The 144,179-nt window shown below is 37.7% G+C and overlaps 9 protein-coding genes, 2 long non-coding RNA genes and 1 other non-coding gene across 13 annotated transcripts in view; 7 read left to right on the forward strand and 5 right to left on the reverse strand.

Annotated features, from left to right (window-relative positions):
* Positions 1 to 7,492: 7,492 nt before the first annotated feature.
* Positions 7,493 to 11,373, reverse strand: LOC126796300 (ferric reduction oxidase 7, chloroplastic). Its single transcript, XM_050523095.1, has 9 exons — positions 11,139 to 11,373; positions 10,950 to 11,043; positions 10,648 to 10,842; positions 10,103 to 10,337; positions 9,455 to 9,782; positions 9,112 to 9,373; positions 8,506 to 8,761; positions 7,950 to 8,385; positions 7,493 to 7,712 (listed from the first exon to the last, which is right to left on the reverse strand). Exons 1-9 carry the CDS (start codon positions 11,371 to 11,373, stop codon positions 7,543 to 7,545), a joined length of 2,211 nt encoding a protein of 736 aa, XP_050379052.1. The 3' UTR covers positions 7,493 to 7,542.
* Positions 11,374 to 13,411: 2,038 nt separating this feature from the next.
* LOC126795624 (RING-box protein 1a-like) lies at positions 13,412 to 13,768 on the forward strand. The gene has a single exon (XM_050522428.1). The coding sequence runs from the start codon at positions 13,412 to 13,414 to the stop codon at positions 13,766 to 13,768; it is 357 nt and encodes a 118-aa protein (XP_050378385.1).
* Positions 13,769 to 14,993: 1,225 nt separating this feature from the next.
* Positions 14,994 to 22,469, reverse strand: LOC126796317 (ribosomal protein S10, mitochondrial). The gene is made up of 3 exons (XM_050523116.1): positions 22,298 to 22,469; positions 21,266 to 21,641; positions 14,994 to 15,268 (listed from the first exon to the last, which is right to left on the reverse strand). The coding sequence occupies exons 2-3, from the start codon at positions 21,616 to 21,618 to the stop codon at positions 15,244 to 15,246; spliced, it is 378 nt and encodes a 125-aa protein (XP_050379073.1). The 5' UTR covers positions 21,619 to 21,641; positions 22,298 to 22,469; the 3' UTR covers positions 14,994 to 15,243.
* A 4,692-nt stretch (positions 22,470 to 27,161) lies between these two features.
* On the forward strand, positions 27,162 to 40,104 carry LOC126795250 (leucine-rich repeat receptor protein kinase HPCA1-like). Its single transcript, XM_050522093.1, is given in 24 exon segments — positions 27,162 to 27,507; positions 27,612 to 27,696; positions 27,783 to 27,854; positions 29,739 to 29,859; positions 32,953 to 33,719; positions 34,332 to 34,452; positions 34,550 to 34,621; positions 34,899 to 34,973; positions 35,074 to 35,145; positions 35,247 to 35,408; positions 35,494 to 35,568; positions 35,804 to 35,875; positions 35,981 to 36,052; positions 36,159 to 36,227; positions 36,426 to 36,500; positions 36,598 to 36,669; positions 36,810 to 36,941; positions 37,144 to 37,631; positions 37,727 to 37,894; positions 37,991 to 38,130; positions 38,309 to 38,528; positions 38,981 to 39,216; positions 39,429 to 39,848; positions 39,850 to 40,104. Coding segments are annotated over 20 exon segments (2,874 nt in total). The 5' UTR covers positions 27,162 to 27,507; positions 27,612 to 27,696; positions 27,783 to 27,854; positions 29,739 to 29,859; positions 32,953 to 33,634; the 3' UTR covers positions 39,898 to 40,104.
* On the forward strand, positions 27,286 to 29,837 carry LOC126795625 (glutathione S-transferase zeta class-like). Its single transcript, XM_050522429.1, has 4 exons — positions 27,286 to 27,367; positions 27,763 to 27,854; positions 28,629 to 28,688; positions 29,739 to 29,837. Exons 1-4 carry the CDS (start codon positions 27,286 to 27,288, stop codon positions 29,835 to 29,837), a joined length of 333 nt encoding a protein of 110 aa, XP_050378386.1.
* Positions 40,105 to 66,800: 26,696 nt separating the features above from the next.
* LOC126795255 (uncharacterized) lies at positions 66,801 to 69,234 on the forward strand. Its single transcript, XR_007672251.1, has 7 exons — positions 66,801 to 67,004; positions 67,100 to 67,434; positions 67,510 to 67,605; positions 67,701 to 67,789; positions 67,871 to 67,960; positions 68,443 to 68,585; positions 69,099 to 69,234. It is a non-coding gene; the product is annotated as an uncharacterized LOC126795255 (long non-coding RNA).
* A 146-nt stretch (positions 69,235 to 69,380) lies between these two features.
* On the reverse strand, positions 69,381 to 71,109 carry LOC126795252 (TOM1-like protein 5). 2 transcript variants are annotated; one of them, XM_050522095.1, is made up of 4 exons: positions 70,588 to 70,970; positions 70,062 to 70,140; positions 69,841 to 69,939; positions 69,381 to 69,756 (listed from the first exon to the last, which is right to left on the reverse strand). In XM_050522095.1, the coding sequence occupies exons 1-4, from the start codon at positions 70,638 to 70,640 to the stop codon at positions 69,640 to 69,642; spliced, it is 348 nt and encodes a 115-aa protein (XP_050378052.1). In that variant the 5' UTR covers positions 70,641 to 70,970; the 3' UTR covers positions 69,381 to 69,639. The 2 variants fall into 2 exon arrangements, with proteins under 2 accessions (XP_050378052.1, XP_050378053.1); XM_050522096.1 differs by having other exon boundaries at positions 69,613 to 69,756; positions 70,089 to 70,140; positions 70,588 to 71,109.
* A 15,036-nt stretch (positions 71,110 to 86,145) lies between these two features.
* LOC126796555 (small nucleolar RNA R71) lies at positions 86,146 to 86,252 on the forward strand. Its single transcript, XR_007672396.1, has one exon. It is a non-coding gene; the product is annotated as a small nucleolar RNA R71 (small nucleolar RNA).
* An 8,630-nt stretch (positions 86,253 to 94,882) lies between these two features.
* Positions 94,883 to 98,793, forward strand: LOC126795254 (glutathione S-transferase zeta class-like). Its single transcript, XM_050522097.1, is given in 10 exon segments — positions 94,883 to 95,150; positions 95,183 to 95,226; positions 95,333 to 95,415; positions 95,502 to 95,573; positions 96,054 to 96,107; positions 96,220 to 96,295; positions 96,558 to 96,619; positions 97,197 to 97,256; positions 98,287 to 98,407; positions 98,611 to 98,793. Coding segments are annotated over 9 exon segments (696 nt in total). The 5' UTR covers positions 94,883 to 95,004; the 3' UTR covers positions 98,386 to 98,407; positions 98,611 to 98,793.
* A 990-nt stretch (positions 98,794 to 99,783) lies between these two features.
* On the forward strand, positions 99,784 to 106,559 carry LOC126795251 (leucine-rich repeat receptor protein kinase HPCA1). The gene is made up of 19 exons (XM_050522094.1): positions 99,784 to 100,184; positions 100,780 to 100,900; positions 100,998 to 101,069; positions 101,347 to 101,421; positions 101,515 to 101,586; positions 101,692 to 101,853; positions 101,941 to 102,015; positions 102,240 to 102,311; positions 102,416 to 102,487; positions 102,595 to 102,663; positions 102,882 to 102,956; positions 103,054 to 103,125; positions 103,257 to 103,388; positions 103,611 to 104,095; positions 104,193 to 104,360; positions 104,459 to 104,598; positions 104,771 to 104,990; positions 105,485 to 105,720; positions 105,910 to 106,559. The coding sequence occupies exons 1-19, from the start codon at positions 100,100 to 100,102 to the stop codon at positions 106,375 to 106,377; spliced, it is 2,871 nt and encodes a 956-aa protein (XP_050378051.1). The 5' UTR covers positions 99,784 to 100,099; the 3' UTR covers positions 106,378 to 106,559.
* A 2,969-nt stretch (positions 106,560 to 109,528) lies between these two features.
* Positions 109,529 to 111,703, reverse strand: LOC126795102 (uncharacterized). The gene is made up of 2 exons (XR_007672223.1): positions 111,580 to 111,703; positions 109,529 to 109,940 (listed from the first exon to the last, which is right to left on the reverse strand). It is a non-coding gene; the product is annotated as an uncharacterized LOC126795102 (long non-coding RNA).
* A 31,379-nt stretch (positions 111,704 to 143,082) lies between these two features.
* Positions 143,083 to 144,179, reverse strand: part of LOC126795626 (uncharacterized) — a 1,120-nt gene continuing 23 nt past the window's right edge. The window contains exons 1-2 of the mRNA XM_050522430.1: positions 144,080 to 144,179; positions 143,083 to 143,823 (exon numbers count right to left, since the gene is read on the reverse strand). The exon at positions 144,080 to 144,179 is cut by the window's right edge and continues 23 nt beyond it. Of these exons, the coding sequence (XP_050378387.1) occupies positions 143,083 to 143,823; positions 144,080 to 144,179 (841 nt within the window). The remainder of the gene's footprint in view (positions 143,824 to 144,079) is intronic.

Here is a 144,179-nt window from a genome sequence, read left to right on the forward strand (position 1 = left end):
GTTGTAAATATATTATTAGTGTGCATTCTTGTAATTAGTCGACTAAGGTTATCACTATAATTTGTACTCTAATCTCACCTCTAAATAAGAGAGGGTTCTCTACTCAATAATATACACTTCATTCTGTGTGTCAATTCTCTCTTCTCTCATTCTCTTTTCTTTCATTATATAACACGTTATTAGCACGAATAGTTCTAACGCTGAGAATAATTTTTTGCAACATGAGAAGCTATGATATCGTTGATCAACCTAAAGGAAATGATGATAGATCAAACTTTCCAACAAGCTATTGGATTGGCTGAGAAGTTTGTCTAAACAATCTTCTTAGTTCTGCACATATAACATGAAGATTCATCAGTTTCTGCGATTGAGTAAAGTTTCCTATAATCTTACTTTAATTCATGTTTTCTTAAACTATCATATAAGCAATCATCATGAAGCATGAACCTCATACTTTTCGATACTATTTTTATTTATCATTTCGAATATCGTATATACATGCTAATTATTTTGTGATTACCTATGATGTATGAACTATGAACCACCAAATTTATATTATATGAATATATATTGGTTAATAGATTTTTTTATGTTCAATAAATTTGTCCATGCTTATTTTGAGATTAGAACCAGAATCTATCGATCATCGAGTGGCTAGTAGCCACCGTAAGCAGCAATATAATTGACATTTGCTTAATAGTGCAAACCAAAAAGTCGCATGGATCAAGTCTAAACCTTCTATCATGCCCAGAATTTTGGCAATGCAAAAGTATTTTGTCATTAATGGTATGCGAATGAATTTCATGCAAACATTCTGGAAGTAATGCTCATAACCACTAAGTTGGTACCATTAAGCTGGTCGTTTATATCAGACGTTACAAATATTTAATGTACCCGAAGTTAATAATGTTCTAAAAGAAATTTGAATATGCACAATTTCCTTTGAAAATGTAACGGCTACATTGTTAGTATCGATTATGTAATTTACTCATAGTTTTTATGTATATATGTTACTCATAGCATTATGCCAGTAGCAATCAACAATGCGAAAGAAATTAACTATGCACGTGACTATCGATTGATTCATTTATTGGCTCAGTAAATATCAATATTAATGCATGCATGTTATATCAATGAGAATTAAATTGTTTCGTTATAATTTATTTTATTTCGGTTTCATTGATTATTATATTTGCATTAATTCACATTCATTGTGGTTTAATTTAATTCGAATTAATTAAATTCAGCCAGAAGCTCAGACTCAAGCTATAAGGCTAACACAAAAGCTCCTCATTAGCCGCCAATGACAATACTTATGAATCTTCTCAAACTATGCTCATCCAATCAGATGTGATGTCGATGTCAATGAGGTTGTGTACTTAAGCGAGCCTCACTCCACCCACCTCATCTTCTACTAGTCATACTTAGTTGGAGTTATCGAAAGAGTTGACTAATAACTTTTGTTTCTTGGTGTACATACCATTCCGAACCCAGTAGGACCACTCTCATTATGTTGGACATACCTTCCTAAAACTAGTATTCCGGTATATATTCCAGGTATAAGATGAACTGAGAACTCTTTAACTCACGCATGGAAGCTAGAGTCACGAATTTACAAACTAAGCCATGTATGCATCAATGTCTCGCTATTGAGCCGACTTACTTTTTGATCCAACAGTTTCAAATAAATTTAATGATTTGATTACAATATATAAGTTTGAACCGGTAGTTCATAATTAAATGCACATGTACGTAGTTCGTACATACATAAATCAAACTTGTAATTCTAATAAAGTCGTTTAAGAAAATTGAAGTTTCCTTCATATGTTCACCGGTAGATTGTACATATTTGTTTTTCATACCATGTTATAGAACTTATTTTTTAATTTTCCTTAAAAGCACTTACCTCGATTATTTATTCTTAAATATTAAATATACCAATTGTAAGTTTCTAGAAGAAACTACATAAATTCGATAATTTAATTGCCAGAAGCAAGACTAAGTAGTGATATTGAACGGGCTTGTTGCCCATACAATCTAAATTATAATTCATATGTATTATCGAAATTAAGGTACTGATGACTGTTCGCACCTTATGTGTAAATATGTAAGGTGAAGAGTATTATGCTAGTCGCAAAACTCGAAATATCAATTTCACCAAAACATTATTTCAACATGGGTTTGAATGACATTTACACCACAATGATTACAGATTAATCTTCTCATTATATATTGTGATTTATGAGCTTATGGTTATGTTCAAATATATTTAATTCAATAAATTATAATATGCATGTGATCCATTGAATTAAATGGATGAGTAGGCACTAAGAAATATTCTTACTCATACCTCTATGACAATCATATTTAGTCAATCGAACTTGAGAGACATGAAAAGACTCCCCTTTACGTTGTCTTATGGGAGTGAACTTGTCATTTAGGAGACTTAATATCTTTACGTTTCAGAAGAACGTTATTAAGTATTAAGGATATTCAAACTAACGTTTATCATGTTGAAACTACTAAAGAAAATGGGTGAATTATCTTTGCATACTCCAATGTATGACCAGAAGCATACATTGGACTAATATAAATCCATTAGCTAGAATCTAATTGGTTCGAGCAAATTCTCTATGACATCCCCGTTTGGAACTTCGATGTATAAATGTGATAGGTCATATCCTCGATCTATCACACAAGCATCCCCTTCTGAATAAGGGTCTTGCCATTAATTTCAAAATATGTCGAGTTTTGCTCATTATGAATACTAGACCATCATATGCAAAGACTAGTATATACACTACCTAGTACCGTACAAAATGCGAGAGAAAATAAATTAGTGGACATATCCAACCAAAACACATACCAGTTAAATAATTTTGGTTGATGCATCGACATAGTGATCACACGTTACAGTATTGTCCACAAGAATCGCTGCTACTGCTAAACTCTCACACTGATCATGAAATTTAGGGTTCACCAATCAAATTAGTCTTGAAGGCTTGATAATACCGAAAAGTTTACATTAAAGTCATTCGATGATTATTGCATATCCCTTGGGATTGATGTTGAATATACAATTCGCTATGTTCACACCCAAGATGGTCTCGTAGATAGAATCTTGGTTATGCACACTAAGTTTCTAATTTCTGTGTGGGATTATGCAATATTGCATGCAACAATGTTGGTCCAGTTGAGGTCCACTGCAACCCTATCATTGCGTTACAGCTAGTGATTGGGTATGAATATGATGTTTCGTACTTACTCATATTTGGGTTTGCAGTCTAAGTGTCAATTGTGCCGCCACAACATACAAAATTGGGTCCTCAACAAAGGATGGACATACATGTCGATTATGAATTTCATCCATTATGTGTTCTTTAATGAGAGACCTTGACAAGCGATCTCTTTATCGCTCTATTTGCAAATTGTCACTATAAGGAGACAATTTTCCCACCGTTTTGGGTAGATAAGAACATCACCGTTATTAATGAATGGCGTGAGTGAAACGTCCCCACAATGTCTCATATTGATCCCCAAAATCACACCTATAATATAGAAGTGCAAAGAATTCTAGATACAGAGTGTTGCGCAAAATATGCCTAACGCATGCTTCATCTAATCTAGCTAAAGTGACGAGATCATATACTTACTGCAAATGTGCATGTAAGGATAAACGTCCCAGTAGGACATATCATCCCAGTTGGATGATGTACGGCTATGGAAGCTAACCAGTCTTATATCCCTACCCAGAAGTGAGGTAAAACATTAGGTTCGAATGATTATTATCCCTAGAAGAGGGTAAATTTGGCACATAATGAATCTCTTTAACATCGCAATCTCAAACCAACTCACCTCACAAGATAATCTGGATTATGGGTCCGTCCTAGAAGAGGCGATGTTGGGGGACACTCCAACATTCAAACCCACTCACAAGAATTGATAATTCTTGATAAAATAAGTGAGATTGGTATTGAAATGAGATTATCATCGTCGATGAGTGTATATTTGCGGTGGCCCCTAAAACTATAACAAGCGATAATGTCGAACCTTACTCTTTTGATGAATGTCAACAAAAACAGATGACTGGTCAATAGGAAACAAACAATTTAGGTCTAGTCATAATCCTTAACTAAGAGAAATGTGTTTTTGGCCTATTGTATGTACACCTCCCCATTTTATACATGTAGAACTTAATGGGTACTTGTACGGAAGGGTGGTGAGAAAAACAAGATACATATAAATAAGTCTCAGATACTGTCGCAAGAATTTTCTCAACGCCTTGTGATTAGTCATGAGGAACCGTATTTTCTCGTAATGGACGTCATAACATTATGCTATTTTATTAGTTGGTAGTTTTCCGAAAAACTGATTATGCAGCTTATGAACGTGGTCATATCTTGTTTCTGTGGGGATTATAATACAAAGATACTAATGAAAGTTCCTGAAGGACTAACGATACGCGATGCATGTAGTTCTTGACCACATAATATGTTCGGGGTAGAATATTTGAATGAGAAGCTATGTCTATGTTTTTTATTAGAAAATAAATTTTGGGTTTGCTAATTGTGTTTGTCTATGATGATGACATGAATTTAACTAATACTCTAGGAGATATCAAGAAATTACAAAGCACATAATTTTATTGAAAATGCCTTAGGACATCAAATGATTATATCGACTTGGAGTTCGAACAAAATGTAGGATAAACTTTTGAATCATCAATCAAATTATATGCATAAGATGTTAAGATGCTCTAATGAGGATAAAGACGTAGAGACTCTTATTGTCCTGTAGATAATAAGATATTGGTGCCAGAAGTATCTGCAATAAAGCGTATTATTTCATCACGATCAATGCCTTAGACTCTAGGTAAACATGTGCCAACACGCTACCTAAGTAAATGGCATAAAAGATGATTGTCCGCTACTTTAAATGTATGATGAAAACTAAAGAGTTACATCAAGAAATGGATCCCATTTTGATCCTCATAATGATGTCAACCGTTTTTAATCATGTTAACTTTTCATAGAGCATGTTTAAGGTATTAATTTTACCTATGTTGTAGTTTTCAGGGGGAGTCAATATTAGGGGAGTATCTTGAAAACATATATACTCAATCGATCATTGTGTACTCTTTTATCTTTCGTCCATGGTTATTTTATCTTAATGAGTTTTGTTACCTGACAACGTTTTGATGAGACACATCTTTAATATGCATTTGCTTATCTTTTCCCTTCGATCACCGGTTTCTTCCATTGGGTTTACTGGGCAAGGTTTTGGTGTGGCAACTATGTATTATACATTTATCTCCCACATACGCATAGCTTATGGTCAAGATAAAACTACTTCACAATAATTAGAGGTCTTGTTTACCAGCTCTACATGTGCGTTATACTCTTTTTCTCCTTCAACCATGATTGTTTTTATCCCATTAGGTTTTTATTTACTGGTAAGGTTTCTGACGAGACAACACCGAAGCACACACATCAGAGAAGACTAATGACGAAGAATATTCAAGAGGGAGTGTAGTAATAATATTATTAGTGGTCATTCTTGTAATTAGTTGATTAGGGTTATTACTGTAATTTGTACCATAATCTCACCTCTATATAAGAGAGGGTTCTCTATTCCATAGCATTTCATTCTATGTATCAATTCTCTCTTCTCACATTCTCTTTTCTTTCATTTTATAACAATCGTTTTATTTATTTTATTTTTTTATAAAAAAAAGATTATACAAGGAAGTTTCTATGTTGACTGGATTTCCAATGTTGTATACAAGGGCATGAGAAGCTTTGTTAGGGGATTCTACTAGAGCATCTCAAACAACTTTTGTAAAACACAAATTATTTCTATTGTAGAAAAAAATACCATATTTTTACTCCAACAACTCATGTAAAAGATCATCTATTATAGAGATTGTGGGGAGAGAACGAATGAAAATCTCTACAAAACTTATAATTCACTCTCTACCTAAAAAAGGAAAAATTAAATAAAGTAATTTTTTTTAATTTTGAACAAATATATAATATTTCCATATATTCACCAAATTATACAAAAATACATTTAAGTTTGTCGAATTAAATAGAATAGCAGTTGGAGTTTATGACATTTTTTTATAGAAATTTTGTGATTTCTCTCTTTATAATAGAGAATTTATACAAGAATTTAGTTCAAGTATGCGAGTTATGACCTCAATTCGATAATATTAACTATAAAATTCTTTTCCTTGAAATTATGTCTAGAGGGCATAAGCGAAAAATGAGTCGCAAGAGCTTTAATGTCATCCACTATCTCCATTAGTCTCTAAAGGTGGAGCAAAACGCATCATTAACTAGCCGCTTGAATTGGATTATCCTTTGATATATGGTAATCTATGGCCTCAGTCTCTAGCAAAACCAAGGCTGTCACGCAGAGCTTGAGCCTCAGCAATTGGGACTGAAGATTGTCTTGAGTTTATTGTGCTAGTTTCCAAGTGGGTCTCGAACAATAAATCCTCCTGCTGCTAATTTCGTTCAAGTTGCTCTCTAGAGCGTCAATGGCGTGCTTATGTTTTGATCCCAGATTGGCCAAGGTTAATTGAATTTGTGGTTTTTTTTTTCTCGGTTTTTCTTGCACTGATTTTTGTTTTTGTTTTTGTGAAACGAATTTGGTGTGATTATGATGGGAAAGTGGGTTTAATTCAGTGCTGTTTTTAAAATGGAGGAACTATGAGCCATTGAGGCATCCCAGAAATGGAGGAAATCCCCTGTTTTCCCGAGTGAAGAAGGAAAGTATGGACTGCTGTTATAAAAAAAACATAGTTATGTCAGCTCCTCATTTAACACAGCACAGCCTGCATATGAGTTCGAGATAAAGAAAGAAGGGTGCACTGCATTTGCTATTGAATTGTCAAAGTTCTAACTTTCCTATTGATAGTTTGACACTAACATGCCATAGTCTCATCAATATTTGATTTCAGAGATGTGTAAATAAAGAGAAACGTCTGGAAAATACAAAGTATCGGGTGTTATGTAACTAGCAAAAAGAAACTACAAGTGTTGTTCAAATGTGTTAACAACTTAACTGGAACGATGTCACCTATAACAATTGGAGCTAAGAAACGTGTTAATTACATTTCATGGGCAAAATGACTAAAATTCTAAGCCAATTACGGCTTCTGCAAAGTTAGAGCCTCATTCTACACAAACTCCTATCCAAATCAAACCACCAGTATGGGAAAACACAAATTAAGGAATTGTTTCTTAGAACTATAGGCATGAAGAATACAATGATAAATTTTCTTCGATTGATTATATCCACTTTAGGATACAGGTTCATACATAATAATTATAGTATAAGAATTGAAGTTGAGACCACAGCTGGTCAACTACGTACATCATGGTATCATATACCAGCATACAGTATAAATATTTTCCATATGTATGTACAATTATATATATATATATATATATAGACATATAGATATGTACATCCTTAAAGGTTTTAATTTACCTTCTAAGCCAATTAAATACTTAAATTAAACATTTAGGGTGCAAGCTACAGGTCAAAGCTATGGCTGTTGAAATGGAAGATAGGATCAATGGATTCTCTCTTCGCACTGTGTGATCTGATTTCTTTAGCAACACTGGATTGAAGAGATGGAGGACCACAAACAAATACACCAACATCAACATTGCCCCAATCCTTTGATACTGTTTTAAAAATTGCTGCGGTAAAAAAGGCTCGAGGTTAAAACATGTGTATATTTACTGTAAAACAATGATAACCATCAGATATGGTTTCAAACATCAAAAGTCAACAACTTGTCAAGAACATGATCCATTGTCGGTGTAAAGTAGCAATTGAACCATTTTTTTGACAAGTATATAGTTAAGATTTTTCTCTAGAATACATATTAATTTCATATACTATTCACACTGGGAAAAAATTTCAGGAAGGCATACCATTGAAATCTGGTCGTGCACCATAATGCATGCTCGTTGAGTTTGCAAGGCTTCTCCCGTCCAAATCGTTGTGAGACACCGCTTTTGTATGCTCTGCCTTGTTAAAAGGTAACCTGTCATCCTTGCTTTGCTCCTTTGCAGACATTCTAATGTCCCAGAGATGCCATAAACCAACCACAAAACCCCCAAAGATAAAAACACTTGCAACCATACAGACTGTGAAAAGAAGCCCCTTGTACCACCATGTGGATATATGAAAAGGGTTTATGTAGAAGATGTTTAACAACCCAAAAAGGATGACAAAGCCTGCTGTAGATGAGATAAAGTACAGGCCAGACCATATATTATGGCCAGTTCCAACCAAAACAGAAATACCACACCCTTTGGACATGGGACAAAGAGAAGACTCGACAGTGCTCTGAATGTTACCATCTTCCTGAAAATAACATCAATCAGATGCCAAATGAATGAGTACAACAGCCAAAGGATATAAAACCAGAGGCATAACCAAATGAGACAAGGCACAAAATGAATGCCAGAATTAAACAAAACATACCAATGGTGGTTCAGATTCCCGTGTGACATATATATGAGTCTGAAGATTCAGTTTATTAGAGAAAGATGAACAAGTTGATTCCATGTCAATGGTTGAGAGAAGAGGAAGCTCATCTGATCTTTTGACTGCCCATACGATCAATATATTTCTTGGTGGACAAGGCTTTCCTTGCCTATAAGAATGAAGAATGTCACTCAAGATGGCCAGGAAAGGGGATATCCCAATGCCTCCAGCTACTAAGATAAGGTTCTCATACCTGCATAGAAAATAAAACGAAAGGCCAAGCCATTAGTGACTGAAAGTAGAGTTTATCATTATGTAGATGTCTCAATGTCCGTTGTTGAACCCGAAATAAGGACAACTAAAGAATGCAAAACCTTTTTTTTCTTCTTTTGTATCAGATGGAAGCCTCTTTGAGCAATAATTGAACTTTCTATCAAATAGTGCCCAAATTGCAGTTGCCATGACACCAGATAGTGTGTAGAATGAAGCATATGTTTACTTATCATTTGTTTAGTAAGTGTAAACTGTAAAGTAACAACCGGTGATTGGTACCACCTGAATGACTTTTGTGATTAAATGGCAATCAAGGAAGAGGGTACATACGTCATGTGGTATGGTATCTCATGCCCGTAAGGCCCTTCAACAGAAGCTGTTAACTTTGTAGAAAGACCGCACGGCACATTCTCAGAGCCTTTTAGGATATTTTCTCTTAGCTTTTCTGTCCATTTCCCAAGAACCTTTATCAACACAGACATATGATATTTACCATCTAGAGGGCTAGATGATACACTGAAAGGATGCCACTGCAGCCATGAGAGCTCCCGAACTTGCAGAAATACAAAACTGAGGGCATTGTACCGCAGATCTGAAAGATGATTTAGCTAGTTGTTACTCATACGGTCTTAGAATTACCAAACAGAAATACTAATCAAGTGGAGAATATTACTTTCAGGTTTGGCAAAAACCAATTCTACAGTTCCACATGGAAGGCACTTTGCTGATATTATGTCGACAACCCTTCTAGATTGACAAAATCTAAGAAAGCGGTCCAGAAGAAAAATAAATATGCCTCCAGCAGCGATTGCAAAAATGTTGTCACCAACATGCATAGCCATAAAGACGACAAATACGACATATAACTGATGAGTGTAGAAGAATAATTCAAAATTCAGCTTTCGCACTGGAGCAAATGATGTCACCCACATCAAAAGTCCAGCAAGAAGGCTGATTACTCCTGGAAGATTGGCAACGCCAATATCTTTCCACTCCAACATCTGCGACAAATAAAGATTATATATACGAGCAATTTGACATCCGAATCTGAGTCAAATAGTCCCCTAGTAAGGTTATCCAGACATTCAACAGAAACTAACACTACAATAAATTTAGCAAATGGAAAACACACAAGATAATGACTAAAACAGAAAATTCCTCCTTCATTGACAAATATCTCCACAATCAAATGGACAAGGCTAAAACTGCATATGCGTATTAGTTCTCAACTTCTCATTTCTTAATGTATGATAGCAATTATGGCTAGAAATGAATAATTTGGAATGTACACGAGAATTTTAAATCTAGCATGAGCACTCACTTGCTGAAGGAGACGACCCTCAATCGTCCATGCCATCAGGTATAATAGGCCATGGACAGTGAATAGCAGCATTGTTAGATGTCCCAGCCATACATGATATTTGGTAGCATGCTCAAAAGGGATATTTATGAGGCGAAGAAGAACTGATCCTCGTGCGATCGGTAGAAACAAGAAGACGAAGCAAAACAAGCCAATTAAGCCGAAACGAAGTCCCAAAATTTCCAGGAATAAAAGACTGACAAGTTCAAGTAAACAAGAAACCAATCAGCTAACAAAACTACTCTTTGAACTGGATGAAACAGCATATGAGTTTCACTTTTTGCATGCAAATTGTGAAGGACTTGAGTTTCATGTATTACTGTCTTAGACCCAAATATAAATGATTTACAACTTCAGCAAATGATATCATTGAAAGGAAGCAATAAAGAGTTAAAAACCTTCCATGGAGAGTATCAGCATAGAATGAAAATTCGTAAATTTTGGGAAATTTATAGGATTAGTGATTCTTTAGCTCAAACAACTGGCATGCAAACAGAATAAGTTACCTTTTCACTCTAAAAGTCAAGTCATCAGACAACGAGCTGAGAAGACGCATAGTATACAAACAGACTGCCCATAGAACATACACTATGAACAGCAGTATCCCAATAACCTCAGTAGCAGAAACCACACCAAATGGTCCATCCACAAGAACTGGGAATGTCCATAAACGAAAACTCGGATATCTTGAAGTCTTCTTCCTGCACAGTTTCAGTTTATATTACAAAAAGTCATGTAATTATTCAAGTGGCTGAACTAGGACAGGTAACAATAATTAGTCGCTTCCAACTATAAAACATTCACATACTCAGGGAGCTCCTCTTCCCCGGAGATAATCAGAAACACGAAAGAAAGGAAAGCAATGATGAGAATAGGACCACTGAATAGCAGGAACAGGCTTCCTGCAGTTTGCAGCATTCATATAATTAGATACTGAATTATGTTACATGTGAAAAAGAGCACACAGAAGCAATCGCAAGTTCAATCAAAGGCAAACCTGAAACCCCAAAAAGAGTTCCACTCGTCGCCTCAACCCATCTCTCAAAAAGTTTAAACCCAAATTCTGCTGGGAACACATACATTAGAGCAACCCATGGAACAAAAAGCCCCCACATTGCAATCTTGAGAATCCATTTAGCCAAGTTTACAAAACGAGGCGTCTTCCGAACAACAGCATGCTCAGAACCTCGGTTCAAAAGAAGGGGATTATGCACAGATGAACTTTCATCCATAGCTAACCCAAAATGATCACACAACTTTTTCTATCCACTGATCCCAGAAAACCCAAAGCATATGCACCCCACTTATATGCACCCCACTTATATGCAGTAGAGTGTTGGGAAACATCCAAACTTTGTGGAACCCATTCCCATATCAACCAGGAGTATGTATGAACTACAGACAACACATTACAAATTTGTGGCCACTGATTCTTATACTGATATCTTTGAATATGTAATACCAATCAAACTGTTGTCCATAAATATGGTACAATGACAGACATGAAATTCATGTGGTGTGTTACCCAGAAGTGACGAGTACCTATATATAATGAAGACAACAATCATGAAGATGAGTTAGATGACAATATGAAAGGAGGTACAGTTAAGTGATGAAGGATTCAAGAATTACCACTCACTTGTAATCAAGAATGCGAAATGTGGGACACAAGAAAAATAAGGAACTGAGAGCTTCCAAATGCACAGATGAATGACCACATAAAAACCAAGGGATAAAGCCAAGAAAGAAAAATTAGCGTACGGAGGATGGAACAACGAGCAAAGAAATGTAAGCATTTAGAACGAGAATGACAGCCCATCTGTGAGGACCGCATATGTATTTGTGGGTACCATAGAGTTTTATCCGGAGAGGACCCATAGATGATCAAACTACCACTCATAGTAGAAACTATGTGAATGATCACTTTCTTATTAGTGACTTGTGAATGACAGCAACGATGGTAAATGGTAAATTCAATTTGAGTAAAAGTAGCAGGGAGGGAGGTGAAGTGGTAAACTGGTAACTTGTCAAATAGTCACCGGAAGGCCGAATCTCGAAAAACTACAATACAGCCAGAACTACCAACCGGGTTTAAGTTCATTCAACAGGATCTAGGACCTGAGTTCGAGTCAAGATAAAGGTTTCACAGTAAGTCAATGAGGTCGCTACACACTGGTCCGTTGTCACTTATAAACAAAGAAGAATATGCATGTTGTAGAATACCACGATCGTTTCTCTCCCTTTCTCTCTCTCCCTATCGCACTTGTGCTCCTAGGATTAGGGTTTTTAGAGAATTCTCTGGTTGTGCAGCGAGCCCTCTTTTTGTTGCTTCCATGGCTACTAGATTAGCATCCAAGCTCTCTTTCTCTCACCATGATGAACCGGTCGACCTGAGTACGAATTCTCAAGGTCGGAGAAAGGTTTTGTTGCTCCGCACTACTACCTCGCTAGAAAGTTGAATAGAAGGTGGACAAGGGTCTAAACTAAATCGCTTATAAGTTTAAATTTCAATTTTAAATGTTTTAAAGACTTCCAATTTGAATGAACTTTTATAGATGGTGATCTACACATTAGACCCTAAATATTGAATGGTGAACATGTTGAAATGTAATCAAATCATTGGTGAAAGACCTATCTCTATAAAGTACCCCAAAAAAAAAAGATCCCTTACTGGGAGAGCTTGGTACAAGATTGAGATTGCTAGGAATATGTTGTTAGGACTTGACTTCGAGTCATGATAAAGGGGTATATGTGAATCCTTTTGATTCTCTTAAAAAAAATTGAGATGCTTACTTAGAGATTGCTGGAGTTCGTTAAGTCCGAAGTCCTATAATCCGTTCCAAGAATTGTTAACATTCCTACATCAACTTATATATGACGTTTCCGTACCTCTTAAAAAAAAATTTGTACAAGATCGAGATAGATACAATAATATCAGTTACGACTATCCTTTGTAAGTTTGTAATCAGTAGGGTTTTGTTACACTTGATATAAATTTCATATACTCCTAGTTTACCTAGGGTTTATCTTTGTTGAGCAGTTGAGCTATACGTACGGAGTCCTTGTCCTAGTCTCTACTTTGTTACTCTTTCCTTTCCTAATTCGATTATGAGTAAGCAGCGCGTGGTCTATATATAAGAGTCCATGCCGCACCAAGGTTGTATATGACTATATTCTCATCATACGAAATCTCGAAGATTAAGTGCAAGTCGATCTTTTTGTTGTTTCTTACAACCAGAAACAAAGCTAAGCTTTTCTGTAGTTGTATCCATGGAGGGGTCATTGGACTCTGATGTGAAGATGGTTCCGGCCGGAGAGGGATCGAGCGGTGGATGTCCTTCAATCAAAAAGACCAACAAGCGATTTGAGCTGAAGAAGTGGAACGGAGTATGTATGTGGGTGTGGGATATTGTGGTGGAGAACTGCGCCATCTGCAGGAACCATATAATGGACAAGTGCATAGAATGCCAAGCCAATATGGAAAGCGCGACGAGCGAAGAGTGCACGGTGGCTTGGGGAACTTGCAACCATGCCTTCCACTTCCACTGTATTAGCCGATGGCTCAAGGCTCGTCAGGTTTGTCCCTTAGATAACAGCGACTGGGAGTTTCACAAGTATGGGACTTGATCGATGACTAAAACCATGTCAGAATAAGGAGAGGCTCTTTGTTCCTTTTTTTTTGTCTCTCTCTCTCTCCATACATGCGTTTTTGTTGTTTTCTTTTACTTTGTTGTGAACTGGTGAGTAATTTTGAATTCCAGAATAGCCTTTGCTTTGCTTTGCTTTGTTGTTGTTAGTGCTATGAACTGAGATTTAATTTTTCATTTTGAAATAAAAATTAAATAGAGGTTTTAGAATTAGTATATTTCATTGCTTTGTCATGATCGAATGGTGTCTGCAAATCAATTAGTTTTGATATCTTATACCAACTATAACAACTCTACGTCTCAGACTGTTGCTTACGTTCGTTTTATATGGTTTTGCTCACGTAGCAGACCTTTCCAACATGTGTTTGAAAGATGTTTGTACCTTTGACAAGGCAAACATATATGATGTATCCTCCCCAAACCCTAAATTGTATGAGGTTCACTACAAAAAGTATGGACAAATGGCACATATGTTTTGTGGCCTTTAGTGGTGTGGCCATGTAAAAATCACTCACACTTCTTATGCAAATGTGGCTAATTATTATTATAATAATTCAAAAGCCACATTTGCATGAAAAGTGTGAGTTTTTTTTACATGGCCACACCACTAAAGGCCACAAAACTGTGCCATTTACCTATAGTTTTTGTAGTGGTTGTTTAAGAGGCTTGATATTTTTTTTTCTCACTAAAAAGGTCTAGATTATAAAGACGATTAGATTATAAAGGCTTGATATATTAGATCTCGAATTTACATGTGATCAAGTTGAATCAGATGTCAGCAAAATATTAGCAAGAAAAATGCTCAAACGGCTCCGGACTCCGGTATTACACGTATAGCCTTCAACCTCAAGGGAGCTTGATATGGCAGGATCGTGATTATTACTTGAGACCATGAACCAGAAGTTTGTATTTTGTAATCCACTAACCTAGAGAAAACAAAGATGAAGAACCGAAAGAAAACAAATTGGAACTCCAATTTCTGAGTTGTCATCATGACCCTTCCAGATTTCGGATTTTGATTTGAACTTTTTCATCAAGATCTAAAACTACATTAACTGCACTTTGTTTTTACACAACCTTGCTAAATAATATGTAAATCAATTATCAATCACATGAAGTGTTCATCTTCCATCTAAACTGGCTTTAGCATGAACACATAGTTAACATGTGAATATTGGTCAGATATCATTTGAGCTCTCTAAAAGGACATGAATATTGCAACGCTGATGCATACCTTATTTCACAGAAGCGGAAAAGTTGTTTTACACAAAAAAACTAACCACAAAAATTGCTAAATAATTATTTGCAACCAAATTCTGATGAAATGACTGAAATCTTTGTACTACGATTAGATGTATGAGGTAAAGTGAGGTCTTCTTCAATGATAAGTCCGATCATAGCCATCAACTTCTAGTCTTCTACAGAATGCAGGTCTGTTTACAAAGAAACACCTTCTCAACTGGAAATTATCGACTTCAACCTGGAGATGCACATACAGATATTTGATATATGAGATACATTCTAAAGATTTAGTTTTCGTAAAAGTCCATAATACCATGTATGCCAAAAGTATTATATGCAGTAACTATCATAATTAGATGCATTTTACTATCAGTGTAAAGAAACAGCATCATCATTGTTTTAATAGCTCGTTTGTGTCCTATTCTAGGCTTTTACTATCAATACTATACAACTGGTAGACAACATAATTTCATTCTTGAGTCCACCACATGCTTTTTCAATTCTATGACTTAACTAAATGCATCTATACAGGACAATTAGATACCAGTTCATAATGAGGTATGATATATCTGAAGAGATATTGAAATGTATGAAGCTTGATACTTTTCTCATTGAGATCATACTGATTATATACAAGTGTAGGATCAATATAGATCCATAGAATCAGTGATTACAGTAAATACAATAGCAATCTAGATCCTGTGAATCAGCAATTAGAGATTACACAGATTGATAGAGAAGAGAAACTGATGCAATCAACAGGAATCTTGAGCAGATTTTATGGAATGTCTATCACCCCCCCCCCCCCCCCCCCCCCCCGCGCAAGCTGATGGTCCTAGAACGGACTGGAAGCTTGTTGAGAATGTAGTGAAAGCGTGTCTGCAAGCTGGTCCAGGGAGGAGACATAGTGTACTTGAAGCTCTTGGCGAGTCACCTTTTCCCTGATGGAGTGGTAATCAACCTCAACATGGCGAGTTCGCGTGTGAAAAACCGGATTTGAGGCCAGTGAAATGGCACTGATATTATCACACCATAATGTTGGGGGCAGAAGAGGAAGGCCCAGGTCCTTGAAAAGAATCTGGAACCATGAAAGGTGGGCGGCAGTATAGGCAAGCTGACGATACTCCGCCTCGGTGCTAGAACGAGAGACCCCATTTTGTTTCTTTGAACTCCAAGAAATCAAATTTGAACCCAAATAAATGCAAGTTCCACCTGTTCAGACTCTTGTGTCCAAATCACCAGCATAATCGGAATCACTGTATCCAGTCAAGTGTAGGGTGCTCGGAGTATAGAACAGACCATATGTAGGGGTATGCTTCAAGTAAAGCAGAATACGTTTAACCGCAATCTAATGGACAGTAGTTGGAGAGTGTAGAAACTGACACACCTGATTAACAAGATAACATATATCCGGTCGAGTGAGAGTTAAGTATTGAAGGGCTCCCACAACACTCCGGTATTCCATGACATCAGATAAAGGAACGCCATCCTTGACACTCAACCGCTTGCCACTAGATGGGGTAGAAACAGGAGAGGCATCCAACATGTTGGTACGGTGAAGCAAGTCCATTGTATACTTAGTCTGGGTAAGAGTTAAACCCTTGGATGATCTTTCTGCCTCAATGCCAAGGAAATAATGCAAGGAACCCATATCTTTCATCAAGAAAAGTGTACTCAACTTGGAGATCAAGGTGTGAATGTGAATTATATCAGTGCCTGTAAGCAAGATATCATCCACATAAATAAGGAGAAAGAGCTTCACATTCCCAGACTGATAAACAAACAAGGATGAGTCGGCGTTGGATGCTTGGAACCCCAATTCCTCTAGATACGCTGAGAAACAGGAAAACCAAGCACGGGGTGCTTGTTTGAGCCCATACAGGGAACGCTGCAATTGACACACATGGTTTGGATATTTGGGATCGACAAAACCTTGGGGCTGCTCATATAAACTTTCTCAGATAAATAGCCATGTAGAAATGCATTTTGAACATCAAGTTGCCGAATTGGCCAGCCATATGATACTGCAATTGCTAAAATCAAACGAATGGAAGAATGTTTGATTATCGGGCTGAAGGTCTCACCATAATCAACACCTTCTTGCTACTTGAACCCTTTGGCAACTAACCGAGCCTTATACCGCTCCACACTGCCATCAAACTTCTTTTTGATTCTGTAAACCCATTTGTTAGGAAGCACATTCATGGAGGGAGTATAGGGAACCAATTTCCAAGTACCTGCATGTTGGAGAGCATTAAATTCGGTTTCCATGGCAGAACGCCATTCTGGTTGCTTGGCTGCTTGGGTATAACAATTGGGTTCAATGTGATGGGTAAGGGGATGGACAACCATAGCATATTTGGGATTAGGCTTTACAACCCCTTGTTGGCTTCGGGTGACAGGACGAGGATGGATAGGCGGAACCGGTGGTGGATGAAATAAGGGAGGAGGAGAGGGTGGGTCTAGATTTTGCGGTGGTGCTAAGATGTTTTGTGGTGAAGATTGCGATATATGATCAGATGAAGGATTAGGAGGAGGTTGTTGTTCCCGTAATAGTCTTTTACGGCTTTGGTATTGAATAATGGGACGGGTTTGTGGCTGGGTGGGAGTATTTTGTGGGATGGTATTAATTGAAGTGGGATTAGAGTTTAGAAACGGAGGGAGGTTGAGGGAATTGTGGAGGTGGAGTGGATAAGGTTGGGCATGGGCCTAGATTGGGTGGAGTGTGGGTAGTAGTAGTGGTTGTAGTTACGACTAGAGGGTAGGAGTCTAAAGATGGAGTAGCCTGAGGAGGTGTAGTGCCGGCGCCATTGGATTCTCGGAAAAGAAAATTGGACTCATCAAAAATTACGTGACGAGAAAGGTAAATTCGACCCGTAGAGAGATCAAGACAACGATACCCTTTGTGATTTAAAGAGTAGCCAAGAAATACGCATTTAGTAGATCGAAAATCCAGTTTATTTTTTTGGTATAAGGACGGAGATAAGGAAAACATGCACAACCAAATGTGCGGAGAAAAGAATAATTAGGAATAGTGTGAAATAATTTTTCATAAGGAGAGGAAAAATTTAAGACTCGAGTTGGCAGACGATTGATAAGATAAAGAGCCGTATTCAAGGCCTCAACCCAATAGGGTTGGGGAACGGCAGAATGAGCAAGAAGAGTTAAGGTTGTCTCGATGAGATGTCGATGTTTACGTTCCGCCAATCCATTTTGTTCGGGGTGATGCGGACAAGAAAGACGATGATGAATCCCTTTTGTTAAGAAGAATTTCTTGAATTGGTTACTTGTATATTCACCCCCACCATCAGTTTGGAAGATTTTGATTTGATGAGAAAATTGGTTTTCAATGTAGGTAAAGAAGCCAACAAAGATAGAATAGACTTCAGATTTTCGTTTCATTGGAAAAAGCCAAGCATACCTTGAAAAATCATCAATGAAGACGACATAATACTTGAACCCTTGAATGGAAAGAGTAGGAGAGGTCCAAATATCGCTATGTATTATTTGAAAAATAGATGTAGTAGCAGACTCTGATAGGGAAAATGGCAATTTTGTAGCCTTGCCCAAAGGACATGAATGACATTGAGATACTTGCTTCTTATTTGATAATAAAAGTTTAGAGGAAAGATGACTAAAAATATTGCTAGACGGATGCCCTAAGCGAGTATGCCACACATCAGCAGTGACTCGTTCAGCAGAAAAAGAGCGAAAAACACTTGATTTATTGGTGGATGTTGGACCTTGATGAACAGGATAGAATCCATGGCTACTCCGACCCTCCAAAAGCGTCCTCCCGGTGGTTAAATCCTTCACATAGAAGACATGGGGGAACATTAGAATATAGCAAGAGTTATCTGAGAGTAATTTATGGGAAGATAAGATATTAGCAGAAGATTGTGGGCAGTAGAGAACATCATTTAAAGTAAGGGAAGAAAGAGTGGAGGGGAGAGATGTGTTCCCAATCTTAAAAATTTGCAAACCTTGCCCAGAGATTACACCACCGACAGTATCAGAACCATTATAGATTGGGAATTGGTGAGGTTGCGATGATCATTGGTAATATGGGTGTTGGAACCTGTATCCAGTAGCCAAGCGGAGGAGGTATGAGGAGTGGCAGAACCAGCAACCATAGCAGATAGACGCTGAGTTGGGGTACGGCCTTCATAGGCCATATTCATTCGATGATAGCAGTCAATGGCAGTATGACCCATGCGCTGGTAGATTTGGCATGGTCCTCTTGTATCCTGAGTGAAAGTGGATCGAACAGGTGGATAGGGACCAAGGATAGAGCCACCCCGAGAAGGAGAGTGAGAGCTTGAGCCACGAGCATAAGTAGATGGCCCGGAGAAAGATCCACGATTTAGATTGTTAGACCGGCCACGAGTATAAGAGCCTCCACGGCCTCGAGAGCCACCCACAGAAGATCGATTGGTGTGAAGTGCTGAAGGAGTGGAGTCCAAACCGGCAAGAGCTTGATTATTGATCCGGCTTTCGGCGCTTAAGAGCAAGGCCTCAAGTGCATCATATGTAATCGGGGTGTCTCTGGCCTGGGCTGAGGTCACTGTATTCACAAATAAAGAGCCAACGTTGTTCATAATGACAGAGATCAGATCCGAATCGTCAACAGGGTGACCAGAGAGTGCAAGTGTATAAGCAACTTGATTAATTTTGTCAAGAAAATCAGAGATCGACATGTCTCCCCTGGTGGTGCGAAGCAATTGACTTCGGAGCTGCAGAATGCGATTTTGATTAGTAGAGGCATAGCGGCGAGCCAGAGAAGTCCAAGTGGAGTGGGCGGAGTAAGAGCGCGCAACAGTGGCTAGCACGGAAGGGGTGAGAGACCCATTAATCCAGCCCAAAATCATCTGGTCAGTGGCTAACCAGTCTTCATATGTTGGGTTAACCTGGTCAGTGAGAGTGCCAGTGGGATTACGGAGAAAGGCCGATGGGCAAGGGCGGGTTCCATCTACAAACCCCATGAGATTGTGACTTTTGAGTGGAGTGATCTGGGCCAGCCAAAGAGCATAGTTGGATCTGTCCAATTTAATTGTAAGAAAATTGAACACGGTGGTGGTAGTGGTTTGGGATATGGGGTTGGTGGAGGATGGTGGTAGATCATTGTTGGCTGTTTCAGAGGGAGGGAGGGGATGTTTGTCGTTGGCCATGAGGAAGAGGGAGGGAGGGGAAAGAGAAAAGCTTGTCGATTAGACAGAGGCTCTTGATACCATGAAGAGATATTGAAAGGTATGAAGCTTGATACTTTTCTCATTGAGATCATACTGATTATATACAAGTGTAGGATCAATATAGATCCATAGAATCAGTGATTACAGTAAATACAATAGCAATCTAGATCCTGTGAATCAGCAATTAGAGATTACACATCATAGAGAAGAGAAACTGATGCAATCAACAGGAATCTTGAGCAGATTTTATGGAATGTCTATCAATATCCACAATGAATAATACTTAGATTGTACATGTTTAATTGAATGCGTCATACCTTCAATTGTAATAAATGCAATTGATAAGACAGAAAATACTGAACAACTAAGATTCAGACACATATAAGGTAACACCTAGAAAAGACAAAACATTTCACAGGGAGGATCAACCATTATGGTCCAACCTATCTCTAGTTTACTGGAAAAAAAACAAGGTTAAATTAGCAGAGATGGTTCATGATAGTGTAGCTGACTTCCAGTTAACCATGAGCGAAATACATGTTAGTCCTTCAAAGACCTCCACCACAGGACTTAAACCATCTTTATTTGATTAGTTCTGAAAGAAAGCTTTCTCTCTTACTTAGTTTTGAATTATATACCTTACACAAAACCAATCAGAACAATAACATGTACCTTAGATGAAGCCAATCATTTCGGAGAAATGTTTATCAGCTCAATTTTCAAATTTCTACCTTAAGCCAAGCAGTACAAAGACTAATGAATGGCCAGTCCCCCTATCAATCCCTATCAATTTATAGATATCAGATTATTATGTGCACTTTAACTCTAACAACAAAAAAGCAGACCAACTATTATTCAAAAAAAAAACAGACTTAACAGATCAGGGCCATTAAAATTCAAAATTCAATGGGTTAACTTGCTGAGAAATTTTTTATGAAAGCAACCAGAACTGAACCAACATTGTCCATTGTGAATAGAATTCAATATCACATCCTAGTTATATGGAATATATAAGGAGACTGGACGTCTAGTCAAGAACATATTACCCCAAGTCTGCTGCAGGAGATGTTTCAGTTTCCTTATTAAGCAGAGCCTGGAGCTTTCCCTTGTCCAAACGGGTCTTGGAATTGAATATAATCTCATACTGAGCTCCAAGTATACGCTGGCGCTTCAACCAAAAGAACTTCTTTTGCAACTCATTAGCTTTTGTGTCTATGACCAGAAGTTGTTTCTTGGTTATCATATGGAACTGTTCTCTGGACTTCTTATCAACATGAGGTGATCGTAGCACAGTGTACAAGACACGTTTGTCAGGCAACCGAACCCTCCGCGTGCAAGCTGGAAGTCCCAATGGGTGTTTCTCAAACGACCTAATCGCAACGCATATTCTGGTTGTCATTACTGCTGCTCCAGACTCAAGGACTATAACACCATGCAGTAGGCAGCCAAACACACATGTCAAAACAGAGATTCAATCAATATCCAATGAGCATGAGAAAGATAAACCCCAGTTACCGCAAAACACTGAACAGAATCCCAGTTCCCACTTTAAAACACATAGTTGTGTACTCAAACAAACCAAACAAATAAAACCACCCAAAAAAGTAGTCGAAAAATTCTAAATTAACAGAAACACCAAAACACCAGAATCCCAGTTCACTTTACTTTCAGCTTTTCATTTGTTTTCTGTTCTTGTATATTCATAATTTGGAAAACGCTATGTAACTAACAACCAAAGTAGAATCCAACTGAAATAAGCCAAGTGAACTAAACTGGAGAGCTCATGAAGGGGTTCATCTTGTAACACGAACAATGTAAGTGAAATATTCACTGATTTTCCATGCCTTAGTTTGAATTAATGGCTAATGTGTGAATCTAACACCCAGAAAATCACCATACATAACAAACAAACAAGAGTATAAACGCTGAGGGTTTAGGTTGTTTGAATCAATATTAATAAAGAGCAACCAATTTTCAATTGAATATTTGCAATCCATATAATATGTTCAAAGGAAACAAATTGATCCCCAATAAAATGAAAAATTGAAGAAAGTCGTAGAGAATTGAATATCAAATACCGAGTTCGCTGAAAATCGGAGATTGGTCGGCCCGTTTTGCTGCGAAACCACGGCGGCCGGCGGTGGACAGTGAGAGTGTTGGGAAGGGTTTAGCCCGCTCAAATCAAAACGCACGAGGGTTGTCGAAGCCAGCCCAAAACGACGTAGTCTTATCTTTCAGATGTGGCAACAATTTTTTAGGGATTAGATTCAGGTTAAACTTTTAATTTCATCAAAATACCCCCGAACTCTCTAATTTTAGTTAATCCTACCAAATTGTTCATTCTTCTCCTAAATTGGAAGTTAGCTCAAGTAACGTGACTCATTTCAGGTCGCTCAATTGTATGTATTTATATCATAAAATGATCACTTCAACCGTTATATAATGGGTCTTATTGTCAAACTTAACGTCAAAAATGGACAGAAAATGAGCAAATTAACATGACTGAAATTTGAGAGCTTATGGAGTAATTTGTTGAAATTGAATCAAACCCATTTTTTAGACCTTGCAAATTTATCCAATGCTGATTTTTGTTGTTTAGCTATTGTATTCAAAATAATGTAGTTTTACCTAGAAAAACATGTGTCATTAGTTCCTAAATTATTATGGCATGGTCAATGTAGTACTCAGACTCATAAAATTATCAACGTAGTACCCAAATTCTGAATTTACTATCAATGTGATACCTAAGACTATTTTCTGTCATGACATTGTTAGTTTTATCGCGTGTCGCACACAAGCCCTTAAAAAATTCATCATGAGTCCTAAACTTTTGTGGTAAGACCAAAGTGATACCTAAACTTAGAAAATTATCAATGTGATACCCAAATTAAGAATTTATGATCAACGTTACGTCAAATCACCATCTGTTTTATCACGTGTCGCGCACGTGCTCCTTAAAAAAAGAGTAAACATGACATTTGATAGGGAAATGTGTGATCCCACCCGCCACCAGCATCGCTACTGGTGTTGAGGAAGAATACGAAGTGCGGCGGCAATGGGTAGAGGGAGGAGCAATCGTGTAATAACTCGAAATTTAGTATTTACTAATTAGTACTCTAAGGTTATATTAACTTAGAATTAATTCAATTTTCTTCTAATATTTCTTTTTAGAAACCAATGATGCTAAGGTTCATACTTTCAAACATAGAGAAATTTCTTTTTGTAAGTATTAGACCACGATTGAGTACGTTAGCTCATATTTCTTGCGTATACTCGATATTTTATAATCGAGTTTAAGATTAATACTAATAATATTATATTTTATGCATTATATTAGTGTTAGATAGTGCAAATATATTGAAAACCTTATAAAAAGCATATTAAATTCCTTTAATTTTTAGAATAACACATATAAATGTGTTTGTTATATCTACAAATATATATATATATAATCCTTATGCCAATACGTTTTGAATCTAGCTGAATTTTATATTTTACCCAATCACACTATTTGTTTTTTTTCTTTGTGAACAACCACCCTAACTAGCTAGGCTATCACTAAATATTAATTATTGGTCTCTTAAGTCAAAAATGATAGTTGAGAATTGAATTTTTGTGTTTCTTCTTGGCCTATTTATATTTTTGAGTTGCCTCAAGCTTTCTTCACACTTCAAAATCAGAAATCATGCAAGTCTAAAGTTCTCTTAGTTGATAGAAAACTCAACTAGCCAATGTTCCTCAAGCTAAAATTATAACCTTCACTATTTCTCTCTTAAAAAGTTCATTCTTTACTAAAGTAATCCAACTTTGGATCCACATAAAAACCTTTCTTTCACCCCTGAAACTTCAAGTTAAGTACATTTGACATCCATATATAATCTTTTGCCTTTTAAAATTTATCAAAGTGCATAACTAAGGATAAAATTGGAAAGATCATGTTTTGGTAAGAGTTATATTTTCATATTTTATAACATCTGAGTTTGTCCAATGTAACAATAGCATTAAATTCCTCATAAAAAAGCTTCAATTTAAGCTTTTGAACCACTAAAAAATGTATAGAAATAGAAAAGTTATGCCTAATCAAAGTTAAAGTTAATAAACTCACTGAAAATCTCTTGTAGTACTCACGACTTTAAAAACTCATGTCTCACTCATTTCAACCATTTTCCACAAACTTTATATCAAATTAAAGTTTAAGACCTCTACTTTTAATCTGGAAAAGTTGAGAAGAAAATGATGAAATGTTTGTTACAAGTAGAATACGTAGACATCTAAGATGATAAATTGATGATCGGTTTCTGCACTGCTACTGTGTTTGAACTTTTTGAACTCAATGACTTTGAACTGGACTGTATGACTTATCCTATTGGATTTCTTACGAATAATCCTTGAACATAGACTCCTCACTTGCCTAATTTGGATGTTTATTAATTGAGTTATTGATACGGAAAGTTGACGGACTATAACACTATTATTTGAAGGATAATTGCTAATTTGGACAAAGACTTTCCTTATTATGGGAGAAATGACTACTAATCTTTTGACTACTAATTAATATTATCTAATTACTTTTAATTTAAAATACATTTACTTTCAAGTTTATTAACTTGTTTATTTCATGCATACATTGAGTTATTGATAAGTATTTATATCTTGGTATAAGGTTATATACTTTATTAGTATTTAAATATTGTCTTAATTACTAAACTTTGTGATACTCTATTGACGTTATTGAGTTCGAGATGTGAAGCCGGGTGATTAATACTACCCCGTGCTTAAGTGAATTACTGGTAAAATTGTTTTGTGTTTTGTGAGTTAGCCTTGAGCCCTAGTGCCTACAGATAATGCACTATTATACTCATAGGAGAATTGACATTGAGTATCCGTACTTTAGCTTTGGCCTCGGTATGCTGAGGCTTATCCGTGTTTTGGGTAAACGTGAACTATAACATGTGACTTTGTGATTAATTACCAGTTTTTTTGAAAATTCACACAATTGATTGAATATATTGATGCTGATATGTATATCTATATGCATAAGTAAGAATTTGTGTGACCAAATACACTTGGTTCTTGGTACATTTTACTTGGTTGTTCAATTTGAATTTCTCATTAGCCAAATTATTATAAGAATGTACTATGTACTTACTGGGTCTGTGTTACTCATGATGTTACACAATTTTAGTTTCAGATAATGAGTAGATGCTTGTGGAAAGAGATGAATCTACTAAATAAAATGATGGTTTTTCTTCAATTACTATTTCAAGACAATAAATGTGAGACTCATGTATTTTCGCTAAAATTTCGTATTTTTAAATTCACTATATTATAAAATAATTCTGATTTTTTCTAATAGAAGTATTATTCAGACATATATTTCTGTCAGTTTTTATTGAGGAAATTGTATTGGTTTTAAAGTCATTTATCTAATTCGGTAACCATATTTCCATATAATAGTGGTCTCGGATTTGGTGGCATGTCAAATCGACGGGGAGGGAGTATTGGATGGTGGTGTATTGAGGGTAGACTTCGCTAGGATGGTTGGTCTCAAAGATGATAAAGTAGTGGGGAGGGAATGGCTGTGTTGGTTTTAGAAGGGGCTGTCCAAATCTTGGCGTTGCAGTCAACGCACTAGAAAGGGTTGAGGACGACGAATCAGATCTTGTAGTAAGCGGCAAATGTGATCGCGCACTTCCCTATCAAATGTCATGTTTACCCTTTTTTTAAGGGGCACATACACGACACGTGACAAAACATACAGTGACGTGCTGGAAAATAGTATCTAACATCACATTGATAGAGAATTCTTAATTTGGGTATCACATTGATAGTTTTCTAAGTTTAGGTATCACTTTGGCCTTACCATTAGAGTTTGGGAACTCATGATGATTTTTTAAGGGCATGTGAGCGACACATGATGAAACTAACGGTGACGTGACAGTTGATGGTTTCCGAAATCACGTTGATAGCGAATTGTGAATGAATCTGGATACTACAACTTTGCCACCATAGTTTGGGACCTAGTGTTGATTTTTTTATATATCTAATACTTTCATATCTATTTTACCAAACACTATAAAATATTTTTAAAAGTCAAAATAGAAACTGATTTTTTAAAAGTGAAGTTATACCAAACTAGCTCTAGACTTCAAAAAAAAAAAACGGTTTTCCCATATAGCTAATTTCACATTTTTTTACTTTTTATTAGGTCTGAGACTTTAGTCCTTCGATTCTAAAAAAAAATAAATTACTATCTCTAGAAGAACCGCACTGAAACAACCGATTCGATTCGATTCCGGTTCCTATTTTTGAACCGTTAGAACTGAATATTCACAATTATATAAGAAAAACTCTTAAAAGAAACATCATTTGTTGCCGCCTCCCTTATTACTTTATTTTCTTTCATTTTTAGACTCATATTAATCACTATATAAAACTAAAAAAACTCTATTCGATTTGCCTTACGCCCTCACTTTCTCTGTTCCTATGCCTCATTTCTTCTATTATTTTATTACTCTCAAAAATCTAAATTGTCATAAGTTTGCATTATCTCTCTTACTTAATCATTTTTAAAATAATTGAGCATGTTAATTGTTGATCATTAGGTAATTATATTAGAGAGACTGTTAACGTTTTGTTGCATTTTGAAGTTTGTATACATGATTATTGTTTAAGGTTTGAAGGTAAATATATATTACAGTTAATGTTTAAACCGTAAGAACCCGAAAACCGACCAAATATTTGTGATTCCCGTTTCTTCTGGATTAGAAAGTAAATAGTATTAAATCCGATTTTTTTTTTCTTTTTGAATTCCAGTTTTGGTTCCAGAAAAAAATTATTATTTTGAAGTCAGTCCCAGCCTACTTGTTACCTTGTTCTTTTTTAATTACCTCAAAAAGACTTGCTATAAGTATTGGCAGCTCCGTGTCAGCCAACTGAAAGAAGCCAAACAACAAAAGCCGGCATTTTTTTATTTTGCTCCAACCTCCTCTGATCATCAGATAGTCTCTTCTCTTCTGTTGAGTCAAACTCTCAGATCGAACGTGTTTTGTCTGTTTAGGCCGACATGGGTGATCCCCAACTGAAACTGTATTCCTACTTCAGGAGCTCTTGCTCTTACCGTGTCCGGATTGCCCTCAACCTCAAAGGTTTCATTTCCCCCCATCAAAATTCATTTACTTATTCCAACATGAAATTCATTCTCAGTATCTCAAAATCTTACACTTGAAGTTGTGTTTGTGTATGTACAAAGCTGTAAACTTGTTGGAGGGAGAACAGTTCAGTCCTGGTTAGTCCTCACACTTTGAAATCATCTCTATATTTATCTATGTATTTGTGTGTGTTTCTGTTTTGACTTGATGTTGGTGTTGGTGGTTTTTTTGTGTGTGGCAGAGTTTAGAAGCTCAATCCTATCGGCTATGTGCCGGTGCTTGTGGATGGGGACATAGCTGTTTCCGATTCATTTGCCATTTTATTGGTCAGTCTGTGTGTTCTTTATGCGATTAGCTTGATCTTCTTTGGATATGCATTATGTTTTCATTAGGTTCTTGTCATATTTCGCAGTATTTGGACGAAAAGTATCCACAACATCCATTGCTACCTAAAGACCTTCAACGAAAGGCCTTTAACCTCCAGGTAAGTCTCGTTTCAGAGATATTGGGTCTCTTTTGTTATGAATTTGGTCAACTGTTTGGATGGGTTTGCATGGATAAGTCAATGCACTGCTTCTTACTAAGTGACTGGATTTTCATGTTCTCATGGCTGCAACAACCCCATAGTCATATCTTGAACTCCAGAGTAGAATTGACTTGGCAACACTTGTTTGCATGGACAAGAACTGTGTCATCTTAGTACCTTACCTGACATAGTATCATTCTAGACGGACCTAAATGACATTGGTTGTAGTTTTTATTGTGTGTTGATACTTAGTATGCAGCTGAATGATCCTTAGTATGCAGTTGATATTTAGCATGTTTGATCAATTTTGTCTTTCCATCTAATATTGAAGGGGCAACTTTTGTTGCAAAATTAAACAACCATTTTGACTACAATTGCATAAGTCATATTGAAGCTCACATCATTGTTTACAAACCGTACAGAAAAATCATGCAACTTCAATGCTCCCCAAGTACTTAAAGTCGTATTTTCAGTAGTTTTAGACATTTTGCAAACTAAATTTAACAATTGAGACTGTTAAAACCATTGCCTAGAAAGGTAATCACAATATTGAAGATATGCCCATTTTATACAATTGAACATTGAAGTACCAGTGGACCATCAAAAACATTATCTCTCTTAAAACCCAAGTGGTTATGAGGTTCTGGACCTCAGGATCAGTACTAGTTGATGTGAAATAACTTTGTTTGGAGAAACTTATAATATATCTAACATTTTGATGGATAATTGCAGGCTGATATATTCCTGGCGCCCCAGATTCATGCAGCTTGTACAAGGTTCAATCTAAACATGGTACTGCTCATTTCTTGTGCTGATTAAAGTTATAACCATATGATATGTATATAAAAGGAAAATTATTCAACTGGTAGTGTAAGATTGATTCATGTCTCTGTGACATGGGGTGTTTGTTTTCCTGTTCGTTTTTGTTTGAGAATTGAATGAGTCCTTTTCAACTGTTTTGACTCCTGATAGATCAATCACATTATCCAATTTCTATGTGCCTTTGCTTTCCGTAGTACTTAACAATTGAGGCATCAAATAGGTGTCAAAGAACCTTATCATGCATCTGCACTTCTTTGGGCCACAATTCTCTATTGCCTATGATGTATAAGAAACTGCATTTTTTATACACTGAGTTGAAGACTATTGTGGCCTGTCAGTTTGAATTTATTCTGTGGTAAGTTCATCATAAGAAAAGGGTATTTGTAAATATTCGGCCCTAGAGAATTAGTTATAGAATGACGCCAAAAAAAAAATAAAACAATGTATTTGACTAGTTATATAGAGTGCTTGCCTAACAGGTATGCTTCCGGACTCAGTGAAAAATGCATGCTTCAGGAGTGTACACTCAACTTAATTCACCAGTTCTTTGCTGTAAAGAGTTGTAAACTTTTGAGAACTATAATTTAAATATTCAAATTTACTTAAAATAAGGCCCGAGTCCAACATTAGCAGATTGGCTAGTTCATAACACTAGAAAATATTACCTAGTCATGTGGGTTTGTAGCTACCAGTTTGAGGCCTATGTCTTGTGGCTCATACCTTATCTGACAAGCTAGTCAGGCTAACTGGGTTTTGTTAACCCTTTTTAGTGATAATATGAAATTGCCTCGGTCCCTTTCAGTATGATTTTAATTGATAACATAGTCTTTTCACTCTTTTGCATTTATTTCAAATATTTCAACTAGCTGCTCTTTTGTTTCTATTGTCTTTTTAACAGTGCCTTCTGTTGCTCATGCTGATTGTAGCACTTCACTAATTCTCTATTCTTTCAAAATTTATGGTCTAGTGCTTTTGCCATCTGCTTTTTTAATAAATTTCTTTCCTCAATCGTTTGTGCAGACCCAGTTCCCCCTTTTGTCCAGGTTGCATGAGGCAGACAATGAGTTACCAGCATTTGTAGATGCTAGACCAGATAATCAGCTAGATGCTCCTTCATAATAGTTGTCGGCAAGTTCAAGAAGTATGAAGTAATATTTCATGTCTTTTATGTCTATCATGTCTATTATATATATAATATAGGTGGGATCGAGAGAGGACGTCTGCAAATGCGGACGATTCCGGCAACGCGCAACGACGGCGCGGATGGTGCTAGCCGTACTCCCCCCTCTCGGCATTCTTATCTGTGCTAGCCGGAGCTCCATCGCCGACCCACGGCGGGAATTTGCAAATTTCCAGAAATTTCAAGTTTAATTGAGGGGGGAAGCACGGCCAGCTCCATCCTCGCCATCGTTGCGCGTCGCTGGAATTGCTGACGTCCGCACTTTTGGTGCACTGTGGACGTCCGTCTTTGATTGGACCTCTATATGATACCAACTATCACAGCTCCAAAATTTGAAAGATACAATTCCAAATTTTAAAGTTGTAAATAACTCTAAAATAACCTCAATTACATTGAAATCACTTTACAATAACATTGTATAAAAACTGAGTTTAAAATGCAACTCAGTCATCATGAATAACACGTCACCAATGTTTACAAAATAGTAACATAAAATGGATAATGTAAAATTCACTCAAATCCTCACCAAAACGAAAGGGGAACTACTTGGTGATCCTCTAACAAAAAGCTCCTCAAACTTGCTAATCACCATTTGTAGGTCTATCCCATACATAAAATCTCAACTACGGACATCCGCACGGTGCAGATTCGGCGACGCGCAACGACACCGCGGATGATGCCGACCATGCTCCTCAATTTCCAACGCTCATGATTGTGCTGGCCAGAGCTGTAGCGCCGGCCCACGCCGGTCGGAATCCCAAAATTTCCGCACAGTGCCTAAAAACTTAAAATTTCGAGATGGCCGGCACATGCATGAGCATCGGGAGGGGAGGAGCACGGCCAACACCATCCGCGCCGTCGTTGAGCGTCGCCGGAATTGCCAAATCCACACGGTGCGGACCGTGCGGACGTCTGCAACAGAGACGGACTGTATATATACAGGCTTGATCAAGAATAGACGTCCGCAACTCTCCAAAAGTTCGGACGTCGGTGATTCCAGTGATGTGCAACGACGACATGGATGGTGCCCGCGTGCTCCTCCCTCCCGGCGCTTATGTCTGTGCCTACTAGAGCTTTATTGCCGGCTCACGGCGGTTGGAATCGGCAAATTTCCAAAAAACTTGAAATTGACATAAATTTTCCGATTCCGGCCGGCACAGACAGGAGCGCTGGGAGGGGGGAGGACGGCCAGTACCATCCACGCCATTGTTGGGCGTCGTCGGTATCACCGACGGACATCCGCACTCGTTCCTCTCCTTATGTGTGTGTGTGTGTGTGTGTGTGTGTGTATGTATATACTTTCTGCCTACATCTGGAATTCATGAAATATGTGTTGCACCACATGAACAAAGATGGGCATGAATTTACTTTATTTGAGTCTTTGTTGTTTTTGGTGCTTTAGAGATTTTCCATCATCTTGAAACCATCTCTTTTATTCTAATCAACCTTTCCTATCCTAAATGCAGAAAAATTGTCACCAACTAAGGTTTTAGTTGACGCATTCAGAACGTTGTAAAATAGTAATACTAAGATGTATGAATAAGGTGTTGTCTGAAATGGAACAGCTTGAAACTGCAGTGTTGTAAAGTTATGTAATTGTTTGGATTTATGTTTTAAATTTTTGGATGAAACAACTTCAACTTTCTACGTGCAATAAACGGATAAACTGTATTTTAAAGATCGAGACGTCAAGAACATATAACTTTCTACTCTTTTTTAGATTTCCATCGATGCTTCTTCTGGTGTGGTTCCACTTTTCTAGCAAGATACCTATTGATGCCAAATGGTATGTGGTGCATTAAACAAAATCCCCATAAATCCCCAGTCAAATTGATGCCATCATGAGATATCTCATAGAAAATTACATCCAAGTATAAGACGAAAGATCAAAAAACAAAAAACCTACTATATAATTTTTTTAAACAAATAAGGACATCAACCCAAGCCCAAAATTATGTGGTTTCAAAACTGATTAAGTAAATAAGGTTAAAATACCCAAAATACCACTGATTCCAGCGAGTACAGTAGTAGCTAAATTCTAGGGAGTACAGTAGCATCTAAATTATAGTGAGTATAGTAGCAGCTAAATTTCAGCTATGCAGTAGTAGCTAAATTTCAGTAATGTAGTAGCAGCTAAATTCCAGCGGGTATAGTAGCAACTAAATTTCAACAATGTAGTACAATAGCATCTAAATTCTAGTGAGTAATAGTAGCAGTTAAATTCCAGTAATGTAGTAGCAGCTAAATTCTAGATTTCAAGTAATGTAGTAGCAGCTAAATTCCATCTAGTGTAGTAGAAGTGTTGAGAACTAATTTGATTTAAAAAATGATAATAAATATTAGCCATTTGTGAAGGTTCAAATTATTAATGTCTTATTGACACATGGCTGCAAAAGTCATGTCTTTATTTGTGTTTATGATACCTTTTTTTTTGTTAAGAAAGGTTAATTTGGTAATTAAACATAAGACATATGGCAGCAAATGAACAAATTGCCCTTATCTGTTAAAATATGTCCTTGTTAGTATAAGGACTACTTAGGGTAATTTATTATAATTAACATCTTAATATAGGACTTATGTGTCATTTCCTATTAGAACAAGAAAAATCCCTATTATTCAAAATATAAGAAAAAAGCCTGTTGTCAAATCATTGCCTTCTTGATATTTCTACATTAACAACAAAATACCTTGTCGAATTCATGGGTCCTAAGCTTCACGTCAAGTCGTTAACCCATTGAAGCAGTAAGAATTAGGATCTTAGACTTGGCCTTTTGTCTGAAAAGAACTTCACCATTAGAGACGTTCCTTGAAAACCCCAGTTCTATTTACTCCCAAGTCGAATCAATGAATGACTCCTCAGCTTCACGTTAAACCACTGAAGTAGTAAGAACTGGAGCTTATAATTGTCTCAATAACTCTTCACCTTGAGTAACATTCTTATGATTCATGTACTTCCCCAAATCATGACATTTGTTAGTGTGCAGAAACTCGTTCCATTTGGCAACTTGGGGTGAAGGAATTCAATTCCCATAACTTTCATATGTGTCCATGCAGAAGGTGGATGTTGACATGGTTTAATGGAATGGGGTATACAGTCATCTCAACTTGGTGGGTTACCCGTCACTTCATCACTTGCAGATTGACAGCTGAGATTGAAAGAAACATGTATGCCATGGAACCAACCCATTTATTAACAAGGCCATATGATTGATTAGTCTAAACCCTAAATCAGCACTCCATATCTAATCAATTATGAGCCCTTTCCACAAGTTGTAGCTGAATATTGCTTCTCTGATAACGACACGAAAGAAGAGAGGAGACATTTCTCCATGTTCTAATCATATTTTGTTTTCTACTCCTAGTGTGGATATATCCAAACTAAAAAAGCAGTTGAATGGTTCTACTCATGCCCTCTACGACTTGCTGTTTTGTTGGTACTATATTATTCACTGTGTTATTTTGTAGTATATCATAGCTATTGAACTTGTGTATGGCATAAACCACTTGCTTGCTGTCTTACTCTTCTTAACTACGTCCAACAACAATGAAAAGCATCCATTGTCTGTCTGTGCTGTATTAGATTTAAGCGAGCATTTGGTTTAATACCTGCTAGAATAAAGACATCGATCTTGAATGGTTAACGTTGACCATAGTGTTAGATGATATAATCATTACCAAACGTCGGTCGGAGTTCCACCCGAAGCTTTTCTGAAGTATAGCAGTTTTAAATAGAACAATGGATCAAAGAATTCAGGTGTTTCTGCTTCTTATATTCACTCCTTTGCACGTTTTAGCCAATCATCAGACAAGTATTGAGGATGGTAAGCTCAATATAGCTACTATTGCTATGCTTATGCCGTTTATTTGTTAAAATTGGAATTTGCAGGATTTTGTGCCTTCAATTTAGCTTTCTAGATAATATGTCATTAGGCCTTGTCAAAGAATTTCCGAATGCTGAAGTAACTGAAGTTTTCAACCAACAGTGCAATTTTCTGTATGTTGTAAACCAGATTTCAGAGAAAGTATATGATAATCTATTCTTTAACATTCTTTGAGGAACCGTTTTAAGGAACTGAATTTCTGATGTCAGATTTGACATCAGAACAGCTTAATTTCATCTATTTACGAATAAGAATTTGATTCTTTAGTCTCTTGGTAGTTTAAGATAACGTGTACTTCATTAAGGAATGCTCAGACAGCTCAGTCAGCCTTGAGAACAAGCAATTCTCTACTGCTGCTAGGATACTGTAGCTACAATTTGTGGAATTGTGTTGTTTTAGGTGCTTTCATAAACTTGTCAAGTTGTTATCATATAGGGTTTTAGCTGGGAACTAACTTCGTAATCCTTTTTAAGTTTGTAATTTCTGTCTGATTCAATTGATGGGAGAATTCTTCTATGAGAACTCAGCTTTTGCAATATTTGATTAATGCAGTTACTGGTTTAAAGTCTCTGATGACACTATGGGCTAACACGCCTCCAAGTTGGGGGAGTCTAGATCCATGTGAAGATGGTTGGGATGGCATTGGGTGTACCAACATGCGTGTGGTCTCTTTGTACGATTTTAACACTTATCATAATGCCTTGAATCGTGCACTATTTATGTCTGTTTATTCCAGTGTTTGATATTCCAAAGTGTCTTGTATCTTTTAGAACATTAGCAAGTATGAATTTGACTGGCACACTCTCTGGAGATATTGAACAGTTATCTGAACTACAAATTTTGTAAGTCTTCGGATACCCTTTTCACTTCTATTTTTATTTCAATATACGTATTTCAGCAACTGGCCAATCTTTACTATTTGTTATTCAACATGATGTAACGGTCACTAAATTCACTGCAAAAATCGCAGGGCTTCCTGAATTTGAATTGTTACCTATATATATCCTCATAAATAATTGATCAGAAACAATTCTACACACTTTCATAACTAGATAGATCAAAACCTTGAATAAAATCCTGAAGTACCCTAACTTCGCTTTTATGAGTCTCTTCATCTAGGGATCTATCTTACAACAAGGGCCTGACAGGACCGCTCCCACCCGAAATTGGGAGTTTGAAGAAGCTAACTAACATGTAAGGATGTTTTACGTGGAGAGTGGAGACCAATTTTCGAAAAAATACAATGTTGTTATAACATGTTCTCAGTAAAATTGCTCGCTCGGTTCCATTGCAGAATCCTGGTTGGTTGCAGTTTCTCTGGTGAAATTCCTCCTACTATAGGGTCCCTACAAGAGCTAGTATCCCTGTAAGAAATGTGTATTTCATCTTAAAATTTTCACTTCTCATCTAAAAGATGAACATTCTTACAGGTGCTCATTGTGCTCTTTTTGTTTATGAAAACCACAGATCTCTGAATTCTAACAGATTCAGTGGGAAGATCCCACCTTCCATTGGTAATCTATCTAAACTATATTGGCTGGATCTAGCTGACAACATCCTCGACGGATCCATCCCAGTTTCAGCTGGTGGTGAACCTGGTCTGGACATGCTCAATCATTGCAAGCACTTGTATGTCCACTTTGTTTTTAATTGTTGTCAGTGGTGGAGTTTCCTGTAATGGTATCTTTCATTAATTTAAGACTATTTTTTGCAGTCATCTTGGAATGAATAAGCTCTCTGGTCAAATTCCATCAAGGCTTTTCAACTCAAACATGAGTCTGATACATGTGTAAGATGAAATACATGAAAACATCCACACACATATTTATTGGAAAAGTAGGCATAATTTGATGCTTGGAAAGTGCTTACTGAAAGTGTACCTTGTATCCCTTTTGAGTCCTCTTTTCATTATTAGTGGCTGTTTTCGAACAAGAATGTTTAGCTCCTCAACTCTCTACTATAGTGTCTGTAGATTAATTATCTTTCTCAAACATTGAGCATTCCCTTGTACATGTCTTGCTCAGGCTCTTCGAAAGAAATGAACTTTCCGGCAGCATCCCTTCCAGCCTTGGACTTGTAAATACTTTGCAGGTCGTGTGAGTATCATTGCCACGATTTCTCTAATACATTATGCAGTTTCTATTTTTGGTTCTGAAATTCTCTCAGTGAGGCTCTTTTCATGAAGTACAAATGGTTTACAGGAGATTTGATACAAACATGTTAACTGGGCCTATTCCTGCGAGCCTCAGCAATCTTACCAGTGTTTCTCAGATGTGAGCAGATTAAAACCTTGGCATATATTACTTTATACTATTTCAGGGGAATTGTTACCAATTAGTATGAAAAACCTTACGGAGGCATCCTGTGTTCATTTGTTAGGTTCTTGTCCAACAACAAGCTGAGCGGCCCTGCTCCTGACCTTTCTGGCATGACCCTTCTCCACTATGTGTAAGTTATAAAAATTTCAACTAGTGCTTTCGCTTCCCTGTCAATCAGTGTTGTAGACTTATAATAGTCAACTTATCCAACGTTATTTGAATCAATCATTGTTGATCTTACCACCAGAATATACATTGTGTTTGGTGTCTTTAACTCACTCTGTAATTTGATTTTCATTTTTCTTCGTCTTTGTCTTTTCTTTCGCAGGGATTTAAGCAATAATAGTTTCGAGATATCTGATATTCCACCATGGTTTGTAACACTCAAGTCTTTGACCACAATGTATGTCCTTTATCAACCTTCCTGTTCCATGTGTGTGACATATGCATCTGAACGGGAAGTCTACATTGTTTTGTAACCTTTTTATATTATAATCCAGAATCATGGAGGACACACAACTTCAAGGAGAAATACCTGCTGCTCTATTCAGCCTTTCAAACATACAGAGTGTGTGAGTACTGAGTACTGGCATGGCATGATTTCATATACCACTATAAGTGATGAATAAATACTGAAGTTCAAGTGCCCTTGTTTTTTTTTTTGAAGAAGCAATCTTCTAATATTTTTGTGAGATATATGATGTGGTGACAGGGTCCTGAAGAACAACCAGCTCAATGGCACTTTGGATATTGGCACTCCCAGCAGTCAATTGAAAGTCATTGATTTACAAAATAATTTAATTGGTGAATACAAAGGAAATGAAGGATACAGTGGTACTTTGATGTAAGCAAATCTTGGTTGTATCTTTATGCAGTTTTTCCTCCAATACAATATATTGCTAAAACAAATGAGAATGATCTCGTCGTATGATTCATTCTGCATAATATGTTTGAATTACATTTATTATATATACTTAGACTATCTGGTGAATGGGAAATAAGTTACTTTGGCAGGCTACTTATCTAGATTCTTTGTCCTACTGCAGACTTGTTAAAAATCCAGTTTGTGATGAAACTGGTGCGTCACCTGCTAGTTACTGCAAGATTTCGAGTTCATCTGATATTCCCCCATATGTAACATTGCCAAATAACTGTGTTCCCAGTCCCTGTGACTCTGATCAGGTTTCAAGCCCCAACTGCAAATGTGCATATCCATATGAGGGCACTCTAATCTTTGGAGCTCCTACCTTCTCTGACTTGGACAACTCAACTCACTACCAACAGCTTGAGAAGGCCCTCATGAATTCTTTCTTATCCCATCAACTTAATGTTGATTCTGTCTCTTTAAGTAATCTCACCAAGGATTCACTTTCATACCTTAGATTGAGCCTAGCGGTATTCCCAGCAACCCAAGGTCATTTCAACCGAAAGGAAGTTTCTGGTATTTCTTATTTGCTCAGTAACCAAACATTCAAGCCGCAAAAATCTTTTGGACCATTCTATTTCCTTGGTGGTGATTATGAATACTTTGCAGGTAATTGTTTATTAATTTTTCATGCAGCAGGAAATAGAGTTGCCAATTTGATATATATGTTGATACATCTTTCGGTGTCTCTTCTCATAATGCAGCTGAAACAGAAGTATCATCAGAATCAAAGAAATCGTCTAATGTGGCAATTATTATCGGAGCAGCAGCTGGTTGTTCTGTTCTTGTGCTAGTATTAGTCCTGGTAGGAATTTATGCAATTCGCCAGAAGAGAAGAGCAAGTAGAGCCATTGATCAAAACAATCCTTTTGGTAACTAAGACAAATCCTTTTTCATTTCAAGTCCTGTCATATCACATATATTATTCCTGTACTTGCTACCACACCAATTTTGTCAATCAAATGCAGGAAAATGGGATGTGTATAATAAGAGCAGGGGTAGTGTTCCTGAATTAAAGGGTGCTAGGTCGTTCTCATTTGAAGAGCTCATGCAATACAGCAACAACTTTTCAGAAGAAAATGATGTGGGATCTGGGGGCTATGGGAAGGTAACCCTTTATTTATGACTGTTGTTTAAGATCATATTCTAGATAACGGTTTTGATGGACAGTTCAGCAACTTATCATGTCTCAACATGTAGTTATTAGTTATACTCTTCCTAGATATATATGTTCTACAATATTGATCCTTAAGAGCACTTATCTAGTTACTGTTTACATCTTATAGGTTTACCGTGGAACTCTTCCCACAGGGAAACTGATTGCCATAAAACGAGCTCACTCAGAATCCATACAAGGTGGACGTCAGTTCAGATCTGAGATTGAGCTTCTTTCACGGGTGCATCATAAGAACCTTGTCAGCCTTGTAGGATTTTGCTTTGACAGAGGCGAGCAGATGCTGGTGTATGAGTATGTAGCAAATGGGACTCTTAAGGATAGTCTTTCAGGTAATGACTAAATCTATTCTCATGAAAACTCTAACCTTCTAATAACCAACACATAATGTATATGCATATAAGAATACTATAGTGTCAGACTATTCAGGGTTTTCTCATTGACAGAGATGTAAGGAGATTAGATGAATCTGAGAAATGAAATGATCACCAATTCACCATAGCAAGACAATGGTATCAGAATAAAATTGAAGCTTCATGAGCAGAGGCACTGAACCTCACAAGTTTGAAATAATAAGCTAGTCAGCAGTTATGAGATATCTTTAACTCTACTTCACCAACAAGTAGACAGTTATGAGACCTAAAGTAATGAAAGTTTATAAAATGAAACTCCATGATTGAGAGCCAATGATTGTACACAGGGAATACAATAAGCACACGTCAGCTGCATTAATTTCATATTCTTATTATGCTTATTTTGGTGTTACACTAAATTGTCTATGCAGGTAAATCAGGAATCAAATTAGATTGGCAGAGGAGACTTAAAATAGCACTCGGTACAGCTAGAGGCTTAGCCTATCTTCATGAACTTTGCCAGCCTCCAATTATACACAGAGACATAAAATCAACCAATGTTCTGTTGGACAATAACTTGTCTGCAAAAGTTGCTGATTTTGGTCTCTCCAAGTCCATGGGTGACAGTGGGAGGGATCATGTCTCCACTCAAGTTAAAGGAACAATGGTCAGTTCTTATCAACACTTCAAATGTGAATTTATCAAAAGTGATTAAGAGAGTAGTATCATGCGGTGACTAGCCATTGAATTACTGAATACAATGGAAATTATTTTAACTAGCCAAAAAAACTAGCCATTGAATTAAAATTATTTTAGGTTGGCTGTATTGAGGATTTTACATGCATAAGACTAGCTAAGCAATCCCTTAATTTGTTGTAGGGATACATGGATCCTGAATATTACATAACGCAACGATTGACAGAGAAGAGTGATGTTTATGGTTTTGGAGTTCTAATGTTGGAGATGCTTACTGCAAGAAGACCAATAGAACAAGGGAAATATATTGTGCGAGAAGTGAAATTGGCAATGAACAAGACTAAAGAATTATACAACCTTCATGAAATTCTGGATTCAGCCATTGGTTTGGGACCAACTCTCAAAGGTTTAGAGAGCTTTGTGGATCTTGCAATGAATTGTGTTGAAGAAGAGGGAGCCAACAGGCCTACAATGAGTGACGTGGTAAAACAGATTGAATACATCATGCACCTTGCTGGTCTGAACCCTAATGCCAAATCGGCATCCACTTCTGCAAGCTATGAGGATCAGGCAAGCGCTAAGCATCCTCACAGCGGTGAGGCTTTTTGATTATAGTGGTGGATTCCCACCTTCAAAGATAGAGCCGCTGTAGAAGGCGTGATTGTACATTTTCTAAGTTCAGTAGCTAGCTTGCTTCACTAAGTTTATAAAAATTGAGTGATTGGTGTTCATGGATATATATATCTAGAAATGTTACAGAAGAATGCAATACACATCAAAATAGGGAGAAACATCATCTTTATTCATTGATAAGTAGGCATTATATATAGGCAGTAAATTGAGTATCCCGTTGAATAAGGGATTATATATCATTCTTTATCTAGACTAACCTATACTAAGTAGGACAAGATACACCGGAAGATTACGGAGAGTAATTCTCCTACAACACTCCTTGTATCGTGATCCTAATGTGTCATGGTGCATAACTGTTACCTCGGTAAAAACCTTGCCAAACAAAACAAAAATCTTTTGGGTAAAAATAAAAAGCTATGGTCGAAGGGAAAAAGAGCACAACGCACCAACTAGAGTTGAAGATAACATGTGGTATAGATTCCTCCTGAAGTATGCAAAACAACTCCCCCTGATCGGTAACTCAATCTCGGAGTTTAAATAAATAGTGTATACGAATGCTCTTCACATTCTTTAAAAGTTGCAATGGGTCAATGATTTGAATATCAAATCTCGCCAAACATTCTTAAATCAGACATGTACACATATCCGTACATGGATCAAAAGAAAGAATTGCATAACAACTCAAAATAAGAGTTTGCAATGAAAAACAAATTCGCGCGTGGTATGATCTTTACACACTTAAACAGTCATAACTTCTTTGATACAATAGGTATGGATGAACCGTAAAAAGTTATGGAAAGTAGATACCCGTGGCTTTCCAGTGATATTTCACAACTTAGTCCATTATGAGGTCATCACAAAGCTCGGTCAAAATTAACTCAGCTATAGTTTCCGGACAGATCCATCCTATTTTACTAAAACATGTATAACGTACTCAATATAATAGATATTGTCTAATGGTTGGTGTTCCTGGAAAGTAGACACATAAATCTTTCCAATGGTATCTAATTCACAATTTTCCAATGAGTGAGCTGCCCTATAGGTCCCGTGGAAGTTGACCTACGAATCTGGGCAGATTTTGACATCGTTTCGTTAAAGTGTCTTTTGTGTTGGGATTTAGGATTTGATGTCATAAACATATTGTGATCAAGCATTGACATGTGTGTGGGCGCACTCAGCCATCATCTTGGCCTTATAAGTTTAAACCGAATGAGATGTCGAGTCATGTATATATATACAACAAGTACATGCATACACATATCATACTTAAATGTGGAGAGTTTCATCTCTTAAGACTTATCATCGCTCATACGGCGGAAACACGTGTTTTATGACTTCAACTGATTCATGGAATACTTGTAGATATTGGTTTAATATCCTTGTTTCCTTTAGCCAACCGATGAACAACATCATCAATAACGGTTATCACTTTCGAGACCTAATATTCTCAAGATCATTTCTATCTAAGTATAGCTACATGCAATATTACATATCCCCATACAGTTATGGGTAAATCACTTATGCATAACGAGGGCCCTAGCTATAAGGTTTAACTACTTAATTGTCGCTCCTGCTCATCCATTCATGTAGAATGAACATAGGGTTACGGGGATGTTAAATCCCAGCTATGCAATAAAAGTCTTCGAAGTGAATTCTCCTACATTATCAAGGTGGTGAGCCCTGAGTTTTGATAAGGGAGCTTTGGAAAGCAGCATTTGGCTCTTAGTTCATCAAGAGTCCATCAAGAGTCCATCACACTTCATTTTACTATCCCTATCTTAATCAAGTTATCACACTCCGTGGTCCGGAGGCACTTGAATGAGGTGAAAACCAATCCATTCATGATCTTTATCTATATCTATTTAACTTAGTCCCAACATAGATAATATGTGACCACAAGCTGCAAATTCAGTTATTTTGGAAACCACCTAACTGACAAGGTATTATGAGAACAAGCCGTCTCATATTTGATTCCAAGGCGTTTTGCTCTAGTTTGCGCCATAAGGTGAGTCTAAACTCTTCTCTTTTTCACTACGTCTAACAAAGGTATAACCGATAGGATTTACACGTGCGGTGTTGGCATTACCTGACTAATAACCTATCTTTTTGTTTAAACGGGATCCTACTGCTTTCCAGGAGGCTGTGGCGGCGACATGGGTCGATCATCACCATCAATTCCTACCCGATAGCAGTTTCCATGTAGGCCAATCTACAATGTTGGAATATTACTTCAACATATGTATAGTTCGACATCAAACTCATTCAACATCGTCATTCTTCAAGATCTCTCATTTGGATTAGTATTGACATTGAGGCGTCCCCCAATGATTACCATTATCCAAGAAAACATACGAGTGATTATTATTGATCATAGATCAAGTTGTGCCATAGCTCGCATACAGTAAAAAGTATATTGAACCAAGTGGTCTCTCTACACTTTCGTAAGAGCCACGACCTAGTGACACAATCTACCACATTTATGGAGTCACCACGTCACCAACAAAGAGTGATTACATGTCCATCTATCAGACGTCAATCCTTACAGACATAGTTGCAGCATGTATCTCTAATCTCGTCACTTCCATTTGTAGGACTATTAGGAACATGATGAGGCATAGTGGTACAAACCACAACAAAACCAAGTCGATGAACTTGAACAAACTTGGTCTTCTCTCCCCCTAACGACGGGGAGACTGGCTCATCAAAAGTGACTAAACAAGTTCGCCTGTTAAGGTCTTTATATAAGCGGACATAAGTGGAAGTTCATGTCTTATTCAAAGACAAAATTCAACATCAAATAACTCATCATTATGCGCTTGTGGAGGCGCAATTTGGCACATAAAATATGTGAACGATAAACCATTAACATAATCCGTTAACAAACATGCATATTGTTAGACTTGAAAAACTAACATGTGAATTGTCACAACCGTAACATCAATGATGGTGGTATAGATGGATATCGTAAAACAATACACGCTACAAGCCGTAGCTTATGGTTCGAATTGTTGGTTCGTTGGAAGTCTAGGCACATTAACGACTAATATTGAACCTCTGTTTTACACTTCCTTGAATGGTTCACTGATCTTCCGAACCCCAAATGCTACAAATATTTAGGAGCACGTAAACATGGGTGTTAGGAATCTAATTCCACCGGCCTCACTGTCGGAACCGGTCTGAAAAGTACCGAACCGGCCGGAATACTCGCTGGAGGTCGGTGACCACTTGTGTCGAGTGGTTCACCATGTTCCAGATATCTAAATAGGCTCAAATTGTGTGAGTAGGTAGCCTTGGATGTTTGGAATCAGTGGCTTAAGTAGCACCCCAATAGCCCACCTAAAAGTAGGTGAACCGCTCCTCACAATGACTAGTCCGCAATCTGTAAATCTGAAATTTAAGACTTTTCAACTTTTGTCATTGTTTTGGGTGCTTTCCATAACTTCTAAGTGTTATGATTTGAGTTTAACCATTACATATGTATCACCACAATATATTTTATCCTCAAAGTGAATCATGATAAGCCAATTTCGGCTTCCATCTTATGTCACATTCTCTTTAGCGTAGGAGGGTGTATGTCACTCCTAAACTTTGCTAAAGAATAGGCTTGGAGATTGAGCATAATCAATGAAGGATCATAGAGGGGGCATATGCGCATGATAATTCATAGATTACATCTCCATTACTTTGGAGGAATTTTATTGATATGTATAACATCATTGCTAAAAGAATAGCCTAAATGAGTCACAATTCATTATTTCGAATCATAGTATCGTGAAAGAATACGATTCACATTATTTCGACTCATGAGATGCGCTACATCATTAGAAGCGATACATAAGAACTCGTTCACAATGAGTTTGTAAGTGATAAATAATATTGGTACAAGGATTGTCTTCAAGTAGCTTATCGTCTCACCAATTGTTTTTATATGGTATCGTTGTGAATTCATCAACGTAGACAACTACTATGACAAAAACCATTTCATAGGTTCAATTGCTCTCTTTATGCATAAAAGCATGTGACTTGAATCATAATGTTGTAAGGCATTTAAACTTGAGCACCTAAATCGCTCTTGATTCTATGTGTGATGATCTCGTCATCGTAGTCACAATGAATTAAAACTAAATCCATTAATAGCTTTCATTTAGTTATGCACTCAACGTCTCTTTAACATATTCATAAATAAGAATATAGAGACAAGTAGTCTTAGGTCAAGACATATAAATATCACAATATAAAGCTCAGTAAGTGCATTGATATAGTCCAGAATGGCCGTTTAACGTTACTTCAGCGTTGTAGACCCTCAAACGTCATTCACGAGTGATTTTGACATGCAAATATCATGCATATACACCGTAGATCCAAATACAAGGATCATGTTGCCTAAGCATACCCAAAAAGGGTTTTCGGCGTAAAAAAAAGAGCCAAAAAGACTAGGAGTTTGTGAGGAGTCCGTGCGGGGGGCTGCAGGGGGTCTGCGCGGAGCCTTGCAGGGGGGGGAGGGGAGGGCTGCGGGGGGCTGTAGGATGCCTAGGGGGGCCGAGACAAGAGCTTGACCAATTTTTTGATGCCATTAGGGGTTAAATCGGGCGGCGGACGGAATATCTTGGCGATACTGTCAAGGCCATAGCTCGCGAACCTGGTATAGTTTGCCACTCCCCTAATCCTGTACGAGCGTTAGTTCAATTTGAACTTTATGAAAACATCACCATATTTTGAAATGGTGGAATATATAGTGCATTACATGGCATGTAACACTACAAATCATCACCAAAACAAGGTGGACACATGTCATAACAAGACATCAATCAAGGCTTCATCATGCCAAAAAGGCATAAATATCCTACAACAAGCATTGTCGGTTCGAAATAAAGCCGAGAGCAAATGCTCATGGCTCGGAGTCCTTCGGCATTTTGCAATGCTAGGTTGCAAAGTGTTGATCAAAATCAATAGATGATGTCCTAATCTGCCAAAGATTATGGAGAACCGAAACAGATGTATGATAACAACATCAAAGATCATATAAGTATGCATTACGTCACACAAAGATTGTGTAAGCCTGACTTATGCCACAATTAAAACTGTGGGCTTATGTAGGTAGTGCCATGTAGTATGTAACGTGTGACATTGCATTAACATATTGTTGTTGGTAATGAAACCATAAATGCATCGAGACATTCTCGTATGTTCGTTTACTTGAACTACATGAGAATTTTATAGCCAAAAATTAGATTGAGATCTTGACCATGAAATCAATTCAAAGTGTAACGACTAAGTAACTATAGTCACACTTGTGCGGTGAATACATTCACACAAAATTTTGGGAAAATACACGGATTTGTAGTCATTTAGACTATTAACCGAAGCATTTATGCTTCATTATTTTCTTTTAATAACTGCAATGTATAATTGGTTTTGTAATCCATGTAATAGTGAGAAGACATTCCCACGTTCTTCCATATAATGAGTGTCTTGTTTCAAGAACTTCTTATATCGTGCTCTTGTATATTTTGACCTTAATGTTTCTATCTTTCAATAAAACGATGTTGCACCAAAAGAAATTAATCTGGACTAGGTGCATAAACACATCTAACATGAAAATGACAAATTTCAGGCGCATGTTGCGGTCAACAAGAGGGAAGATTCATTATGTATCAATGTACGATACAACTTCCAAGTACTGAATTGTAGGTCAAGTCCCAAAGTATGCTAACTCAATTCAATAAACCGTGACAAATGCTGTCACAATTGTATAAGCGACAATTTTCGTCACAAACCGATGCTTGTCCCATTTTTTCAAACATTGTAGCTGCACATAACGGCTATGAATGGTAATAGGGGTTCCCAACAGCTCCGAAAACTCTATACTAGGGGAATCATATCACCCGAGAAGCGAAAAAATCGGGTTGAAAAGGAAAGGGAGGTTGAAAGTCCCTGATAAAAGACAAAATTCAGAGGAATTTAAATTTGCATGAAAGCAGCAACGTTAATTTAAAACATACTTGGTTGTTTGCCAAATAAACAGCATAATAATGTTGCTCTTGCTTGATTTCCACGATCATGCTTGAATCCACGAATGCGTCGTGAAGTAACTCTCGCCGTTCGATTTCGTATTAGCCTTTGGGCAAAATTACTATGCCCCATTTTTTTAAGTAATTTACCGAGAGATAAAACTCTCTCTTTGTCGTTGTCCAGTCGGAGAATACCGACTGTGTCGGATCTGCAAATCTGGGTCGTGCTCTCAACTGCATAACAAATGGCAATGCAAGGATCTGGGTTGCCATAGGTAGCAGGTGTAGCGGTTAGGCGCGCCGGCAATTGGGAGACGTCGGTTACTGCCAGCGACGCCGCTGTAGGCTTATCGTCATCACCTGAGTTGCGGTGCGGGGTCGATCTCGATCCGGTCTAACACCGGAACAAAACGGAGGCCGATGTTCTCGTTGGGTCTGCAAGAAGGAGCAGCGTCATCGACGAGCTGCGATTTGGATGCGCAGACATGGGGATCGCCGACAAGGGTGACCTCAACATCGGAGAAGAAGTGGGGTGCCCCGAACAATATTCTGGGTGCCCATGTCAAGAACGATTTCTGTTTTTTTTTCGTTTTCTTTTCCGCGATTTCTTTTCAGCAGAAGAATTTCTTCATGATTTTTCTTCTTCTTCCGTCGAATTTGTTTTCATGACAGAAGGAATTTATGTGTTCTTTTGTCTAATTATTTTCATGACAGAAGGAATTGTTTTCAGAAATTAGGTTTCTAGACCTAGGAACTCATGGTTAGAACTACGTGCTGATAACGTGTTACATAAAAATGCAATATGCATCAAAACATGGAGAAACATCATCTTTATTCATTGATAAGTAGGATTTATATATAGGCATTACATTGAGTATCTCATTAAATAAGGGATTATATATCATTCCTTATCTAGACTAACCTATACTAATTAGGACAAGATATACCGGAAGATTACTGTAATAACCCGAATTTCGTTATTCATTTCTTGTAATTTCATGGAGATTAACGAAATGATATTTTGGTTATATCCATATTCTACGTCTTTTAAATAACCTTCACTTGAAGTAGAAATCGGTTCGAGAACCATTAAGTCGTTTTTTCGATTTAATTCGGTTGACTCGAGAGTTGACTTTTGATCCGTCATTCGTTTATGAAAACGTCCTTCAAAAAAGTCGTAGAGCTCGTCAAAACGAATTCATAGGCATTCAACACGTAATTTTTGGAAGTCGGAGGAGTGAGATTTTAATAATGGTAGTTGTTGAAAAGGATAAAATAGAGAGAGGAGAAATTGGAAAAAAATAAATATCTCCATCTTTCCCCTTATCTCCTTCTCCCACCGACCCTATCTATTCTTCTCCATTTCTTCTTCTTTCCTCTTCATTTCTCTTCTTCATCCACCGACTCCATTTCTTCCTTGTTTTAGAAAAATCTTCCTTCACTTCAATCTCTCCATTCCGGCACCAATCTATTATCACCAGTCATCCTAGAGCTGCACTGACTCTACCTAGCACCCAACTAAACATTCACACCCCTCCATGCATGTCCAAGGAGCTCCGGCAGTAACCGACTTGCAGCTGGGGACATTGCCACTGCAAGCTGCGGCATCACTGTTGGCATAGGGCCTTGGGTCACTTCAGGGGGTTAACTTCATAGCTGCAAAAGCTTTGGAGTGGTATTAGATAGCAACTCAGTTCCACAGTAGCAGTTTGGAGAGGAAGAGAATTGCCACTGCCCTCTAGCAGTCCCTCAACCTTGCTGTCAGTATTTTTGTGACAAGGAGTTTCTTACCTTGACTTATTTTGCAGTGAGGTTGAGTTAGGTTGAGTTGAGGGAAGTTAAGAGTGTGTGGACAGTGGGTTTGTTGCTGGTTTGGCTAGTTAGTTGTGTCTGTGTTTTGGGATACTTGTGGTTTGTTTGAAGTAGGTTGGTTGTTGTAAGGGACTGTGTGTGTGTGTGTGTGTGTGTGAAGTGTTCTTTTGTGTTCTAAAGAGTGGCTGTGTCCTAGGGGCTGTTTTGATGGAGTTAATTTTATTGGAGTCTAGACCTAAAGTTTTTAAATTGGGACTGTTTTTGGGTGATTGGTGTAGTGGTTTAGTGGGTTAGGATTTTGTTGCAGTTTTGGGACAGTTGAGAGAAAGAGAGAGAGACCGAGAGAGTGGTGTTAGGAGAGTAAGGGAGTAGTATGAGTTGTTAAGGGTGTTGGAAGTGGTCTAGAGAGAGTGAAAGCACCAAACCTTTGGTTTGGGTGGGCCATAGTAGTTTTGAGGTTTTGTTGAGTTGTTTAGCGTTTTGAACTCAATTGTTACTAAGTGAGATTTGTGTCACTTAGGTACTTAGAGTTCATCGAAGCGCATAAGTAAACTCTTTTGGAGTTACAAGTTGAAAAGCGAGAGCGAAAAAGGTGAATAAACCTCACGTTTGGTGTAGTTACCTTGGCAGTAACTAGACGTGTAAACTTACATTTTATATATATATATTTACTTGTTGTGTGATTCATTATAAATGTGTATATATTTGGTGATTTATATACGTATATCTAAATGGTAATATGATATGCATATATTTATCACTAAGTATATAAAGCTACTATATTGTGTATTTTTAGTTGGTTTTCATTGAACTGTGGAGGATGGGACTGAGGGGGAATAAAATGTACCTCTCGGTAAATTGGAGGTTTTTGGATGAAATATTTGTATAGTCGAAGTGCTTATATGTTGTGTGACCGAAAGGGAAGAAAATGTACCTTCCGGCGTTATTCTGTGGTGATTATTTTGTTGTTACCGGAAGGGAAGAAAATGTACCTTCCGGTATGATTATTGCATGTGTAGCTTTGTGGGTTGTGGTGTTGTCTTTGTGGTGGCCTTTTGAGGCAAAAGACTTTGTGTAAGTTGTTCTGCCTTAGTGGCGGTCAGTTTGGCGAAAGAAAATGAATACATATTTAGCCTTAGTGGTGGCCCAAGTGGCAAAATGAATTTCAATGTGATGCCTGTGTGGCGGCCTTAGTGGCGTAGGCATATGTCAGAACCACTCCTTAGCCGGTTGTGGGGATGATCATCTAGAGCTCTAGTATTACTGCCAATCTTTTGGGTTCGACTTGAGGGTCGCATTAACCCAGAATGTTTTGCATGTATTGCGTTGTGATTGTGAGTTGTGATTATGCTTGTGTGGTAATATGTGGCGTTTGTTGTGGCATTGGTTGCGAATTGACGTTGGTAGTGTTGTGATGATAATGTTGTTTATATATATATTTCTGAGTTTAGAAATATATTACATTATCCTTGAGTATTTCTTTTAGATACTCATACCAGCTTTGTAGCTGACCAGGTTTGTGTTTACAATCCTGGTGTACCATTATTGGTGCAGGGGGTAGTACTGCAGGTACTTCGCAGTAGTAGAGGTGGAAGGAATGAGCAGTGTAACAACATGGTGCTGTTTTTGCTTCTGTTCATTTTCCTATTTTGGTGAGGATTTGTGAGAGTTGACTACTGCACAACTTACACGTGTAATTACGTTTGTTACAGTTTGAAATCTAAGTGTTTTGTTGTTAAACTTGGACACGATATTTAACTGTTGTAATGTAATTTCATTTATTGAAGTTATATCAGAGTGTTAGCATTCACAAATTCGAAATTTTACTGTTCTGAATTTAGGAATGTTACAATTATGGAGAGTAATTTTAATACAACAAGAAGTAATTTAATTGTAACTACATATAACATATTGTACGTATCAAAAAAATTTCACTGCTGTACTGTATCAACCAAATATTTTCTATCGTAAAATCAGTGGATATATGTCCAACTCGCTCATTCCAACTTAGCTCATCGTGTTGAAAATGATCCGCATACAGTTTAGGCCGCAAGGACCATTACTTTGCTTGAAAGCAAGACATGATTGGTAGAATATTGACTTTTGAGATTTCAAATCCGTGAATGAGTATAATTTCGAGATTATTTGTATCCGATCACTCCTCAAATTTTAGGGGGAGGAGCTCACAGAAGCTGGCTTAAATGCTTAATAGTGAAAACTTTTTCGACCTTTCATGCCTCAGGTTTGGACATGCAACAGCAAAATAAAAACACACTTTATGAAGTTCTCAGAAATGATATATGCTTTAAAACTTGCTAGAATATACAACCAGCAAAAGAATAATGGATAATTTCAAATCCTACAACCCAAAGCTTCCTATGGAAGAATTTTCGACCAAAAAAAAAACAGGATTATGGAAGAATGATGAGGCTAGGCCGAAAGGCGGAGAAATGGGGGGTTGAGCCCAAAATTAGCCCATGTAATGTAACCTTGATCGACGTCCTTGTCCAAAAAAAAAAAACCTTGATCGACGTGATTAATGCCCAAAATGTTCAAGGCGTACGTAATCGTAATTAGGACCAACATGATAAAAAATTGTGTCTCTAAATGTACCCATTGAAATAGTAGAATGAATTCGAGAGAATAACATTAATTTTATTAATAGATATTGAGCCATATATATAGGCATTACATTAAAGATCCTGATAAATCAAGGATATGACATTATTCCTTAACTAGATAAACTATACTAATTAGGATAAGATACACCAAGAATATCTAGGAGATGATTCTCCTATAACACTCCCCTTGTATCGCGATCCTAATGTGACATAGTGCAATATAGTTGCCTCAGTAAAAACTTTGCCAAGGAAAACAAAAACCTATTGGGTAAAATTAAAAGCTTTTGGTTGAATGAGAAAAAGAGCAAATCAAACTAACTACAAATGGCCAATGCATGTGACGTAGACGCCCCCTGATGTCTACAAAACTGCTCCCCCTGATCATTAACTCAATCTTGGAGATCTGATAAACGACACAAGCCAATGTGTCTCACATGCTTCACAAATGTAGATTTAGAATGCAATCTTAGAGACTTAATGAACAAATCTGCCACATTATCATCAAAACGAATCTAATTAACTTAAATAGTTGTTGTTGATTATAAAAGAACTTTGGCGGAATATGTTTTGTGTTATTACCCTTAATGTAACATAACTTCATCTGCTCAATGCAAGCCGCATTACTTCATAGATACATGTTGGTTCAACTGTAGTAGAAATTAATCCAGTAGCAACTCGAATATGAGTAATGATTGCTCAAAGCCAAATGCACTCTTTAATGGCTTCATGTAATGCAATAATCTTATAATGATTTAAGGAAGTAGCAACAAGTGTTTGCTTGGTTGATCTTCAAGAAATTGCCGTATTCCCAATGGTAAATACATAACCAGTTTGAGAACGTCATTTATATGGATCCGAAAGTTATCTGGCATTAGCAAATCCTACCAACTCATCACTGCAAGTTGTAAGAAAGGAAAAATTGCCGTTCAAGTGCTGAGAACTAGCACTGGTGGTGACATCAGCAGCAAAAGAGCCGTGTCCAGCTTTCCAGGAGGTTGTGGCGGCGACATGGTAACGTACTAGTCTAACATTTCCATCAATTCTTGTTGGAATAACACTTTTCTTGTCGGAATACTGATAGTACAACCCCATATCAATGGAACCCTTCAAATACCTGAAGATGTTCTTAATACCGTTCCAATGACGAATGGTTTGTGTAGAACTAAACCTGGCCAATAACTTCACTGAGAATGCAATGTCTGGACGAGTACATTGAGCTAGATAAAGCAAAGCTCCTATAGCACTCAAATATGGATATTCAAAACCAATGATCTCTTCATCATCCTCTTTCAGACGGAATGGATCTTTCTTGATGTCCAGACTTGTTACGACCATGGGAGTACTATCAAGATGCACAACTTTGTCCATACATAAGCGCCTGAGCATCTTTCGGACATATGCAGACTGATGTACAAGGATTCCACCAACTCTATGCTCAATTTCCAAACCTAAGCAAAATTGCCTTCAAATAGGTTATCGTCTCACCAATCTCATTCAGATATCCAATTATATTCATGTCATCGACATAGATAGCTACTATAGCAAAACTAAAACTATTGCGTTTGATAAACAAGCAAGGGCACAGTTCATCGTTCTTGTATCCATTCTTAATCAAGTACACACTCAAGGAAGTATGTGTTCATTGAAGGAAGTGGGTGATCATGGAAGAAATGAGTGATAAAGAAGGAAGTGAGTGATTATGGAGGAAGTGAATGATCATGGAAGAAGTGGGTGATAAAGAAGGAAATTTGTGATCATAGAAGGAAGTGGGTGATCATGAGAAAGTGAATGATCATAAAAGAAGTGGGTGATGGCTAGGTAATGATGATCTAGAGGTGATGATTACACTCAAAATCAAATCAGATTTTTACATAATATAGGTGTGGATTTTGGACAATGGGGGGCCATGATTTTGTGAGAAAGAGAGAAAAATTGTGTAGTTAAATCTCAACTAAAAAGATGAGATCTAGTTGTGATAGAACAATGTGTTGCTCTTTCCTTACTCCTCCATAAAATTAGCCCGAAAATGCATGGCATCACCAAAAGTGGTGGTGATCCGCCATAATAGTATCGCTAAAAGTGGCAGTGCTTGGAAAATTGCCGGAATTTCACATTTTTCTCTTCTTGTTAAGAGATTCTACAAAACATGGAAATGAATTAGTCTAAATTAAATTAAGCACATAAAATAAATAAATTTCATGTTTTAGGGCATTAGAATATATGAGAATTATGATCTAACAAATACCCTCAAACTTGAACTTTGCTTGTCCTCAAGCAAACTAACCCAAATCTGACATAACAACAACGAAAACAATCTAATCCTTCCAACAATTTCCTTAAAGAGCAAAATAGTGATGTGGCATGGAAATCAAGGTAGGCTTCAAAACATCATAGATCATGGATCAAATGCTTGTGTTTTGAAATGTATAACATGTCTCTAGTTTGTCATTTCAATGTACCAAGATTAAGAATGCATGCCTAACCGTGTTAACCATAAACTCACAAGGTATACACTCTATTTTTCCACACAAGTGTTTAAGGGATAACTACACAATACTTAAAACAATCTCATGCAATACCGCCATATACTTGCTCTTCAATCTTATCTCTGCTATCAAACAATACCACATCTTGGATGAAAATGACTTTTATTAGATGTAATGACGATTAGGTGAGAAGCTAGAAATGAAATTGAATAGAATCACAAATTTCAAGCAAATTAGTAAGCAACAATTCTTTTGAGATTTCGAACTTAAGAACCAAAGATGCCCAACAAGTTTCAATTCCTCAAATCACTCCCCCAAACTTGAACAAAACTACATAATAAAATGTAAATGACTTTTTTTTTAGAATTCTTTGTACTTTATAGGAGAATGGTGGTGGAAAAAGTAGAGAAAAATGAGAGATAATTGTGTAGTGAGTGGGGTGGTTGGTTATGAAATAAGTGGGTGATAAAGGAGGAAGTGGGTGATCATGGAATGAAGTGGGTGCTCAAGGAAGAAGTGGGTGTTCATTGAAGGAAGTGGGTGATCATGGAAGAAGTGAGTAATAAAGAAGGAAATGGGTGATTATAGAGGAAGTGAATGATCATGGAAGAAGTGGGTGATCATAGAAGAAAGTGGGTGATCATGGAGGAAGTGAATGATCATGGAAGAAGTGGGTGATGGCTAGGTAATGATAGACCTAGAGGTGATGATTACACCCAAAATCAAATCTGATTTTTGCATAATAAAGGTGTGGATTTTTGGACAATGGTGAGCCATGATTTTATGAGAAAGAGAGAAAAATGCTGTAGTTAAATCTCAACTAAAAAGATGAGATATAGTTGTGATAGAATAATGCGTTGCTCCTTCCTTGCTCCTCCATAAAATTAGCCCGAAAATGCATGGCACCACCAAAAGTGGTGGTGCTTCGCCATAATAGTACTGCTAAAAGTGTTGGTGCTTGGAAAATTGCTGGAATATCATATTTTTCTCTTCTTGTCAAGATATTCTACAAAAAATGGAAATAAATTAGTCTAAATTAAATCAAGCACATAGAATACGTAAATTCCATATTTTAGGGTATTAGAGTATTTGAGAATTATGATCCAACAAGTTCCCCTGAAAATGGAGTTTGAAAGTTCCCGATGCAAGACAACAATCCTGTCAATGTAAATTTCATTGAAAACAGAAACTTTAATTTATACATTTACCATTAATTGCAAAAGTCTTGAAATTTATTCTTCTCCTTTTTTTCCTTTGCTCTAGAAACCTTGAAGCTTGACCTTCAAAACAAATTGGTGCGGTATGCAAAGGAGGCTTAGACCATCGAGGAGTGGTGGCCGGAGAGGGAACTTGCGTTGAGAAGGTGGCCGGTGGCGCTAGAGAAAGGTGCGGTCGGTCTGAAAAAATATCTAGGGTTTTAGATCTTTTTTTTTTCGGGTCATAGACCTAGGGAAACTCAGGGATAGAACTACATACTTGATAACGTGAAATAGTAGAATGAATTCGAGAGAGTAACAATAATTTTATTGATAGATATGGAGCCTTATATATAGACATTACATCAAAGATCCCGATAAATCTAGGATATGATATTATTCCTTAACTAGCTAAACTATACTAATTAGGACAAGATACACTAAGAATATATAGGAGATGATTCTCCTACAACACCATCAATTTTAAAAAAAATAAATATTATCCAGTAATACAAATTTCACTATTAATTTCCCATTTTTACCCCTTAAATATCTATAATTTTGTAATTCATTATTGAAATACACTATTTTTAATCCATTATCCAGCAATTCAATATCGACTTGACACGTGATGGTCACTATGATGACACACACGTCGTTATGAGTCCACAAATGTTCACTGATTAGTTTTCTAACACTAGGGTTATTTTCTACAAATTTCCTAAGTGTTTGTAGTTTAGAAAATTGCTTTCCTAAAACTAAAATCCTTTTTAGAAATCTAAGGTCATCTCCAACCCATAAGGCTATTTGTAGCCCCTGAGCTACATTGTGTCACGCAAAATCGGTACTATTTATTGATGTGATATCAACTGTCTCTAACCAAAGTGTGCTACAATGTAGCCATTTAATTTTTTTTAATGTGTTAGTATCTTTTAATTTAAATATATTATCATTTAATTACAACTTTACTCTTATAAATGATAGATTTAATAAATGTATATGAAAAGTATTAAAACTTAAAATTTTAATTCATAAAAATTAAATTTACATGAATATTAATTAATTTAAGTTACATCAATAATATTAAAAAATGTTAGTAATCATGATCATTTAGTGTATCGGTCGGCATTTCTGGATAATATGCATCATTGGATCGTAGAAATAACTCATGTTGCCTATATTTTTGCATAGTCAAAAACTATCCGTTCTATTTTAAATAATTACTTTATTTGTCACTTTTATTTGTAATTTAGTTAACAATTATTAGTTTTAAAATGTGATTATTGGTTGTTTGTTCATTAAAAATTATTAGTATTATATCGGTAATATTGTTGTATGTTTAAAGAGTTATTACATTATAGAAAATACAAATTTAAATCAAGTTTAATGTCGTAGTATATTATTTCAACAAAGAGAAATACATTTGTTTTCAAATAATGAAATATATATATTTACTAAACAATGTTGTTATGTATTTATGAAATTATTCACCAAAACAACAATAAAAAATACTTTTTGAGGTACGTGTGCTAGTGTGCCACAAAAATGTGACAAAAGTAGCCCGAAATAGATATTTCTTGCCCTTTTAGGCTACTTCTGGCACATTTTTCTATCACACTAGCAAATTAGCCTATCGGTTGGAGACGTTCGATTTGGGAATTGTGCCACAATAGCCCATGGGTTGGAGATGACCTAAGCCATTAGATCTTATCTCTCTTTCAACTCAACCGTTCATTTTATTTTCCAATTTATTTTCTCCAATAAGTTGGGTATATGTCAAGCCCAAATACTCTTTTCTTTTCTTGTGCCATCGAGACCAACATGTCACTTTCTCTATGCACGACATGCTTCTCGAGTGCCGTACTGCATGTCTGACCCGGACTCGGATACGCTCGGACACGTTCCAATACGATTGGACACACACACTCAATTTGGAAACGACTCGGACACAATTCAATACCTGCGGGACACGGGTGTGTCCGAATTGGACATGCAATTATGGAGGACACGAGTATTTTTGCAAACCAATCTATGCATGCTGAGATTGAACAAACCCAGAGCTTGATCTATCTGGAATAAAAATCAAAGATTTGAGAAGGAAAGTGAATATATGGGTTGATTGGGTTTCTTAATTGATTTTTGATTCTTCACTAAATTTAAATCTAGAAAAGTCTGGGCTCACCAATTCGAATTTGAAGGAAGTGATTGGAGCTTTGATTCTTCACTGAAATCACAAGAATTGAAGGTATCTGAGGGCGTAAGCTTGGTTGCATGTCTAGTCTCTTTATATAGACTGAAGGAAGAGAGTATTAGAGAGAAGCTCTTGATGTCTACATGGGCTAGCTCTGTTGATTGGTGGAATCTGTGGGGGTGTAGGTGTGCATACGGGAAGAGATGCAGAGATATCTGCTCATTGTGGTCGCAAAGAAGAAAGAAAAAGGAGGAGTTCGGTGAATTGGTGGAGAAGAAGAATGGTTGTGTTAGTATAGTTTATTAAATGGATGGTTTAGATCAAACAATGGTAGATCTAACGGTTATAATTAGTTCACGTAAAACAATTTCAAAATAAACAATTACTTCAAAACGTAAAATGTTAGTAAAATTGTAAAAATAAGAGAGTATTAGAAAAATATATATGGTAAATATCTCCGCGACAACAAAGTGTTAAGCCATTAACTTGACATTTTAAGAAAATGTCGGAAAAGTGTTGGTCCTAATTGTTGGAAAGTAATTAAAAATTTTGGGGATTTGACATCTACTACTTATTTTTTTCTTAATTATGTATATATATTTAAAATATTATTTCATTAATGTGACTAAAACCTGTCCGTGTTCAATAAAGTTTTATGGGGTTCTTATAAAGTTATTTTTGATTAAAGTTATTTTTCATGCATGAAATTATAAAAAGATCAAATAAGTTTTGAAAATTAGAAAAAAGTCATTTTAAAACAACTTAAAAAGTGGCTCCAAATTTTCAGAAAAATTACGGACAATGCCACTCAAATAAACCGCACCTATAACCGCGAAACGCTCTATATTCTATTCTCTGTCAAAAACCCAAACTCAGACCTCTCTTCAAAACTCATTGCATTTCTTCAACGATTCTCTCCTCCTGAAGGCGACTACAACGGCGATGACGACAACGATGGAGAAAACGTTGACGACGACGACGACGAAGTTACTAGGAATCCGAATTCGACGCGCAGACGCAATTGTTCTCAACGGTTAAATGTGAGTCTCAGGATTTCTCTCCCTCTCTCTCTCTCTCACTCTCTCACTCTCTCTCTCTCTCTCTCTTGCTCTCTCTTGCTCTCTCTACTTTCTCTATCATTCAATGGGTTTGATTTGGTTGTTGTTGAACTCAATTTGAATTTCTTGATTTATTTGTTCTTCAGTACAAAAATGGCAAAATGAGGAAGAGACAAGTCCAAAATCCATAATGATGATGATCAAGACTTTGACGAATGGAGAACCAAGCAATAGCATGACCGCCAGCAAGGTAGTAATCCATGAATTTCAAGCTGTAGGTCTAACAGTAGATAAGCCTTGGCTAAACCTTTGAAATCTTAAGTCATAATGCATTTCAAAAAAAAAAACTTGTGACAGTAGATGTCATAGGATGTGGGACAGCTTAAGCTAAAACATAGGAAATCTTAATGCCAAAATGCATTTCAAAACGTGTGAAAGGAGGTGTGACAGGACGTGTGACAGATGTTGTGGCAGGTTGTGTGACATATGTTGTTACAGGTTGTGTGACGGATGTCGTGACAGTAGGTGTGACAGATGTTGTGATAGTAGATGTGACAGGAGGTGTGACAGATGATGTGACAGGAGGTGTGACAGATGGTGTGACAGTAGTTATGGCTGCATTTGTTAGTGGTAAAATGTTACTCAATTTTTCACTATGATTGATTCTATGCATATTCAAAACGTAAAGCCCCACCAAGTAAGAAAAAAACAGCTCTGAAAAGGCGGAAAATCAGCAAGGAGGAAGTAGAAAGGAAGAGATGGAGGGAAGAGTCCGAAGAGAGTGACGATGAAACACAAACAGACAATGAAACAAGTGCATATGACACTGAGAATGACAGTGAGGGTAGTCATGATGACAATTCCAACAGTGAAGAGGAAAACAAAGACAACAGTGGTTGGTGACGATGAAAATGACAATGATGACGATGATGATGATGACAATGACAGTGAAGAAGATGATGAGAGCAGCAACAGTGAGGAGGAGGAAATTCCTCAGAAGAAAAAAAGTGTAAAAATGAAGGGGAGGCAGATTAAGGTGAAGGGAAGGGTGAAAGAGAAGATTTCAGAACAAAGAAAAAATCGAAAACTAACAAGCCAAAAGAGAAAACCACTAAAACGACATCAAAAGCGAAAAAGAAGAGAAAAAAAGGAAAATATTGTTGATTAAGCTAAACTCTAATTGTTTATGAACATAACTTTGCTATGTAGAGTAGCAGTATTATGTGTGATAGCATGTGTCACAGCTTGAGCTAAGCCTTGGCTACACCTTTAATTTTAATGCCATAATGCATTTTAAAAGGTGTGACAGTATGTATAATTGTGACAGAAGGTGCGACAGTAAGTGTAGTTGTGACAGGTGGTGTAATATGTGGTGTGATAGGTAGTGTGATAGGCAGTGTGACAGCAGGTGTAAGGGGATGTGTGCTATTTACAGTAATTTTACTATGGAGTAATTGTGCCTAATATTTCAATTGTTTCTATGCAGACTAAAGCGCAAAGTTTAGATCAGCATACCCGGATCCTACTCCTTATAAGAAGATGATCAAGGCACGCTCCTTGCAAATATTGAGGGAAGGGCCGTTTGGGTAGTTCTTCTCTGTAGTATATGATGGAGTGATCACAAGGAAAATGATGACGAAGTCGATCAATGGATTAGTGAAAATCCTTGAGAACTATGATAAGGCCAAGGAGTCCTTCATCTTTGCTGGCAAGACTTTTAGGATTTCTGATAGCTTCATATCACAATTGTTTGGTGTGCCGCTCAAGAGGCAGTTTGTGGATTCCAAGTCAAATGAGGAAGTTCCGGAGGCAGAACTCATATTTGGAAAACTTTCGACCAACAATAGGCTAACGCAGAAGAAAATCACTGACGCATTGCAAAAGACGCTAAATGAATATCTTGCGGCTGGGGAAGATGAAAAAAGGGACATCAATGTTGTAAGACTTGTATTGCTGGACATGTTAGCAAGGTTCTTTGTCCCCAACTCAGGATCGTTCATCGCATAGGAGTATGTCAGAGCGTTGTGGGGAAAAACATCACTAGAAGACTATGCATGGGCAAGGGAAATTGGCCACATCTTTCGGTCTTCGCTCAAAGCAAAAATTACACGCTCAAGCCACATACGCTTTCTTTGATTTCTCATATATGGCTTGGTAAGCCGTATTAACATCTTATTTTTTGAACAGTATTGGCTATGTGAGAAGACCGTTGTCATACGACCAATTGAAGGTAGAGAAAACAAATATCCTCTGGCACTGAAGTGAGACCTGTCAAAACTGGTGCCGATTCTTGAGAAGTATGACAATAATCACCTTGCGTTATTTATCAATATGATGGTATTTTATTTTATTTTTGTTGTGACTGATTGTGTGACAAGATGTGTGACAACATGTGTAACTGTGATATATCTATGTGTTTCAGAAATTGTTTCGCAAGGTGAAACAAGAACTTGAGTTTAGCAGCTCTGACGAAGATGAAAATGCTAAGAAAGATGAAGTCCCAATGCCAAAATGTGATGTTGAGGCACTAGAGGCACAAATAACAGACCTCTAAGAGAAAAATATTACATTGCAGCAAATCAAGACGAGTCTAGAGGAGAAAGTAGTAAAGCATGAGGAGGAGAACGAAAGGTTGAGACACAACTTGGAGAAATTAAGAGTGAAGAGCAAAGAAGATGATGAAAAATTCAAGAATATAGTGGGATGATAAATACGCTATCAGCAGGATCTGATGAGCAAGAATACAAGACTACTCCGATGGAACAAGAGCCACATGAACATAGCGAAAAGGAGAAAGAGATGCAAGACAAAGATACTAAGCTGGCTTTAGAGAAGGAGAAGGAGAAAGAGATGCAGCACAAAAATACTAAGCTGATTGTGGAGCACAAAGATACTAAGCTAGTTTTGGAGAAGGAGAAAGAGATGCACCACAAAGATACTTAGCTGGTTATGGAGAAAGAGAATGAGAAAGTGGGAAAAGGCAAGGAGCTGCAGCAGAAACAAAATGATCATGGTAACTAAATCTCGAAAACTCATGCAAAATGAAGGAGAGGGGGAGAATTTTTTTTACTTGATATGAAAGATAATATGTTTATATTTAACATCGAACAAAAAATGTTTGTAAGTTTCTATGAATCATGACTTATGTTTTATACACACTTGTGTTTTTCTTTCCCATATGTACTTTGTTACTTTTACATGTTTTTGTAGAAAATTGTTGTATGACTTGTGTCACATTGCCTGTCACATGAAAAATATTAGTGTGAAAGGTGGTGTGACAATATATGTGACAGCTGATGTGACTGGTCTTATATGTGAGTTTCTATGAATCATCAATTATGTTTTGTATACCCTTGTGTTTTTTTCTACCCATATGTACTTTTTTTGCTTTTACATGTTTCTATAGAATCGTTGTATGACTTGTGTCACACGGCATGTCACATGGCCTGTCACAGGACAATATTAGTGTGACCGGTAGTGTGACAGATGGTGCGACAGAATATGTGACAACTCTTGTAGTTGAATACTTTTAATGGGACTTATTATGTGGCTGATACTGTGACTGACTTGTATCTACCTTTGTGATAGTGAAAACTGCAGCAGTTCCTACACAAGCCAAAAATACTCCATCCACACCGGAGTTTGACATGTCGTCCTTCAAACTCATGCCTGACCTCTCTCTTCTATTGGATTTTTCATTTCCAACCGCACCGGTAATCAACATTTCACTCGAAAACTTCAAAACACCAGAGGCCAATATTGACATGGAGGCTGAAGCCGAGAAGAACCTGGTTCCATTTTCTCCGGATGCATATCCGTTGAGCTGCATGCATCCTGATGATAACACATATGATTCTGAAAATAGGTTCACCATCAAGATTGATGATGAAAAATCTGGAGAGACTACTTCAACAATGGGAATGTATTCATATATTTCACGCATCATCATCAAAAATTTGGAGTGGAATGAAGAGCAAAAAAGGGAGAAGTTAAAAAATGATGCAGCAGAAGAAAAGGTGGAGGTATGAGAATTATATATCATCAAAGATTACGGGGATTTGGTATATGATATACCAGATGATGGCATGCCATCAGCAATTAGCCAAGTTGAGGTTATTCATTGGGATGAATTTGACGTTGTCAAATGTATGGATGAGAAGACAAGGAGAGAATGGAGACGGTGTTAGAACAATACAAGCAGCGGGTATGAATTATGTTTTCTACACCATTGTGGTTTTCTTTTAAAAATGTGATTTATTTCTTTTACATGTTTCTGTAAACAATTGTTATATGACTTGTTTCACATTGCCTGTCACAGACTCTGTCACAATGCCTGTCACAATTCCTGTCTCAATAGAAATCTTATTATGATAAGAGATGTGACAAGTGGTGTGACAGGTGGTGTGTTTGGTCTCATTAGTGAGTTTCTATGAATTATGTCTGTCACATTTCCTGTCACAAGACAAAAAATGTTACTGTGACAGATGGTTTCACAGGAGGTGTGGCTGGTTTCGTAAATTAGTTTCAATTTCTTTATTATTTGATCTATTAATGTAGTTGTAACTTGTGATGATGACTCATCGTGTGTAATATGTACATTGCAGGACACTTTTGTTTGATGGCCCGATTGGAACAAAATTCACCAAAACTGACCTTAAGTGGTTCATAGAGAGTAAAGCAGTCTATCAACCATAAATTCAAAGATCAACTCATCCTAGACAATTAAAAGCACCTAAGACTCAAAACAAAACAAAAAAAAATACAATTTTTTTTATTTTTCTGGTTTTATGACTACACAAATATGTAAACCTTCCCCCACACTCGAATCATGCATTGTCCTCAATGAATGTCAAAAATAAATAATGCAATGAAAGACAAATTCATAGTGGAAGAAAAAAAACAAAAAATAAAAACAAGATAAAAATATGAGAAAAGCTCCCCCATGGCGTAGTCCAACAGCCTGCATTCCATGCTTCATAACGTTTGAAAATAATCTCTGATCAGTAAGACAGCAATGGTAATAGAAAGCTGATGTTGCTAGCTTTCCAAGCATGTAAAGTACGTTCGCTAACTCCCTTTGCGCTAGGAGATACAGCCTGCCTCAGTCGACGGACTACTTCTGCCAGATTTTGTTGAACGAAAATTTCTGGCTCCTCTTCAATTTTTTTCTTTTCGAAAACTAATTGACACAAGCACAAAACACATCAAAAAAACAAAAACAATAAAAAAAATAATCAAACAAAATCATTAGTGAAAGTGGGAACCTACATAACATAGGATGTGAGGTCCTTAAAAGACTATGTTCCTCTAGCCATTTGTTATTATGTGGAATTTAAAATGCAACATGAATGAGATGCAAAATGAATGCAATTAGAATGAGATCATTAAGATGCAATACAAAAGTTAGAGAAGACAGTTAGAAATTCATTGATATATACAAGTCACAAATATGTCAAAAGTCATTCATATATACCAAGCACATGTTCAAGGGAGAAAAGAAACGAAAACTAGCTTACCAACTAATCCAACATATTGTCAAATCTTATGTTTAAGTTCGTTTTAATTTCTTAACTCAATTTTTTTGTTTTTTTACAAGTAACTTTTCAATCGATTTCATGCTTCAACATTCTTAAATTGTCATTCAAACAATTAAATGATCGATTGATTCTAAGTTGTAAACCAAGGTGGACGTGCGGCCTAAGTATGGATATCTACACACAAGTCTGAATCGTTGTTTCAGAAGGCCGGATAGCTAATTCAGAGATAGTAAACATGGTAAGACTCATTTGTTGAACTACGGAAGGCAAACCCCCTATTGACTCCATCACCGAGATGTATGTCAGACAATAGTTCTCTAAGATCCAATTTTGGTCCCATGCACCAGGGTAATGAAAGAGCGTGCCCCTTACTCAGCAGGAAACAAACTTGGGTGTTAGACAAATCTCCAAGTGTTAATAAAAGCCGCCCTCAACCTCATGCAAAAACTTTAGAAGCAAACATGAGAGGTTAAGGCTAATATTAACAAAAGGGACTTTACCTATTCCGTTTGATTTACAACCTACAACAATTATTCAGTCAATCACCAAAACAACAACCTAATATATATTTACTATATGTTACAACAAAATAATATAAGAATATATAAATGTACAATATGAACAGTGAATTCGAACTTAAAAGATTGGGATCCATAATGATGGAGCCCCGGCAACGGTGCCATTTGATTGGTTCGTTCCCCGGCAACGGCGCCATTTGATCAGTTCGATTTCTCGAGATATTAACCATGTAAGCATCGTTAGTAGTATAAAGCAATAGGGTATCGTTCACAAACCAGGGATCCTCCAGGGCGAAGAATCACAAATATTTAACAACGAATTCATAAGAGTTTGAGGATTTTGGGATATAGGATCGGTATCAAAACATAAAATAAAACCTAAACTAATATATACATGTGATCAACCAACCAACACATAAGAAATCACCAAACAAATAACATAAGAACAAAGGTAACGAAATCTACTCTCAATCATGTTCGTGCCGTAAGTATCATAGTTCATCTTAAATTCGATCATGCATCAAGTTCCTACTTCGTTCCTAATACATGGATATTATCGAGCTCAACTACTTGTCTTGCTACAAAATATAAAATACCAATTCATCATGCAATTACGTATCACAGAGAGAAATCAACATGTTTAAAGAACCTATCCAATGTCGAACTTAAGATCGTAATCGGTCGGAGAACAAAGAACAAACAATTAATCGATTACTTGTATCATAATCGTTACTAGCTTTGAATGATTGACATATGCAACATCAATTACTTGTCTTAATCACACATGCAATATAAGAACACACCGAAAATTAATCAAGAACATAAATAAACAGAAACTCATGAAATAAAACCTAAAATCATTGAATTAAAATCGAAAACATTAATTCATCATGTCATTCAAAAGTTACAAATATCTCATAGACAACAATGAAAATAACTTTAACAAAACCTAAACATAAATCATCCAAGAACAAGAACATAAAAACCCGAAAACTAAACATGAAGATCATAGAGTTACACTTTATAATTCTCCTCCCAAAGTTCCTTAGAAAGGTAGCACGAAATCTTCAGGAGTATGGTATCCTAGGCTCCTAAGCTTTGGACAGAAAATATGGTGAAGGGTGGGTGAATTCGGATTCTATGGTTCTTGGTGAATGAAAGTGTTTGGGCAACGCTTTAACTATACTTATGTTCAAGGTTGATGATATTTTTCTGTGGAAATGAGGTGCTATATATAGAGGAAGAAACCCAAGGGAGGCTGGCCACAAAGTCCACAAAGTTGAAACCAAATTGGTTGAGGTTTCCTAGATTTTCTCAATTCGGCAGATCTAACCTTTGTGCCTTGTTCTAGCCATAACTTTCTCTAGAAAATAGATATTGAGCTGATTCTAACGGAATTTGAAAATAGACTCCCATAGCTTTTCATCCATATGTCATGGATTTTCAGAATTATTGTGAGCTGTCCAGGGGAGTCCGTCAAAGTTGGATGACCAGCACTGTCAGAATTCTGATTTCTATAAGGATTGCATATCTTCTTCCTCCTTTAATGCTGATTTCTTTTGCACAAATTTATTTCTTTGAATTAGGGAGGCAGCAAGAGTCTTAATTGTTGCAGCCATGTTTGATTTTTCTTACCTCTTCTCATTAATTTGCTGCATGCCTTCTTTGACTTTCTTACCTCTTCTCATTTAACTTGCTGCATGTCTTTTTTGACATTCTTTGGTGCATGAATTTATGGTGATTATGATATATATTTGTGCTCTATATGTAGAAGAAATAAGGTCCCAAGTTTCCCTCGTAGCCCCTGGATCAAAAACAAATCAATGACTGAGATAATTCCGCCGAGCTCACTAGACCTCCAAGTAATGATTCGGTCAAATGTACCTGTAGGAATAAGATATTGATTTTATTCCAAATCCTACAGAAACTAGACACACACAGATTTCTATCCATATATGGTATATCTTCTAATTCAATCGGAGCTATCCAGGGGACCCCGTCGTAGTTGGACTACGAATCTTGATAGCATTTTGATTCTTGCATGAATTGGGCTTTTAAGTGCATATCTTCTTCTCTTAGCACGATTTCATCATCAATTCACTCATGATCGATATAATCTCTACCTAGACAATTATTCATACAAAAAAAACTAAAACATACTAAATAAAAGGTAACAAAGAGTAAGAATAGGGCATAAACACATTAAGAACGTCACACTTTGTGCTCCTATCAATAAACAGACTGCATTGTGACCTGCAAAAAATTAAAACAGGTAATGTGACAGGAGGTGTGACAGGTGGTGTGATAGGTGGTGTGACAGGATGTGTGACAGGACGTGTGACAGGATGTGTGACAGCAGGTGTGACAGGACGTGTGACAGGCGTTGTGACAGGACGTGTGATAGGGTGTGTAACAGGATGTGTGACAGGACGTGTGACAGGCGGTGTGACAGCAGATATGACAGGACGTGTGACAGGCGGTGTGACAGGAGGTGTGACAGGGTGTGTAACAGATGGTGTGACAGCATGTGTGACAAACAAACATACAATGGAAATACACAATTCAAAATCACAAAAACCTCGTGATATAACTCAAAAAATCTTGAATATGAAAGTCATAGATCAATCTAAACCAGTACATTGAAGCATTCATGAAGAAAAGATCAGCAAAAACCAAAACGAGTAACAACAACAGCAAAAACAAAATCAATTTGCAAGCAAGAAAAATCATAACCAAAATCGAGTAGCAAGCTTGAATTGGAATTGAAATACAAATACAAGATGCATGATCAGAACGCGAAAATGAAACGAATGAAGCATAACTAAGAGCACGAATAAGAATTGAATTGAAACAAATTAGTTCTCTAAATGTCAAATCAAATTGCGCCGAAACAAACCTGAATTGACGGCGGCAGCGACGATGAAGGTTGCAGGAGAGCAACCGAACTTGGAGGAAGCTAGAACATATCAAAATGAAAGAGAGTGACGATGGTGAGACCGAAGCTTGCAGGAGAGTAACCGGACTTTGAGGAAGCTAGAACTGTCAGAATGAACGAGCGAAACGACGGGGCGACGGCGGGGAGGCTAAGCTGGTACAGTCGGCGGACTAGAGGATCAAAGGCGTGGGAGGTTTTTTGAATTCAGAATAGGAAACTTCGGTGTTTTTCGTCAAATTCGGTTATACTAATAGTTAGAGAATGGTACAACGGTTATAAAAGTATGAAAAAACTGACTATTTTATGATTTATTCAAATTTTGTTAACTATTTTATAATTTTAATATAAAATATCCTTTTATAATTAGATTTAGTATTGTTGTTTTTCTAATTAATAATGAGAAATGTCACTTTTTTCTAATTTCTCCAAATTTTATTTGGGCGTATTTGCGTATCAAATCGTGTCCGAGAGTATTTTCGTGTCTTTTATTGTCTTCCCATCTTTCATTTTTCTTCTATATTTGGATAGAAACATAACAGAGAGCCGAGCTCTCACTGCTCCGTCCTCTCTTTCACCCAATTCCACCGTCCGGCCTCTTCTCGGCGGCGTGCCATCATCAAGCAAACCTTCGCATGATTCTCTCTCCATCCTTGGTCACGGTTCAACCATGCAGCAACTCTTTGAGAAGATCGGTAAAGGAGCTTGACGATCCCAATTCCGATCAATTTCTCTATCTCCGGCCTACCCATGACTTGAATGTGGTAAATTATTAACCTCCTCTTTATTCTCTACCTCCTAGACCTTCTGATTTTCGAATCTGGTCTGATTCTAGTAATCTCCTTTTTCTGGGTTTAAGTTCCTCCAGTGCTTTCTGCAAATTCCAGCGAGACTGCAACCTTACGGCTTCGACTCCAGCTTCTAATTGTAAGCTATACCTTCCCCAACATCTTTAACCTTTCAATGATTCCAATTTCATAAATTTGAGTTAAATCGGGCTTTTTCCTCTTTCTGCATATTCATGTTTTCTGCCGCCGTGAACCACCGTCATCGACGACTCTCCGGCAACGTTTGAGAAAAGAGGAGGACCTCACTAAGCCTTGCATATCAGTTGAGTTTTGGAGCAGCATGAATATTTTCTCAATAAGAGAGATGCAATTGCTCTCTTTCTGATCACTTGGGAAATCACATTAGGTAATTTCCCATTCTCTGGAATTTCTGTAATTTCGTTTGGGCTGCTGTGTTGACGTTTAGCGTTTACGATCACAGAGTTGAGGAGCAGAATGTACATTTCAATATTAGAAGCTTCAAGGGACATGGAAAAGCTACTGTATTGGGTATTCATCTTCTAGAACGAAATTGAAGGTAAAGCGCCTTCTTTCACTGCTATTGTGTTGATGTTGGTTGGAGAAATAGAATGAAGATTGAGTTTGAGATTTTTCTGTTTGAAACCAATGAAGTTGAATGGTAATATTGGATGACGTCTGAGACTTAGGAGACATAAGGAGTACGTTTGTGGACCTCCGTTTGAGTTGAAAGTCGACAGAAGGTAAAGCTTTCCATTGGGACTGTATTGATAAATTTGGTGATTTGGATTGAGTTTTGGACTTAGCTTTTGGGTATTTGGCAGCTTGGAGGTTTATACAAAGCAATTGAGGAATTCCAGCAAGCATTTGGAACTTCACACAACGTTTGCAAGATTCTGGCATGGCCATTGAAGGTAACATCTAGTATTTCCTTTTTTAGGAAAGTCACACAGTTTTCCAATTCGGGAAACTTTTCTTTTTCTGGAAAGTTTCTATATTAGGAGACCCTGATGGGTGTCCTTAGTAATTGTCTTTGGGTTGTTTAGTAATAAAGTGTTAACGGCTTAGAGAAATTTAATGTCGTTTAGCTCTTAAAATCGACGATTATTGATTTATAACAAACTCGAAGCATTGATTTAATGTTATGGTATTACTTAGTGAATTCTAGGATTTACTAAATAATGCTTATTTCATTTAACATGATATGCGTAAACCGGGATGATCACGTTGTTCGATATTATAAAATCGTTTGTGTTATGAATCATTTATGTTGTGAATCAATAAGCTGAGAACCTATCTCGATTGGTCAAATTCAACCTTTGGTAATTCTCTTGGTCAAACCAGGAATTACTTAGTCAACTCAAAGTCAACGCTTGACATTTCCATGTCTAACTAGGAAAAGGCTACAATCGTGTTATTTCGGATTCTGGACTTGGCATTTCATTTCTATAGCGCTGCTCGGGGATTATATCAAGTTATAAGGATTGCTCAGCTTGGAGCTTACGTTTTGGATTTGGGGATTTCTGCACTTCAATCTAGGTAGGGGAGCTAACCTTCCTATTTTGATTTTTGGCCAATTATAAATCATAGTCTAGTTCTCGGTTGATTGTTTATGATGCATTAAATCTTGCAAAAACCCGAGGCTATGCGTGTTTTAAGATAGAGTAAGTGGTTAGACTTGTTCGTGAGTGTGACAGACCTGAGAGTGTATGGGGCCCGGGAGTCCAGTAACCCCTCGGTGTCGAAAATCATAAACCTCTATAGGGGTAATACTCTGTTTATTATTTAGATCCATTCTTTACGGTATTATTGAGGGCTATCTAGTGAAATATTGTTGCAACAGAGGCGGTTGGCCTCGACTTTTGAGGTCACCAGTTTGGGCTCATTAGTCGCTAGGATCGGTCATGCATTACTATTATATCTTCCACTATTCTACCTTGGGCACCCAACTGTTTAGCATGATGTGTTTTCCTAAATTTGCATGTTTTGAGAAATTATTTTCTCGACACTTAAACTACCCTTAAATGCTTTATAAACTCCTATGTTGCACAGACACGGGCACGGCGACACGACACGGCGCGACACGGCGCGACACGGCGACACAGCAAATATGAAAAACTCTTCTTTCGACACGGCTCCGACACGGCAAATAAAAAATATTTATATATATTTTTAATACATAAAATAAATTAACAATATTATTATAAAGTTGTAAAATCTATCAATTGCATAACAATGTTTAAGAAATAACATCAAATAGTCAAAAAATGCAAGTGACAAAGTGAATAGTTGGTAACACTGTATATTTGCATTTCTTCTTGGTGGATTTTGTGAGAATACATGGAGGGTATGCAATGGATGTTTGTGTATCTATTTTATTGTAGGGGATGGACCAGCATGCATCATTATGTGGTTTCTACAAAACAGAAGTTTACATTAAAAGTTGAAGTAAATGTACCTAGATTCAGGAGCAACACGTGGCTCCACTCGGGGAGCAACCCCTTCATCCCTGTTAGGTATATTATTCTTAGTTGGTTCTGGTACTTGGCAAATTGAAGGGACCGGACCTTTGAGGGAACTGTATTCCAGCACTCTAAATAAATGATTCAGAAGGAGTCAGACAATCATCACATGAAAGTAATAAGAATCTAGAGGATGTATGAGTCGCATCTAGCAGTAGAAAAATGCGCTCCCTCACCGGTAAATCTGACTGTAAACAACAAATGAAACAAGTTTTATTACTTATGAAATTAGACAAGTATTAGTTATTGTCTACATCAGTACAAGTTCAAACCTTTTTCTTCACTATCTTCACCAGAATATGAATAATCCCAACATCGATCACTTGCTTATGTATTTGTTCCCCAATATTGTTCATCAACATCTCCAGCAACTACAAAGCCAAAAGAAATGGATGATATTATCAAACCAAATTACAGGAGAATTATCGAGACTCCCCCTAAAATAAGAAAACATTAGAAAATAATATCATTAAGAAATCAGGCTCTTACTAACCATAACTGCATAAAGTTGAGAATTCACATTTTTACTCCCCAGACGTTTCTTGATAGCTTTGATGACATCTCTAGCTTGCCTACACCAGAACCAAAGGAGTGCATGTGCAAGATATAAGTGACTAAGTGAGTTTGAATAAAAAAATATGAATAAAGATCCATTAACAAAAGATTAGATTACTCATGTCAGAAATGCAATTTCAAGACAGAGTTTAAACTTAGAAATAAAAATCCACCAGGGGCATTATGGCCTGACCAAAGAAGTTGGCTTGCAGAGTGCAAATACTAACCAGAATCTTGAAAGATATATAAAAATGACACCATTTCATGAAAAAGCACGAAGGAATTAGTTGAGGCAGATCAAATGTTGGTAATACTCTTCTTCCATGTGAAACAAATCACAACAAAAATGAACAATAATAAGACCTAAACTAATTATCCCACCTCCCAACAGAATTTTATACACTTAACTGTAATCAACTTCACATGTCTCAACTGTCTCTACATGTAATGTTTAACAGACATACCTGTTATCATGAGCGACTAATTCACAGATCTGAATATTCTTGGTCCAATCCATCTCACTCAGTTTCTCACTTGTTGCAGAATTGACAACTAAGTTGCAGCTTAGCTTACAGACAACACTAACAATTTACTTCCAACTTTAAAACCACTATATCATGATCCCAATTTCAATCAGTTCTTGGCACAATAAAAATCAGAACTACTATCGGCTACGGGCCACATTTTTGCAGCAATGATCAACCAAACAAACAGAAAGTTAAACGACCACACTAAATATAAATCCAATTCCATAACTTGTAACAAGATAGATGTTCACAAAAGCTCATAAAAACACTAGGAAACTCAGTACTCACCTTCCTCAATATGAAAGTGATGAAACCCATTAATCGCCGCACCAGGAACACAAGCTGAAAGCATCAAAACTCAAAAGTAAGATAGCATCAGATACATATATACACACATGAAAGTAAAGATGACATCTTTGATCTTTCTGAATGAAACAAGAAAAATAATGATAATGAATTACAGGGAAGCTGCTGCCGTGACTACCCCGCCGCCAAGAGTCACCGACCAGAGACTTTCGTTGCCAACCAGAAGAGTAGGAGAGGAACGGTGGGTTGCGAGGAGAGAGGAGGAGCGGAACGGCGGGTCGCGAGGAGAGAGGAGGAGAGGAACGGCGGGTCGCGATTATGTTAGATTTTAGGGTTTTTCAGTTTTTTTTATTAGTAAATAATGACGTGGCGTGTCCAGTGCTGACGTGGCGTGTCGTCAACGTATCGAAAAGTCAACATTCTACGATACGCCACGTGGCGTGTCCGATACGGCAAAAAGGCGTATCGTGTCGTATCGGCGCGTCAGGACGTGTCGGATACAGCGACACGCCTCCGACTGACGTATCGGTGCAACATAGATAAACTCATACTATATACCTAGTTTTGGTTTTCAAACCTCATGGGTGGGCTGGCTCCTACTGGGCAAGCGAGGACGACGCTCACCCCTACTATAATTTCTTGCATGATTTGCTAGTTTTCGTGGAGCTAGGAGTATCATTATAGAATCATGATTCCTTCTTGTTTTCGTTTTCGCCTCTCAATTTGTTTAATACTTCCGAGGTTATTTGTAATTTTGTCACCCATTGTTTGTTCTTTGCGTAGATTCTTGTATCTTTTGTAAAACTTGGGCCACTCACATATTTCACCACACTTTTGTGTATTACTTTGTAAACTCTTCTATTTCGCGGAAATGTAAAGTGTAGTTGTTTATTTCCCTTGAGCTTCTAGTTGCTTGTTATTTACAAGTGTACAAGTGTTAAATTCTTTGAGTTGTACACCTCTTACAGGTTTTGTTTATGTTGCGAGTGTTCTAAGTTAAACTTATTTGCTTAGTTGGCCTGTTTCTCATATATTTTCCTTAAATATACTGCCTCCATCCCTTTCTTGGGATGTGACAATTATCACAAAGAAAGTGGAGGTACCAACTTTATTAAAGGGTAATTTCCTATATGATTGGCCTTTATGCCAAATTATAATAACATCTCTATAAATAAATTAATATCGGAACTAGAAGAAATTATTACTTTACCGAGATTATTATATTATAAATAAATGAATAATTAATAAATTTGTTACAGAAAAATGTAACACGCACCATAATAGAGAAACATCATTTTTTATTCATTAATAAATGAGTTTTTATATAGACATTACATTGAGTATCCCGTAGCATAAGAGATTATATATCATTTCTTATCTAAACTAACTTATACTTATTAGAACAAGATACACCGGAAGATTACGGAGAGTGATTCTCCTACAACACTCCCTCTTGTATCGCGATCCTAATGTGTCATGGTGTGATACTATTGCCTCGGTAAAAACATTGTCAAGTAAAACAAAAACCTCTCAAGTAAAATAAAAAAAAGTTTGGTCGAAGGGAAAAAGAGCATAACGTACCAACTACAGTTGAAGATAACATGTAGTAACTCCTCCTGAAGTCTGCAAAATGACTCCACCTGATTGGTAACTCAATATCGGAGTTTAGATAAATAGCGTATACAAACTCTCATCACATTCTTCAAAAGTAACAATGGGTCAATGATTTTTTGGTAGTTTCCTACAAACAGAAGCAAAGCTAAGCTTTTTTGTATGTAGTTGTATCCATGGCGGGATCATTGGACTCTAACGTGAAGATGGTTCTGGCCGGAGAGGGATCAAGCGATGGAGCTCCTTTGAGCAAAAAGACCAACAAGCGATTTTGAGCTGAAGTGGAACGGAGGATGTATAGGTGTGGGATATTGTGGTGGAGAACTGCGCTATCTGCAGGAACCATATAATGGACAAGTGCATAGAATTCCAAGCCAACATGGAAAGTGCGACGAGCGAAGAGTGCACGGTGACTTGGGGAACTTGCAACCATGCCTTCCACTTCCACTGCATTAGCCGATGGCTCAAGGCTCGTCAAGTCTATCCCTTAGATAACAACAAATTGGGAGTTTCAGAAGTATGGGACTTGATCGATGACTAAAACCATGTCAAAGTAAGAAGAGGCTCTTTGTTCCTTTTTCTCTCTATATATACATGTGTTTTTGTTGTTTTCTTTTGCTTTGTTGTGAACTGGTGAGTAATTGGGAATTCCAGAATAGCTTTTGCTTTGTTGTTGTTAGTACTATGAACTGAAAATTGATTTGTCAATTTGAAATAAAAATAAGATAGAAGTTTGAGAATTAGTATAATTCATTGCTTGGTCATGATCGAATGGTGTCAGCAAATTAAGTCATTTAGTTTTGATATATTATCAACTATAACAACCTAACGTCTCAGAGAGTGTTGCTTATGTTCGTTTCCATATACTTTTGCTCACGTAGGTGACGTAGCAAACCTTTCCAACATGAAACCCGTGTGAGCAAACATATATCCTCCCCAAACCCTAAATTATATGAAGCTGTTTAATAGGCTTGTTACTTTTCTTCTCACCAAAAAGGTCTAGATTACAAAGACTGTTAGTTTCGGATTACGTGTGATCAAGCTGAATCAGATATCGGCAAAATATTAGCAAGAAAAATGCTCAAACAGCTCCCGACTCCGGTATTGTATGTATAGCCTTCAAGCTCAAAGGAGCTTGATATGGCAAAATCGGGATCATTACTTGATGCCATGAACCATAAGTCTCTGTATTCTAATCCTCAATCCTAGAGAAAACATAGGTGAAGAAAACCGAAAGAATACAAATTGGGATCTCCAATTTCTGGGTTGTCTTTCATGACCCTATCAGATTTTGGTATTTAATTTGATCTTTTTCGTCGAGTCTAAAACCACATTAACTGCACATTCTTTCCCAAACAACCCTGCTAAATAATATGTAAATCAATTATCGATCACAGGAATTGTTCATCTTCCATCCATACTGGCTTAAGCACGAATACATAGTTAACATGTGAATATTGGTCAGACATCATTTGAGCTCTCTGGAAGGACATGACCATTGCAATGCTGATACATACCTTATTTCACATAAGCGGAAAAGTTGTTTCACATAAAAACTAAGCACAAAAAAATTGCTGATAAGATTCCTTGCAACCAAATTTTGATGAAATGACTGAAATCTTTGTACCACCATTAGACGTATGAGGTAAAGTGACTAAGTGAGGACTTCTTCAATGATAAGTCCGATGTCGGTCTGTTTACAAAGAAACAGCTTCTCAACTGGAAATTATCGACTTCAACCTAGAGATGCACATACAAATATATGATATATGAGATACATTCCAAAGATTTAATTTTGGTAAGCGTCCATGATTGGTCCGATTACTCGACATCAATATTTAACCCTGTAAGCATCGTAGGTAGTATAAAGCAAGAGACTATCGTTCACAAACCGGAGATCCAATCAGGGCATAGAATCACAAACATTTAACAACGAATTCATAATAGTTTAAGGATTTGGAGATATAGGTTCGGCATTCAAATAAAAACAGAAAATAAAGCCTAAATTACTATATACATGTGATCAACCAACCAATACACAATCCATCACCAAAACAAATCATACAAGTAAACCGAAAACAAGTTCTAGCTTTCCTTTTAGAATCATGCCGAGACTTACTCATGAACAACTAAGGTTGGATCATGCAATTAGGGTTCTAAGAAGTAACCTAAACATATAGACACTTAACACATTCGATTTATTCCAAGCAGTCCTAATCGAAATCTAACAGGTTCATCTTATCATGTAATTCCAAAGCCATGCACATTGAATTCATTAAGCATGGCACCTACTTAACCAACAATCATGCAATTCGAAACTTACATATAAAAAAATAAATGTGTTCTTAGCATGAGTCTTTAATCCAACAACCTAAATATCATGCTATAAGCATATACATAACACTTAGATATCGAAATCATTCAAAGATAGGTCACGGCAGAAACCAAAAATCATAAAACCAAAACATGAAATCGCATCTTTATATAAATTGAATCAAGTAGCTATTTCATAGACAAAATCGAAACAATGTTACAATATCCAAATCGCATATACAACCAAGAACAAGAAAACCAAAACCGAATTTAAACATAGAGAGAATCATGATTACACTTTATCAATCAATCGATTATACAAGGTGTAGCCGTGACTTCTAAGGGGATGAAACCTCTTCACAATCGTGCTTGAAGGCTAAGGATGATGGTGGAGAATGGTGGAATCGGTTTTAGGATTTCTTGGAAGGGTGAGTATGAAATTCAGTAGAGCTTTGGCTAGTATGTGGGCAAGGTTAACGATACAAAATCAATGAGGCCGTGCCTCTATATATAGGAGACAATAAACCCTTCATGTCATTCCAATTAGGAGATAGAATTGGATTAGGAAGCTGAAATCTTCTTTGATATAGACTTGACAATAAACCCTTCATGTCATCCCAATGATGTACTCCAAATCCAACTTGACGTAGGAAACCAAATCCAATAGGGAAACACATAGGCTGCATGGCATCTCTCCTTCTTCAACTAGGAATGGCAAGGCCGGCCTCTTTTCTCCTTATCCAACTCGGACATGACTTCCTTTCCCCACTAGGAATGCATCACGACATCACTACTCCTTGTCCAAATAGGATTTGTCTTTCCTGAAAAGAAATCGACAATTAAGGAATATGAAAGAATGAAAATAGGAAAGTAGAGTCCTAGTCGAGTAAGGAATCCTAGCTCAATAAGGAGTTCTAATATTTAGCATAATTTCATCATCAAAACTTCCAAATTTGGCATAGCTCTACTTAGAACATACAAATGACAAATACGAACCTAAAATAACTAAATAAGAAGTAACAAAACATAAGAATATGACATATATACATTAAGGACGTCACACTTTGTGCTCCTATCAGTCCATAATATCATATATGCCAAAAGTATCACCTCACGTTGATAAGAAGTCCCGAGAACAGTTCCATATGAAAAGCAAGAAACAACTTCTAGTCATAGACACAAAAGCTAATGAGTTGCAAAAGAAGTTCTTTTGGTTGAAACACTAGCATATACTTGGAGCTCAGTCTGAGATTATATTCAACTCTAAGACCCGTTTAGACAAGGGAAATCTCCAGGGTCTACTTGATCGGTTCGATTACTCGAGATCAATATTAACCCTGTAAGCATCGTTAGTAGTATAAAGCAAGAGGGTATCGTTCACAAACCGGAGATCCATCTAGGGTAAAGAATCACCAACATTTAACAACGAATTCATAAGAGTTTGAGGAATTTGGGATATATTTCGGATCAAACAGAAAATAAACCTAAACTAATATATACATATGATCAACCAACCAACACATAAGTAATTACCAAACAAATAACATAAGAACAAGGCATAAATGCCAATTTGCACCCCAAATTTGGCTGAAATTGTCAATTTACACCCCGAACTTGCATTTGATTCAATTTACCTCCTAAACTTAGTAAAAATTGTTGATTTACACCCCGAACTTGTATTTGAGTCAATTTACCTCCTAAACTTGGTAAAAATTGTCGATTTGCACCACATCCGTTAAATTTAACTGTTTCTATCCAATTTTGCGTCACATGTCATGCATTTAAGGGGTAGTATTGTTATTATATATTTATTCATATTGAATAATGAAATAAATTAATAAAATTACTTAAGAGGAACACTTGCTACAATGTTTTTTTTCGAAGCATATTATTGATTTATATATTTATTATTTTATGTGATATGGTATGTTAAAAGATATTAGAAAAAATATAAATAAATAAATATATTGAAAATTAAAAATAAATGTGTGTTCCGAGAGAATTACTATTCTACCATTGTGTGTGTCTTAGCCTTATTAGGGTTTCTGTTAGAGATAGATTCGCATCTCTGTAATAGATTAGGACTCCGAATCCTACGGGATTATGGTTATATAATGCCTATATATTGGCCTCATTATCAATCAATAAACGGTTACGTTCTGTTCTATTACGTCGTTATTATTCTTGTTTTGTTCATCCTCCAACAATGTGTACATATAAAAATATATTTATACACAACACACTATATTTGAATGGGTGGGTATATTGAATATATAATTCAAAGTAGGGTTAAGTAGGTAGAAAAAAGATGTAAATAAATAATTTGATTAACAAAATAATCCTCATTTTAAAGAATATTTTTATTTGTTTTTAAGAAAAATATAAATATATAATGACAATACTACCCCTTAAATGCATGACATGTGACACAAAATTGGATAGAAACAGTTAAATTTAACGGATAGGGTGCAAATCGGCAATTTTTACCAAGTTTAGGAGGTAAATTGACTCAAATACAAGTTCGGGATGTAAATCGGCAATTTTTACCAAGTTTAGGAGGTAAATTGACTCAAATGCAAGTTCGGGGTACAAATTGACAATTTCAGCCAAGTTTGGGGTGCAAATCGGCATTTATGCCTAATAACAAAGGTAACGAAATCTACTCTCAATCATGTTCATGCCATAAGTATCATAATTCATCTTGCATCAAGTTCCTACTTGGTTCCTAATACATGGATATTATCAAGCTCAACTACTTGTCTTGCTACAAAATCTAACATACCAATTCATCATGCAATTACGTATCACAAAGAGAAATCAACATGTTTAAAGCACTTATCCAATGTCGAACTTAAGATCATAATCGGTGGAGGAACAAAGGGGACAAACGATTAATCAACTACTTATAATTCCCCTCCAAGGTTCCTTACAGAGGTAACACGAGATCTTTAAGAGTATGGTATCCTAGTCTCAAGCTTTGGACAGAAAATATGGTGAAGGGTGGTGAATTTGGATTCTATGATGCTTGGTGAATGAAAGTGTTTGGGCAGAGCTTTGGCAAGTCTTGTGAGCAAGGTTGATGATCCTTTTCTATGGAATTGAGGTGCTATATATAGAGGAAGAAACCCAAGGGAGGCTGGCCACAAAGTCCATAAAGTTGAAACCAAATTGGTTGAGGTTTCCTAGATTCGGTAGATCTGACCTTTGTCTCTTGTTCTGGCCATAACTTTCTCTAGAAAATAGATATTGAGATGATTCCAACTGGAATTTTCAACTAGACTTCCGTAGATTTTCATCCATATATGGTACGTCCTCTAAATCGATCGGAGCTATCCAGGAGACCCCGTCAAAGTTGGACTACGAATCTTGACAGCATTTTAATTCTTGCATGGATTGGGCTTTTAAGTGTATCTTCTTCTCTTTCCTTGTGGAATTAGGATTGCTTTCCTTCTCCAACATGGATTTGTATTTCCTAATAAGAATAAGTACGTTAGAAATAAAGAAATACAAAAGGATGAATCCTACTCGAACAAGGAATCATATTTCAACAAGGATTCTTAACACTTAGCACGATTTCATCATCAATTTACTCATAATCGATATAAGCTCTACCTAGACAATTATTCATACAAAAGAAACTAAAACATACTAAATAAGAGGTAACAAAGAGTAAGAATAGGGCATAAACGTATTAAGAACGTCACACTTTGTGCTCCTATCAACAACCCCACACTTAAACTTTGCTAGTCCCTTAGCAAACACTAGAAAGGGAAACCAAAGCATAAAACAAAAATCAATACAACTAAACTAATGACTCAACTATAATGCCTTCAACAATTTGTCTCAGAGATCTTCAAAATCATAGCATCAAGAATAACACTTAATCGAAATAAATATATTGAATTCAATGGTTAATAAACATGAGATATCGCATAACAAGTAAGACATGACAGAAACAGAGAGGATATTAAGCTCAACATGTTCAAAACAAGTTCAAAATTCAACTCACAAGGGATATGCACTCCAAATATTTTCTCTCAAGAACATGGTATATGCTTAAAAGCTTTTCAGACACAAGAGTTATGAACATATAATGAATTTGAAAACCTCATGAATGATACCAATCATATGCACAAATGAACCCAAACCATATGCTTACGCATGAAACAAACTCCACAAATCAAGAGCTACTCATTTTAAGAATCATGCGGATCTTTATAAAAAGTAAGCTTAGGCTCGGTAAGCATATCATTTTGCAGGTAAAAGGAATCACAAAGGTCATCCTCAAGACTTAGAAGAGCAAGAATCATCCACCTTATGTCGCCATTCTCCATAAAACAAGGGCCAATTTAATCATGTTGGACTCATTCTTCACTCTAAACATTGTGAAAACGAACAAAGGCTAAAGTACAACATTATTGAGCCGTCAACAAATATATCACAACTCCAAATTCACATCAAACATAGCTATGCCGTAACTTCTTTATATATTTTTTGTTTTCAAGCCGTGTCCATGTATTGTTCTCTTTTTCTTCTCACGGCATCTTTCTATTTTTTTTTCTTTTCACCTTTTTTCATACGGCACAAATACATACATAGCATAACCCCACACTTGAATCGAATCATCACTCCATATTAACATCAAATATCAGCTCTGCCAAGCCTCAAGAACAAGGTAGAGATATAACTATACTAAGCAAGGATATTAACATGTTTGTAATGAAAGAAAAAGTTTAACGTAGGCTCAAAGGGGTTAATACTAAGGTGTCTCAAGCAAGGCACAAATAAGGCATACGGCTATTTGGCATAAAGTGGTGGAATCCTAAAAAGATCCAACAATCCTTTTCAAAATCAGAGTATATTATGATAAAAGTTTTGAAAGTTTCACAAAGTAAGTTCTAGTATTCTCTAGTTCATTGCAATTCTATGGCATATGAATTGATCAAAACAGATGTAATGAGGTTATATAGCCAAGAAATGATAGATTAAACTCTCCAAAGAAAGACATATATGGCTCGAAACTCACATAGGTTACATGAATTCAAACAAGTAGGGAACATGCTCATTCTGTACCTAAGTTTCAAAATCCTCATCTACTACATGTTCGTACAATTTCTACACATCGATTAACCATCAAATAACAATTAAGTTCAATTTCCAATCTTGTGATCATCTATCAACCAATCATTTAAAGATCAACTCATCCTAGACAGTTAAAGGCATACATAAGACTCAAAACAAAAAACAAAAACAACTTAAAATCTAAAAACAAAACCGAAAATAACACTAAAAATTGAAAATCAGAATCAAAACAACAAAATTGAAACACATAAACATCAAACAATAGAATACAACGAATGATGTATACCCCACCCCACACTTAAAACTTACATTGCCCTCAATGTACAATATGATAAGCAACGAAAAATAAAAAGAGATAAGGGATAAGAAAATGCAAACACTCGTTGATGGCTCCTTCATTGGCTTAAGTTTAGAGTCTATAGCCTAGACTATCTCAAAAAGATCACTTGCTTGCCGAAGGATCAAGGAGAGACGTCTCCTCAATCATGTGATTCTCCATATTCTCAAAATAAGGCTTCAAGCGATGTCCATTGACCTGAAATTTGGTGCCTTTCACCATACTCTTTATCATGATAGCACCAGAAGGAAAAACATTTGTAATAATGAAATGACCTATCCATCTAGAACGTAATTTACCAGGAAACAACTTAAGTCGAGAATTAAACAAAAGAACTTTCTGCCCAACGACAAAGTGTTTCTTCCTAATCATACGGTCATGGAACGTCTTAGTCTTCTCCTTGTAAACCATTGCCGAATCATAGGCCTCATTCCTAATCTCTTCAAGCTCATGCAACTGCAACTTCCTATGCAATCCGGTCTCATCAATGTCCATGTTAAAATTCTTTAGCCCACCATGCATGATGTTCAAGCTCCACAGGAAGATGGCACGCCTTGCCATAGACTAACCGAAATGGTGACATGCCAAGAGGAATCTTGTATGCCGTCCTATAGGCCCAAAGAGCATCATCCAATTGTTGAGACCAATCCTAGCCTGATGGTCCAACAGACTTCTCCAAAATTCTCTTAATCTCACGATTAGATAGCTCGACTTGTCCACTTGTTTGGGGATGATAAGGCGTAGCAACCTTATGCTTGATTCCATATATCTTCAATAATGCCTCAATGGTCCGGTTGCAAAAGTGAGATCCTCCATCACTAATGATAACTCTCGGCATACCAAACCTAGAGAAAATGTTAGAACGAAGGAAATCTGCAACAACTCGAGAATCATTAGTACGTGTGGCTTTTGCTTCTACCCATTTCGAAACATAATCAACACAAACAGGTATGTACAAGAAACCATTCGAGTTAGGAAAAGGTCTCATGCAATCAATACCCCAACAATCAAATATTTCGACATAGATAATCGGTGTCATAGGAATTTGATCCCTAGATCCTAAATTTCCCATGCGTTGGCATCTATCATAAGTCATGCAAAAATGATATGCATCTTTCAAAATCGTAGGCCAAAAGAAACCACATTCTAACACCATAAGAGCAGTTCTACGTGAACCAAAATGTCCCCCACAAGACTCAGAATGACAAAAGGTAAGTATAGAATGATGTTCATATTCAGGGACACACCTCCTAATGATTTGATCAACACAATGTTTCCACAAGTACGGTTCATCCCAAACATTATACTTAGCTAATGCTTTGAGTCTAATCTTTTGAGCATGCGATAAAATATCTGGAAATTGCTTAGAAACAACATAATTCACAATATCTGCATACCATGGCTCACTTACCTCAATTCGAAAGAGTTGCTCATCCGGAAAACTCTCTTGAATGGCTAGGGGCTCAGCATCTCTCAACAAACGGCTCAAATGGTCCGCCACAACATTGTCACTTCCCTTCTTGTCCTTGATCTCGAGATCAAACTCTTGGAGTAAGAGAATCCATCGAATCAATCTCGGTTTGACATCCTTTTTCGTCATTAAGTACTTCAAAGCTGCATGGTCAGTGTAAACAATAACTTTGGATTGAAGTAAGTAAGAACGAAACTTATCTAAAGCAAAGATCACGGCAAGAAGTTCTTTTTCGGTTGTGGTGTAGTTCTGTTGAGCATCATTGAGTGTTCGTGAGGCATAATAGATGACGTAAGGTTTCTTGTCCTTCCTCTGTCCTAGCACGGCTCCAACTGCATAGTCGGAGGCATCACACATCAATTCAAACGGAAAAGACCAATCTGGCGGTGCCGTGATTGGTGCCGATGTTAAAAGCTTCTTCAATGACTCAAATGCGTGCTTGCAATCATCATCAAAGTGAAAGGGAACGTTCTTTTGAAGCAATGAACTCAATGGTCTCGCAATCTTGGAAAAGTCCTTGATAAAGCTACGATAGAAACCTGCATGTCTAAGAAACGATCGAACATCCCTCACATTTGTGGGAAGGGGTAAGTGACGCACAAGATCTATTTTAGACTTATCAACCTCAATTCCTCTAGATGAAACAATATGGCCTAAGACAATGCCTTGTGTAACCATGAAATGACATTTTTCCCAATTCAAAACTAAGTTAGTTTCTTCACAACGTTTAAGCACAAGTTCCACATTCTCTAAACATGCATCGAAATTTTCACCATAAACAAAGAAATCATCCATGAAAACTTCAATTTTAGAACCAATATACTCAGAGAAAATGTGATACATATAACGTTGAAACGTACCTGGAGCGTTGTATAAACCAAAAGGCATGCGATGATAAGAAAACGTACTAAAGGGGCATGTGAATGTCGTCTTTTCTTGTTGTTCCTCCGCAACACTATTCTAATTGTATCCACTATATCCATCAAGGAAATAATAGAAAGAATGACCATCTAAACTCTCAATCATTTGATCAATGAATGACAACGGCATCTGATCCTTTCTTGTTGTGGCATTGAGCTTTCTATAGTCGATACACACACAATGACCAGTCACCGTCATTTGAGGCACTAACTCGTTATCTTTGTTCTTTACCACCGTGATTTCGGACTTCTTTGGCACAACTTGAATGGGAGAGATTCACCTACTGTCCGAAATAGGGTAGATGACACCACAATCATGTAACTTAGTGATCTCATCCTTGACAACTTAGATCCATCTGCTTCAGTTGGCTCCATGTCAAGGACATAGAGGTCCGCAGGGAATATCAAGCTCGAAACCTGCACAAGAACATCTTCAACATAGCCTAAAGGGACTTTGTTGGATCGAATCACAACATTATCTCATTTCAAATCACCTAGACCTAGATCTTCATAAATATAGTAAGGCATTACATTGGTCGATGCACCTAAGTCTAACATTATCTTTTCAAATATCATGTTTCCGATTGTACAAGGGATAGAAAAACTCCCTGGATCTTTAAGCTTTGGTGGTAGCTTTCGTTGGAGCACGGCAGAAACCGTCTCACTCATTGTGACAACCTCCTTCTCTCGAGTCATCCTCTTATTAGTGCACAATTCTTTCAAAAACTTAGCATACCTAGGATTTTGTTGTATGCATTCAATAAGAGGCATGTTCACTTCCACCTTCTTGAAGATGTCGAGCATGACTTGATCAAAGTCATTATTCTTTTGCTTTGCAAATCTATTGGGGAAGGGAACACGAGAAAGAGCATTAGTTGAAACTAAGCCACTAGAGTTAGGATCCTTACTTTTGTCATGCGCGGCATGATCACTTTTGGGAATAGGCACGACATCATTAGCTTTAGAGGAGGCAGGGTTCTTCTCTATGTCATTAGCATTGAAACTCTCGGCCTCTTTTCCTTTAGAAGGCACGGCCTTCTTGTTTTGCTGCAATTCAGCATCCAAGATCCTCCCACTTCTTGTCATCATGGCCTTCACGTTAGGATTTGGCTCAGTTTGGCTCGGCAACTTACCTCCTTCATGAATCTTGCCCATGAAGTCGATCACTTGTCCCATCTGCTTCTTAAGCTCGGTTATGTCTTTAGAATGAGCTTGTTGACCTGTAACTAAAGCTTGAGTAGCAGAGTTTACATTTTGTTGCCCTTGAGCAAGGGACTTCAAAAGTTCATCATAGTTAGGTGCAGATGCATTATTCAAACCATGAATGTTAGAGTTAAAGGGAACAGATCCTTGAGGTACTTGAGGCCTTACAAACAAACCTGAAGGACGAGGTCCTTGACCTTGAGCATTGGATGGTTGAGCATTGTTGTTCCAACGAAAGTTGGGATGGTCTCTAAGTCCAGGATTGTATGTGTTCGAATAATGATCATACCTAGGCCTTTGTTGCCCCATGAAGTTCAACTCCTCTTCAGTCATTGCACCATTTGGACAATTCTCGGTGGTGTGGTCCTTGAATGAACAAATGCCACACGCTTGTGTGCTGATGGTCGAACCATTGCGTTCCTTGACTAGAACATCAAGCTTTCTTTCTAAAGTAGTGATGATTGCTCGATTACTCGACATCAATATTTAACCCTGAACACATCATTAGTAGTATAAAGCAAGAGGGTATCGTTCACAAACCGGGGATCCAGCCAGGGCTTAGGATCACAACACTTAACACGAATTCATAAAGATATAAAAGATTGATATAGGTTTCGGATTGAGGCATAAAAACAGTAAATAAAACCTAAACTAATATATACATGTGATCAACCAACCAACACATAAACAATTACCAAAATAATTCATACAAAAGAATCGAAACAAGTCCTATGTCTATCTTAAGAATCATGCCGAGACTATATAATGAACAACCAAGGATGGATCATGCATTTAGGGTTCTAAGCAGTAACCTAAACACATAGACACTTAACACATTCGATCACTACCAAGCAGCCATAATCAAAATCTAACATGTTCATCTTCATCATGTAATTCCAAAGCCATGCACATTGAATTCATCAAGTATGTCACTTACTTAACCAACAACCATGCAATTCGAAAATCACATATAAAAGAATAAACATGTTCTTAGCATAAGTCTTTAATCCAACAACCTAAATATCATGCTACAAGCGTATACATAACATATAAGTATCAAAATCACTCAAGAACTAGGTTCGGCAGAAACCAAAACAGAAATTCCATAAAACCAAAACATAATTTCGAATCCTTTATATAAATTGAATCAAGTAGCTATTTCATAGACAAAATTGAAACAAGATTACACTACACAAATCGCAACTCATCCAAGAACAAGAATAAAACCAAAACCGAATTGAAATAAAGAGAGAATCATGGTTACACTTTATCAATCAATCGATCCTACAAGGTGTAGCCAAGACTTCTATGGATGAAACCTCTTCTCAATCGTGCTTCAAGGCTATAGATAAAGGTGGAGAATGGTGAAATCGGTTTTAGGATTTCTTGGAAGGGTGAAGAATGAATTCGGCAGAGCTATGGCTTGTATTTGTGTGTAGGGCTGATGATTATCTGAATGGGGAGGCCGAGCCTCTATATATATGAGTCTAGGAAGCCTTCTTGCCGTCCCATAAGGAAGTAGAATCCAATTAGGAAACTGAAATCCTCTTTGTTATAGATTTGATTTATGTACTCCATATCCAACTTGATGTAGGAAACCAAGTCCAATAGGGAGATCACTTAAGGGCTGCACGGCAACAATCTTGGTCCAACTAGGAGTAGCTAGGCCGGCCTCCTCTTCTCCTTCTTCAACTCGAATATGATTTCCTTGTTCAACTAGGAATGCAACTCGGCAACTCTTCCTCCTTTCCAAATATGATTTGTCTTTCCTGAAAAGAATTCGTCGATTAAGGAATATGAAAGAATGAAAATAGGAAAGTAGAGTCCTAGTCGAGTAAGGACTCCTAGCTCAATAAGGATTTCTAACACTTAGCACAATTTCATCATCAAATCATCTAAATTCGAAATAGCTCTACTTAGAACATACATATGACAAATATGAACCTAAAACAACCAAATAAGAAGTAACAAAGCATAAGAATAGGGCATATATACATTAAGAATGTCACACTTTGTGCTCCTATCAAGTAGTCATCTGATTTCTTGCATCAACATCATACACCCCACGGCTCTTGCTTCCTCTCTTCTCCTTAGAACTAAATTGTCGATTGTTGTCAGCCAAGTCATCAATCAAGGAGTAAGCTTATTGACTGGTCTTGTTCATGAATGTGCAGCCACATACCGAATCCACCATACTCTTGTTAGTGGTGTCGAGTCCTTCATAGAAGAATTGTACCAAGTCATCCAACGAAATACCATGGTGAGGGCACTTCCTTTGTAGTTCCTGAAATTCCTCCCATAACTCATAGAGTGAATCACCATCCTTTTGAGTGAAGTTCTGAATCTCCCTCCTTAGTCTTTTCGTGAGTTAAGTAGGAAAGAATTGTTTCAAGAACTTCCTAGTCATTGCATCCCATGTGGTGATGATTCCCGGAGGCAAAGAGTACAACCAACGTTTAGCATCGTCCTTAAGGGTAAATGGAAACAAAAGCAACCTCAAGCCTTCTTGAGGCAGATGATGAATCGATTGGAGCTTGCAAATGTCCAAGAACTTCCTAAGGTGAACATTAGGGTCTTCCATTGAGGAACCATAATACTTAGGCAGTTGCCCAAGCAATTGAACCGGAATGGAGAAGCTGGCTTCATTAGGTGGAGTGAAAGCAATGCATGAAGGTGATTCAGGGGTGGTGGGGATGAAAGCATTCTTGAGTGTCATTGGAGCACCAACAAGAACTATATCACAGTCTGCAATTGTGTCTGACTCTAAATTGAAGATGAAGGGGAAGGAAAGGTCCTCATCTTCTTCTGATCTAGGTGAAGAGTTTAAGATTGAATTGCTTGGAGATGATTCGAAATCTAAGGGTCCACTCGTGAAAGAGTTATTTAAATCTCTAAGTGCTTGAATTGATCTCTGAGCTCTTTTGTTCTCTTAGATATTTCGGACATGCATAGTTCCTGTAACATGAAAATATAAAAGTTAGCATTGAAGGATACAAAATGAAGACATGAATCGTGCCCTTCATTGGTCATATACACGGCACACTTATGGAAGAGGCACGACAACTATATTGTCATGTTACAAAGTTAGTTCTTTACATTTACAAAGTTCATACAATTCACAAGTTCTTTTTGCTATTTCAATGATTGAATGATCGATTGATTCTAAGTTGTAAATCAAGGTGGACGTGTGGCCTAAGTATGGATGTCTAGACACAAGATCAAGTCTTTGTTTCAGAAGACCGTATAGCTCAATTAGAGATAGTGAACATGGTATGACTCATTTGTTGAACTATGGAGAGCGAACTCCCTATGGACTCCATCATCGAGCTGTATGTTAGTCAATAGTTCTCTGAGATCCAATTTTGATCCCATGCACCAGGGTAATAAAAGAGTGTGCCCCTTACTCAGCTGGACTTAAACTTGGGTGTTAGAAAATTCTCCAAGTGTTAATAAAAGCCGCCCTCAACCTCATGCAAAAACTTTGGAAGAAAACATGAGGGGTTAAGGCTAATATTAACAAAATAGACTTTACCTATTCTGTTTGATTTACAACCTAAACAATCATTCATTCAATCATTAAAAATAATAACCTAATATAAAATTACTATATGTTAGAATAAAGTAAGTAAAACATATACAAATTTACAATATGAACAGTGAATTCGAAATTAAAAGATTTGGGATTCATAAAGATAGATCCCCGGCAGCGGCACCATTTGATCAATTCGATTATTCGAGATCAATATTAACCATGTAAACATCGTTAGTAGTATAAAGCAAGAGTGTATCGTTCACAAACTGGGAATCCATCCAGGGCAAAGAATCACCAACATTTAATAACGAATTCATAAGAGCTTGAGGAATTTGGGATATATTTCGGATCAAACAGAAAATAAACCTAAACTAATAATACATGTGATCAACCAACCAACACATAAGCAAAAGGGACTTTATCTATTCCGTTTGATTTACAACCTACAACAATTTTTCATTCAATCACCAAAACAACAACCTAATATATAATTACTATATGTTACAATAAAATAATATAAGAATATATAAATGTACAATATGAACAGTGAATTCGAACTTAAAAGATTGGGATCCATAATGATGGAGCCCTGGCAACGGCGCCATTTGATCGGTTGGATTTCTCGAGATCAATATTAACCTTGTAAGCATCGTTAGTAGTATAAAACAAGAGGGTATCGTTCACAAACCGGGGATCCATCCAGGGCAAAGAATCCATCGTTAGTATTAGTATTAAACTCAAGATATCGAGTATACGCAAGAATATGAATTAACGTACTCAAATTGTGGTCGAATACTTACAAAAAAGAAATTTTATATCTTTGAAAGTAAGACCTTAGCATCATTGGTTTCTAAAGACAAATATTAAAAGAAAAATTAAATTAATTCTAAGTATATAACCTTAGAGTATTAAATAGTAAATACTAAATTTCGGGGTATTACATTATTGTTGCTCTAGACTCAATGATTTATAATGGTTTACCCAATTAATGTGATTGAACTACGTCCACTCTTGGAGCCGGCAAATATTCCACTATGATCAAATATGAGAAACAAACAACTAGAGTTAATAATAACTCTCTCCACCAAAACCCAATACACCCAAAACTATTAGTTTTCTCTTTAATCAATAGAGGAAGAAGAGTAATACTTACTTCTCACCCGTAGGGACTCAAATGCTACGAACACCAATCAAGTTCAAGTTGTGCTTGAGCTTGCTCAATGGAAATGACTTTGTCAACATATCAGCAGGGTTGTCTTCAGTTCCCACTTTTTGGAGTTCTATGTCACCATCCTCCACCAATTGACGAATTTTGTGAAATCTGACATGAATATGCTTAGTACGATTATGAGTAACCTGATTCTCTGCTAAATGAATAGCACTCTGACTATCACAATAAATATCCACATAGTCTTGAACTGCACCCAAGTCCTCAAGCAAGCCACGAAGCTAAAGAGCTTCTTTTGCACCCTCTGTTATAGCCATATACTCAGCTTCTGTAGTCGACAAAGCAATAGTATGTTGGCAAATTCGACTTCCAACTCACTGCTCCACTAGCAAGAGTAAATACATAAGCTGTAGTTTATATGCACTTATCCAAATCACTTGCGTAATCAGAGTCTACATATCCAACAACACACTGATTCATCATATCCTGCTGAAACACTATTCCAGCATCTACAATACCAAGAATATACCGTAGAATCCATTTTACTGCTTCCCAATGGCCTTTACCTGGATTATGCATATATCTACACACGACACTTAAGGCCTGTGAAATATCTGGTCTAGTACACACCATAGAATACATCAAGCTACCAACAGCACTAGCACACGAAACTTTAGCCATATATTTTTTATCATCATCAGTGCAAGGAGACATAGAAGAATTAAGCTTGAAATGAGAAGCAAGAGGTGTACTTACAGGTTTAGTTTTATCAACCATACTAAACCGATGTAGTACCTTCTTCAAATAATGTTTCTGTGACAAACATACCTTGCCTTTAGATCTATCTCGTTCAATTTCCATGCCCAAAATCTTCTTTGCTTCTCCTAAATCCTTCATCTCAAATTCACCACTCAACTGTGACTTTAATTTATCTATCTCTACCTTGCTCTTAGATGCAATCAACATATCATCAACATATAAGAGCAAATAAATGAAAGTCTCATCATGTAGCTTGCGAAAATAAACACATGGATCATAAAGACTCCTAGTGTACTTCTGACCAAATATAAACTTATCAAATCTCTTGTACCACTGCCTAGGAGACTGTTTAAGGCCGTACAATGATTTTTGTAGTTTACAAACCCATTTTTCCTTACCAGCAACTTTGAAACCATCTGGCTAACTCATATAGATCTCCTCATTCAATTCACCATGTAAAAATGCAGTTTTAACATCAAGTTGTACTAACTCAAGATCAAACTGTGCAACTAAGGCTAAAAGAATACGAATAGAAGAATGTTTCACAACTGGAGAAAATACCTCATTGTAGTCTATTCTTTTCTTTTGTGCATAGCCCTTAGCTACCAATCTAGTCTTGTACCGAGATCCCTCCTTCTTGGCAAAAACCCACTTGCAACAAACTGCTCTCTTCCCATGTGGTAACTGAGCCAGCTCCCAAGTCTTGTTCTTATGAAGAGACTTTATCTCCTCACCCAGAGCCTTTTCCACTCCACTTTATCAGCATGTATTACAGCTTCTTCATACGTAGTAGGAATTTCTTCTTCGGTCATCGGAAGTGCATAAGTCACCATATCATTAAGCCAAGCTGGCTGGAGCATTCCTCTTTCCTTTTCTCAATGCAATAGGTTCATCTTGCTGCGTAGACTCTTGGGTTTGAGCCTCTACTTCAGTACCTGTATCTCTATTAGTTGAATAATCAACTATATGTTTTTCTGAATCACCTAGAGCTTCATTAACATTTTTCTCAAGCTCCACCTGCTTCGAGTTCTCTATGGTCATATTCTGATTTTCAGAATTATTCTGCTCACTCTGATTAATCATAGCAGTCTCATCAAATGTAACATCTCTGCTTACAATAATCTTTCTTATATCTGGACACCATATCCTGAATCCTTTCACACCATCACTAAAGCCAAAGAAAATAGCTTTCTTTGCTCTAGGATCAAGCTTGCTTTCCCTGACATGATAATAAGCAGAACATCCAAAAATATGTAAGTAATGATAATCAGTAGCAGGTTTTCCAGACCATACCTCCATAGGAGTTTTGCCCTCATTTGCAGCTGTAGACAACCTGTTAATAAGGTGGCCTGCATATGTAACTGCCTCTGCCCAAAACTCTTTGCCTAATCCAACATTACACAACATACACCGAACCTTTTCTAACAAAGTCTGATTCATGCGTTCTGCTACTCCATTTTGCTGCGGTGTTCCTCTAACTGTGAAGTGCCTCACAATGCTCTCATCTTGACACAATTTCAAGAACGGATTAGACTTGTACTCACCACCATTATCTGACATGAGCTTAATTTTCCGACCAGTCTGAGTCTCAATCATCTTCTTCCACTTCACAAATACATCTAAGACTTCATCTTTATGCTTCATGGTGTACACCCATACTCTTCTAGAGAAGTCATCAACAAAAGTAACATAATACCGCTTACCTCCCAAAGATGTAGTCTTTGTAGGTCCCCATACATCTGTGTGAACATAATCTAAAACTCCTTTAGTCTTATGAATTGTTGTACCAAATTTCACTCTAGTCTGCTTTCCTAAAACACAATGTTCACAAAATTCCAATTTGCAAGTCTTTGCACCTTTCAACAAGCCTTGCTTCACCAATCCCTGCATAGCTTTCACGAACTGTACCAAGCCCTTGAGTTCTGCAAGGACTATCATTACCCATAAGAACTAATCCACCATCCAATTCTCTCAAAGTAGAGAACCATTCCTTGTTAGGACACATGTGGTGGGTACAACCCGAATCCATTATCCATCTGTCAGAATAATCAAGTGCCAATAAGCTTGCCAAAGCCAAATCAATTTCAATGTCTTCGAAGTAATCTGCACTCAAAGCAAAATCGAAGTTATCATCATCTTCGCTTTTTGCCATATTCACTTCTGGGTCTTTCTTGTCTCTAGTCTTTAACTTGGGACAATCTTTCTTCCAGTGCCCCTTTTGATGATAGAAGGCACATTCATCTTTTGCATGAATATTACTTCTTGACTTGGAACGAGATTTACCTCTTTTTCCACTAAACTTTTTATCATCTGATCTACCTCTTGCTACAAGTGTTTCACCCGACACTTTATCTAATTGCTTCTCCTTCTTTCTACACTCATAATTAATCAATGAATTGCAGACATCATCAAATTTCACTTCATTCTTTCCATGCAACAATGTTGTTATCAAATTCTCATACTCGTCAGGAAGAGAATTAAGCAAACACAAAGCTTTATCCTCATCATCAATTTGAACTTCTAAATTAACAAAATCTGTAAGTATCTTATTGAAATCACTGATGTGTTTAGTCATAGAAATACCTTGTTTGTAGTTGAACTGGAAAAGCATCCTCTTCAGGTGAAACCAAGTTTCTACACTCTTGACCAAGTATTGATCTTCTAGTTTCTTCCATAACTCCTTTGCTGAAGTTTCCCTTATAATAGAGAATTTTTGATCTTTTGCAAGGCACAATCGAATAGAACCACAAGCTCACTTATTAATCTGTTTCCACTTTGAATCAGTCATGTCATCTGGTTTGTCTTCAAGAGCAATATCTAATTCTTGTTGACACAAGACATCCATCATCTCACACTGCCACATGCCAAAATTATTTGTTCCATCGAACTTTTCAACTTTAAATTTGGTATTCCCAATTGATGGTCTAGCCCGCGAAGAACGTGAAGTCCCTTTCTTTTTCTTCTCACCATCAACATTATCGTCAACCATGACTTCCAAACAATATCAATATCAATCCCAATTCGGAACTTGCTCTGGTACCAGTTTGTTGTGCGGAAGCGTAACAAACAACAATATTGATATGGAACAATAAAGAAAAAAAAACACAAGGACACAATGATTTATAGTGGTTCATCCAATCAATGTGATTGAGCTACATCCACTCTTGGAGCTGGCAAATATTCCACTATGATCAAATATGAGAAACAAACAACTAAAGTTGATAATAACTCTCTCCACCAAAACCCAATACACCCAAAACTATTAGTTCTCTCTTTAATCAATAGAGAAGAAGAGTAATACTTCTTAATTACAATATATAGCAGCCCCAACAACTAAACTCTTAAAGCTTCAAATTTGGATGGCTACGTTACCACCACCAAGAGAAAATACAGTAGGAGTATTCAAGTATATGGCTGCAATTATGCTTCTCTTCATCTCTTCACCATGCGGCTGCTTAACAAGCCATATATATATATATATATATATATATATATATATATATATATATATATATATATAGTCCCTATCCAGAGTGAAGGTTCACTCTGAAGTTTCAGAGTGAAGTTCCAATTTTGGCACACTTTTCGGTCAAATGTTTTCACCATAAGCGATTCAATATTTAGGTATGCTATTTAAGATCATCTCTACAAAATTTCATCTAATTCGGACATCGTGAAGGTATTGAAATTAGATTAAATCAATGAATGAATTAAAACTGTTCGTGTAAATCTCAATTTTGAAAGCTCAAATCATTGTCAAATTGGATGAAACTTTATAGAGATGATCTTGAATAGCATATCTAAATATTGAATCGCTTATGGTGAAAAAATTTGACCGAAAAGTGTGCCAAAATTGGAACTTCACTCTGTAATTTCAGAGTGAAGCTTCACTCTGGATAGGGACTGTATATATATATATATATATGTCTTCAAGATATAATTAACCTAGGACATGTGCTGCTCACATGATCAACTTGAGCAAAACCGACTATGTGTAAGTCAACACCGATAAACAGTAGTCGAAAAATTCTATAGAAACAGAAACACCAAAACTCCAAGAATCATAAAGGGACTCACTTTGCTTTCAGCTTTTCTTTTGTTTTCTGTTCTTGTATATTCATAATTTGGGAAGCGCTATGTAAGTAATGTAACTAACAACCAAAGTAGAATCCAACTAAAATAAGCCAAGTGAACTAACTGAGAGCTCATGAAGGGGTTCATCTTGTAACACGAACAATGTAAGTGATATATTCACTGATTTTCCATGCCTTCATTTGAACTAATGGCTAATATGTGAATCTAACACCCAGAAAATCACCATACATAACAAACAAGAGTATAAACCCTGAGGGTTTAGGTTGTTTGAATCAATATTAAATTATTAATAAAGAGCAACCAAGTCTCAATTGAATATTTGGAATCCATATAACAATGTTCAAAGGAAACAAATTGATCCCAAACAAACTCGATCCCAAGCAACCACCGATGTCCAAATTACAAAACCATACACAACATCCTTTAACACCATCAGCAAAACGTATGGCAAAGAATTGCCAGACAAAATAGTAACCGAAGAAAACTAAAAAAAGAAAGGGGAAACGAGAAAGGCTTGAGCGAAAATGTTGGCAAGCCTTTTTTTGATATACGATATGACACCAAAAATGGAGTACCGAATCAGTGACCATTCGTTAAAGAGACTGATTGGTGATAAGGATGTGCACCTCAACTGTGAAGAATTTGAGATTTGAAAACAGGAGAAAGACATAGGTCGGGAATCTGATATCGAAAGATCAGGAAGACATGGGTGAAGGGAGAAAGGATGAAAAGTAAAATGAAAATAAACCTGCCACCATCGGGGCAGTGATCAACCACGAAAGCGAGACTGGAAGGAAGTAGTGAACTGAGGAAAAAGGATGAGAGAAGAGAGAGCTTCTCTCTCCTAAGGGCGTGGCAAGCTCAGGGCCCTTTTTTGGTTATGACGTTATGTTAGTATCCAAACTCCCCAATTTAATTTCATCAAAAGACCTTCGAACTCTCCAATTTCAATCAATCGGATCCAATTGTTCATTCTTAGACTCTTCGTCCAAATTGGAAGTTAACTCAGGCAATGTGACTCATTTTAAAAGCTAATTGCACATTGAACGTTAAGTCGGTCAATTGTATGCATTTATATCATAAAATGATCATTTATCCCTTAAAATGGGTCCTATTGTCAAAATTAACGTTAATATTGGATGAAAAATGAGCAAATTAATATGACTAACTAAAATTAGAGAGCTCGGGGGTTTATTTGAGGAAATTGAAAGTATATGTACTAATACGATGTTCCTTTCAAAGGGTCAATTGAATTTAATCCATTTTTTAGACATTACAGATTTAAACCCTTTAAAACACGGTTTGCCCCTATAGCTAATTTCGCCTTTTTTACTTTGTACCTTGTTAAATGTTTCTTTTTTTAATTACCTCAAAAAGACTTGCAACAAAAGCCTTTTTTACTTTGTATTGGCAGCTCCGTGTCAGCCAGAAAGAAGCCAAACAACAAAAGCCGGCATTTTTTTATTTTGCTCCAACCTCCTCTGATCATCAGATAGTCTCTTCTCTTCTGTTGAGTCAAACTCTCAGATCGAACGTGTTTTGTCTGTTTAGGCCGACATGGGTGATCCCCAACTGAAACTGTATTCCTACTTCAGGAGCTCTTGCTCTTACCGTGTCCGGATTGCCCTCAACCTCAAAGGTTTCATTTCCCCCCATCAAAATTCATTTACTTATTCCAACATGAAATTCATTCTCAGTATCTCAAAATCTTACACTTGAAGTTGTGTTTGTGTATGTACAAAGCTGTAAACTTGTTGGAGGGAGAACAGTTCAGTCCTGGTTAGTCCTCACACTTTGAAATCATCTCTATATTTATCTATGTATTTGTGTGTGTTTCTGTTTTGACTTGATGTTGGTGTTGGTGGTTTTTTTGTGTGTGGCAGAGTTTAGAAGCTCAATCCTATCGGCTATGTGCCGGTGCTTGTGGATGGGGACATAGCTGTTTCCGATTCATTTGCCATTTTATTGGTCAGTCTGTGTGTTCTTTATGCGATTAGCTTGATCTTCTTTGGATATGCATTATGTTTTAATTAGGTTCTTGTCATATTTCGCAGTATTTGGACGAAAAGTATCCACAACATCCATTGCTACCTAAAGACCTTCAACGAAAGGCCTTTAACCTCCAGGTAAGTCTCGTTTCAGAGATATTGGGTCTCTTTTGTTATGAATTTGGTCAACTGTTTGGATGGGTTTGCATGGATAAGTCAATGCACTGCTTCTTACTAAGTGACTGGATTTTCATGTTCTCATGGCTGCAACAACCCCATAGTCATATCTTGAACTCCAGAGTAGAATTGACTTGGCAACACTTGTTTGCATGGACAAGAACTGTGTCATCTTAGTACCTTACCTGACATAGTATCATTCTAGACGGACCTAAATGACATTGGTTGTAGTTTTTATTGTGTGTTGATACTTAGTATGCAGCTGAATGATCCTAAATCTGTTAGAGAATTATGTCATCATCTAGTTTTATGATATACTTTGAGTTTCGTGTGAGTTTGCTAATGCTTTAAATGTTTTGTTATGCTTAAGTCCAAATACACTTAGTTTGTAAGTTTTTGAAGGTATTGATGCTATTTTCTTCTCCCTGTGTTGATGTCTAGGCCGCAAACATTGTTTCCTCAAGCATACAGCCCCTTCAGAATCTGGCAGTACTGGTAACTAGCTGGATGCTTTTGCTAGTTCATACTTTGTAACGCTTTCATTGTTAGTGCTGTATTATCATCCAATCATTAACATTGATCTGACTCATTGCTTTCGCAATTACAGAAGTACATTGAAGAAAAGGTTAGTCCAGATGAGAAAATGGAATGGGCTAAAGTTCATATTGGGAAAGGTTTTGCTGGTGATCTTTAGAAAAACTTTTCATTGAAATTCCAAATAATCCTACATCCCCCCGCCCAAAGAAAAAAGAAAGGAATCTTTCCAGAAAACCACAAATTTGAACTTAATGGTTTTCTTTCTCTAGCCCATGGAAGAAAAAAGGATAATAGTAATAATTTTTCCTCAGTCTTACTTCTCTAGCACAATGGTAAAAGTCTTAGTATGTGCTTATTCATATTCCCGTGAAAAATTTAAGTCTAATATCTTCTATTCATTTCTTTCAGCTCTTGAAGTTCTACTGAAAAACTATGCAGGAAGATATGCAACTGGAGATGAAGTTTCCTTTGTATGTTTGATCAATTTTGTCTTTCCATCTTATGTAGTAGTAGGGGTAACTTTTGTTGCAAAATTAAACAACCATTTTGACTACAATTGCATAAGTCATAACGTTTAGCTCACATCATTGTTTACAAACCATACAGAAAAATCATGCAACTTCCATCTTATGTAGTAGGGGTAACTTTTGTTGCAAAATTAAACAACCATTTTGACTACAATTGCATAAGTCATAACGTTTAGCTCACATCATTGTTTACAAACCGTACAGAAAAATCATGCAACTTCAATGCTCCCCAAGTACTTAGACTCGTGTTTTCAGTACTTTTAGACATTTTGCAAACTAAATTTAACAATTGAGATTACTATAACCATTGCCTTGAAAGATAATCACAATATTGAAGATATGCCCATTTTATACAATTGAACAGAGAAATACCAGTGGACCATCGTGAACATTATTAATCTCTTAGAACCAAAGTGGTTGTGAGGTTCTGGACCTCAGGATTTCAATACTAGTTGGTGTGAAATAACTTTGTTTGGAGAAAATTATAATATATCTAAAACATTTTGATGAATAATTGCAGGCTGATATATTCCTAGCGCCCCAGATTCATGTAGCTTTTATAAGGTACAATCTAGACATGGTACTGCTCCTTTCTTGTTTCGATTAAAGTTATAACCATAGGATATGTATATAAAAGGGAAATTATTCAACTGGTAGTGTAAGATTGATTCATGTCTTTGTGACATGGCGTGTTTGTTTTCCTGTTATTTTTTGTTTGAGAATTGAATTAGTCCTTTTCAACTGTTCTGACTCCTGATAGATCAATCACATTATGCAATTTCTATGTGCCTTTGCTTTCTGTAGTACTTAACGATTGAGGCATCAAATAGAGGTCAAAGAACCTTATCATGCATCTGCACTTCTTTGGGCCACAATTATCTATTGCCTATGATGTATAAGAAACTGCATTTTTTATACATTGAGTTAAAGTCTATTGTGGCCTGTCCGTTTGAATTTATTCTGTGGTAAGTTCAGCAAAAGAAAAGGGTATTTGTATATATTTGGTCCTAGAGTAGTTATAGAATGATGCAAAATAATAATAATAATAATAATAATAATAATAATAATAATGTATTTGACTAGTTATATAGAGTGCTTGCCTAGCAGATTTGCTTCCGGACTTGGTAAAAAATGCATGCTTCAGGAGTGTACACTCAACTTAATTCACCAGTTCTTTGCTGTAAAGAGTTATAACTTTTGGCAACTATAATTTGCAGTCCAAATATTGAAATTTACTTAAAATAAGGCCCGAGTCCAACATTAGCTAGTGCATAGCACTAGAAAACTTTACCTATGGCTTGTGGCTCATACCTTATCTGACAAGCTAGTCAGGCTAACTTGGTTTTGTTGACCCTTTTTAGTTATTAATATAAAATTGCCTCGGTCCCTTTCAGTATGATTTTAATTGGTAACATTGCTTTTGCATTTATTTCGAATATTTCTATCAACTAGCTGCTTGTTTCTATTGTCATTTTAACAGCCCCTTCTGTTGCTCATGCTGATTGTAGCCCTTAACTAATTCTCTGTTCCTTCAAAGTTTTTAGTCTAAATGTCAAGTGCTTTTGCCATCTGCATTTTTCATGAGTTTCTTTCCTCAATTGTTTGTACAGACCCAGTTCCCCCTTTTGTCCAGATTGCATGAGGCATACAATGAGTTACCAGCATTTGTAGATGCTAGACCAGATAAGCAGCCGGATGCTCCTTCATAAGAGTTGTCGGCAATTTCAAGAGGTATGAAGTGATATTTCATGTCTATTATGTTGGGTATATTAGACAACATATATAAGCTTTCTGCTTACATTTGGCAAATGAACACAGATGGGCATGTATTTACTGTATTTGAGTTTTTTGTTTATTTTGGTGCTTCAGAGATTTTTCCATCCTCCTGAAACCATCTCTTTAATTCTAATCAACCTTTCCTATCCCAATTGCAGAAATATTGCCACCAACTAAGGTTTTCGTTGACGCATTCAGAACGTTGTAACAGAGTAATACTAAGATGTATGAATAAGGGGTTGTCTGAAATAGAACAGCTTGAAATTGCAGTGTTGTAAAGTGATGTAATTGTCTGGATTTATGTTATAAATTTTTGGATGATACAGCTTCAACCTTCTATGTACATTAATCGTATTTTAAAGATCGAGAAGTCATGAACATATCACTTTCTATACTTTTTTTCAGATTTCCACCGATGCTTCTTCTGGTGTGGTTCCACTTGTCTAGCAAGTTAGATACCTATAGATGCCGAATGGTATGCGGTGCATTAAACAAATCCCCAAAATTCCCTAGTCAAATTGATGCCATCATGATATCTTAATTAAGAATCCCTATTATTCAAAAAAAGAAAAAAAAAAGCTACTGTCAAATCATTCTTGAGATTTCTACATTAACAACAAAATACCTAAGTCGAATTCATGGGTCCTAAGCTTCACGTCAAGTCGTTAACCCATTGAAGAAGTAAGAATTAGGATCTTAGACTCGGTCTTTTGTCTGAAAAGAACTTCACCATTAGACACGTTAAACCACTGAAGTAGTAATAACTGGGGCTTAGGATTGTCTCAATAACACTTCACCTTTAGAGTAACGTTCTTATGATTCGTGCACTTCACCAATTAGTGACATTTAATTGTTAGTGCAGAAACTCGTTCCATTGGCGAATTTGGGGGGAAGGAATTCCATTCCCATATCTTTATGGACACATAAGGCAGAAGGTGGATGTTGACATGGTTTAATGGAATGGGGTATACAGACTTCTCAACTTGGTGGGTTACCCCTCACTTCATCACTTGCAGATTGACAGCTGAGCTTGAAAGAAACATGTATGCCATGGAACCAACTCAATTATTGACAAGGCCATAGGATTAGTCTAAACCCTAATCCGCACTCCATCCAATCAACTATGAGCCCTTTCACAAGTTGTAGCTGAATATTGCTTCTCTGATAACGACTCGAGAGAAGAGAGGAGACATTTCTCCATGTTCTAATAATAAAGTTACCAACCAACCTCAGTCAAATGATTGTTGAGTTCCATATTTTGTTTTCAACTCCTACAGTGGATATATCCAAACTAAAAGAATCGGTTGAATGGTTCTACTTGTGACATCTACAACTTGCTCTTTTGTTGCTACTATTGGCCTGTGTTTTTTTGTAGTATATCATAGCTATTGAATTTGTGTATAGCATAAACCACTTGCTTGCAATTATACTCTTCTTAACTACGTCCAACAACAATGAAAAGCTACCATTGTCCGTCTGTGCTGTATTAGATATCAGTGAGCATTTGACGTAATAGCTGCCAGAATAATGATATTGATCTTGAATGGTTGACGTTGACCATAGTGTTAGATGATATAATCATTACCAAAACGTCGGTCTGAGTTCCAGCTGAAGCTTTTCTGAAGTATAGCAGTTTTAAATAGAGCAATGGATCAGAGAATTCAGGTGTTTCTGCTTCTTATATTCGCTCCTTTGCTCGTTTTAGCCAATCATCAGACAAGTATTGAGGATGGTAAGCTCACTATAGCTACTATTTGCTATGCTAATGCCGTTTATTTGTTAAAATCTGTTGAAGGATTTTGTGCCTTCAATTTAGCTTTCTAGATAATATGTCATTAGGCTTTGTCAATAAATTTCCGAATGCTGAAGTGACCGACGTTTTCAACCAACAGTGCAATTTTCTGTATGTTGTAAACCAGATCTCAGAGAAAGTAGTATATGATAATCAATTCTTTCACATTCATTGAGGAACCGTTTTGAGAAACAGAATTTCTGATGTCAGATTTGACATCAGAACTGCTTAATTTCATCTAATTACGAATAAGAATTTGATTCTTTAGTCTCTTGGTAGTTTAGAATTACACTTCATTAAGAAATGCTCAGTCAGCCTTGAGAACAAGCAATTCTCAACTGCTGCTAGGATACTATAGGTTGGTGGAATTGGGTTGTTTAAGGTGCTTTCATAAACTTGTCAAGTTGTTATCATATATGGTTTTAGCTGGGAACTAACTTCGTAATCCTTTTTAAGTTTGTAATTTCTGTCTGATTCAATTGATGGGAGAATTCTTCTATGATAACTCAGCTTTTGCAATATTTGATTAATGCAGTTACTGGTTTAAAATCTCTGATGAAACTATGGACTTACACTCCTCCAAGTTGGGGGAGTCCAGATCCATGTGAAGATGGTTGGGATGGCATTGGGTGTACCAACATGCGTGTGGTCTCTTTGTACGATTTTAATACTTATCATAATGCCTTTAATCATGCAGTATTTATATCTGTATATTCCAGTGTTTGATATTCCAAAGTGTCTTGTATCTTTCAGAACATTATCAAGTATGAATTTGACTGGCACACTCTCTGGAGATATTGCACAGTTATCTGAACTACAAATTTTGTGAGTCTTCGGATACCCTTTTCTCTTCTACTTCTATTTCACATGAAGCTGATGTATTTCAGCAACTGGCCAATCTATACTATTTGTTATTCAATATGATGGTCACTAAATTCGCTGCACAATCTCAAGGCTTCATGAATTTGAATTGTTACATATATATATCCTCATAAATAATTGATCAGAAACGATTCTACACACTTTCATAACTAGATAGATCAAAACCTTGAATAAAATCCTTAAGTACTCTAACTTTTCTTTCACGAGTCTCTTCATCTAGGGATCTATCTTACAACAAGGGCCTGACAGGACCACTCCCACTCGAAATTGGGAGTTTGAAGAAGCTAACTAACATGTAAGGATGTTTTACGTGGAGACCAATTTTCGAAAAATCACAATGTCATTGTAACATGTTGTCAGTAAAATTGCTCCCTCGATTCCATTGCAGAATCCTGGTTGGGTGCAGTTTCTCTGGTCCAATTCCTCCTTCTATAGGGTCCCTACAAGAGCTAATATCCCTGTAAGAAATGTGCATTTCTTCATAAAATTTTCACTTCTCATCTAAAAGATGAACATTAATTCTTACAGGTGCTCATTGTGCTCTTTTCGTTTATGAAAACCACAGATCTCTGAATTCTAACAGATTCAGTGGGAAGATCCCACCTTCCATTGGTAATCTGTCTAAACTATATTGGCTGGATCTAGCTGACAACATCCTTGAAGGATCCATCCCAGTTTCTGCTGGTGGTGAACCTGGTCTGGACATGCTCAGTCATTGCAAGCACTTGTATGTCCACTTTGTTTTTAATTGTTATTGGTGGTTGAGTTTCCTGTAAATGTATATTTCGTTCATTTAAGACTCTATTTTTTGCAGTCATCTTGGAATGAATAATCTCTCTGGCCAAATTCCATCAAAGCTTTTCAACTCAAACATGAGTCTGATACACGTGTAAGATGAAATACATGAAAACATCCACACACATTTATTGGAAAAGTAGGCATAATTTGATGCTTGGAAACTGCTTACTGAAAGTGTACATTGTATCCCTTTTGAGTCCTCTTTTTGTTAGTGGCTGTTTTCGAACAAGAATTTCTAGCTCCTCAACTCTCTAATATAGTGTCTCTGTAGATTAATTATCTTTCTCAAACTTCCCTTGTACATGTCTTGCTCAGGCTCTTCGAAAGAAATGAACTCTCCGGCAGCATACCTTCCAGCCTTGGACTTGTAAAAACTTTGGAGGTCGTGTGAGTATCATTGCCACGATTTCTCTATTACATTATGCAGATTCTATTTTTGGTTCTCAAATTCTCTCAGTGAGGCTCTTTTCATGAAGTACAAATGGTTACAGGCGATTTGATGGAAACATGTTAACTGGGCCTATTCCTGCAAGCCTCAGCAATCTTACCAGTGTTTCTCAGATGTGAGCAGATTAAAACCTTGGCATATATTACTTCATTACTATTTCAGGGGAATTGTTACCAATTAGTATGAAAAACCTTATGGAGGCATCTTGTGTTCATTTGTTAGGTTCTTGTCAAACAACAAGCTGAGCGGCCCTGCTCCTGACCTTTCTGGCATGACCCTTCTTCACTATGTGTACGTTATAAAAATTTCAACTAGTGCTTTTGCTTCCCCGTCACTCAGTGTTGTAGACTTATAGTAGTCAGCTTATCCAACTTTAATTTGTCCATGATACTCATATTTGAATCAATCATTGTTGATCTTACCACCAGAATATACATTGTGTTTGGTGTTTTTAACTCACTTTGTAATATGATTTTCATTTTTCTTTGTCTTCGTCTTTTCTTTCGCAGGGATTTAAGCAATAACAGTTTCGAGTTATCTGATATTCCACCATGGTTTTCGACACTCGATTCTTTGACCACATTGTATGTCCTTTGTCAACCCTCCTGTTCCATGTGTGTGACATATGCATCTGAACGAGAAGTTTACATTGTTTTGTAACCTTTTCATATTTTAAACCAGAATCATGGAGGACACACAACTTCAAGGAGAAATACCTGCTGCTCTTTTCAGCCTTTCAAACATACAGACTGTGTGAGTACTGGCATGGCGTGATTTCATATACCACTATAAGTAATAAATAAATGCTGAAGTTCAAGTTCCCTTATTTTTTTGAGAAGGAGCAATCTTCTAATATTTTTGTGAGATATATGATGTGGTGACAGGGTCCTGAAGAACAACCTGCTGAGTGGCACTTTGGATATTGGCACTCCCAGCACTCAATTGGAAGTCATTGATTTACAAAATAATCAAATTAGCGAATACAAAGGAAATGAAGGATACAGTGGTACTTTGATGTAAGCAAATCTTGATAGTATCTTTGTGCAGTTTTTCCTCTAATACAATATATTGCCAAAACAAATGAGAATGATTTCTAGTCGTATGATTCATTCTGCATAATATGTTGTCCATTTGTCTAATTACATTTTGGATTGCATTTATTATACTTAGACTATCTGGTGAATGGGAAATAAGTTGCTTAGGTAGGCTATTTATCTAGTTTCTTTGTCCTGCTGCAGACTTGTTAAAAATCCAGTTTGTGACGAAAGTGGTGCGTCACCTAATTACTGCAAGATTTCGAGTTCATCTGATATCCCCCCATATGTAACATTGCGAAATAACTGTGTTCGAAGTCCCTGTGACTCTGATCAGGTTTCAAGCCCCAACTGCATATGTGGATATCCATATGAGGGCACTCTAATCTTTAGAGCTCTTACCTTCTCAGACTTGGACAACTCAACTCACTACCACGAGCTTGAGAAGGCCCTCGTGAATTTTTTCTTATCCCGTCAACTTAATGTTGATTCTGTCTCTTTAAGTAATCTCACCAAGGATTCCCTTGCATACCTTAGATTGAGCCTAGCAGTATTCCCAGCATCCCAAGGTCATTTCAACCAAAAGGAAGTTTCTGGTATTTCTTATTTGCTTAGTAACCAAACATTCAAGCCGCAGAAATCTTTTGGACCATTCTATTTCATTGGTGATGACTATGAATACTTTGCAGGTAATTGTTTATTAATTTTTCATGCAGCAGGAAATAAAGAGTTGCAAATTTGTTATATATGTTGATACATCTTTCGGTGTCTCTTCTATTAATGCAGCTGAAACAGAAGTATCATCAAAATCAAAGAAATCGTCTAATGTGGCAATTATTATCGGAGCAGCAGCTGGTTGTTCTGTTCTTGTGCTAGTATTAGTCCTGGTAGGAATTTATGCAATTCGCCAGAAGAAAAGAGCAAGTAGAGCCATTGATCAAAACAATCCTTTTGGTAACTAAGACAAATCCTTTTTCATTTCAAGTCCTGTCATATCACATATATATTATTCCTGTACTTGCGACCACACCAATTTTGTCAATCAAATGCAGGAAAATGGGATGTGAATAATAAGAGCAGGGGTAGTGTTCCTGAATTAAAGGGTGCTAGGTCGTTCTCATTTGAAGAGCTCATGCAATACAGCAACAACTTTTCAGAAGAAAATGATGTGGGATCTGGGGGCTATGGGAAGGTAACCCTTTATTTATGACTGTTGTTTAAGATCATATCCTAGATAACGGGTTTGATGGACAGTTCAGCAACTTAACATGTCTCAACATGTAGTTATTACTCTTTCTAGATATATATGTTCTACAATATTGATCCTTAAGACCACTTATCTAGTTACTGTTTACATCTTATAGGTTTACCGTGGAACTCTTCCCACAGGGAAACTGATTGCCATAAAACGAGCTCACTCAGAATCCATACAAGGAGGACATCAGTTCAGATCTGAGATTGAGCTTCTTTCACGGGTGCATCATAAGAACCTTGTCAGCCTTGTAGGATTTTGTTTTGACCGAGGCGAGCAGATGCTGGTGTATGAGTATGTAGCAAATGGGACTCTTAAGGATAGTCTTTCAGGTAATAACTAAATCTGTTTACATGAATACTCTAACCTTCTAATAACCGACACATATAATGTATACGCATATTGATGTCTGAATGTGAAGTCTTGATTCATAATCTAATTAAGAATACTATAGAATCAGAGCGTTTTCTCATTGACAGAGATGTAAGGAGTTTAGATGAATTTGAGATTGAATAAGTAAGTGTGATCACCAATTCACCATAGCAACACAATGGTATCAGAATAAAAATTAAGCTTAATAAGCAGAGGCACTGAACCTCGCAACTTTGAAATAGTAAGCTAGTCAGCAGTTCAGTCTATCTTTAACTCGATCTACTTCACCAACAAGTAGACAGTTACAGGACCTACAGTAATGAAAGTTTAAAAAGAAAATCCATTATTGAGAGCCAATGTATATTGTACAAAGGGAATACAATAGGCACACCTCAGCTGCATTTCATATTCTTATTATGCTTATTCGGTGTTACACACTAAATTGTCTATGCAGGTAAATCAGGAATCAGATTAGATTGGCAGAGGAGACTTAAAATAGCACTTGGTACAGCTAGAGGCTTAGCCTATCTTCATGAACTTTGCCAGCCTCCAATTATACACAGAGACATAAAATCAACCAATGTTCTGTTGGACAATAACTTGTCTGCAAAAGTTGCTGATTTTGGTCTCTCCAAGTCCATGGGTGACAGTGAGAGGGATCATGTCTCCACTCAAGTTAAAGGAACAATGGTCAGTTCTCATCAACACTTTAAATAAGAATTTATCAAAAGTGAAATAAAGAGTATTTTGCAGTTACTAGCCATTGAATTACTGAATACAATGGCCAAGAAAACTAGCTATTGAATTAAAATTATTTTAGGTTGACTGTATTGAGGATTTTACATGCATAAGACTAAGCAATCCCTTAATTTTTTGTAGGGTTACATGGATCCTGAATATTACATGACGCAACGATTGACAGAGAAGAGTGATGTTTATGGTTTTGGAGTTCTAATGTTGGAGTTGCTTACTGCAAGAAGACCAATAGAACAAGGGAAATATATTGTGCGAGAAGTGAAATTGGCAATGGACAAGACTAAAGAATTATACAACCTTCATAAAATCCTGGATTCAACCATTGGTTTGGGACCAACACTCAAAGGTTTAGAGAGGTTTGTAGATCTTGCAATGACTTGTGTTGAAGAAGAAGGAGCCAACAGGCCTACAATGGGTGACGTGGTAAAAGAGATTGAAAACATCATGCAGCTTGCTGGTTTGAACCCTAATGCCGAATCGGCATCCACTTCTGCAAGCTATGAGGATCAGGCAAGCGCTAAGCATCCTTACAGCAGTGAGGCTTTTGAGTATAGTGGTGGATTTCCAGCTTCAAAGATAGAGCCGCTGTAGAAGGCATGATTGTACAACTAGAATATTTAGTAACTAGCTTGCTTCTTCACTCTTGTTATATCAGTGATTGGTATTCATGGATATATACATGTAATTAGTTGTAATTATAACATCTGTGTGCGTTCAACATACTTTAAAAAAAAAAAAAACTCTATGCGTCCAAAATTTACTGCTGCGACTGTATTGACAAGTATGTGCTCTCTATTATCAAGTAAGCATCAAATAAATATTTTGATGCTGTACTGTAAACAGTAATGGGTTTTTTTTCTAGCAGCTATAAGGAACCGATGCAAGCTCGCTAGACTTGTAATTTGTTACCTGGAGCTTGGATAAATGGTACGAACGGAAGAGGATGGGGAGACGATTCTGGCCATCATCGATCTAGCTCTCCTACCATCACTACCTCCTCATCTTCTTGCAAAATTAAACGTATACTTCAGGACCATTCAGGAAATTAGGAGAGCTTACCACACACTTGCTACTACAGAACGTTGTGTCATATTTACTATTCAATCTGTAAATGTTTTCCTGTGACTCTAGCTGCATGGGGCATCTAGCTATATATTGCAACTGTTTTCTCTGACTAATCTTCTCTGGTGCCCTACCAATTAGCTACAACGTACGTTACCTAAGCTGCTATTACTACCATGAGAGGGTAAAAGAGATTGAAGAAGACATCTGAACCCGTATCGATCAGCATCTACTTACGCAAGCTAGCTATATACGAGGATCAGGCCAGAACTAAGCATCCTTACATAAGAATAAGGTCGTTGATTATAGACTATAATTTAAATTATAGTGGAGGATTTCCAGCCTCAAATTGGTGTAATCGAAGGGGTATATTGACTTCAAAATGGTGGATTACATCCCTCAGTAGCTTATTACATTATACCATTGACAAAGGCCATAATTATAAACCCTGAACCAACATTCCATCCAATCAAGTATGAGCCCTTTCTATCAACTTGTAGCTGAATATTGCTTCTCCGATAACGACTCAAACAGAAGAGTGGAGACGTACATTTCTTCATCTTCCTATAATAAATTTACCAACTAATATCTGGTAAATGTATTTTGAGTTTCATATTTGTTTCCAATTCCTAGTGTGGATGTCTCCAAACTAAAAAAGCATTTGAATGGTTCTATCCTGCCCGTGCCCTCTAATAGTTGCTATTTTGTTGCTACTATATCAGCCACTGTGTTATGTTGAAGTATTTTATAGATATTGACCTTGTATATTGGAATAATATAGCTTATACAACTTGCTTTCTGTAATTCTCTTCTTGACAAAGTCCAGCAACAAGTGATCACAACTGCTGGGCGGGTGCTGTATATATATATATTCAGTAAGCATGTAGTTGGATACCTAAATCAATGAAGACTTCTATCTTGAATGGTTGACACTTAGTGTTACATGAAAGCATTGCAAAACGTTTGTATGAGTTCCAGCTGAAGCCCTTAATCTTTTGAAGTATAAGAGTTTTGGAGAACAACATAATGGATCAAGAAGTCAGGTGTTTATGCTTCTTATATTAATTGCTCCTTTTCTCGTTTCAGCCAATCATGAAATAAGTCAGCAGGATGGTAAGCTTAATATAGTTACTATTTGCTTTGCTCACTTTACTTGTATGTTAACCAGGCATTTTGCCCGCGCTTTGCTGCGGGTTAACACTGCTAAAAACTAAGTAGTGGAGTAAAACATGAAGATAGGACTTTGAGTAAAAAAAAAATGGTCTAGTATTTAAACAAAAGAAACTGTGTAAACTATATTGGAGTAACATAAAAAGCTTTGCATCTAAAATCCCTCTAACCACCATGTCACTAAACATTAAAATTACTCTAGATTCGTAAGTTCTCTTTCTCATCAAAGCGCTGTTTAAACCAAATAAACTATTTGCTTCATAGTTCATCTTGAATCGTCATGTACATGTAACTGTGTTGTGAAGAAAAAAGTATGAGCAAGCAAAGAAAAAAATTTCGAATGAGCATAAATATGAAATTCATGAATTACTGCATATACTGTTGTGAAGGCTCAAAGCAGTAGCCATATAGCCGAACCAAGTGCATGCTATGCAGAGAGCCAATGTTGTTGATTTCAGTTATAATTAAACTTTCTCTCTATGGGACAAAACTTTCTCAAGCTTTTTAACTGCAAGAAAAGTACTGTCTACTAAATAACCACAACTGTAAAATATCGCTTATGCTGAGTTGTAGAATATATAATATACTTTAATTGTTATAGCTGTTTTAATACTATGAGTGTAGTTAGCTAACCTTACCGAACCCCGCAGCTTTGCGCAGACACAACCCAACATCTATCTCTTGCCACAAAAATGACCAAAAGAAGAAATGTGCAGTTTTCCTGTGACAAAGGGATAATGATTTAGATCTTGTTCTACACCACATGTCAAATGGATAATCATCACATATAATGATTTAGCCAGTACAGAGAAAACTGATGATATAATGTCAAGTTCCTCAAATGATAGGATGTGATATATTCAGGTGTAAAACAATAGTAGTTCACCTCATCTAACTTGTTGTATTACTGCGAGTGTTCTAAATATCGGGATATATCGGGGATATATCGGCGATATATCGGTGATATTTAGAAACCGATAGGATAAATGCCATATCGCCTTAATATATCGGTCAATTCAAAATATCGGGTCAACATGCGATATATCGGGATATATCGGTGGATTTTTGTTTCGTTTGACTTTTTTTTTTCGGTGGACTTTTTTTTGGTGGACTTTTTTTTCTGTGGATTTTTTTTTCAGAGACTTTTTTTTCATTGACTTTTTTTTCATTGACTTTTTTTTCGGTGACATTTTTTCTTGTTACTTTTTTTTCGGTGATTTTTTTTAAGGAGACCATGTCATTTTGAGAAATTTCAACGCAAATAGTCAGAAGGTGATTTTATCTTAGAAGATGAGGATGAAGATAATGGAAAATATGAGTTTGACTTTGATTCTGATGATGAGAGAGTTTATAATGCATGAATGCATAATCAATATTTCAATCTATCTTTTATGCACCTATTTTTGTTCAATTAGTACTTAGTAGTTAATATTATTAGGTATATTTTGAATATTTTGAAGTATATGTTTATAAATATATTAAATTTAAATAAAAATTAACAAAAACGATGAATCCGATATAATCCGATATATCTCGATATATCCCCGTTATATCCTTATTTTACAAAACCGATACGATGCCGATAACCGATATTTAGACCATTGATTACTGCTAACCAATGTCAATGAGCAAAGCAGACATCTTATTACAACCAGGTAACATCTCATATATGTAACTTAAAAAAACAAACTCAGAACAATTCAAACCTCTTTATAATACCTCAAAACCATTATGAAATTACAACACCCCTGCCATCATCCCCAAATCGGTTAGACACAAAGATCTAGGTTCTCTAGAGCCACAACCAATGATCTGCAACTATACCACCTGTTCTGCAACTCCACCGTCGCTTTCATTATTCCCAAAAGCATGTTCCTCAAAAAAATTCATTCTTGCAGATCGTCGGCATCCAGACGCCATACCTGCAACAAAAACCATAATTTAAGAACAAAATGAAGAGTCCTATGAAACACAAACCAAGTAAATAGACTGATACCATACTGTGTTAGAAATGAAGCTCAGTTAAGTTAAGTTTTTCAGTCATATTTAGTAAGATTCTACCACTACAATGCATGTTGTGCCTATTCCCACATACAATTATATTGTTCTTATTTAGAGTATCCAAGTTGCTCCTTCTAATTTTTATTTTTTTCTAAAGAATTCAAGATTCTGATAAAGACAATAATGACATTCTTTTCTGTTTTTTTTCCTTTGGACCAAATTATGACAAAAGGGATTCTTTCCTGCCAATCTTTAAGCATCCATGACCAAAAGCTTTTGTCCAGCCACTAACAGACTCTGATCAAAGCAATGTGGGAAATGACTACATAACATGATTCAGTCTCAAAAGTCTACTGCGGCATCTCCTCAAATACCTATGTGCATGTGCTAATTAAACTCATGTAAGAATTTAAATATCTATGCATTTTTATATATCTCCTACTTAGAGAATGAACATGAAGGACATGGGCATGTCTTGTATTTTCGAATTTGCATTTGTATGCAAACTGTTCTTGATTTGTTTATTAGATTTGATTCTACAAATGCAGTCATCTCAGAAAAGAACTCAAATGTTACTGCTCATAGAGAAAACAAACAAAATACTCATATAAAGATTAAAGAGAAGTAGGAGAAATTCCACATCAGAGTGTCAAAAACTAAAGGAGGACAATAGCATCATTGGAAAAACAATGGGGCATCATAGAATAATGAATTGGACATGGATAACCATAAATGCTTTCCATTTGTGCTTTCCACAAAGCAAACTTGAGAACGAATATGAAAATGGGATTTGGATGCCTTAGAGATTTAAACGTCTGTATGAACTTAAACTGTGTTTGCTTTACACAAAATGAACTTCCCAGATAATGATCAGACTTCAGTAATGCATTAACAACAGAAGAATATATGTGGGCTCCGAGTTATTCAAAGCGAACCTTTGTAAGTCAGATATAAAAACACAAATACTAGAATCCATAGAAATCATAAGAAATCAATAGAGATAATCTAATAATTGATCGAGTTAATTTTCAATTGATAAGAAACACTAAAACACATAATTCAGAATCACCTTCAATGCAAGAAACTATAGGGATCATTTAAAGTTTAGGCCAAATCCAAGATCATGCATTTTCATTTACTTTAAGTTCAAAGCATCTAAATGCTAAGTAAACAAATGTAGAAGCTTTTCCCACCTCTAAGTATCTCTAGCACATTCAAAATACAACCTCAACATGGCCGATCATTCTGTATATCAACTTTCTTACAGGGAAAACAAACTGTATAATCAGAGGACTTGAGCATTGGTTTCAATTGAACCAAAATAATCAGCATGAACTAATCAAACAATGAACTAAGTGAAATTAATTTCAACTCCAAGTCCGAAACAAAATCAATACAACCCAAAATCTCAAACCCAAATAAAACCATTAAAGCCGACATCAAGTCGGGATAGTCACCATATGAATCAGAAATTCTTACAATCCATCTCCAAGCACAGACAACAACAGTAAACATGCAGCAACCAATCACCCAGAAGAAGAAATTAATGGAGAACGTAACCTTGATGAGGCACAAATTGAAAAGGCGGAGGTCGTCCAAATCAAGCAAGCTTCCAGTTAATTTAACCAGGAATGGGGTATGGTGAAAAACTAAATTTGTCGAGAAATAGATTAAGAATAAAGCTCTCTAGAAATTAAGTGGGGCGTGCGAGAGTGTCGAAGAATTGAAGAGAAGGGCGGCGAGGCTCTCTAGAAGAAGAGAGAGAATTGAAGAGGACAGTGAGGCTTCTAGAGAGAAGCAAAAAAAATGACGTAGAAGAAAGGAGAAGACAGTAGAAGAAAGGAGGAAAAATCAGAACTTCACTGTCGATTTCTATGTAGACAATGAAAGGAAGGAGGACAAAATAGGTCATTCACTGTATATCATAGGAACATTATCCTCTTAGGAACAGTGTGTCACCAATTCCCAAACGCTGATGTTCACCTCGCATCACTGGAGCTACTGTATCGCAGCACTGTAACCTGACTATACTGTAGCACAACACTGTGGACAGCCTGTAGCACTGCACTGTTGCTACTGTTCCTAACCTAACCCGCCTATAATATATAGTAAATATCTGAATTTGGAGGACTGTTGTACTTGCCTAGCTTCTTTTGTTTTGGGTACAAATGGGGCCATTAGCCCAAGCAAAAGAAAGCAAAAAGGAAACTAGCCAGAGCTACAAGTCATAAACTCGCTAGCTCTAGAAAGACCAACAATGTCATCCAGCAGAGCATCGGAAACTAGCGTCGGAGGGTTATGTAAGATACATATTCCTCTATCATTAGAGCTATTATGTTTAGCAAGGATATCAGCTATCATATTCCTCTCTCTGTGGACATGTTTCACATCATTAAAATCAAAGGCACACATTAGGCTTCTGCAGTTCATTATCAAGGTCTCAAGAGGATTTAAATCAATATTATCATGTTGAAGAAGATTGATAAGCACTAAATAATCAGACTCAACTTCTAGTCTTTAAATCATTTAAACTACTAGTTAGGTGTAGACCATGAAACAAGCCCCAAGCCTCAGCTTGTATGACCTCCCCAGTCCCAATGTTCACCATAAACCTACCCTGCCAACAACCAACCTCATCCCTAAGCATACCCCGTGCTCCAATATTTTCATTATTCATCCTGGAGCCATCAACATTTAGTTTAAAATTTCCAACAGCTGGTTTAATCTAATATAGCATCTCCACATGTTTAGGCAAGTTTGTACCAAGCTTAGTATTAGCTTTCTACATATTGTCTTTAGGAATTTTGTCCAACTATTATATTCTTCATGAGCTAACAAATATTAAATGGCAATTATATTCTCCATTGTCCGAATCTGCCTGTGCAGAACATCCAACTATGCCGAGCTACTGTGAGATTTTCAGATCAAATCAGACTGTGAGCTTTATACCATTGGAAAGATGTGGATGTCTATTTTCTATAGTTTTACGGATCTTGATTTCGATACACTGAGAGGAAGTTATGATAGTTTGAGTGACGAGAGGTCAGAGCTGAAATCTGCTCGGGTTTACTAGCATTCATGGAGAATTCAAGTTGTGTTGCAAAGTTCATTCAATTTCAATACATCAAGGTCAATGATTCAGATGAAGATGCAGATAGTACATGGATTCCCACTTTTACATGAGATATTTCAAGGTTTTTCCATTCCATATCAAGATAGGAAGTTTAGAATCCAAGTCTTACAAGGAAACTAAAGTCAAAAGATGAGAAATAATCTTCCCTATATAAGGGAGCACGATTTCATATGAGAGGAGGTCTCCCGAGCACAATGTAGACGCCTAGGGAGCAGAGACCATCCATCTATCTTCACCATTCCATTCTGTTATGATTTTTTGTTATGTTTTTGTTAGTTATAATTTGGTAAACCTTTTCTAGAATTAGGATGATGCCCTATCATGATTGTTTATGTAGTTTGATGTTTTATTGATGGAATTGTAGTTTCTTTATGATGAATTCTTAGTCACTATTTGAATTTGATGTTTTATGTTTAAGTTATTTGATTGATCACCTTAGGGCTTTGCATATAGTAATTTGAAGATAAATTTGAAGTAGATATGCAATATAATTTATGAAGCTTCTTGTGATTAAGTGTGGTGAATTACATTGTTACTCGAGAGAGAATGATAGTTTGCTTGATTTCATTGTTTTCTAGAACGTAATGAGTCATACATGTTAAATTTATACTTGAGAAGTATAGACTGCATAGTTAGGATATACGAGCTTTACTTGAGAGGGAGAGCATCATACACTTAAGGAAAACTATGGTCTAGAGTACCTGAGAAGGACATAGATACGGGAATTGTCATCTAGAGATACAAAAGAACCTATTAGTTACATTGATACATAAATAGGATTGTTAGTGGTTGATTCTGATATCCTAGGTTCTATATTGTTTGTTTCTTTTATAATTTGTTATTTGAAAACCTAAAATCTATGTTCTTAGTTTAGATCAATTAAGTTAGGATTAAATCGATTCTCAATCCCCAGTTGGAACGACCTCGTACTTGCACACTATACTAACGACGATTCGTGCGCTTGCGAGTTTAATTAAAATTTCACAACACCTATATATTCCATTGTTTGATATCCAATGTGCTACTTTGTTTCAGAATATTACCAAGTATTATTTTGTCTGGTACACTTTCTGGAGATATTCAAGGTTAGCTGAACTACAAATTTTGTAGGTCTTTGAATATCCTTTTCAATTCTTCTAGTTGTATATGAACTAGCTAGATGTATTTCAGCAACGTACTGGTCAATGTTTACTATTTGTTAGACTCCATTATGTAGATGTCACAAGATTTTTTGCACAGTACTCTCAAGGCTTAATAAAATTGCCTTATGCAACATCTATCATTATATAATTGATCAAGCAATTTTTTTTACAAAATTTAATGACTAGATGGAGCAATACCTTAAAAAATTACCACCGAGTATACTAATTCGTCCATCATGGGTCTCTTCATCTAGGGGGATATCTTACAATAAGGGTCTGACAGGACCACTCCCAACAGAAATTGGAAGTTTGAAGAAGCTAACTAACTGTTACAACCTTAGAGCCTGATAGGCTGAGCATGGCATGAGCCTTGGGTCGTGCCTCATCGAGGCTCACGCATGTAAGAAAATGCATGCAAGAAGCAAGGCAGATCAGTAGCGGAGGTATTAGCCTCGCTAACATAGTGGTTGGCTGAGTATTAGCCTCACTAGCAGGAGCCTAACAAGCACGGAGTCAGGTTCCAAGCAATGCAAAGGATGCAGAGTCATTAGCCTCGACAGATGCAGGCATATTAGCCTCGATAGATGCAGGCATACTATGTCACTATAGATGTTACTTTCTTTGAGGACATGAGTTACTTTACCTCTTCTGATCCAGCCCTTTAGGGGAGAATTCATTTTTCGAAGAGCTGTATCATGGCGAGGGGGAGGAATCAGAAAGAGTCATTGTTGGAGATACCTTTACACCAGCAACAAAAGCTCATTCTGAGGTGGAAACTTTAGATAATCATGTACCAACGGTGGCAGAAGCTCCACCAGAGGTAGAAGCATCAGACACCCAGGTTCCAAAAGAAGAACCAATAGTTGAGAGAACAACTGCCCCTCCCGCCATCACTCATACCCCCGACCAACGACTTACTGGTGCAAAAGGTCACTCATCTGAGGTATGTCTATCCCCTAGTACTAGTAGTGAATCTGATAGTTGGAAATATGTGTTACCAAATAGGTCTACTAGAGGTCAACCCCCAATAGATATGAACCTAGTTTACAGGCCAAATCAAAATATCCAGTAGCCAATTATATGTCCACTAGAAGATTATCAAAGTCATATGAATCATTTATGAATCAAATATCTGTTGTATCGGTACCTAACGGATAGGAGCACAAAGTGTGACGTTCTTAATGTGTTTATACCCTATTCTTACTCTCTGTTACCTCTTATTTAGTATGTTTTAGTTTCTTTTGTATGAATACGTGTCTAGGTAGAGCTTATATCGATTATGAGTAAATTGATAATGAAAATCGTGCTAAGTGTTAAGAATCTTTATTGAGATAAGATTCCTTGTTCGAGTAGAATTCATCCTTTCCTATTTCTTTGTGTCTAACGTACTTATTCTTATTAGGAAAGACAAATCCATGTTGGAGAAGGAAAGCAATCCTAGTTGTGAAAGGAATAAGGAGAGGTCGTGCGGTATTGATGGTTTCCTATTGGGAGTTGGATTCTAAAACCCAATTGGAAATGGATTTTCAAGGTGTATATGAAGATATTTTCGTCATATAAATCAGAATTATTAAAGAAAAGAAGATATACACTTAAAACCCCAATCCATGCAAGAATCAGAAATCTGTCAAAATTCGTAGTCCAACTTTGATGGGCTCCCCTGGATAGCTCATATCGAATTAGAAGACGTACCATATATGGAGAGAGTGTGAGTCTAGTTTCTGTAGGATTTGAAATTGAATCAATATCTTATTCCTATAGGGAGATATGACATAATCATTTCTCGGAGGTCCAGTGGGCTCAGCGGAATAATCTCAACCATTTATTTGCTTTTGATCCAAGGGCTGTGAGAGAAAGTTTGGAACTTTTTTCTCCTATATATAGAGGCACGAATCTATATCAGAATGACTATAAATTCTTGCACCAAAGAATTTCAAAGAAGTCATGCAACAAATAAATGAGAAGAGGTAAGAAAGTCAAAGAAGTCATACAACAAATAAATGAGAAGAGGTAAGAAAAATCAAACAAGGCTGCAACAATTTAGATTCTTGCTGCCTCCCTAATTCAAAGGAGGAAATTCGTGCAAAACAAATCAGCACTAAATGAGGAAGAAGATATGCAATTAATGTCCAATCTTTATCAGAATCAGAATTCTACAAGTGCAGGTCATCCAACTTTGACGGGCTCCCCTGGACAGCTCATAATGACTCAGACAATGTAAGATATATGGATGAAAAGTTACAGAAGTCTATTTTCAAATGCAATTAAAATCACCTCAATAGCTATTTTCTAGAGAACGTTATGGTGACAACAAGGCACAAAGGTCAGCTCTAACGAATTGAGAAAATCTAGGAAACCTAAACTAATTTGGTTTCAACTTTGTGGACTTTGTGGCCGGCCTCCCTTTGGTTTTTTCTCTATATATAGCACCTCATTTCGACAGAAAAGAGGATCAACCTTACTCACAAGACTAGCCAAAGTTCTGCCTTAATCACTACTCGTCATCCTCAAAACCATTCAAGTCATAAACACCATCTTCCTTTCATTGCATTCGATCCAAAGTGCTACGCCTAGGATTGCCATTCAAGTTGAAGCCGTGCTGGCTTGTTTTGATACCGCTAAGGAGATTTACAAAGTGTAACTCGTTACTTCTTCAATTATATTTTCGGTTAGATTCATTGTGTGATGTTGTGTTTCTGTTTTTGGCTAGTTCCGAAAATTTGTGGAATACTCTTATGTAGTTTACGATTTTGCAAGATGTTATAAAGTAGTTCTGATTTTGTTTTCTATGATTTCTATGTAGATGTCGTGAGTTTATAATTCAATGATTTAATGATTCTCTCTCTTGTGCGTTAACTATATGTGATTCAAGGTGCTAAGTTAGTTTTGCATATAGGATTCTTAAGTGTTTTTATTAACTTGTTAAAGTAAGTGACATGCTTCACTTGTTAGTAATCACTAGGAATTTACCATGATCCGTTTGTTATCTAAGATGCACTAAGTAATTAGATAAGAGATGAATCAATGAAGTGGTAAGATTGAGAATGACATGTTACCTTGTAATTTCTAAGTGCTAAGATAAGATTACCAGGCCATGTTTCGAGTTAGGGATGCGCTAGGTAACCTAGTTCGGCATTAGGTTGTTTTTTGTTCACTCAATACTTCTCCGCTAAGGCTTGGTGTTTGCATATGATGAGATTATGATTTCAAAGCTACTTGTGATGTTTTGTTTGGTGATGTTTGTGTGTTGGTTGGTTGATCACATGTATATAATAGTTTCGCTTTTATTTTCTATTTTTGTTATTGATCCGATCCTATATCAAATCTTTATATCTCTTATGAATTCGTTGTTAAATGTTTGTGATTCTTTGTTCTAGCTGGATCCTGGTTTGTGAACGATACCTTCTTGCTTTATACTACTAACGATGCTTACAGGGTTAATATTAATGTCTAGTAATCGAACCGATCACTATCAAAGTACATGATGCATTGGGGGATCCGAAATGGAGAAAAGCAATGGAGGAAGAGATGGAGGCATTGTAGAAAAATGATACTTGAAAACTTGTGCCTCCATCACATGGCAAGAAGGTTGTGGGGTGTCGTTGGGTGTTCACTGTGAAGCATAATTCGGATGGATCAATTAGCAAGTATAAAGCATGCCTTGTTGCGAAGGGGTTTACTCAGACATATGATATTGATTATGATGAGACTTTTGCTCATGTTGCAAAGATGAACACTATCCGAGTTCTCCTTTCATTTGCTGCTAGTTTGAATTGGCCACTCCAATAGTTTGATGTCAAGAATGCAGTTCTTCATGGAGAGTTAGCTGAAGAGGTGTATATGAGTCTCCCTCCATGGTACGTAACTACTTCTTTTGGTGATTTTGTATGCAAATTGAGAAAGTCTCTATATGGTCTTAAACAGTCACCTCGTGTCTGGTTTGGGAGGTTCTCACAGTTTACGCGGAAGATTGGTGACAAACAGAGTAATTCAGATCATACCCTATTTCTTAAGCATCAGCAAGGGAAGGTAGTAGCTTTAATTATATATGTTGATGATATGGTGATTACTGACAATAATATTGTAGAGATTGATCGGATGTTTGAATAGTTGTCTTCTGAGTTTGAGATGAAGGACTTGGGTGATCTCAAGTATTTCTTAGGGATTGAAGTAGCAAGGGGGAGAGACGAGATCTACTTATGCCAGAGGAAGTACATACTTGATTTGTTGACGGAGACATGTATGTTAGATTGCACATCTATCGACACCCCTATCGAGCAAAACCATTGTCTAGCAGAGTATCCAGACCAGACACCAACTGATCAAGCTCACTATCAGAGGTTAGTTGGGCGCTTGATCTATTTGACCCATGCTAGACCAGATACTGCTTATACAGTGAGTGTAGTGAGGCAGTTCATGCATAATCCAAGCGAGAGTCACATAGATGCTGTTGTGAGAATTTTAAGGTACTTGAAGTCAGTTCCAGGGAGAGGAGTAATGTTCTCTAAACACAACAACATTCTTGAGGTTAGTGGCTTTATAGATGCAGACTCGGCTGGAAATATTATAGATAGGAGGTCGACATCAGGTTACTTTACCTTTGTGGGAGGTGATCTGGTTACATGGAAAAACAAGAAACAAAAGGTGGCGGCACGGTCTAGTGCGGAAGCTGAGTATAGATGTATGGCTCATGGTATGTGTGAGCTACTGTGGCTGAGAAACCTGTTATGTGATTTAGGTGTGAAACTAAAACTACCATGAAATTGTATTGTGACAACCGGACAGCAATTGATATTTCACAGAATCTGGTACAACATGATCGCACTAAACATGTCGAGGTTGATCGTCACTTCATAAAAGAAAAGCTTGATGTCAATATTATCAGCTTTCCTTTTGTCTATACAGAAAACCAGCTGACATATATATTAACTAAACGTGTTTTGAAAAAACCTTTTATGATTCGATTGGCAAGTTGGGTATGATTGATGAGTATGCGTCAACTTGAGGGGGAGTGTTAACTCAACCACTTAGTGTTAGCTCAACAACTTCTTGACTTATGGACATATTGTAATTATGTAGTTGTAGTAATTGACTTTTGTGTTCAGTGTTCATATTAGATAGGTCTCCTATAAATGTATTATCTGAATTTATATGAATGACAATCATTCCATTATATTTGAGTTAATAGTAATTTTATGCAGGCCAATACAATTTTGTTTTGTAGTAATTTTAATGAAAATAATCTCTACTCTAGTCATATGAAATATCCGGCACGTGTTCTCCAATTGTCATGTTGGGCCTTCAATTACAGTTAGTTGCTTGTAATACACAAACTATCTGGTAAAAGGGTAATAAATAACGTTATTGCTTGGTAGAAGACAGTGAAATTAACAACTTCTTACCCCTTACCTCCACAAATTCAACAACAATCAAACCAAACAATCAATCAAGCAATCCCTTACCTAGATAGGGCTTCAGAATCACCGGGAAATCGCCGGAGGTGCTTGAATCTCGGCGGCGGCAAAATCGAGCAATGGCGAGGTGACGCACGAATCGAGCTCCAATCTCTTCGCAGGTGGCACCGGGGGTGAGGAGAGGTGGAGACGTGCTAGCCTGTGCACTGGCGTCGCCGGAGGAGGATCTTGGACGGTGGAGGAAACACAGTGGCCTCGGGTTGTCGCGCGAGCTTCACGGTGGTGAGGGAGGTCATGTCTTGCTCGGGGTCCGCTGCGGTCGAGCTTGCAGAGCTTTTGAGACTGGCGGTGAGAGCCACGGACGTCCAGTTGGTGAGATCGCCGGCGACAAGTTTTTGAGAGAGAGAGGGTTGGGGAGAGAGAGAGAAGAGAGAGAGAGGAAGGCTGCGGGTAAGGGTTTCCGAAAATGGAAACCCTAGTTCCTAAAATTTCCTTTTTATACCTTTTTCCAAAATCGGAAATTAACTTCTATCGTTAATAACTTTCACGTACGATGTCCGATTAGAACGCGTGACGTGTCCACAAACTCGTATCGATGAGCTCTACCACTTTCGTGAAGGAAGTTTTCAGAAACGAGCGATGGATAAAAGTCGACTCTCGCGTCGCGGGAACGTACGTTTTTCTAATTTAGATTTTCGACGACGGTTCCGTTTTTGATTTGACAACGTCGCGAAGCAAGGCAAATGCGGTTTATTAATTTTACAACCTTTATTAATTTCTAAGAATTCAAATAATTTGATTCCAAAAAATCGGGTCATTACAATCAACCCCCCTTAAGGGAATTTGTCCCGAAATTCAAGTTCTATACTCAACAAACAACTGCGGATATCTTGTCTTCATATCCGACTCTAGTTCCCAAGAGGCATCGCCCTCATCATGATGGCTCCACAACACCTTGACTAGCTCTACTTCTTTCCTCTGGAGTTTCTTTGTGGATCTATCCAGAATACAAACCGGCTCAATAACAAATGTGGCATTTTCCTTCACCTCTATGGATCTATGATCAATTACATGCGACTCATCAGGTACATACCTCCTCAACATAGAAATGTGGAAGACGTTGTGAACGCCAGACATGCTAGTAGGCAAGGCTAGTAGATATGCTAGTTCTCATACCTTCTCAAGAATCTCAAAGGACCCAACATACCTCAGAGCCAACTTCCCGTTCTTGCCAAATCTCACTACACCCCTCATAGGTGAGACTTTTAGGAACACATGATCGCCGATCTCGAATTCAACATGTCTCCTCTTTAAGTCTGCATAGCTCTTCTGTCTACTCTGCGCGGTTCGGATCCTATCTCGAATGATCGAGATATTCTCCGTGGTTTCCCGAACCACCTCCGGGCCCATTAGTGCTTCATCGCCAACCTCGGCCCAATAGGTAGGTGATCTACAATGAAAAGCCTCATAAGGGGCCATGCCGATGCTAGAATGGTAACTCCTATTGTAGACAAATTCAATCAACCTACATGGTCCTCCCAGCTTACTTTAAAATCAAGCATACAAGCTCTTAACATGTCCTCCATCACCTAATTCACCTTTCTATATGTCCATCGGTTTGAGGATGAAAAGCAGTACTCATATCCAAGGTGGTACCCATAGCCTTTTGCAAACCACCCCAGAACTTCGACGTGAAACGTGCATCATAATCAGAAACAATAGAAACCAGAGCTCCATGAAGTCTCACTATCTCATCAACATATAGCTTCCATATCACGTCCATGGAGTACTTCATTGACACTGGAGGAAAATATGCCAATTTCGTCAGCCAATCGACAATCACCCATATCGCATCGTGACCCTTCTTGGACTTAGGCAGTCCAGTCACAAAATCCATGCGAGCAGGTCGTTGATGTTCTGCTTTCACTTGCTGACACATAAGACACTTTGATACAAATTCAGCCACGTCTTTCTTCATCCCGTTCCACCCAGAATTGTCTGCATTGGTCCTTGTACATCTTGGTGTTCCCTGGGTGTACTGTATAACGAGAACGGTGTGCTGTGCGAAGGACCTCCTCCTTGAGATCAGTACAATTTGGAACGCACAATCTTGTCCCAAACATCAACCCTCCATCAGGTCAACTCTCCACTCGGATGGACATTCATCAAGCGTATCAACTATAAGGTCTGCCAACTTAGCTTGTGAGAATTTATCTTGTGCCTGACCCTGAATGATCTTTGAGATTAATGTAGGTTGCACATAGCACTACCAAGAAAGACCTTTGGTTCTCTTCCCGATGGCACCAAGTCAAATTCCGATGCAGTTTCGAGCATAATCCATTCTTGAACCATAAGAGAAGCTACCATACCCCTTGGTTTCCTACTCAAGGCATCGGCCACCACTTTTGCTTTCCCAGGGTGATACTCCAAGGTGAAGTCATAATCCTTAAGGAGTTCAATCCATCTCCTCTGCCGCATATTCAATTCCTTCTGTGAGAATAGATATTTCAAACTCTTATGATCATAAAAGAGTTGAAATATTTCACCATACAAGTAATGCCTCCAAATCTTTAAAGCAAAAACAACTGCAGCGAGCTCTAGATCGTGGGTGGGGTAGTTCTTCTCATGGACCTTTAACTGTCTAGAACCATACATAACCACTCCTCCATGCTGCATCAACACAAATCCCAAGCCCTAGAGCGAAGCATAAATGTAAATGACATATCCGCCCCTACTAGTGGGAATTGTCAACATTGGAGCCGTGGTCAAGCTGGTCTTTAGTTTGTTGAAGGCCTCCTCACATGCTTATGTCCACACAAACTGAACGTCCTTCTTGGTTAACTTGGTCAATGACGATGCAATACTAGAAAACCCTTCAATAAACCTCCGGTAGTAACCTGCCAAACCAAGGAAACTACGAATCTCAGTAGGGTTCTCTGGACGACTCCAACTCTTCACTGCCTCCACTTTTGACGGGTCTACTAATACTCCATCCTTTAAGACTATATGACCAAGGAACTTGACTTCTTCCTTCCAGAACTCACACTTCTCGAGTTTGGCGTACAATCTTGCTTCCTTTAAGGTCTGCAACACCGTTCTCAGATGCACCACATGCTCTTCTTGAGAGTTGGAGTATATCAGAATGTCATCCACAAACACTACAACAAACTCATCCAAGTACGGGCTAAAGATTTGGTTCATCAAACTCATAAACATAGCTGGTGCATTTGTCAGACCAAAAGGCATCACCACAAACTCATAGTGTCCATACCGGGTCCTAAAAGCTGTCTTCGATATATCTTCTTCCTTCAGTCTGAGTTGATGGTAACCGGATCTCAAATCAATCTTAGAGAACACCGTAGCTCCTCTAAGCTGATCCAACAAGTCATCAATTCTAGGCAAGGGATACCTATTCTTGATGGTCACCTTATTCAATTCCCTGTAGTCCACACATAACCGTATATACTACCACAATGTCTGCAATAGTTACTTTCTGATCTACAGATTCCACATGTGCCAAAACTCCTATTCTCATGGCATTATCTGACTTGAGATAACGATAACGAAACACTGGTTCTCTAGGCCTATGGAAGAACACCACCATGTCAAAGAAATCAATCAATACATGCTGCGGTCTCAACCAATCAATTCCTAGGATCACATCATCGGTGTGGTCCGGAATCACTATCAAAGAAGTAGAGAATTCTCTACCTCCAATTACAATAGGACAAGCCTTGCAGATTGTCTCCAGTTCGAGGGACACTCTAAGAGGTGAAGTGACACATAGAGAGTTTCCAAGAGGTGTAGGATTCATCCCTAACATCTTCACTACCGAACTAGCAATAAATGAATGCGATGCTCATGTATCAAACAGTAGTCTAGAAAGGTAGTCAAAAATAGATAAAGTACCTTCCACTCCTGTGTCGCGCTGACCCACTACAAACACTCTCGCTTGACCTACTGGTAACTGTCTCTGCTGATGTTCTTGTCTACTCTGCGGAGGTCGGGTACAATCTTTAGCAATATGTCCCACTTGCCCACACTTAAAGCAGCATGTTCTTTTTGATTTCGGACAAGTGGTGGCGTAGTGCCCCATTTCGTTGCAGACAAACACCTTACTGATGTCAGCGGTCTAACAAGTGCAGTCCTAATAGATGGAGATGCTGCCTTAGCCGAAATCTGGTGATAGGGTCTTGGCCTCTTCCAAAATCCACTATTCGGTCCTTAGGACCCGTTTCCTGAACTGATTGCCTTGTCTTTTCCTCTAGTGTCCATATTTTCCACATCTCCTCCGCGAGTCTTATTCGCCTGTTCCAAATTCAGGGCACTCTCATACATCAACTCCTTGGTAGATAGACAAAGTGCTGATATGATGGTCTTGTACTCTTGCTTAAGTCCTCGTAGAAATTTCTGGGCTAAGGAGGTTGCACCCATTGGCCTGACAAACCGGTACAACTGTGCAAAACTGGCCTCATACTCCCTAACAGTCATATCTCCCTGTACTAGATCAAGGAACTCAAGTTCCAATTCCTCCTGCACTGTTGCTAGAAAGTAATTTTCTCAAAAGAGTGTCGTAAAACCATCCCAAGTCATAGTAGACACATCCACAGTCTGTCTCGTGCTCTTCCACCAATTCATAGTATCATCTTTTAAGAAGAATGTGGCTATCATCCTCTTCTATGTCTCAGAGCACACCATCATCTCAAAGTAGGTTTCCATACTCTCAATCCAATGATCCGCTACCATATGATCCAGGCCTCCATGAAATGATGGCGCTGATAGACTACTGATGTCCTTGATCAGCTTGAACACACGACCATCGTCTCTAATGACTGCAGCGGGGTCAACCTATTCTTCCTGTGGTGCCACCTCTTTATAGAGGTTCTTCAAATTGCGGACTCGGCCTCCGGCCCTAGCTCGGCCTCGGCCTCTTGCCATTCCTCGGCCTTGTGCACGACCCTTCTCCAAATTCATCACCTTGAAACATTTAAACACTTAGTCAATAATGTGAAGTCTTGAATCCGAATAAAATAGATTCAACATATATTAACTTAAGATATTCAAAAAGAAGGTGAATCATCGAAGTATTGTCACAATACTTACTAGAGGACCAAACATTTAAGGTGTGGCTCCTAACACTCTTGCGTACCCAGCGACATATCAATACCGAAGCATGTGATGGGGGTCCGCTGCAGTCGGGCCATCGCTCCTGGATGATATTGATAGATCGCCAAATACACAACCTACGCTCTGATACCAACTGTCACGACCCCGAAATTTCAAGTATGAAACTCGAAAATCGAAGCCATGAAAACTCAAAAACAATCTCAATAAATCGAAATCATCTTATCGTCACAGCGTATCATTACTGAGTTCACAAAACATCTCAGTCGAATTGATTATTACAAAACAAATTTATAATTCAAGCATTATATCAAATGGAAATGAAAATCCTCTCAATCCTCACCATAAAATAAAATAAGGAAACTTTGAAGTCTTCAGAGTAGTCCGTCAGTTCTGCTAATCCACACCTGCAGAACTATCCCCTACACCATCGAATAGGTGCACCGGGATTGTAAACACAAACCTGGTAAGCTTTGCAGCTCGTATGAGTAAAACAAAAATATAACTCGTGTATAAATACAAAAGAAAAGTACTAAAAATATTTAATTATTAATGTACTCATGAGTCAATGGACGACCCATCTGGTTGTCCAATAATATTTGAAAATATAAGTGCTCATGAGAAATCGGGCAACCCATCTGTTTACTTAAATACATTTATAATACGGGTACTCATGAGCACAAAATACTCATCTGTTACCCCTCATGCAGTACGCCGCCAAACATTGGGCAACCATCTATTACCCAATATCTAAAAAAATATGGGTACTCATAAGCCGGTAACCCATATGTTACCTCTCATGCCAGTACACCAGCAGACAGACTAGAGCTCTAACTGTATCGTAACTGTCGCCCGGCCAAGGCTAGGTTCCGACATGCCAACACGTCCGAAGACAACAAAAACGTTTTAACATAACTCAAGTTAAAACCACGTACAAAACAATCCTCACATGTTATTGTACAAACCAAGTGACATGCTCGAATAAATAAATATCAATGTCATAAATGAACTTATTTGAAAACGGGATTATGACAGTATATAATATAGCAACCCATATATATGTATCGATTCTTACCAATTATACACATACATAACCCACTATATCATATACATATCATAGTTCAATCTTTTTAAAAAAAGTGTAATTATGAATCTCCGTTAAGGGTAGATTCGTCACTATGAGATTTTACTCACCTTAGTTTCTTGAGCGTATTTCCCACAATACTAAAAGCAATTCCTTCACTCAATTAATCGATCACCTAGATTGAAGAAGAAGTGATAAGAAACGTTACGTAAAACCTCAAATGCTGAAACAGTACTAATGTGTTACTGTTCAGCAATTTTCAGTTTTTACGAAATTACTGTTCACAAAATACTATTCACATATTACTATTTATATACGTACTGTCTACGTGTTACTTTTCATATACGTACTATTTACGTATTACTCTTCATATACATATTGTTTACATCTTACTTTACTTATAGAGCTTTTGAGACCAGCGGTGAGAGCCACAGACTTCCGGTTGGTGAGATCGCCGGCGACGAGTTTTTGAGAGAGAGAGGGTCAGGGAGAGAGAGAAGAGAGAAAGAGGAAAGCTGCGGGTAAGAGTTTCCGAAAATAAAAACCCTAGCTCCTAAAATTTCCTTTTTATACCTTTTTCCAAAATCGGAAACTAACTTCCGTCATTAATAACTTTCACGTACGATATCCGATTAGAGCGCGTGACATGTCAACGAACTCGTATCGATGACCTCTACCAGTTTCGTGAAGGAAGTTTTCGGAAATGAGCAACGGAGTAAAAGTCGACTCCCGCGTCGCGGAAACGTAACGTTTTTCTAATTTAGATTTCCGACGACGGTTCCGTTTTCGATTTGACAACGTCGCGAGCAAGGCTAATGCGGTTTATTAATTTTACAACCTTTATTAATTTCTAAGAATTCAAATAATTTGATTCCAAAAAATCGGGTCATTACATTGCAGGTGGGGATTAGCATGCTCGGAGAGTTTACTCGGAGGATCACTGAAGGTTTCCTTCTTCTGTTGTGGTGAGAATTGAGTGAATAGTACATTTCCAATTGTTTTAATACTTGAGTGTATAAACTGGTGATGTATTATTCAAATCGACTGAGTCGTACTATGAAGTCAGTTTCGATATATTGTTGTTGTAAGATGATTCAAATATATTTGGAATTATTTTAGAGTTTTCATGGCTTCGAATTCGAACTTTTATCATTCGAGATTTCAGAATCATGACAGTTTTGTTAGACATCAGCTTGACTGCAAAAGTCGCTGATTTTGGTCTCTCCAAGTCCATGGGTAACAGTGGGAGGGATCATGTCTCTACTCATGTTAAAGGGACAATGGTCAGTTTTCATTAACAGTTGTAACTATAAATATATCAAAATCGAAATAGAAAGTATGATGTTCGAAGTAGGTTTAACTAGCCTTTGAATTATAATTATTTTTAGGTCTTGACGATTTTACTTACATGCATAGACTAAGCACCCCCTTGATGAGAGATACATGGATCCTGAATATTACATGACGCAACGATTGACTGAGAAAAGTGATGTTTATGGTTTTGGAGTGCTGATATTGGAGCTCCTTACTGCAAGAAGACCGGTTGAACAAGGAAAATATATCGTGCGAGAAGTACGATGACAATGGACAAGAATAAACAATTATACAACCTTCATGAAATCCTGGATCCAGCCATTGGTTTGGGACCAACACTCAAGGGTTTAGAGAGGTTTGTGGATCTTGCAATGACTTGTGTTGAAGAAGAAGAAGAAGAAGCCAACAGGCCTACAATGGGTGAGGTGGTGAAAGCGATTGAAAGCATTATGCAGCGTGCTGGTCTGAACCCATCGGCATCCACTTCCGCAAGCTATGAGGATCAGGCAAGGGTTGTTAAGCATCCCTACAGCAATGAGGCCTTTTATTATAGTGGAGCATTTCCAGCTTGAAAGATAGAGCCGCGGTTGAAGGCATGATTTTACAACTAGAATTTTCTGTACATGCATGAATATTAGGAGCTTGATTCATGAAGTTTATAACAGCTTGTTAATTGAGCATCATTCATGGATAATAATAAAAATTTACAGCTCCCATATCTATGTCCGAGATGATTGTGGTGAATGCAAGGCGGTATTATAGCTAGACCTCGACCATATTTACAGGCTGATCGAAGCGGAGGCCCTCAGAGCTGGGCGGCTAGCTTGTTGGTGGCTGTATCAAGGATGGGCCGAGATCGATGTTGAAACGTCCCGACTAATAGATATAGGGTTTAGTCTGCATATTACCAATAGGAATAATTAATGGGATATACTCGTAATTGTACTACTATATTTTGTGAGTTGTGACTTTGATGTCTATATAAAGAGGGATTCAATGATCTGGTCGACTTACAAAGTTACAATTACCCAGCCTCGGCCTCGTAGAAGATCGGAGTCAGCCCCACAAATACGACTCTTGCTTTTATATTTCACGCAGGAATCGGTGGAATAGCTAGCTCTTGAACTTGGAATACCAACTAGAAGAGCGGATAGCTTTTGGGGATTGCATCGATTCATTAATTAAGCACCAGCTACCTCTAAACCAAGCAGGTATTTCGATCTGAATTCCAAAATTATATTCATGCCTTTAATGATTGAATGTGAACAAATCACCATATGGAATATGAACCCTATATATTTTGTTCGTAATTTCAGATTTTATGTCTTCATATATTCTTATTCTATGTGAAAATTTGATGCATGGAACTCTAAATCTATGCAAATAATTTGATTTAATAAATTTTAAATGATTTATGTTTTCGATTGTTTGGAAAAAGGAAGAAGGAAGAAGAAAAGAATTAGGGTTATCGGGACTATTAAGTGTCGTTTAATTTCTGAACTGAATCTTGGCTAAACATAAGCTGCCCGGAAACAATCATATATGACTGCCATAGTTACAATAAACAGAACAAATTAAAAAAACAGTACAACATAGATAAACTGCTGTAGAACGCGAAGCTGAAAACAAACAAGAATGCAGACACGTGTACAAATAAAATGTAATTTATTTAATATCAAGCGCGGGGTTACAATCTTTGTGAACTCCTCTGATTCTATCTCCGTATATGACTTGGCTCAAGGGTGACGTGCACTTGATCTTGATAATTTGAGTTTGATTTGGATTTGGATTTAATGAAGAACGAGCGATTTGGCCGCTTGATGATTCTTCGTGGACTTGAGTTTGGATTTGGATTTGATGAAGAACGAGCGATTTGGTGGGTTGACGATTCTTCGTAGACTTGATGATCTTCGTGGATTTGAGAGACTTCGGGATTTGTCGAGAGTGATCTTGCTCAAGTGATTTTTTCTCTTTCTTCTCCAATCCAAAAATCCCCATTTCCTTCATGTTGAAGGGGGTATTTATAGTGTCAAGGTTTCTATTTTGTAGAATATTATAATGACACTAAAATAATAAATTTCTTTAATTGTATAATTAAATCAATATGTATTTTCTGATTAATTGAAAATTAGTTATTCTCATTAATAAATTAAACAGAAAATAATTGATTTAATTATAGCCGTTAAAGAATTTTATTAATTTAATCAAATGTCCGATTACCATTTCGAATCGTCAATGACATTCAATTTTCGAAATCACGTAGCTTTGATTACGATCATCCGTTTATGTGCTGACACGAGTTTTATTCGGATCCGCACTAACTTTGTTAACTTTTGGGCCATGTGTGCAATTTTTTCGGGCTCTTGGTCAATTTAATCATTTAACGAAGATAATTTACTTCATTAAATTTCGTCTACTTCAATTTCAAAATCTTCATGATCGTCTTCCTCTACGGCATCTGCTTCTGCCACCGTGACATGATAAGAGGTTTGGACAATGTCATCATCACCGTCATTATCGAGGTTGCTATCTCCTTTTTGGCCAGTGAATATGATGGTATGTTGCTTCACTTTGAGTTAATCCGTGGAATCCACTTCCAACACACAATGCCTCTTCATGCGTGACGGGATAAGACTTCGGATTTCCTTCCTCTCCGCTTGACCATAAGTCGTTTTCCTCTTCCATATCTGTCGTTCCTTAGGTGCCTGGATCATTTCCAACGCGGGCTTTCGCGGAATGAGGTTTGACTTTTGCTGATCTTTGTCTGAACTTGACATCATTTTGAATACAGAAGTCCGAGTGGTTGAACTACCGATGCGATTGAAGACTGAACCTCTACTTGCTATCATGTTCACACGGTTAAAAACCGACACCCTAGTGATTGATCCTTCAATACGTTCAGATGTTGCTCTTCCGGAATTTGGACGAATGCGATCGAACGACGAAATGCGAAGGGTTGACTGAAACTCTTGACTCTTCTCTTCAACTACCTCGACACTGATATGTTGCACATTGGCTCACCCCGCACTTTTTCTTCCTGAAATTCTGATTGGCTTGCTCGAAGTGAAACCGAGACCAGCTTTAGAAGAATCAACGGTTGCCCCTTGCTCTCTTAACTTCTTTTATGGCTCATCGAGCTCATGCGCCATCTTTTCTGTAGCTTGGTCGTCTTTCTTGCTTGATGAACCAAATTCATATCCGGCCTTTTCTAACAGCTTGTATGCGTTAGGATCGAACCTTTCACTTGTTCTTTTCTTGGGCAGCGATCCATGTTCCGTCTTACCTTGAATTGGTTTGCAAAACCCTTTTAATGGCTGCTTTGTGGGATTTCGGTTACTCACCTTTATTAATGGCAATGTTGATTCTTCCCTCAAACATTTCACATCATCCTCTTCTAGTTTTCGTGGGAACTCTTGTGACTTTGTTCCCACAAATGGAGACTCCCCCTTCCTTCGTCTAGACTTCGGAACATAGCGAAGGACCGGAAAGGTATGACTGGCTTTTTTTTCTGCAGACGATGTTGCCACTTCAGATGAGACTTTTTGCGACATTTCACCATGAAGCTCAATGTCTTTTGATTTGACATCATTCTCCCTAACTTTAGCGCCTTTCCCCGTGGAGAGTACTCCGACTGGAAGGTCCTCTTTCATTGACTCCTCATCTGTGTAGAATTTAGAATCCGCAAAGTATGATTCGGCTTCTGTGAAAGGTTTGGTATCTCCTACCACGGTTTTCACACCTCCGCGATAGAACTTGAAGCATTGGTGCAAAATGGATGGCACGATGCCATTTTCATGTACCTATGGTCGTCCCAACAACAAGTTGTACGAGGTCTTGGCATCGATGACATGGAACAAGGTGTTTGGTTTTAGCTCTCTAATGTCCATGTCTAGTCTGATCATCCCTATCGCTCTTTGTCCTCCTTGGTTGAAACCTTGGATCATGAGACGACTCCTTGACAACTCATCAACGTTGATGCCGAGTTGAGACATGGTTGACTTGGGCATGATATTTACTGTTGATCCTCCGTCTATGAGCATGCGATTCAACTTCCGCTCTCGCATGTACCCTGCACAAAAAGAGGCCGATTATGTGGCTTAGAGCCCAATTGGAGGTCATCATCCATGAAGTGAATGGTATCACAATATGCATCACACACGCCACATTCCTTCATGCTTGTGGAGTGTTTTCCTACGTCGATAAGCAACTCCATAAGTGCGCATCTCGTTGATTTTGGCAATTGCATCAAGTCAGAGAGGCTAAGTTGGAAAGGTAGACTCTCCAATTGTTTCAACACCTCATTCTTCTTTAACACTTGACTTGCACCTAGTTCTCTTGTTTCAGGCTTTTCATCTTTTTTGGAGCTGACTTCACAACTTGTGGCCATTGAAGTGACATTCGGTTGTTTTGTAGGCAATTGCTCTATTGAAAAGTTCCGGCGAAGAGGTTTCCACAAATATGGAATGACTTTCGTTTCAAAATTTCCTCGTCCATTATCCTCCATTCGGGGAGGTGATTTCTTATGACTTGGTCGGGCAACCGGTGAGTTTGATATCATACCTTTGCGAGTTCTTCTCCGGGTGACCAATATCCATCCTTCATCATCAGCATTAGAGGCAACTTGGAGGATAGGCGTGAAAGCATGACATTCTTTAACTTATTTGGTCTTCTTATGTTCGCGCGCCTCCTTTGTGAAACAAAACGGTGCTTTTATCGGGTGAAAAGGGAGTGGAACTGGCTCGAACGACCCGAATGTTACGGTAGTACAATTGACTTCAGCAATGTCGTCAACGTCCAGCTCAATCTTCCCTTGCTTGGCGAGGTTCATTATCAAATCCTTGAGAACAAAGCACTTCTCTATAGGGTGACTAACGAGGTGATGATATTTGCAATACTTCGGATCATTGACTCGATACATTTCTTCTGGACGTTTGCACTCCGGAAGCTCTATTATCTTGTTTTCGAGCAGATCCTCTAACATGCCCGCCATATCAGAGTCTGGGAACGGGTACGTCTTTCGCTCCATCTCCTTTAACGTGCATTTACTCTTGTCGTAGGTTCAAGGAGGTTCCACCTTATTGAATTCTCTCTTATCCCACGTAGAGATCTTAACCGGTGCAGTATTGATGATCATTGATTCTTTGGAAGGCTTCTTCACAACCTTGTCAAATCTGTTTCCGAAGACTTTGTCTTTTCGTTGGTCGACCAGGGTTTCATTCTTTCCCTTATGACTTGCCAAGCTTAGCTCCATGTCGTGGGCTCGAGTAGCCAACTCTTTGAAAGAACAAGGTTTGATTCCTTGTAAGATGTATAGCAAATCAAAGTGCATGCCTTGGATGCACATTTCAACGGCTGACACCTCTGACAATCGGTCCTTGCAATCAAGGCTAAGTGAGCACCATCTATTGATGTAGCCGATCACGGGTTCATCCTTCCGTTGCTTTGTGTTTGTTAGCTCCATCATGCTCACTGTCTGCCTTGTACTATAGAATCGATTAAGGAACTCGCGCTCCATTGGGTCCCAACTGTCAACATACTCCGGCTCTAAGTCTATATACCACTCGAAGGCGTTTCCCTTCAACGAGCAAATAAACTGCTTGACATGGTGATCGCCTTATGTCCCGGCGTTACTGCAAGTCTCCACGAAGTGGGAAACATGTTGCTTTGGGTTCACTTTACCGTCAAATTGTTGGAAATTTGGTGGCTGATACCCCAGCGGCATCCTTATGTTGTCGATCCTTTTAGTGTAAGGTTTGGAGTAAGTGAGGGAGTCACGAGAAAGACCTCCATATTGAGCCCGAATTGAGTTGGTGATGATGTCCAGCAATTGCTGGAGTGACAAGTAACCAAGCGAGTCACCATCGTTCTTGGACGTTTCTCCCTTTCATTTACTTTGCTCCTGCCAGGCGACCCTTTGGTGGAGTTCTCATCATTGTGGTTTTCCAACTTGCTATAGAGCTCAGCGATTTGCACATCCTTTTCTTCAACCGTTCGGGTGAGCTTTTCAACCATCTCCAACAGATTGGAGAGTTGCTCCTCGACTGTGGATGCCCCTGTCATCAAGACATGCGCATTGTCAGAAGATGATTCATGTGTCATAGAATGAAAGTTATCGCCATCTTCTTTGGGACTTCCATGGTATGATGTCGTGCTTGATCCGTCATCAGAGAAAACATCTTCTAGGATAGGGCCATCTTCTTTGGGACTTCCTTGGTATGATGCCGTGCTTGATTTGTCATCAAAGAAAACGTCTTCTAGGATAGGGTCATCACCGTAAACGGGTAGAAGAGATTGCTCACTTGTCTCGTTCTCCTTTGACACTTGCTTCTTCCCGCTTTGAGAGGCATGCTCTATTGCTCCCAAGCTCTCCAAGGTGATGACTGGTTGACGAGGCTTACTAGCAAGTGCCATGAACGTCGTGAGTTGAGCTCTAGCCACGCTCCGGGTGACAAGGGCAATCGGTTCACTCTTTGATTTGGAGGATGTTTGCTTGGACTTCTTGACCGGCTCTGCCTCTCTGCTTAACCTCGCAGTTGTGGACTTGGATTTCTTCGTTGGAACGACTTGGTTGTTCTTGGAAGCCATCGCACGAACGGATTTGATTTCTTCGGAGAAGGAGATGAGAGGCCAAAAATGTCCCACTGGGCGTGCCAATTTGTATAACGCGAAGCTGAACACAAACAAGAATGCAGACACGTGTACAAATAAAATGTAATTTATTGAATATCAAGCGCGGGGTTACAATCTTTGTGAACTCCTCTGATTCTATCTCTGTATATGACTTGGCTCAAGAGTGACGTGCACTTGATCTTGAGAATTTGAGTTTGATTTGAATTTGGATTTAATGAAGAACCAGCGATTTGGCCGCTTGATGATTCTTCGTGGACTCGAGTTTGGATTTGAAATTGATGAAGAACGAGCGATTTGGCCCGCTTGATGATTCTTCGTGGACTTGAGTTTGGATTTGGATTTGATGAAGAACGAGCGATTTGGTGGCTTGACAATTCTTCGTACACTTGATGATTTTCGTGGATTTGAGAGACTTCGGGATTTGTCGATAGTGATCTTGCTCAAGTGATTTTTTCTCTTTCTTCTCCAATCCAAAAATCCCTCTTTCCTTCATGTTGAAGGGAGTATTTATAGTGTCAAGGTTTCTATTTTGTAGAATATTTTAATGACACTAAAATAATAAATTTATTTAATTGTATAATTAAATCAATATCTATTTTCCGATTAATTCAAAATTAGTTATTCTCATAACTAAATTAAACAGAAAATAATTGATTTAATTATAGCCGTTAAAGAATTTTATTAATTTAATCAAATGTCCGATTACCATTTCGAATCGTCAATGACATGCAATTTTCGAAATCACGTAGCTTTGATTACGATCATCCGTTTATGTGCTGACACGAGTTTTATTCGGATCCGCACTAACTTTGTTAACTTTTGGGCCACGTGTGCAATTTTTTCGGGCTCTTGGTCGATTTAATCATTTAACGAAGATAATTTACTTCGTTAAATTTCATGTGTCTACAACTGCTTGGTAGAGTACTCGCTTGGATTGAGATGACTTTGTCCTCGGCCATAATATATATCTTATCAACCATAAATATAATTGTGTGATATTACTTGTTTCTATATTTAATTAGCTAGCGAACGAGTTTCAGAAAATACTCACATTACTTCAAAAAAGATTTAGTGTGAGTCTCGCTTTACCAAAAAACTTCACCGTACCTAGCTAATTAACAGTATGTTGAGTAATAACATTTCGTGTGTATGAAACATGTAGTATGTATTTGTAATGTACCCCGTGCATTATCTTCACATGTATACTATACATGATACATCTACTTCTTAATTCATCATCACTAATGTGATTTTTCATACCATGTTAATCGAATAACCTCAAGTTCTGATTATAGTTGCCTATGGATGAATCTCATATAGCCCAAAACTCAAAAATTATTTGTTTCCTAGCTTCTTATAGGAATGTCAAATCTCAAGAGGCTCGACTTTGAAGGTTTGGTAGTTTCTGGAACAAACTATCTAAAGTGGACTGAAGATGTGAAGCTTCATTTGACTGCAAAAGACATGATATCAACGATTGATGCTAACAGTATCGATACCGAGGTTGTTAAGGCCAATGCCTTGATTCTCATAAGAAGACATTTGGATAAAGAACTCCAAGATGTTCATTTTGTTGAAAAGGATCCACATACACTTTGGGTTGCTTTGGAAGAGCGCTTCAGCTATGTGAAGACCATGGTACTAGAATTAATGACTTAAACGACAACGACATTTCGTCACCAAGACCCTCATTTTCGTCGTCTTAAGCTATTAGGCGACGAAATTTTCGTGATCTAAGTTCTGTGACCCAAATACATAGATGGCAAAATTTACATTTTTTGTCACCTCAGTACGACTTAAGCAACAAAAATGTGTTCGTCATTTAAAACTTACAAAACCAAAATGACCCACTTAGACGACAAAATATTTCACCACTTAAGTGTTGATAAAACGAAAATAAAATAATTAATTAATTTTTTTGTACTACTATAATGCTTTAAGAATCAACAAATTTTATTATTATTAATCAAAATTATTAATTTTCAACCGGGTCATCAAAACTCATTACATCAGTTTTATTCTTTTTGATTCAGTACAAAACTCTCTTTATTTTTTTTGTCAATCACAAATCACCGTGGCTCTTTCCCACCATCGTATACCATGGCCAAATACCATTAATTGCATATGTCTACTTCTCTTTTTATCGAACTGCAAATAACACCACCATTACCAAAATCATGGATATGAGAATACCACCATTACTAACACCATAGCACAAAACCTGCAATATGAAGATAGATGAGACCAAACCAAATTGGAAACCCCTCACAGCCCAGATCCAGACCAAACCAAATCGAAAGCACTCAGAAACCCAAATCTTGGAGCTCCTCAATTCGATGCATTTCCTTACCTGGGTATTGAGCTTCTCCGGAAAATACAACAAAAGCGATGAGGAATGGTGGCGGAAGGGAGAAAGATTGGTAGGGTTTTTGGGATCTGAAGGGAGAAAGATCAAGTTAGAAAGAAGGATAAATGAAGAAAAGGGATATGAAAGGGGGAAAGGAAGAGGAAGGTGAAATGTTGAAGAGATATAATTTCAATCGGTATAGATAAAGGAAGGAGAGAAGAATTAGCAGGGTGATTTGGTATATGGGATGATAATAAACCGTTAGATCTGATCGAATCTAACGGTGCATGGTTTCGATCTGCGCCATGTTCTTTTATTGGATGTGTGTGATTTCATTTTTTATTCTATTCTAATGAAATAAATTCATATTCATGATATATATGGACAGGGGAACATACGTAGGTACCACTTTAATGGAATTCAAAATGTCCATATTTAAAGGATTTTAGTCTTCTATATTTTCCTCAAACATCAATGAAATACATATGTAAAGTTTTTTGTTAAATTGCTAGATCAAAGGAGTAAAGAAAAACATTAGTCATAATGATTTATGTAACAAAATTAACTTTCTGATCGATATTCAATTTAAAATATATTCTACTAATATGAATATGTTCAAAGTTTCTTTATTTATTGATCGGTAGATGTTTAGCATCTATATTAATATGCATATATGCTAAATTAAAGTAATTAACTAAAATTTTGATTCAAGCTAGGCATGATTGGCAGAATATCCTCCCTCAGAATTTTCAATCCCTGAATGCGTATATTTCAGAGATTTTCCGAATCCGAGCACTCTTTAAAATTTGTGGGAAGGAGCTCACGGAAGCTAACCTAATTGAGAAAACTTTCTGCTCATTTTATACCTCATGTTTGGTCATGTATTGTTACAAGGATTTTACTAAGTTTTCAGAATTGGTCTCTGCTTTGAAACTCGCTGAAAAGAACAAGATTCTCCTGTGGAGGAATCATGAAGCAAATGATGTTGCTCATCACAAAACTAATTATCAAAACAAAATTCGGGAAAAAAAATCCAATCATCCGAGACGAGGAAGGAAGGGTGTGTTCGAGCTGGGAAAATAGATCCTTCTCAGAGAACAATCAACAAGCCCCGGTGTCGAACCCTAGACGGTGCGACCCTTCGTTCTCTGTTGTTGCCGGCGTGCCAGTACCTTTGAGTTAGGTACAACTCTTGCTTCGTTTGACGATGATTACGCTCACGTACTGTCTTCTTCTCAAACGATTGCTCCGCAATTGCTGATAAACCGCTGAAGTTCGAATGACCTATACACAACCGTAGTTACTAGGTACCTTTCACTCCACCTCAAGTAGATGGCTGATCTTACTTTAGACCGCTTGGGAAAAAGCAGAGCTTATATTGTGTCGTTAATAGCAGGACTCTCTCGCGAATGGGATTTGCTGACTAGTGCAGACTTTTGTGTTTGCTAGAAACTAGGCTAGCGACTCGATGGACTTGACTCTAGTTGCCGAGGTTAATCGGACTTGTTTGCTACATGCAGCGCGAGGCGTACATCTGGGTAGCTCCGCTCCGATGGGAGACTTGGTTGCCGAAGTGAATCGGACTTTTACTCCGTGTGGCGATTTGACTATGCGGTTGCGCGATAATTTGTTTGACGTTGCGTGTGTTATTCTGCACATTCGACCCTCCTATATAGAGAACACAAATTGTTCTTTCTTGCGAATCAAGTCTTGAGAACCTCTTAATTGATTTAGATTCACCTTCCTTAATCAACTCAGATTCTATACAGCGATAGTCCCCTAAATTTATTCCAATACGGCAGGTAATCTTGCTATGTGATATATTTTCCCTAAATAACCGGTCCACGAGCCTAAATAGTCTAGATAATACCAGAGTATTATTTTAGGCCCAAACATTGCCCTCCAGGCCTTGAAATTGAAGACCCCGGGAAATTGAAAATGGCTAGAAGAAAAACCCCAAACGGTTATCTTTTTAAAATAATCTAAAACGCTTTACGTTCCCTCGTTGCCAACTGACGCGTGACTTCACCTCAAACCACTACAACCTTTCGAGCTGAAGTACGCGAGAAACACTTACTGTTTCAGAAACTCAAACCAGTTTCAATCGAGCAGACGCGATCTCGAACCCTACCAGTTCATCCAACCCGATTGCTCTATCATCAGAAAACCCAGAAAGCCCTCTTTTGAAATTTTTAACCTCTGACAACAATGGCACCAAGACCCAACCAACGTGATGCCCAGGCAGGTGCAAGGCCTCTTCTCGACTACCCAAACAACGAACCCACCAATCGCACCACCATCGGAGTGATTGACGACAGCACTGTGTTCTTGGGTCCTTCTCTTGCCGTAATCCCAGAGCACATCAACGCCGACTATCACCACCGCTCGCGAACTCCTCTGCTTGCCTTTAGGAACACCCCAGCCACCTTCAGGGGATGGCAATTGCACAGTCATCATGGGTCCCCTATCGGAGCATGGCCCATTGTTTCCGAAGCCATGCAAACATGGTATGAAGGTCGCCGCTTAATCGATCGCGACATCTGGGAAGCAGCAGGAATCTTGGAAAAGTATCGACCTCTCCTTCAACCTGACTCAAGATGGAGGCAACAGATGTGCCATCATGACCACTGCTTGCTTCTGGAATTCTGGAAGTAATACCTTCGACTTTCAATTTGGTCAAATGGGTATATCTCTGCTAGACATATATGCTATCGTAGGTCTAACAATTGGTACCAGGCCCTATAGAGATCAGGATTATTTTGATGTTGAGTGCCCGATCACCGCCACCCGCGCGGTTGGTATCTATCAATCGTATGGCTCCTGGCTTTCCAGTTTTGATCGCAATCATACTGCTAATGTTGGAATCGCCTTCTTGGAATTTTGGCTATCAAAGTTCATGTTCTGCTCCAACTCCAAGAAGATGACTGGGCACCACCTGTAGCTCGCGACCCTTCTCTACAATGGCCACACTGTGGGTCTAGCACAAATAGTTCTGGTCGAACTCTACCGTATGCTGCGCGCGCTTACTATGGAACCCCCTCAATTATCATAAGCTCTCAGGGCCTATGTGGATTCTAGACCTCTGGATCCGAGTCTATTTTGTGCAATTGCGGAATGAAAACGCAAGGGACTTTCATCTAACAAAAGTGTTGGGAGAAGCATTTGTCGGTTTGGAGCCCAACTTTACTCTTCGCTACGCAGCATGCTTCGAGTATTTCTATACCCTAGATGCCTCCGTTCTTGACTCCGCACGGCTGCTCCTAGACCGCACTCACACTGATGCCATCCGCGGAGGCTTTCTAATCCTCAGACACTATGACGGGGAGAGTCGGCATCTGTTTGAACAGGCTGTTTCAATGGCGGACTTACCCCGACATCCCTGCAATAGAGTAGAACTCTATGCCCCCCCATCTCTTCGCGAGGCAGCTAGGCATGGCTCAAATGGTTACATTCCCTCCCGTTGAGAGTCTGAACCTATTTTCTTCATGGCGGCGCCCCATGGTTCCCGTCACTCACACCAATCCTGGGCACCAGCCCCAGTCTCAGTTGCAACCTACCCCCTTTCCTGTGATAGAAAGTGGGAGTATCCTTCGCTGCTTTCGTGTCGACAAAAGTTATCCCCAATGGTGGAAAAAGATCAATTCTGGCCAGTGGGAGCAACGATCGCGAATCATCTTTCAATACATCTTCCAGACGGGGCTCATAAGATACTTGCAGGAAGATCTTGAGGTTCCTGGTGATGAGGACTTGCTGCGAACAGTTATTCCACATGCTGTCATAATTGTTCCCTCAAGGGTATAATCCTAACTCTCTTTAGAACTCCCAAAGTTCTATACCAATATTGATTAAAAACCACTAACGGGTTCATGTTGTAGGTTTTTTAGAACACAGCTGGTGCTTCCTCCTCCCAAGGACGCAAACGAGGGAGGGTAATGGAATCTGATAACGACGAGGATGATCCTGATGCCATAGACTTCAACCCTGTAAGTTTTCATCCCTATTTGATTTTCTTAAAAGCTGTTGCCACCTTCGCCACTAACCAATGCGTGTGACCCTCAGCTGATTCAGAGGAGAAGAATAGCTGCCCCAAGTAGCTCTGCCCCTCTCGCGACTGATGTAATACCGTGTGAATCAATGAACCAGGTCAACCCTGAGCTAGCGACTGGGACCAGCAACCCAGAGACCGCAATTGAGGTAAAAAGAACACCCTATTTGTTCCAACTGGCGACCCATTCATGAACCACTTTGACTGATTCTTACCTGATTTGTACGTTCGTGAGAATCCAACTTCACCATCTCTGTCTACCACTCCGGCTGCAGCTATCGCGATGGAAGACATTGATGTAAGTAGTTAAACACACTGTGCCCCCCCCCAAGCAACACTTTGTTATTTGCTTACATGTAATTCCTTTACCCTATGTTGATCGTCTGTGAATCAATGATATCCTTCACGGTCTCTAACACAGGTTCATGTTGACGCTCAGTCGCCTACCATAAAAGTCGCGACTGCTATCCAACAGGCTGTAGTCGTGTACAGAGAACCCATTCAAGCTACTCCTCCTATCCCGGTGGCGAGCACTCGGACCTTGGAACCACAAACATTAATCAACCCAATAGCAGTACTCTCTCACTCCTCTTCAACTCAAATTCTGGAGGATGAGGTAGGAGATGAAGAAGGTGTGACCAGCTCTCACCAAGAAGGTGAAAGTGTGGAACATCCCCTCGCGAATACGGCCTCAGTGAGCCCTGATGTTGCACCACAACCCCTTCCAGGCAACAATGTTCGTTCTTCTCAATCTGATGGGGTAAAACCCTTAACCACCTCCTGGTTTATATGTGTTTATTCCCCTTTGTAAACACTTAACTGTCTTATTAATTGTTCTTTACTCTCTGTAGGTTGTGGCAATCGCGACTACTTCCAGCCCGCCAATTGTGCTAACTGTTGGAGCCTCTGGATCCACACCAGTTGTTGATCCATCAGAGAATCATCCTAGTCCATCTCTGGAAGATCTTCTAGATGATATGTTGGGTCCTGCTAGCCCCTTAATATCCCTAGAGTCTCAAGAACTTGTCCAGACCCGAGCACAACTTGCGGAACTATCTTCTGAAGATCTAACTGATCCAGCTCGCCTGGCTAAGGTGAAAGATGCCTTTCGCTACCTCAAGCTACACTCACCTGATCCCAGCCTAGTATCGAAGGCTGAACATGCACTGAGCACCATTCTATGCCTTCTGGCAGAATGCCAAACTTTGAGGAACCAATCCCAGAGTTTGTCACAACACAACGATGATGCTAGACACTTTATTGCGCAAAGCCACGTCCAACTTAAGACCAAGCTTTAGCATGCCAAGACCATTCGTTCGCAACAAATTAGTGCATTGCGGCAACAAATAGCGGAGCTTGAAGCTGAGCAAGCTAGAGAACTCAAGGCTGTGGAGGAAGAGATAAGAAGTATCGTACCCCAGATACAGGAGTGCAAAAGGCAACTGGCGGCCTCTGAGGCTGAAGAAAGGAGGATCAACAACCTGATATGCGACAAAGCCAATGATACTGGCAAACTTATCCTAGATATCCACCTTGTTGGACATAAAATGTAATTTGAACATCAAAGTATTTTAATAGTAAGAATTGCAATTTATCTCTGTTTGCTCACCCTACTTGAATCTCCTTGACCCGTCAAAAACCCAAATAAAGGCCGACGGCCAGAGCCCAACTCAATTCACAACCGTCAAAGTTTACATGCAAACTCTCGAAAACAGAAGCAATCAATACTGGGAAACGCACAAATCATTTCAGTTTGACCACTATTGCTGCAATAAATCCCGAGCGCGATCTCCAAATCTGTATCTCCAATCTCAGCCCTTGAATCCAAGTGTCTTCTGCTATAAAACGAAACCCTAAGGAAAGAACACACAACACTCTCTTTCGCAGCCTCCAACCATGTCTGTTCCATTTCTTCCTTCGAAACCCCTTAGGTTTCTTAAGTTTCATCCCCCAGACTTGCAAACTCAGTAGCAATCTTTTGAGAGTCCCCTCAAATGTGAGGTGGGAGTCTTATTCCACTCTCACATCCTCCCTTCTTTGTAGTTCAGCACTAGGGATCTGCCCTGCATTAAGAGTTGTTCCTAGTGAAGGATTACAAGTGAGAGAGGAAATGACAGCCCTTCCTACGGCCTATTCATCATGATTTAATCGCTGAGCATCAAGAAGCAAGCTGCCAAATTCAGGACCAGAGCCAATAGGTATTTCATGCTCGTCACGTACCTCTTTTGATACGCGATGCGAGCTGTTGTATCTCCTATATGTAATATCCTCCAATCTCCCTTCTTTGAATGAACATCAGGAGAAGTGTACAAATCAAGGCTCTGGATCCCTCAGGCTACCACCAGTTTTTCAATTCGAACTTATGTTTGGCATCAAGCTGGTTCCAATCGGCCTTCAACTGGTGCAGCTTAATCTCGAGTTTCTCGCGGTGGTGGGATGAACAGGAGAAACTGCGAAGACCTTTCCACCTAGCATACATGGTATCAGAGCTTGTTAAAGCTCACATGTAATAGTATAAGTCTTGTATAAAGTTTCTGGCCACAAAGCCATATGAATAAAACACAACTTGTTTCATAAAAACACTTATATTGTTTCATTGCTGCGTAACAAAAGTTACAACCAATTCTGGACCACAAGTATTGGTCCAATGTGTTACAAAAAATGCCGGAGCATGATTAAGAAACTCATAGAGTTTCAGAAACTCGATAGTTTCGAAAAAATTTCTGGGCTCGTGACCATTAAGTACAATTAATGATTATCCATGGTATTGCCCCCATGTTTACTTGGTTGGAAGAATGGAAACCAAGGAAACACTAAGTCCGAACACCAGTTATTTTGCTTGCACCGCTTCCGGTGGGTCTTCATACTCCCAAACACTAGGAAAGTACTTCTTAAGATGGTGACCGTTCATGGGATTTCTGTGAACATTCCCACCAGTGTCGCGAAGGTAGTAACCGCCTTTGCCCATTATTCGATCAATCACAAAAGAACATTCCCATTTGGCGGACCATTTACCATGACCATCAACTCGCTCACCATAAGGCAAACAAGCTTTCCAAACTAAGTCCCCAACTCCAAAGCTGCATCCTCTTGTGCGTTTGTCATATAGCCGTGCTATCTTTTTCTTTTCTGCAATAAGGCTGTCGAGAGCTTCCATCCGTCGAGAGTCCAAGTCTTCATTCTCTTGATACATAGCTTGAACATAGTCCTCACCAATCAACTGGTGCTGCTCGCGAACCCTCAGTGACTGAACATTAATTTCAATAGGAAATACTGCATCATGCCCATACATCAAAGCATAAGGCGTAGTGCCCGTTGGAGTGCGTTTGGAAGTGCGATAAGCCCATAACGTGTGATCCAACTCTGTATGCCAAGATCGTGGATTTGCATCCAACATTAGTTTGAGTATAGACATAATGACGGGGTTGCTAGCTTCTGCTTGACCATTCGCTTGAGCATAATAAGGACTGGAATGCATAAACTTGATCTCATAGCCAGCTAAGAACTTCTGAGTCCTTTCAGCCATGAAACCTGCCCCCTGTCTGCTACCAAACACTCTTGAATGCCATACCTGGTGATAATATATTTGAAGATAAAGTCAGTAATCACCTCTGAAGATGTAGCCAGTAGAATGTGCTTGTGCTGTAAAGAAGAATTGGGATAAATCTCCCCAATAAAGTCTAAAGCCCATCTGCGACCTGGCCAACGTTTAATTATTGGTTGCAAAGGAACGTCAGGCACATGCTGGACTGGTCCATGCATTTGACATTTGATGCAATCCTGTGCGAAGATGATGCAGTCCTTGAGCATGGTAGGCCAATAGAAACCATATCGGCGAATGAGCCATCGCATCTTTGGACCAGCTTGGTGAGAACCACAATTGCCACAATGAACCTCTCGTAAGCACCTCTTAGCCTCAGCGCCATA

This window comes from Argentina anserina, chromosome 5, assembly GCF_933775445.1.
Source record: "Argentina anserina chromosome 5, drPotAnse1.1, whole genome shotgun sequence".
NCBI classification, from domain to species: domain Eukaryota; kingdom Viridiplantae; phylum Streptophyta; class Magnoliopsida; order Rosales; family Rosaceae; genus Argentina; species Argentina anserina.

Coding starts and splice junctions, on each gene's coding strand:
- LOC126795252 (XM_050522095.1), bottom strand. CDS start 70,640: ATGGATTGGACCAAGAATATTCAGATCTGTGAATTAGTCGCTCATGAT. Junction 70,141..70,587: donor TTAGTCGCTCATGATAACAG/GTATGTCTGTTA, acceptor GTTCTGGTGTAG/GCAAGCTAGAGATGTCATCA. Junction 69,940..70,061: donor CTCAACTTTATGCAGTTATG/GTTAGTAAGAGC, acceptor TTGGCTTTGTAG/TTGCTGGAGATGTTGATGAA.
- LOC126796317 (XM_050523116.1), bottom strand. CDS start 21,618: ATGACAACCAGAATATGCGTTGCGATTAGGTCGTTTGAGAAACACCCA. Junction 15,269..21,265: donor TCTCCTGCAGCAGACTTGGG/GTAATATGTTCT, acceptor GTGCATCTCCAG/GTTGAAGTCGATAATTTCCA.
- LOC126796300 (XM_050523095.1), bottom strand. CDS start 11,373: ATGGATGAAAGTTCATCTGTGCATAATCCCCTTCTTTTGAACCGAGGT. Junction 11,044..11,138: donor AACTCTTTTTGGGGTTTCAG/GTTTGCCTTTGA, acceptor TGCAAACTGCAG/GAAGCCTGTTCCTGCTATTC. Junction 10,338..10,647: donor TTGACTTTTAGAGTGAAAAG/GTAACTTATTCT, acceptor TGAACTTGTCAG/TCTTTTATTCCTGGAAATTT.
- LOC126795625 (XM_050522429.1), top strand. CDS start 27,286: ATGGGTGATCCCCAACTGAAACTGTATTCCTACTTCAGGAGCTCTTGC. Junction 27,855..28,628: donor GAAAGGCCTTTAACCTCCAG/GTAAGTCTCGTT, acceptor GGATAATTGCAG/GCTGATATATTCCTGGCGCC. Junction 28,689..29,738: donor CAAGGTTCAATCTAAACATG/GTACTGCTCATT, acceptor TCGTTTGTGCAG/ACCCAGTTCCCCCTTTTGTC.
- LOC126795251 (XM_050522094.1), top strand. CDS start 100,100: ATGGATCAGAGAATTCAGGTGTTTCTGCTTCTTATATTCGCTCCTTTG. Junction 102,312..102,415: donor GTAAAAACTTTGGAGGTCGT/GTGAGTATCATT, acceptor AAATGGTTACAG/GCGATTTGATGGAAACATGT. Junction 103,126..103,256: donor CTTTCAAACATACAGACTGT/GTGAGTACTGGC, acceptor ATGTGGTGACAG/GGTCCTGAAGAACAACCTGC.
- LOC126795624 (XM_050522428.1), top strand. CDS start 13,412: ATGGAGGGGTCATTGGACTCTGATGTGAAGATGGTTCCGGCCGGAGAG.